We start from the raw sequence: 144,179 nt of genomic DNA, 5'->3' as shown, positions 1-144,179 counted from the left end.
ATTGTGCATACATTGCATTTCCGTTACATGAAACAGAAACTGTGGGTACATTTGGAAAATAAACTATAGATACGGCTGTACGACATTTAGCATAGAATTTAGAGATTTTTATCATTGGTAGAGGTATAGAATAAGGGTGATGGATTTAGCAATATACTTCATCAGCAATAGTTGCAGTGATAATGTACTGCTATATATAATTTCATTGCAATATCATAGTTAAAGTGTTTGCTGTTAAAGTCGCTTAGAATAAGTCAAGCATTATAAATATTTTCCATATGGTTGGTTCCTTAAAGTTCAATCAAGAATGACAGAAGTGATAACGCATTGATCACCAGTTTATTGTTGGAGTGTGAAAACAACTGATGTTATTATTCAACAGCACCACCTTCTGGCAGATTGGAGGTACTGCTGGTGGAATACTTCAAATGCCAAGAAAATGAAGAAAAGATGATAGATAGAATGCTTGACTGATGTTTTTTATGGAATTAAATAGCAAAGGTTGAAAGAGAAACTGCTGAATAAAATATCTTTATCGAAAATCTTTTAAAATCACAAGAAGAATGCCATGTCACCATAACTGATGGCTCCCTACTAGAGATGAGCGAACGTGTTCGGCTCCGCCCCTTTTCGCCCGGACACCGAACTTCGCGAGGAATTCCGTGTTCGGGCGAAAAAAGTTCGGGGGTCGCCGTGGCAGCGCGGGGGGTTGCGGCGGGGAGTGGGGGGGAGAGGGAGAGAGAGAGGGCTCCCCCCTGTTCCCCGCTGCTGCCGCCCGCGCCGCCGCGCCTCTCCCCGCCCCCCGGCGCCCCCCGAATACTTACGCGCGAACACGGAAGTCCTCGGAAAAGCCGGTGTTCGGGTGCGTAAGTGTTCGTTAAGAACACGTTCGCTCATCTCTACTCCCTACACATTTTGGAAACTAATCCTTAGGCATGGCATACTCTGCTATGAACGAATTCCACCATTTTGGAGGTTCGCAGAATTGAGAATGTGCTCTAGTTTTTGGTTTAACCTTCCTGTGATGTCATTTTTGTATAACCCATACACTGACTATGCCCTCTTGTTTTCCAGAAACCTTGTTTCCTCTGTGATACACCAACATGGAAAGGGGTTCTTTACTGTAAGAGCAGTGAGACTATGGAACTCTCTGCCTGAGAACGTGGGAATGAAAAATTCAATAAAGAGTACAATAGGGGCCTGGAAGACTTTCTTTTTTTATACAAGTCTGAGAAGCATATCTATACTTGGGGGAAATTGGCTTCTACCTCATTGGGTTTATTTTTTTGCTTTCCTCTGGATCAACATTGGGGGTAATAGGCTGAACTGGATGGACATATGTATTTTTTTAGCCTAACACTACTTTAAATGTTACTATGACTTCTACTGCAATCATTGAGATTTTAAGCTTGCTATGTACTAATAGGCTACATTTTTATTATAAAAGTAACTGTCTTTGAGTCTTGCTTTTGCTTCTCTTGATGAAGAGAATCTGCATGTCTTAAAAAACTGTGAGGCTCTTAAGAAATTAGTTAATTACTTTTTTGGTGATCGGGCCCTTTCTGCTCTTGGGGTATTGGTACTAAGCCTCTCCTCGTCTCCCCCAATTGTAAGCTCTGCAATTTATCTACCATCTTTCATACATATATTTGTGGTATTCCTACAAGTTCAAGCCCCCGTGCCAACTCAACTATTTTTGGTTTAACCTGATAAGGACCAAGCACCATAGATATTCGTCAATTGCTTCTGGGCCTTAATCCCATACCATAGTAAAAATTTGGTGCAAGATTATAGCTCCTGGTTCTGCAATCCAGCAGGTCGGGTGCTTGGTTGTCAGAGATAGCTGCATACCTGGAAGAAAAGACAGAAGCTATTTATAATCACTTCTACCTTCTCTTTTGAAGTCTACATAGCACTCAATGAGTCCTATGCAGAGAATGCAAGAAGTAGCAATGGCGTTTCCTGCATAGGACCCAGCATTCACATGATTGCTAGGAAACCCTGACATGACAGAGCTGCAGTGTCTGAGCAGGCTCAAGCCCAGCTCTCTGGCTAATATCACTGTAGGGGAATGTAACTGGGGCTCCTATGGATGCTGTCCCTATGGCTGCTCCAGTTACAGTGGAAACCTGTGAAATAAAAAAAGACTGTCTGAATCTTCCCCAGAGGTCTTATATGACATCATGGGGGACATAGATGTTAAAAATAGCAAAAATAAGTTTTAAAGAATTACAAAATAAAATAGACATTAAAAAATGAAAATGACCCACTGTCCATGCCAATATAAACCATCTCCATATCTGCCATGTAATCCAAGACTATACAAGTTATATACTAAAATGTCCAAAACAAGATGGTGAACCCATTCCTGTACTTTATTTTACTGTAAATTGAATTTAAAAATTAATAACTATAAAATAAAAAATATGCTTTTTTTTTTACTTTCTGAACAAAGAAGACGAAAAAAATTCTGTGAAAAAAGACTATTAAAAAATATCCCTATATGTCATTAAAAAACACAGCACAAATAATTTTGGCAGTCTAAGGAAAAGAAATAGGGCCAAAAAAAACACCCAATGAGTAAAATCACTAAAAAGTGTCTGGTCCTTTACGACTGAAACACACTAGTCTTTAAAGGGGTTGTCCCGCGAAAGCAAGTTGGGGTATACACTTCTGTATGGCCATATTAATGCACTTTGTAATGTACATCGTGCATTAATTATGAGCCATACAGAAGTAATTCACTTACCTGTTCCGTTGCTAGCGTCCTCGTCTCCATGGTGCCATCTAATTTCAGCGTCTAATCTCCCGATTAGACGCGCTTGCGCAGTCCGGTCTTCTCCCTTCTGAATGGGGCCGCTCGTGCTGGAGAGCTGCTCCTCGTAGCTCCGCCCCGTCATGTGTGCCGATTCCAGCCAATCAGGAGGCTGGAATCGGCAATGGAACGCACAGAGCCCACGGTTCACCATGGGAGAAGACCTGCGGTCCACCGTGGGTGAAGATCCCGGCGGCCATCTTCGCAAGGTAAGTAAGAAGTCACCGGAGCGCGGGGATTCGGGTAAGTACTATCCGGTTTTTTTTTTTAACCCCTGCATCGGGTTTGTCTCGCGCCGAACGGGGGGCTATTGAAAAAAAAAAAAACCCGTTTTGGCGCGGGACAACCCCTTTAAGCAGTTAAATTATCCTGCTATGGACTGTTATCCTTTCAATATCAAAGGTAAAACAAACGTCATAAATTAAAATCAACCATATACCCTAAACAGAATGACACTGAATAGTTCCCTGTCACCTGAAAAGCTATGTAGAAAATAAAAAGAAGACAGATTAATAATGCAGAGTGATGTCGTGTCTAATGTGTATTCCTGAAGGGGCTCTACTCCCTAATAAGTAGATTCATAGAGCTTCTCTATTCATAAGTTTTTTTCCTGTGGTTTCCACTAATGTACCTTTTCTATGCCTTGGAATCTAAAAGCACTTGCATTACTCGCATGCACTTCAAAGTGTTAGGTTGTGTGTCTGGGACTTGTGGTTCTACAGGTTTCCATGAGCACAGCTTCTCAGGTGAGGGGGAATTGAGCTTGCTGGGTATAGAGTTCCTCCTGCCAGCCATTCCCTATGGGTCTGCTGTATATATCTGTATATATATAAATATGCTTAAGGAAGCTGGTATTCCTTCACTCTAGGATTTGGTTTTCCTGCATGCCTGTGATATGTGGTTAGTGTATATGTGTGTGAACAGTGTCATGTTTAGTGTCTGTGCAGGTGGCCGAACATCAGGTGTGAACAGGCATGTTCAATGTTAATGGTGTTCTGTGTTGCATACTAGCCCTAGTGTGTTGGTGTGAACTGTGTCCTGTCCTGCTGGATTGTAAATCATCTCTGAGCTAGTGTGGCCCTTAGGTTCCAGTGCAGGACCACCCTTATCGGCAGGGTTCTGGTGGATGTTGTCTTGTTAAAGTAGGAACCCATGAGACAATGAAGACCCTCAAAGTTTGGGCTCGCAAGCTTAAGTGACTTGGCCAATCCACGAACTAATACTTTGTACTTTTATAGCAATTCCATCCCTTATGTGTGCAGGTATGCAAGGTGAGTGTTTTGGTGGTTTGTCAGTCCTTGTGTTATATCTGTCCATGATTCTAGTTCCTAGTATGCAGTTCACTGTCCCTTTGGTGTTCCAGTCAGCCCGTCCTATTTGAACGCGATACCACTCCTGCATCTGTGCTGTGGCAAGGTGTGCTAGGTGGACGTAACTCAAAGAAGTGCCATTAAACAAGGGAAGTATTCATTGCACCTTTATGGCTAATGTTCAATTGATGCCACTTAATCCTAGTTTTTAATGGACAATAGGTACATCCTACATATTTTAGGTTGCAGGCTTTTGCAGTTTTTAAGATACATTATATTAGATGTGGTGCAATCGATGAAATCATGAATTTTATATTCTTGCTGTGTAGCATGAACATATGGAGTCTCTATGGATAGAGATACATGGAGGAAAAAACAATAATAAAATCATCATAGGAGTTTTCTGTAGGCCACCAAATATAACAGAAGCGTTTGAAAATCTATTACTGAGGCAAATAGATAAAGCGGCAAATCAGAGTGAGGTAATTATTATGGGAGACTTTAACTATCCAGATATAAACTGGGAAGCTGAAACCTACAGATCTCAAAAAAGTAACAAGTTTTTATTGATAACTAAAGATAATTACCTCACCCATCTTGTACAGGACCCAAATAGAGGGACACCCATTTTAACCAACAGACCTGAGAGAATAATAGGGATACAATTTGGGAGACACCTGGGAAATAGTGACCATAGTATAATAAATTTCCACTTGTCTTTCAATAGGGAGTTATATCAGGAAGCTACCAAAATACTAAACTTTATGAAGGCAAAGTTTGATGTGCTTAGAGATGCCCTTAACCTTATTGACAGGGACAATGCACTGAAAAATAAGAGGACAGCTAGTAAATACTTACTGTGAGCAGGTCATACCTTACAGGAATAAATAGGTTAGGAATGGGTAAAAACCCATGTGGCTCAATAAAGATGTTAAAGGGGCAATAAACAACTAAAAGAAAGTGTTTAAACTACTAAAAGAAGGCAGTGAAGAAGCATTTAAAAACTACAAGGAAAAATACATTATTTAAGAAGCAGATAAAAGCAACAAAGATGGAAACAAAGAGACTCATTGACAAAGAAAGTAAAACTAATAGAGATGAGCGAGCGTACTCGGCCACGCCCCTTTTTCACCTGAGCGCCGCGATTTTCGAGTACTTCCGTTCTCGGGCGAAAAGATTCGAGGGGCGCCGTGGGTGAGTGGGGGGTTGCAGCGGGGAGTGGGGGGGAGAGAGAGAGGGCTCCCCCCTGTTCCCCGCTGCTACCCCCCACTCCGCCACGCCTCCCCCGGCGCCCCCCGAATCTTTTCACCCGAGTACGGAAGTACTCGAAAATCGCAGTGCTCGATCGAGTAATTACTCAAAACGAGTAGGTTCGCTCATCTCTAAAAACTAACCCTAAACTATTCTTCAACTATATAAATAGTTGGCTCTTTAATAAATAATGTAGCAGAGATTGTAGAGTGTGATGAGGAGAAAACAAATCTATTAGATAGTTTTTTTCTCCCGTGTATTCACAAAGGAAAATTAAATGTCAGATGAGATGCAGAATGGTAATGTAAACTCTCCCCTAACTGTCACTAGTCTAAGGGCTTAGTCACACGGGCGCATCAGTCATGCTGCTTATCAGAACTGTTAATTCTTTAAATGCAATCGTAAATTCTGATAGCAGCATTTAAACACCCTGGTTAATGTTTAGGGGTCCTGCACGGCCCCCTGCGATGAGATCGTAGGGAGCCGTGCAGTTGCCATGGTAGCTGAGGTTCTTCTGAAAGGCCCCACGGTTGCTAGTGCAGATTGCCTATCAAGCCATGCATTAACCAATCACAGCCATTCAATGATATCATTGAATGACTGTGATTGGTTAACACAGCGTCGGCTTTCATTGGCTGACGCCGCACTGAGTTAGCCAATCAGTGCATTAGCTTTCTGAAGGTGGGGCATTTAAGCCCTTCATCCAGAAAGCAATGCTCTGTCGGCATGCAGGAGGAAGCGACAACCTGCAGCAGTGCCGTGGGAGGTGAGTATTGATTTTTTTTCTACAGCGTATTCCCGGCGTATAAGGCGACCCCGACTTTGGAGAATATTTTCCTGGGTTTAAAAAGTCGTCTTATACGACAGAAAATACAGTAATAAAAAGCTATCAAAAAGTTGTATGTACTCCAAAATGTTACCAATACAAACTACAAGAAATGAGTCCTTGCACAGCTATGTCAATGGAAAAAGAAAAATGTTATGGATGCCCTTTTGTCACCGTCACAGTTCTGGGTATAAACAGTCTGACATGATCTCGTGAACCCATGCTGGTGAGGAGTTGTACCAATGTTTTCCTTAAAGTATTCCAGGATGGCATTTCTCAGAAACTCCTAGAATATTTTTCCATTTATTGAAGTGAGACTTACCGGCCTGTAGTTACCACTGGATTGGCAATACACCAATCCAGTGATACAACCCATGTCTTGATAGTGTCCCTAAATATACAAAATAGCGGTCTGTCTATTACGTCACTTAGTTCCCTTATAACCCATCAGTGTATTCCATCTGATCTGAGCCTGTCGATTTGTCGATTTTAATCTTTTTTAACTGGCTCTGTATTTCCTCCTGAGTTAGGCAACTGATATTTTGCAGAGGAGGTTTGTTTTATCCCATCTTGTGTGACATTTCTTTTTCCTTTATGAATACACTTTCTCCTGATTTCTCCTGCATTATTTATTAAAGGACCAGTGCTCTCAGTGCAAATCCTTTTACCGTTTATATAATTGAAAAATAGTTTAGCGTTATCATTGCTTTCTTTGGCCATCAGTCTGTCTGCCTCCTCCTTTGCCTTATCTTTTCCATACATAATTTGTTTTTTTCCCTGTATGTTTTTCTTTTGGCTTCTAGACAAGCTTTTGCTTTCTTCTTTTAGCTTATAGCCCCCCTTACAGTCTTATCGAGCCACATTGGTTTCCTTTTACTTGTAGTTCTTTTATTTTTAAAGGATATAAACTGCTCACATGAGGTAATTAGGATGTTATTAAACTTCTCCCATGTGTTGCCTGCACTATTGTTTTTGTGGACGCTGTGCCAATTAATGTTGCCAATAGTAGTTCCGAGCTAATCAAATTTTGCTTTACTAAAGTTTAGTTTTTTTGTTGCTCCCTGATAAGGCTTTCTATTGAATGACTGCTGTAAATTAATTATATTATGGTCACTATTTCCCAAGTGTCCCTCTACCTGTAGCCCCATGATTCTGTCCAGTTTGTTTGTTAATAATAAGTCCAGGATGGCCCTCCCTCTAGTTAGCTCTCATACAAGTTGGGTAAGGTAGTTATCGTTAATTGTTCACAGAACTTATCACCCTTGCGAGATTCACAGGTTTTGTCCTACCATATAATATCAGAATAATTAAAGTCCTCCATAATAATTACTTTATTGCGATTTGACACCTCTTCTATTTGCCTTATTAATATGTTTTCAGTTTCTTCTTTTATTTTTAGTAGCCTATAGAAAACGCCTATAAGGGGGCGTGGCTTGGTGAGGCATCGGAGCGGACGTTTGAGCTTGGGCTCCGCTTGTCATTAGACTCTTAGCAACAAAAAAGCGACTGAAGAGGGGAGAGAACAGCTCCACAGCATTGATAAACCTCCCGGGCGTCTGATGATGACAACCAGAAGGAGGACAGCTAAAGGCAAACCATCCAGATTAGAGGATTTCTTCCCGGCGCGCGCTGCCTCACCTGTCATGGCGCCGGAGGAGACGGACGCCGGCGGCTCGCTTATGGAGAAGCAGCAGACGACCCGACACACTGCACTGTCAGGTGAGCGCTCTAATGCCACATTAACACAGGCAGTCACGGAGGGGAGCGCGGAGCCGAGAGTGGAGAGACAGGCAGAGGGAACACATGGAAAGGGAGAGAAAGATAAAGGGGACAAGAGACACAAAATGGCGCCGAACACGAGGCAGCCATCCCCCTCCTCACTTACTAGTAGTCCGGAAAAACAACGGCAGAAGCTGTCAGACGACCCCAGCACAGATAACTCTGGTGCTAGCCCCATATCCACTAATGTTGAAGAGGAAAATAGTCTAGCTGGTCTTCCTGCATCAAACAAACCAGTTTCAGAGTTGTACATTAAGGAGTTAGTCATGGCTTTGCGCAACACCATTCATCTTGACATAAAGAATTTAACATCCTATGTAGACCTCTCAGTTAAGGAAGTTAATACCCGCATAGAAAAAACGGAGACAAAGATGGGAGAGTTGGTTAAATCTCACAACTCTCTGATAGACTCTCACTATGATTTGGAGGAAAGCGTGCACAAATTACAACAAAAATTAACTGACCTCGAGGACAGAAACAGACGTAACAACGTCAAAATAAGAGGTGTCTCAGAGAAAGTTGCCAACTCTGAAATCATTGGCTTTGTGTTGCGATTCCTCCGCAAGATTCTCCCTGACATTCCAGAGCAGGAGCTAAAAATCGATAGAGCTCATAGGCTCCCTCTCCCAAGATTCTTAAAGGAGAACACACCGAGAGACATTATTATTCGTATACATTACTACAGCACTAAAGAGGCTCTGATGAATGCGGTTAGAAATCTAAGGGTACTACCAAGCCCATACGCAGAGCTTCGAGTTTTCATAGATCTGTCACAGGCTACAATGGAAGCAAGAAGAAGCTTTGCGGGAGTGACAGCGGCTCTCAGAGAAGCTAGTATTCCCTACAGGTGGGGTTTTCCCACCAAGCTAATTATCTCCAGAGCGAACGCTACACACGTTCTTCTGAACCCTACTTCGGCCTCTGAAACCCTAAACTCTTGGGGTATCAAAATTTTGGATCGCCCTCCAAGCAACTCCAGCAGTGGAGGCCCGAGGAAACTCGACTCTAAAGGCAAAAAGAACACCACTTAATCCCGGGAGAACGTGTTAACCAAATTCCAGTGGGGTTTCTCTTTCTCACCCCCCCTCCACTCCATTTTGTCAAAAGAGGAGTCTTCTCACCACATAGACTTAACCCCCCCCAAAATGAAAACGCAGGAACAAGCGAGGGCTAACCCTGTGTCACACCCTTTTCCCTGCCGCTTAAGGTCTTTTGCGCATGACAACACCTTTCGCAATAACCCGCAGTATGACCACAGCGGTAACCTGTTACTAACCATGCTACTTGTTTTACTATTTGTCATGGATAATGTTGTTGTATGTTTTTGTAGTTTTTGTTTCTGGCAGCACTACGCAATTTGCTTTCTTCCCCGCTCCTCCTCTACAGAAGCAAAACCAGGATGAGATGTCCATCAAAATAATGTCACAGAATGCCAACGGCCTGAACACCCCCTTTAAAAGAAGCTCGATGTGGAGGGAGGCCACTCGTCTCGGCGTGGACATAGTATGTATGCAGGAAACACATCTGTTGGCCACTGACAGTCACAGAATGACACACAGAAGATTCCCGCAAATCATACACGCTTGCGCACACAAGAAACATGCAGGTGTTTCGATAGCGTTTAAAGACACGGCCCCATTTAAAATAGACACCCAGCTGTGCGACCCAAAAGGTAGATACATAATCTTGGTGGGCGCTTTAAAAAATACTCAACTCACAATAATCAATGTGTATGTCCCTAATTCTAAACAAATACATTTCCTAAATAAACTTCTAAAGAAAATTAACAAAGTGGCCAGGGGTGCGTTAATTATCAACGGAGACTTTAACTTAGTCCCTGATAAAACCATAGACACCTCTACCCACGCAACGAGAGGAGTCCGGTCCTTAAATGAGTGGATAAGAGGAGCGGCATTGTACGACACATTTAGGTGTCTTAATGCATCAGCGAGGGAGTACTCCTTTTTCTCGCCCCGCCACAAATCTTTCTCCCGCATTGACCTAAGCCTGGTGGACAAATCTCTCATAACCACAGTGGTGAGGGCAGACGTGGGAACGATAACTTGGTCCGACCATGCCCCGATAGTGACCTCCCTGGCTTTTGAGAGCAACAGATTAGCCAATAAAATATGGAGAAATAACACCTTCCTAATGAAGGTACCCAAATTTCAAAAAGAAATCCAGGAAGAAATTGAAAAATACTTCTCCCTAAACGACACACCGGATGTGAGTCCCGAAACCCTCTGGCTGGCCCATAAGGCCTACATAAGAGGCATTTTTATAAAAATTGGGGCAAGATATAAAAAAGAAAAATTAAGCAAAACGGACTCACTGACAAAAAGAATCCAAATTTTAGAGAAACAAATCCAACTCAATCCCTCCCAAGCATCTCTTTCAGACCTATTTAAAACCAGGTTAGAATTACGTAGAGTGTTACAGGGAGATTTCGACAAAGAAGTATCCTCCCACCGCGCCAATATCTACGTCTCCACCAATAAACCCACAAAGTGGATGGCCAATTTAACAAAGAAAAAAATTACCAAAGCCAACATTCCCTACATCTGGTCCTCCCAAAACAAAGAGAGTAAGATTACCCACCCAAAGCAAATACTCGAAAAATTCCGTCTCTTTTACAAGACATTATATAATTTGAAAGAAGACCCGCAACTATTCCACCCCACGGGGGCGAATATAACTTCCTTCTTGAATAAAGTAGAACTCCCCCAAATTAACAAATCTCAAAAGGATTCCCTCGGAGACCCAATAACACCGCAGGAGCTTCTAAATACAATCTCCTCTATGAAGAACCAGAAGGCCCCTGGGCCGGATGGCTTTTCGCCTGAATATTATAAGATGTTCTCGGAAACCCTCTCCCCTTATCTGGGGAAAACCTTAAACTCCATAATGACTAAGGGAGTGTTTCCGGAGGAGATGCTACAAGCTACTGTGGTGGTGCTGCCTAAACCAGGCAAGGAGCCAAATGACCCGGCAAACTTTCGGCCGATATCCTTGCTCAACTCAGATACTAAAGTATACGCAAAGATACTGGCTAATAGAATGCTAGACATGCTCCCTAATATCGTGCATTCTGATCAGGCGGGATTTGTAAAGGGGCGACAGGCTTCGGACGGCGCGAGAAGAATACTCAACTTAATCCACTCAGTGAAAACCTCTGGCTCCCCAACTACAATATTAACCCTAGACGCAGAAAAAGCGTTTGATAGGGTCCATTGGGGATACGCCTTCCAGACCTTAGCTAAATTTGGTTTCGGGGAGGGTGCGATTCGCGCCGTCCGGGCCCTGTACTCCTGCCCTACCGCCAGGGTGCTGATCGATGGGGCTTTGTCCGACAGATTTGCAATATCCAACGGAACACGTCAGGGATGCCCGCTTTCCCCCATACTTTATGTTTTGATGGTGGAACCGTTGGCGGAGATGGTGAGAATGTCCCCAGACACAAAGGGGGTCATCCAAAATTTCCGACAGCATAAAATTGGCCTATTTGCCGATGATGTTGTCCTCACATTGTCCTCACCCTTGGAATCCTTGAGAGGAGCATGCCACATTTTACAACAATTTGAAAAAGTCTCATACTACAAGCTCAATGTAGACAAATCATTAATACTAGGAATTAACATCTCTAGAGACCTCAAAACCAATATCCAATCAGAATTCCCCTTTAAATGGAAGTCAGAGGGCATCCCATACTTGGGCACATTACTAGCAGCAAATCTAAATAAATTAGAAGAATTAAACTATGCTCCGCTTATGACTTCAATTCAGGGGGAGCTGGACAGACTGTCAAAAATCGGCCTTTCCTGGCTGGGGAAAATTATGACATACAAAATGAAAATTCTACCAAAAATTTTGTACCTTTTCAGGGTCTTGCCGGTCCCGATTTCCACTAGGACGCTTAGGGGTTTACAAAGACAGTTGACTGGCTTTGTCTGGCCTGGGGGTAAACCGCGGGTGGCCCTCTCGATTCTAGCCCTACACCGCAGAAAAGGAGGTGCAGATGTACCTGACATAAGTAGATACTTCACGGCCACTATTTTAAACCAGTCTAGGAATTGGCTGAAGACTGATGGAGCGATGGCGTGGGTTGGAATGGAGGCATCTTACTCCTACCCCCTAAGGGGTGACTCATTGTTATTGGCAACCTCACTCATAGCGACAGGAAACCACCCCGATTTAAAGATTAACCTAAACAACCCACCTCCTATGATAGAGGCCTCAATCGAGGCCTGGAAGGAATTTTCAAAAAAAGCGGCCTTTTGTAGCTCAAATAAGAAACCGATTCTCCCACTGAGAACATTGAATCTCTTCATGCCTGATCTGAATGTCGAATCCTGGGCCCAAAGAGGTTTGAACACATTAGATGACCTCACCACAGAAAAGGGGATGAAGCCTTTCAATACAATAAAGCTAAAATTTAACCTAACAAACAACGACCTATTCAAGTATACCAGAATATCAGCTTTTATAAAAAAAAAAACCCATACATACTACAAAAATCCCTTCTGCGGTGCTTGGAAAAATTACCACTATCCCTCACATGGACAAATCAGACACTAGATATTTTTATGACATGCTCACCGACAACCTTAACTTATCCAAGAAATCCCATGTCCTCAACTGGGAGAGGGAGTTGGGCGAAAACATTCCAATTGAGAGCTGGGAAACAGCATACAAAAACGCATGCAGTTCTACGAAAGGTATGGGCATTCTGGAAATACAGCTAAAAATATACTTAAGATGGTACTATACACCCAGCTTGTTGGCTGCCAGGTTCCACCACGACAATGATAAATGCTGGAGACAATGCAACCAAAGAGGTACACTCCTTCACGTGTTCTGGTCATGCACCAAATTGAACGATTTTTGGAAGTCGGTTCTAGGCCACATGGAGGGGATCCTGCACACCCATATAGAAAGGAAGGGGAAAACTGTTTTATTACTAATGGGATTGGAAAAACACCCCCCTCATATCAAATACTTAATATCCCACGCGCTGATGACAGCCAAGGCTCTTATAGCCAAACGCTGGAACAACCCGTCTCCTCCCACACTCAGGGAATTTATTGACTGTATGGCTGAACAACAAACCTTTGAAAAATGGCTAGCGCTGAGAGAATGTACATTAATTAAACATAAGGAGGTCTGGGGATTGTGGAAGACAACTTAATACTAATGGTCTGCCAATTGTTTTGTTATGTTATATAAAAAAAAAACGTTGTGTAACAAAGTTTTAACTCAGACTGTAGATGCATTTTCTGACAATGAAAACAACTTTAGACTAAATACATATATACAAACAAGCTTACCTTACTCTACCGTCCCTATTTCCCCCCCCCCCCCCCCTTTTCTCACTTCCCTCCCATACCCTCTCCCAATTTCTCTCCATAGAAACAAGAGATCCACGACATGGTTGTAATAATGTTTAATGTGAAATGTTCCTCATCACTAACCCTGCGTACATGCCATGCTCTGTACAGTTTTGTATGTATACAAGAAAATGCCAATAAAAAATTCTAATGTTTAAAAGAAAACGCCTATAAGAATTTTGTTATTCTTCCCTCTCTGTATTTCTACCTGCAGAGATTCCAGGTGTTTATCTCCTACACCTATATCTTTTTGTAGCCTCGGCATTAAGTTGGATTTAACATACAGACATACCCTTCCCACTTTCTGGTCCCCACGGTTTCTTTTGAAGACATTGTAGCCCTGTATATTCACCGCCCAATTGCACTTATCATCAAGCTATATTTCTGTTATTCTTACTATGTCATAATTTTCTCCAGACATTCTCACTTCAAGCTCACTCACTGATCAGACTTCTTCCATTCATTGCCATACAATTCATCTGGTTGTTGTTATTTTTTAATATTCATTAAGCTACTTATGGTCCTTTTAACTGCTCTATCAGTTCTATCTGCACCAACCCCTCTCCCCCATGCGTGTGAACCCCATTCCTAATACTTGGTCCCGGGTCACTGTCTACACTGTCTTCCCCCCTATTACTCTTTTTGCCCTACCCCCAGTCCCTAGTTTAAACACTCCTCTATCCTTCTAGCCATCTTCTCCTCCAGCATAGCTACACCCTACCCATTGAGATGCAGCCCGTCCCTACTGTAGAGCCTGAAGCCGATGAATACATCAAGATTAGAGATGAGCGAGCGTACTCGCTTAGGCAAACTACTCGAGCGAGTAGTGCCTTATGCGAGTACCTGCCCGCTCGCCTCTAAAGATTCGGGTGCCGGCGGGGAGCTGCGGGGGAGAGCGGGGAGAGCGGGGAGGAGCGGGGGGGGGGAGATCTCTCTCTTCCCCCCGATCCTCCCTGCTCACTCCCGCAACTCACCGCTCTCCCCCGCCGGCACCCGAATCTTTAGAGACGAGCAAGCAGATACTCACATAAGGCACCACTGGCTCGAGTAGTTTGCCTTAGCGAGTACGCTCGCTCATCTCTAATCAAGATACTTGCGTAACAGGGAAATTAGATAATGAATTGTATAGCGAACTGTCCCTGAGGTCATATGTTCTTTACCTTACATCATGGCAAGTATAAACTTAACTCGTGTCCAAACAAAACTGAGTAAACATTAATGAATGCGGAGACTTATAATCTAATGGACCTCTAGTCCCCTGGAGAGCTGCCAGCAGGCCAGGTAAATGGGAGCTAGATAGAAAGATAAAATCAAGAGGTGTATGCCTGATAGCGATCTCCAGGAAGCATAGAAACCACCCACTTTGAACTGATTTTGTTTTTTTTTTGTCTTCCTATGGATCAATATTTGGGAGGGGGTAATAGGCTGAATTAGATTGACTTATGTGTTTTGGGGGCTAACATACTATATTAGCACTATATTTTAATATTCTGGGTTGATCTGCATATTATGTTGCCAGATACCTAGGTTCTTAACACTTATTATTGAGAAAAAGGCTAGGTTACAATAAATTACCAATTGCGGGGGCCTCCTGGATACAAAATCTGATATTTTTTTCCAAAATGCTATGCTATTTGCTTATTAAAATATATAAATAAAGCATAAAGTCACAATATACATGCATATCTACAGGTGACACAGAGATCACAGTTATAGCTGGGCCTTCTTCCTAAGGCCTTGGTCAGACGGGCGTTTTTTTGTGCGATTTGCGGATCGCATGACAGATGTGCATCCGCAAATTGCGTGACCAGGGCCGACGATTCGCTGAAAAATCTGCAGCTACCAGCAGTTTCGGCGAAACAGGCCCGATCAAAGGAGCGCTGTCTGCTGTTCGCCCATTCCCGAAAATTCATCCCGCGCTCGCCGGCAGCCCATTGCTTTCAATGGAGCCAGCTGTATTGTTGGCTCCAGTGAATTTAATAGGCGAACATCGCTCTTCTCTGCCACAGCTGTTACAGCTGTGGCAGAGAAGAATGATTTGTCTTCTATATGTTCTCAATGGGGTCGGCGCTGCTGCCGCCAGCCCCATTGAGCGCATATATAGAACACAAGGAATCGCAGAACGCAGATAGGCGCGTTCTGCGAATCGTTGTGTTCTATAATTTATGGCATATCAGCATAAAAAGCGGACATGTGACCGATCCCATTGCGAAGCAATGGTTCTATATATGCGCAGATTGCATGCGCATGCGTAAATCGCGCGAAAGAACGCCCGTCTGACCGAGGCCTAAGGCTGTATTTACACAGCTGAGGAAATAATATAATGCACAGAACTAGTGCAATGTATTAACCCATTGGTGTTTTTCTTCTTGCACTGAGACAGAAAAACTGAAGCAGGTCTTGTTTTCATGTGATTCATGCGCGAGAATAGGACTTGTAATGAGTGGTGTCTCACACAGCACACGGATGGGGTGTCCGCATGCTGTGTGATGTGAGTTGGGGCTGATAATGTCGGGCACAACTCGCTATCAGCCGTATAGATAAGGCCTTAGAGAACGTTACTACGGTATATAAAAATGTACATAAAAATATGTCTAGTCCCAGGTTAGAAATACAATCTGAGGCCTTATTCCCAACCGTATGCATGCAGCTATTTAACTGCGTCCAAAAATTAAGCAAAAATCGTGACCATCTGAAACTTTGGATTCCAATGTATTCATTCAGATAAGCGATTTTTAGCTATGTTAAAAAACCGTGCCTGCAAAAATAGCACATGGGTAGCCATTTTTGGTTGCCGATTTTATACGATACATCAAAAGATAGGTCTTGCCGTATCTTTGGCCTAGATACGCCAGAGATAGACTCCTATGGGAGCTAAAAAAAAGTGAAGAAGTTTACCTGCATCCAACACTGGGAAATGAAGGCAGCTGACTCTTTTTAAGCATTAGCAGTCTTTCCGAGAATTTCTGCTGATCGTGGGATTTCCACGCTGCAGGGTATAGTTTTGCCGATACGCAGCAGCCACCTCTGTGAACGGCAGAAAATACATGGCTAAAGCTGGAGACTTGATTGCGGCTATTCTTTATTCATGTGATTTTTCAGCGCCAACGGTCAAACGTAAAAACGCATACGGTCGTGTGAAAGAGGCCTAAATCTCAGCATTATTTCAATTCACCAGAGACTGGAATGTTCCACCAATGAACTCAGTATACATTAACTAAATCTAGTGCATTTTTTATAACAGATATATTAATCAATATTTCATAGTCACACCGCCTTCTGTTATTGAAATTGCAAGTGTGAGTATAATGTGGTGTGGGAGCTATTTAATCCATCAGCACAGCAACTGCACAAAATTGGTCCAAAGGGTGAATTGATGTATTATTTAAATAATGTTAAAAGTATGTTCCAAGGAAACCTCAGAAACATTTTTCTAGCATTGTTTCTCCAGGATTTCAGATGCATAATTAGACCCAGTGGACCCTAAACCACTAATTCCTTAATGTAATTTGCAACGCAAGGTAAAGTTTAAAAAAAAAAGTCTGCCAATCATTCAATTTCCATCTCACTGTACCGGCCAATGGTTATGTAAGACAAAGCTTTTATTTCTATCCATTACGTCTTACAGTTTAAACCTCTCAGAAGTTTCAGGCAATTTATATAATTGGATAACCATGTTTTATTCACTACAGTGAGTACAATTAAAACAATGTCAGTTCAATATATTGCCCAAATAAACAAGCCAACATGGAGAAGGAAATCCTGACAGTTTTCTCAATTAGTTATGAATAATTAAATGACATAAACAAAATGTAGATTCTACTTTTTATCTTATGTAAATATTATTTCATTGGAGTGTTACAGACATATGCACAGAAGTAAAGCAGAGCAGCGATAATTATTCCCAATATGAAGGAAGGAACATTTCTTCCTTGTGTCCCCTGCGCTGTCCCACGTCGCAGACTCAGTGTGAACGCTCTTCGCCATCTATAATTTAAGGTCTAGAAAGCCAGGAGAGATTGTGTACACATTCTCTTGCTACAATGTTTCTGTTTGATTCTCACAGTATAATGAATGACTGTGCATTGTTAATAGCGGTAGAGCGACATATGTTATTATTGTGATAGGTTTTATCAGGGCTGTATAATGATGCTGTAATATCACAGTATATACAACTTGATTGACAACCTGCTGTCAGCTTTATGTCAGAGACCTACCTTTCATTATATAGAACAGATAATGTAGATATTTTCATAAGACACCAATATTCTAATACACTGTAATGGTGGGTGGAAAATAAAGTCACATTTCTGATTATTTGAGCAACTGAAGCAAGCAATTTTGCTGCAGAAAGTGCTTTGAGTGATTCATCTGATTTTATAGAACACATCATTTCCAACTGTGTGATAATCATTGGTTAGAGTGAGGACACATGGTCTGGTGCACATGTGTTTGAAACCCCATCCACATACAGTGGCCAATGATCACATGGTTTTACAGTAAAATCATGCAGCCGTTGGCCATAGCGGTTGGACATGATTTGGCCATATGCAACTAGTTGTTCTATAGTAAGGTACTTATGCAAAGTATTATAAAAGGATATATGTAAAATGTACTTAAATGAGTTTTCTGGAAATTCACATTGATGGCCCTATATATGGATGCGATCATGTGTCTTGAAGAACACTGAAAAGGCTGTGCAGAGGGGCATGGCTATTGGGTGTGCAGAGGTAGCAGTCACACCCAACTGGCATATGGAAGGTGAAGATCCTTTTTACAGATTTAGATTAGGGCCTGAGATCTTTAAGTTAGTTCTTCATTCTGCTGATAATGGGGTTCTTGAGTGGTGGACTCAATATGCATATCTGGAAAACTCCTTTAGGGTTGTTCACACATAGAATTTTTGTAGCAGGAATAGGAAAGATAAATGAAGGATTTATACTTTTCCTCCCTGCTTGATCAAAAACCATCACAAAAACATTCCTCACACTTGAAATAACGATTCTAGAGCCTCTTTTGTAGAACTCTGTGTTGTGCTGTTCCTCTGCTATTATTGCTGGAAATTTATGAATAAATTTAGGTTGAATATTGACTAATTTGCCCCCTCTGCCCAAAATTTAGCAGTGGATTGCCTCAAAAAAGGTGTACATGAAAAGGTACATAATGTATGAGATATAAAAATATCCTTCTCCAGTTTGCAAAAGTCTTTTCATGACACAGGATTCAGAAAAGTGGTAGGTCGCATGCAGAGTAGGGCTGAAGTGCCTTGGGCCAACCAGAGGAAATAACTCTAAGGCTTATAGTTAATTATGCTTTTATCATTGTACCCAAGGCTCAATAAATCTGTATGCCCTGCAGAGTTTCTAGAAAAGGTAAATTAAGAAAAAAAATCAAGGCGTTATTGAATTGCTACATACAATCCAAAACACACAGGGAACCTCTTTTGGTCTGTGTGTTGGACCTTAGGTAGTAATTCAATAAAACCTTGGCTTTTATCTTAATCTTGGATACTAGACTTTTATAGTCTGCAAGATATTTGTTGTAACTAGTGTAGAGCAAACCAAAACAGTTGAAACTTGTTTCAGGTCAAACATTTCAAAAAGTGCAGTTTGGTGCAAAGTCAAACCTCAAGCAGTGTGTCTCTGCCAAATGCACTAAAATAATTTTTCCTTCTTCATCATTATATATAATTAGGGGGAATTATTATTATTATGAAGAAGAAAGCCACAGAAACACAGGGAGAGCATGTAATCTCTGTGCAGATGTTATCATTGGTCAGATTTAAATCCAGGACCCCAGCACTGCAAGGATACAGTGCTAACCACTGGGACAACGTGCTTCTTCTGCCTTCTTTCTCCTTCTTTTTTCCTTTGGAGCAGCAGGTGGAGAAAAACTAGAAGGAGAAGAAACATAAGTACAGGGAAAACATACAAACTCCATGCAGATAATGTCCTAAGGGTGGCTTCACACGAGCGTGTGCGTACATAGGTGCGCACTCCTGTATGCGCAAAAACACGCGTGTGTGAAGGTCCATACATTGCCTTCAATGGAGCCCCAGCTGCTGCTGGTGGCTCCATTGAAAGCAATGGTCTGCTGGCACCCCACGCCAGGATGAAGAATTCCCCTGCACATCTGTGACAGGTGCAGCAGGGAATTTTTTATTCCCCACAGGGATGAAGAACACATCTGCCGCACATGGCAGATGTGTTCTTCATCCCCGTGGGAGACACAGCAGTAGCGGACAGATAAGTATATATATATATATATATATATATATATATATATATATATATACTTTTTTTTTACACTAAAAGGGATGATTTTTCAGGGAAGAGCTTATACTTAAAGTTCTTTCCTAAAAATCACTTCAGGGGTGCCAGCAGACCATTGCCTTCAATGGAGCCGCCAGCAGTAGCCGCGGCTCCATTGAAGACAATGCATGCATTCCCTATGGTGCACGCATGTCCTATCTTTGCAGGCGCACGCCTGTAAAACACGGACATATGAACACACCATAGGGAATGCAGTGGTTGTAATACACGCTTGTTTTTGTGCACGCATATACACGCACATAAACACCCTCATGTGAAGGCACCCTTAGTCAGCTTTGAACCTGAGACTCCTGCACTGCAAGGCAACAGTGCTAACCACTGAGCCCCATTTATGAAGAAGAAAAAAAAAGGAAGAGAAGGAGGAGGAAGACCAAGAGTGTATTCTTCTTCTCCTCCTCCCTTTCACCTTCTTATATGCCACCTCCTCCAGAGAAAGAAGCAGGAAGAGGGAGAAGGACGAGGTAGCTTGGTGGCTCTATGGTTAGCACTGTTGCCTTGTAGTGCCTTGTGGTTCTTCTCATACTCTGGAGGAGGAAGAAAGAGGAGGAGGAGGAACAAATTTAGACTGGACCAAACTTTTTCAACATTCACTCAGCACTAATTGAAACCCACCATTTCCATTCGGCCAGTTGTGTTGCTTATAAACTGCACAGTTGAGCATCTGTATAGCTTCTTCAATAACCATGCCCAGCTGCTGCGACAAGCGCTCATTCTTCACCTAACCCTAACACACACACAGACCCCCACCTCCATTATACTCTGCCAGCAATGCAATGTATTGAGATCCTCTCACTAAGCTTCTGGTGTGTCTCACATTATGCCTTGGGGCTTGCACTGTGTGCACATTTCGTTCTTCTTCCCTGTCACTTGTTCTCTGGTTCCTCCTGCTCTGAAGCACTAAAGACAGGGGGAGGGCAGATGATAGACACAGTGCCAGCTGGGCAGCGCGATGTGAGACAGATCAGGAACTGCATTAGGGAGCATTATTAAACTAATAATTCACAAAGCAGGTAGAGAAAAATATGGGAGTACAAAGTGAGCACTATAACTGTGAAAACCACAAAAGGAACACTGTTAGGGTGCGTGCACACGAGCGCATAAACGGCGCGTTTTTGCGACCAAACGTATATACATGACCATCTGAGGCAATGGTTTCGAATGTATTCGTTCACATGGGCGATTTTACAGTGCGTAAAAACGGCAACCCGAAAAAAACGGAACATATGCGATCGAAATACGCGCCAACGCATATTCGATGGCCGAAAAGATAGTTTGCAAAGTAGGAACAAACGAAAATACGCTTTCTAGCTCTGGTCGTGATCGGTGAAAAACGTTCTCTCGGGCGATTATACGTTGCGCTCGTGCGAACGTAAATACGTCTACGCTCTTCTGCCCGCACCCTGAATTGTCGGAGTCACAAAGAAAACACTATGACGGTGGGGGCCACAACAGGAAGCACTATTATTGTGGGGTCCCCAAAGGGAGGATTATTACTGTAGGGGACACAAGGGAACACCTTTACTTTGAGGGCCACAAGGGGGGCACTAAAACTGTAAGATCTGCAAAGCTAGCACTAATACTGTGGGAGCTGCAAGCAGAGCATTGTTACTGTGGAAGATACAGCGGAAGCACTATTACTATGGTGGCCGCAAAAGGGGCTTATTACTGTAGAGGCCACAAAAGGGGCATTATTATTGTGGGGTCTCAAAGGGCAGGTATTATGATTATACTGCCTTAATTAAGTGGAGTCCAATGGAAAAAAATATTTCAGCATTGTTTTCTTTTTTTTCAGGTGCTCACAATATGTATTATCTATAATCTGTGGGTCAATACAATTATGGTAATACAGAATTTATATAATTTTTTGTTTTACTATTTTTCAAAGATAAATGTTTTTAAAATCGCTTTGTATCATCACATTCTGACACCCATAACTTTAGATTGGCTTTTCCCTCGGATGTACTGATATTCTTATATTAGGTTCTCAGATCGTTCACCTTTTCGGAAACATTGGCCAGCTCCTTAAAGACTTCGCTCAGCAGCTACCTTGGCTTAGAAAGAACATTGACAGCCAGAGGCAGTTATTGGTGAGTTGGACTATATTTCCAAAAAATTCATACAGGTTGTATGTGAATAAAGACAGCAGTAATTGTTCCTCATGGCAAGTGTTGGACTTTTGGGAAGCATTATTGTGTCAGAACCTTGGATCCTATGGTATTCTAGTGGGCCAGTGAGCCCCTGATTATATGGGGTTGGGTAAGAATCTAATCTAGATGATTAGATGATAATTCATACAAACTGTACACAAAGAAAACTGAGGTTGCCTGTAGGAAGGGATACATTCTTCTGGATAGAATTACTTACGTCATTTCCATGTATGTCTTTTAGCGCATGATCTTTTTATGAACACATATTATTTAGTATGTGTGGTGATAAAATGTAAGTATATAGATTAGATGCAAAGACATAATATAAAGGCAGCTCCAATATGTACTGTAATATAACAGCTACTCCACATGCAGCTTCATGTTTCTTTAAGTTTAGACTTTTAGAATTGGCCTTACCATGTACAGTAAGTAGAACTGTGTTTGACCTATGTACCAATGTCTAACTCATATTGATTACAGCAAGTAAAGTAAACTCGGAAACAAAGATCTATGATAGAAAATATTGACCTGGCATTGAAATGACAAATATCCTATATTCAGTATCAATCCATATTTTAGTTTACAGTTTTATGCTCATTATTATATAAAATTTTATGCAACAATAACCAAACAGAATTAGCCGACAGCATATTATAGCAACAGGGATTTCAAAATGTGACTGATCACTGAATACAGTGAGTTCTCCCCTAATATAATTAGCTAATAATTGGAATAATTTTACAGCATTACTTAAAAAAAATAGAAACAGAAGAAATTGTCAAAGAAAGACCATGCAATTCCAATTATCAAAATTATAAAAAGTCATTTGGGGTTTGGATTATAAGAGTTCAAAAATGTTATTTGGCTTATAAAGATTTTTCAAACAAAACTTTATTTAGACACGTTCTCCCTGGATACTTTTCATAGGAGATATACATCAGGTTGACGGCATGTTTGTTATCCAGTTTTCTCTTTTTTTTTTCTAAAATCAGGATTGGATTCTATAGAGGAAGACTTGAAGCTCTCTATTATACTTTCCCTATGTTCCCAGTTTTAGAGATGCTGCATGTAACATTTGAGCTGCAAACTCATGTCTGAACCTGACTGATGTTACCTTTTTTAGATCACCTGGCTATGGCTACACAACAACTTTGCCCACAACAGGGGTCACGTGACAAAACATCACTGTATACCCCTGCACTCTTACACAGTCACTTAAGTCGATAAGATCGCAGTGTGAGTCCCAGGTTACTGCAACCATGAATCGCAGGTCGCAAAAAAAAAACATTGCGGTTGCTGCGAGTCACACTTTGACCCCATTGATTTCAATGGCAGTGCAAGGTTGTAGGGCCACAAAGTAATCTTTGGTCACATGACCTCTGTCACATTCAAGGTTACCATGTAGCAATAGTGATACTGTTATACTTTTGACAAACTTAAGAGACCATAATGATAATTATCAGCTGTCTTCCACAACCATACTTTTGTAGCAGAGTTTGGCTGTTTCTCACCCAGATTTAAGCCTTCTACACAGCTGTCGCTATTTCAGTTAATGACAGTGTTTCAAACTGCAAATGAAAATGATGATCATTATCACCTGTTTGATATAATTAGTTAATCATACACCTGACTATAATCCTACAAAATACACTATTTTGTGCTGCTTTGAAGGCAAAGGATGGTCACATCAAATATTGATTTGAGTTTGATCTCTCTTTTGTTCTCACCAGGGGACTTGAACTTACAATTGCTTGTACAGTATACTTTATTATTTTCATATTTTTAGCAGGGAGGGATTAATAGGCTAAAATTCATGGCAGGTTTCATAATTCACTAGGCTGCCATGGCAACTGAATGGCACCGTGTGATATTGTCATGGGTGGGGTTGGTAGACAAAGCCTCTGTCCAGCCATTTAAATGCTGTGGTTACCTTCACCATAGCATCTAAATAGTTAAGTGGCCAGGACCAGAGTTATATCTGATCCTGACTGCAGTTGCAGTAGTCAAGCCAGGAGTGGATGAGGGCGACCACGAGTGTCTTTAGCCTGTCCGTGGTGAGGAACGCCGTATTTTAGTAATATTTCTGAGGTGCATGCGGCATGTTTGAGCCAGAGATTGGATATGGGGGGTAAAGGAGAGGATAGTCTTTAGAGAGCATAAAAAAGTGTATATAGCTATATTCACACAAGTTTCTTCACGCAACAGAGGGAGGGAGTTTAGCAGCCACGCTAAAGGAGCCCATTCAGCGGCCGACGTACTCCGGCCCAAAACATAGTTCCAGGACTATGTTTTGGGTGTGATGTAAAAATGCCCAGTGCTATATTGGCTGGCCAGGCGTTTTACGTCTCACAAATACGCCCATGTGATCTGATGCATTGAAATCCACGGCCGGCCGATATGCGCTTGTGGGAAAGAAGCCTAAAAATGAAGTTTGAACAGAAAAAAGATAATACATTTATCATGCAAACTAAGTATTTTTGAACTCTATTCCAGATATATTCACTGGGTGTATCCCCTGAAATATAACTTTAAATGATAAATATATTTAAAATCGTGTTTAAGCCTCACAAAAATTAGACAAACAATAACAGGGCATTTCCCTGGATGGAATCGAACCCATCTCTCATTGAGACTTTATTACAATTAAAAGATCGGCATCTTTCGACCCCCATCAAGTCGCTTATTGTTGTGTTCCTAGTCTACTAGATAGGACTTTGTCTGGGTCGAAGTGCTCTTTCATTAGACGCTAGCTGCAAATCACCGACTTTGGTGGAGTCATCAGCCCCCAACCATCTTGTTCAAGAGGATTTAGTCGGACACTGGCCTCTAATCACATCTAAATAAAGTCATATCCGTCTATATTATTAGTTTACCTCGGATAGGCATTAGTGTCTCGTTTTCCAGCACTCCCTTGGACTACAATAGAGGGGCCAGCTTCACCTCCTTTCTTCCGGTTCTCTTCCAGTATAGAACCTCTTGTTCTGTTATTGTCTGTCTTGTTTGTCTAATTTTTGTGAGGCTTAAACACGATTTTAAATATATTTATCATTAAAAGTTATATTTTAGGGGATACACCCAGTGAATATTTGCTAAAAAGTTTTTTTCTTGTATCCCTCTGCCTCTGTGAATTATACTATTCCAGATATAGAAATAGTTGATTGCACTAATTCAGTTTTTTCATCCCCCTCTGACATTTCTTAGTGTCAAAGAAGTCACCAGATCAGTTAACATTAATAATTAGGAGTTGCAAGCGACCACACCCTTAAAAAGGGCTACAGATCTGAATTGCAGTTAATGGTGGCAGATTTGTGCAATGTATTTTTAACATTAGAAAGTTCCATTAACAATCGCGTAAAAACAAAAGACGCAGCAATATCGCAGCGTTAAAAAAATGCAAGTTGGTAAGAGCCCTAAAGGGCTCCCACACACTTGTGTTTTTTTAATGCTGCGTTAACACTGTGTTTTTTTAACGTGAGTGTCAATGGGACTTTCTAATGTTCAAAACGCATCGCACAAAAATCACAAAGCACAAACTTGTGATGTGTTTTTAACATTAGAAAGTCCCATTGACAATCGCGTTAAAGAAACGCAAGTGTGTGGGAGTCCTTAATAATACTCTCTTTCTTGATAGAATGCAGCATACAGAATATTTACTAGTAATTGCTGATGTATCTAGTATCCTATAAGTGTGATACAACTAGGAGAGTACGTTTTACATATTGCTTGCCTTTATTTCAATACACAGTTTTGAACTTTTCCCTCCAGGAAAAAGTTTTGATCAAAGTCTGCGATTTGAAAATGTAATAGTATTGATAAATCATAGTTTAAGAAACTGTGACCTTGATGCATTAATAATGCTGTACTTCTCAACAAAATCGCTGGTTTGTTGATTCCCTTGAGTATTGGAAGATGTATATTTATTCTATAATTAGGTGTAAATGAATATTTATAAGTGTGCTGCCTGTTGGTTCTAATTGCCGGCTGGATATTGTTGACTTATTTTACTGTATCTTTGTAGTCGGTAATTCATTCTGTGTAATATGTTTTCCTATTTTTCTCATGCTATAATTAATTACTGACACCACTTTTTGAATGTCTAATTAAGATAAGCGGTACAGGTGTAGCCTTTTGCCCTTTAAACTTCATCTTTCTTGCAAGAATATTAATTGATAATTTCATTCCACAAAAGAAATGTTTAATTCATCAAATTAGATTTTCATGCAGAAAATTAACTTTTCAGGTAAGCATGAACACACAGAAATTAAATCACCTTCCTATATTCAGCACTTCAGCAACTCATCTGCTTTTGAATGACCATGGAATATGACTTCACCTTGACTTTACTATGTCACTTACAAGACATGGCTTTAAAATGCTGTGGAAATACAACATCTAATTATTCTTGTATGATTCCTGCTTTATTTGATGATGTCCAAGCAGCTACAAAGTAGATATTAAAGAGTTTCATATCTATGAATAAAAAGCCTCAAGTAAACAAGCCTCAATTAGGTATGCCTGCATATATATCTGGAATTCAGCTGTGGCAGAAAATACTCTTTAACCCTTTCCAATCCAACTTGTATCCTGGTTTTCCTAGGGGGCTTACTCTTTTTCTGCTAATATACAACAGCGCTATCTCCTGGCTAAAGCCAGTACTGCATGAGGTGACGCATTGGAGAGGCTCCGTCAGCAGAGAGGCTGGCAATATACAGTAAGAGAACACTGACGGATGTCTTTCAACATCGGAGCTGTACAGCCTTAAATCATAATGTCTTCAGAGGTCAGACAGTGGATTGGAAAGGGTTAAAGGGAACCTGTCATCAATTTTTTTCTAGAGTAAACTAAGCCCAGTGCTAGAACTATTACCTACACCCGTTTACAAAACTTAATCTATCTCCTATGATACTACGTAATCCACGCTGACCAACATGGCGATTCTGCCCACAAAAGGAAACACTCATCTGCGTATTTGCCGAGAAGAGAACTGAAAAAATCTGCATGATTTACATATGACTCTGAAAGTTTTTCATCCCTTATGGCAGCCTTTATTTTTTTTTTATTTTTTATTTTTTACTCCTACTTTTAAAAAAAATCTAACTCTTTTATTTATCCAGCAACTTAGCTGTCCAAGGATTTGTTTTTTGCTGGACAAGTTGTATTATATGTAATATACCATATAACGTACTGAAAAACTATTTAAAAATTCTAAGTGGAGTGAAATGGAGACCCCCCCCCCCCACCACCACCAAACACACACACAGAGGCGTAAATTGAAGCTTCGGGGGCCCTAATGCAAAACCTGTAACGTGGCCCCCAACTATAATGCTTTATTCATAGTACTGTGCTCCCTATATGGAGAAGAGAGGCCTTATGGGCCCCCTAAGGCTCCTGGGCCCGGCTGCAGCCGCATCCCCTATAGTTACGCCAGAGCGCACACACACACACACACACACACAAACACAATTCTGCCATCTTTTGGGGGGGAAGGTCTTGTTTCTATATAGACTGCAAAAATAATATTATAACTTTATTCTATGGGTCAGTTTGATCACTATGATAACAAATTTATATAGTTTTTTTGTTCTACTTTTGAAGAATAAAAGGTCTTTGGAAAAAAATACAATTATTTTCTGCATCCATCTTCTGCCAGCCATTTGTGGGATGCACTGTAGTTTCTATTGATATTATTTTGGAGTATATATGACTTTTTGATTGCTTTTTTATACTTTTTTTCTTGAAGATGGGGTGACCAAAAAAAGAGCGATTCGGACTTTGTGCTTTTTTTTCTGACAACTTCCACCTTGTGGTGTAAATAATGTTTTACTTTGATAGATCTGGCTTTTATGGATAGAGTGTTACCAAATATGTTTAGGGTTTTTTTATTTAGAATTTATTAAATATGGCAAAAGGTTTTTTCTTGTTTTATTACTTTTTTAAATAATTAATAAAACATTTTAAGGAGGGGAGGCGAGACAGGGGTGGAGCTAATTCCTGAAACTTAGCCCTCGCCCCCATCCCACCTCCTCTCATTGCAAATAGTGCTGAGTGGCGGAGAGGGGGTGGAGAGGAGGCAGAGATGGGCAGGAGCTCAGAGCACTGCTCCTGGCTCTTCCAGCCTCCTCCCACTGCAAAGAGAGATGCCGTATATCGGCCGGCGTGAATATCCGGCCGATATACGGTCGTCTGAATAAGCACTAAAACAGTTTTTTTTAGTCCTCATAGAGAACATGAACTTGCACTGGTTCCATCGCTCCTGCAATATTTTGTAATGCCATGACAAGCAATCTGTCAGGCAACGTCATAGGCATGGCTTGCATTCTGCAATGGCAGCACTGGGGGCATTTAAATATTGCTGTCAGAATTGAAGGCAGCATTTAAAGGGTTAACAGCTGCAATCAGCGGGGGTGCTGAGTTAGAAGATGAAGTGACATGCATGTGTTTGAGTTGAAAGTTCAAGGTTCTTATAGTGACGCCTGTCCTTATAGTAAGTGAGCTAAAGTGAGATGCGCCTAAATTAATAAAAGGCACATATCTGCTGATAAATTTGCAACATCTTTACAGCAGTTCAGAAGCCAAAGAATCAAATCTACAACAGACAAATATGTGCCTAAATGCTATTTAATCAGTCAGGCTGTGGGAGGCCACGCCCTTCAATTTTATCCTGACAATTAAAAAAAAAAAAACACTGAACAGCAAAAAAACTAAAAAAGTCACATATTTTTAAGTTAAAAATTGATTTCCGGGGCGTGGCCTAGCGGGCAAGGAGAGAGCACGCACGCTACCTTGCTCCTCCACAGAAGCTCCTTTTTTCGGCCTTTTTCTGCACCAAAAGCGAAGATTCAGACAGGGACTGACTGGGAAACAGCACCCAGGAACCCACCGGATCCAACGCCCGGCACGGGGAGAGTTTTCCTGGAGACGTTCGCCGCTGTAAAGGAGTCGGAGAGCCGCGGCCTGGCACGGCGGTGCGCACCCCCACCCAATGCCAGAGACACCCAGCAGAGAATGCACACGGAGCCCTAAGCAGGAGAGAACGGCGCAGGGTAAGGAGGAGGCTCCCTCTCTGCCAGAGCCCGCACTCCCTCCGCAGCTCCCCCCGAACATACCACCGCCGCGGCTCCTGCGGTGTACACTGCCGCTGTTAGTCCGCAGTCCTGCGGTGCATACACTCACCGGAGGTACCCCCCCTCCCCTCGGTCCGGACCCTCCGCTGATATTCTCCCCCTTCCTGCGCCCTGGAAACGGCAAGAAGCAGAGCACCACAGGCGGGCACGCCTGAAGACCGGCACCCAGCTCCCGACCTGACCCCCTGTGAGGCAGCGGCCATCTTGCCCCCCCCCCCTGAGACTACAAGGCTGCTCCAAGAATCAACTAGGCTGCATAATACTGCCTGAGCTAAGCAACAAAGCGAGGCAGGGAAGAACTCACAATCCCAGCCCATCCACACTAAAAAGGGAGAACTCTAAGTGAAACACTCACCATAATTGGAGCCTAACAGAGGACGGAGTTCTCTTCCTCGGGACCACAGCAAACTTCAGCAACACATATCGTAGCACACAGATTATTGCACCACAGCGCCACCTAGGGGTCAGGACTGGTAACAGCAGGACCTAAACTACTCATTCCTTCCTCCACAAAGTACTTTGAAATACTAAATAAAATTAGGCAAAGAATCTGTGGACTCACAAATAACAGAATTATTTTACTCACCCTTTCCCCCTGGCAATAAAGATCGCTAGGCTGGGAAAGCGGCCCACCCCACAAAGCATCCGCCAAACAACTCTCCACTGGCCCCAATAGTGAGAAGAAGAAGGAGGGAAGGGGGAAAAAAAAAAAGAAAAAAAAGACATACTTTGCTCTACTCTAAGTTAACCTCCCACAAAGCCGAAGACAACCCCATAGCTCCATTTGATACCCAAGCTGCTCAGTTTTGTTGTCATCACCACTAATAGGCTTTGGCCTCATTCAGCAGTAAAAGATACCTCATCTACCTATAATAACTCCGCATATGCAAAGAACGTGAATCGCTGTCATTGCAATACGTGATATGTGATTAACCTTCTCACCCCATTTCTCCCAGCGCAATTGCACTAAGACAGGCAAAATGGGTAAACCCACAAAATCCATAGGCAGTAACAGCGCCAAAGACCTCAAAACACCTAGAAGACCTCAAGCTCTGGTGAAAACATTTGGGACTGCCTCCCAAGATACCTCACTCTCGTTCCAATCCAAGCAGATGTCATTAGAAGAAGATAACCAGAAACACACCGCCTCCCTAGAAGGCTCAGAAAGCGAGTCAGAAGACGACTCGCTTATAACTTCCAACTCAGACATAAAAAAATATATCAAGGCGCTGCCAACCAAAGAATGCATAAGGGATTTATTCAAAGAATTCACACAAACAGTGAAGGAAGAGATCTCTGATTTAAGGAAAGACGTCAAGGAAGTACATACCAAAGTCAATACTCTTGAAGATTCTTGCTCAAAGATGATCAACCATGCAGAAAGAGTCAAAGATATCCTGATCGATAAACATAAAGAGCTGTATCTCCAACGACTACACATAGACGACCTCGAGAACCGCTCAAGGCGCAACAATATTCGCGTACGCGGCATTCCAGAAAGTATCCCTGACAAAGAGGTCTCCATCACTCTCGGTCGGATCTTCAACGGCCTCCTGGAGAGGGACGAGCACGCTGACCTCGGCCTGGAAAGGGCACATAGAGTCTTTAGGCCCAGATCGGTGAAATCGGACAAGCCCCGGGACATCATCTGCTGCCTCCAGAGCTTTAAACTCAAAGAAGAAATTCTCAACAAAGCCAGAGCCGCAAAAAAAATTTGAATACGACAATAGTGAAATCCAAATCTATCAGGACCTCTCCAAACTTACATTGGACTTGAGGAGGCAATTACAACCACTCACAAGAGAACTGAGAGACAAAAGTATTCCTTATAAATGGCTTTTTCCATTTGGACTAGCAATCTCAAGCCCAAACAGAACCTGGGTTATAAAAACCCCAGAAGATCTCCCCTTGGTTCTAAGCAAGCTAAATCTTTCACACATTCAGATCCTGGATTGGACATCAGCAGAGGACTCACTGGCTCTTCCTGCTCTTCCCAAATTAGACTCCTGGACTCAGGTCACTCCAAACAAGCCTAGAAAATCGAGAAGAATGGAGCAGGACTTCACCAGGTCCCCTAGAAGAGGCCCCCCACCAGACGCCACCTGACAAGATGGGACTCTATATTACGCTTCAACCCCTACTCTCCTCTGAGTAGCTAAGTATAGCTCTCTAGCTTTTTTCTCTATACGCATTTGCCTGTTTACCTTTATATTTTTCCAAATTATTTCCGGTTGCGCTGGGAGACCTGACGAGAGCAAATCCAATTTGATCTGGTCGGTCCCTCCCACCGGTCCTGTTTGAGTAGGGACCCTGCGTGGTCCCTTTTTGTTTGCGGGCCCCCCCCCCCCCACAAACTTTGATTGTTTGCTTTTGAACCTGAGTGTGAGCAGACACTGTCTAAATACTCGCACTCGGCTGCAAAACATTGCTAATTGTTTATTTCTTAATCTGATTTCCTTAAAAATGATGATACACTGTTCTGTTTACCCCTATGTTTTCCCACCCACTCTGAGTAGCTACGCTGATCCTACCACATACCAAACAACACCTTCTATAACAACTAATGGCTAAGTTACAAATCACCACCTTTAATGTCAAAGGTATTAATATCCCCCATAAGAGATCCCAAATCCTCCATCACTTAGAAGAAAAAAAAAACGATATAGTTTTCTTTCAGGAAACGCTTTTCAAAAAAGGCTATACACCTCTGTCCAAAAATAAAAGATTCACTAAATGGTATAACGCCTCTTCTCCTCTCAAGAGTCACAGAGGAGTATCAATCGCTTTAAACAAAGATCTACCATTCCATTTCATCAACGTCTTTCCTGACCCAGAGGGAAGATACATTTTCCTCAAAGGCACGTTATATGACAAAATTTACACTCTGGCCAATATTTATGCGCCAAACAACAACCAGGTAAACTTCTTCCTCTCAGTCTTTGACCGTTTGGAAAAATTCAAAGAGGGACAATTAATCATAGGCGGTGATTTTAATGTCCCGCTTCAACCCTCCATGGACACATCAAATGGAACATCTTCAATCCCTTATCTCAAATTAAAAAAGATTAAAAAACTACTGTCCGACCTCAACCTAGTGGACCCATGGAGAATTCATAATCCCGCAACAAAAGATTTTTCTTTCTATTCACCAGTGCACAAAAAATACTCTAGAATAGACTACCTATACATCCCACACCATTTACTGGGCTCAGTGACCAAATCGGCCTATGACGCAATCCTCTTCTCGGATCATGCTCCCTTCTCTCTTGAACTTTCCTTAACAACAAAAAAAAGAAGCCCAACAAACTGGGTCTTGAACGATAGCATCCTACTTAATAAAGAGGATGTCGCCGCTATCAAGCAGAGTATCCAACTATATTTTACTGAGAATGCTCAACATGCTACAAAACCCGAGATTTTACGGGAAGCCCACAAAGCGGTAATTCGAGGGCTTCTCATACAAATAGGCTCTAGAAGGAAGAGGGAAAGAGAGAGGGAAAAAAACGATCTGATAGAACAAATCAAAATACTAGAATCACAACATAAAAAAACAATCTCGCGCCTCTTGGAGAAGGACCTGTTTGAATTACGTAATAAGCTAAGACAGCTATTAAACCTAAACAATGATAAATACTTATATTATGCTAAATTTAAACATTATGCTCTAGCAGACAAATGTGGGAAAAAATTAGCCTCCCTTATTAAAAAACAAAACGCCAGATCCTTCATTACGAAAATTAAAGATAAAAATGACCAACTCCATCATACAACAGACGCTATCGCCAAAATTTTCCAATCTTATTCAGATTTATACAACATAGATGGTCAAGAGAACTCGGACACACGGAGATCCGAGTTAATTCAAAGAATCCTAGATTCTATCTGTCTCTCACAGGTCTCAGATTCTCAGAAATCAGCACTCAACAGCCCAATCTCCTTAAAAGAAATAGAGGATGTCATCAAGGCTCTCCCCAAAGGCAAAAGCCGCGGCCCAGATGGGTTTAGCGCCACATACTATAAAACATTCAAAGATATCCTAACCCCGGCCCTGCACAAGTATTTTAATCATATCAACGCCACAAACGATTTCCCAAAAGAAGCACTCACCGCTCACATCTCTTTAATTCCAAAAGAAGGGAAAGACAGCTCCCTTTGCAGTAGCTATAGGCCAATTTCATTAATCAACAATGACCTCAAACTTTATGCTAAAATTCTCGCTAATAGAATTAAGCCCCTCCTCCCAAACCTCATCAATTCGGAACAGGTGGGCTTCACGCCCTCTAGAGAAGCAAAGGATAATACCACCAGACTGATCAACACGATACATCAGGCCAAACTAACCAAAACTCCCCTAGCGATCCTCACAACCGATGCAGAGAAGGCCTTTGACAGGGTCAACTGGCTATTTCTTAAAATGACTCTTCAAAAATTCAACCTTCCTGACACTTTTATAGACAAAATCATGGCATTGTATAAAAAGCCTTCAGCCAAAATCAAAATTAATGGAAGCTTCTCATCCGCATTTAACATCAGAAATGGCACAAGACAGGGTTGCCCACTCTCCCCTCTTCTATTTGTTTTGTCAATGGAGGTGTTTCTAGAAAGAATAAGGCAAAACGCACAAATTACAGGCCTCAACTGCGGACAAGTAGAAAACAAAACAGCCTCCTTCGCTGATGACGTCTTAATAATGATTTCCCACCTACAACAGTCCCTCAAACCACTCTTGAGGGAATTTGACCTCTTTGGACAAATTTCAAATTTTAAGCTTAATTTTTCAAAATCTGAACTTCTCAATATAAACATAGAGGAAAGAATCTGGTTCAGACTATCTAAAACATCCCCGTTTAAAAACACATGCTCTCATATAACATATCTGGGCACTAAAATCTCACATAATTTAGCTGACCTATATAAATTAAACTTCATACCGCTATTAGACAAAATAGAAAAAGATCTAGCCTCCTGGATGTCGCTGCAGACATCATCGATGGGAAGGAAAAATCTAGTCAAAATGATTGTCCTGCCCAAAGTCCTTTATTTACTGCAAGTGCTCCCAATAGAAATCCCGCAGCCTTTCTTTATTAAATTAAAGCGCTTAGTTTCTAGATTTATCTGGCAAAATAAAGGTCACAGAGTAAAATACTCAACTTTAATCAGACATAAAAGATCGGGTGGTGTCGGCCTCCCAGACTTTGAACACTACTACAATGCAATACACCTTACCCGCATCTTTGATCTTATACATCCCTCCAACAATAAACTTTGGGCCCAAATAGAACACCACTCACTAGAGATCCAACTCTATTCTCTACCGTGGGTTACACCACATAATAAGCCTTCACTAAAAAGAATCAACAACCCTCTCACCGCATTCTCCTTTAAGATCTGGCACAAACTTAATAAGAAAGTACGTTTTCTACCTCAGATCAGCGGATATACACCCTTTTTAAACCTATTACCAAACAAACTTAAATGCCTTAAGAAATATCTCTCACAAAACCCAAACCTACATAATGTGCCGCCCCTGAAATTCTTTCAGAACGATTCGTTTATCACATACCAAGAGCTCCAAGATACACTTCACTTTCCGCAACTCCAGCTTAAGGACTACAAGGCAATCAGGGACGCACTATCCCTCTTTCAATCAGACATACTTAGTACCAATCATAATTTACTTTCCCATAAACTTCTTAGGACATTCCGCCCCTTCAAAGGGATCACCTCAAAAATTTACAACACCCTCATTCACAATAAGGAAAACCCTTCTTACATCTCCAGTTGGGAAAAAGAACTTGAAACTACATTCTCCCAAGAGGAAACCTTGAGCATACTAAGCAATTCACATTCAAGCTCTGTTTCAACAAAATATCAAGAATTAAACTATAAAATAATCTCCAGGTGGTACAAGACCCCAGAGTTACTTCATAGAATAGATCCGAAATACCCTTCGACCTGCTGGAGATGCGCAAAAGCAGAGGGTTCTCTTTCACATGTTATGTTTTCGTGCCCACTGCTGACCCCCTTGTGGCAGGAGATACAGAAGGCACTAAAAGCAATTCTAGGCTATGAAGTGATTCTCACATCCAAACTTCTTCTCCTAAATATAATCCCCCAGAGGTCATCAGAAAAAAGAGACCCCCTACTTCCTCTCCTCTTAGATGCAGCAAAAATGCTAATCCCGAGACACTGGAAAGATGTAGATCCCCCTAACTTCTATGAATGGTTGAATGAGGTCAATCTCATAAATAGCTTTGAAAGAACTAGATACATGCAAGAGGGCGAACCAGAGAAGTACTTTAAAATCTGGAATAAATGGATATCTCACGGGAATAAATAAAATTCCATTTAGGAATATGTCAGCCAGCTAATTCTTCCTTTTAACATAAAGATCTTACCTTATTTTTCAACACGACCACTAACCTGGATCATAAAGCAAGCTACCAGAAACTTTACCTTGTTCATCCCTCACCTTCCTATTCTCATCCTCTCTAGGTATGTTTAGCACAACCACTATGTTCACTTGTATACGATAACAAATTTTACTGTGCTGCTTTTTTGTACACCCCCTCCCTCCCTTTTTTCCCTTCTGTACCGAAGTTCAAACTATAAATAAAGAATTTATATTTAAAAAAAAATTGATTTCCAAGATTTACAACCGTTTTAGTCCAGGAAATTCCCTCCCATTAAGTTTCATAGCAATCATCCAGATTTCTTTTTTTTATTTATTTTACCTATTCCAAAATAAATAGATATTGAATTCTTATTCATTACTATTAGGGGTCTTTTACACGGGCGTATATTGGACAGGTTTTCACAGCCAGTCGATAAACACTACCCATCTGATGCATTGGCCTCCAATGCTTCAATTCAGATGGGTGTATTCCCGATGTGTAAAAACATACATCTGGCAAAGATAGCGCACACGGTGTGCATTCTGGCTGGACATTTTTATGCCGTTTGGGAAAGATCGTTCTGGAACTATCTTTTCCTGCCAGAATACGGCTGCTGCCAGAGACTCCTATGGGAGCTTATGACAGCTGCCAGAAAAGAGAGGTGGGAGGGAATTTAGCAGAGTGACTGCTAAACTCCCTTCCCCTTTCCTCCCCCTCTCCACCCCTTGCCAACTGTCTGCAATGGGAGGAGGCAGGATGAAGCTGGAGCTAGTGTGCTAAAGTCCCACCCCCTCCCCCTTGCCAGCAGCTCTCATTGGCTTGAGCAGAGAGGGGGATAGACTAGCTCTGCTAAGCTCCTGCCACCTCCCTTTGTTGTAAGCTGGCAAGGAGTGGAGAGGGGGTGGGAGTTTAGCAGTAGTCTGAGGCTGCGGTGTATATGCTTCGTCATGGCTGCCTCTCATTCACATGATTTGCAGCCGCGCTGTGGCCGTGTCACGGTCAGCCAAAAATCATCACACCCTGAAGCCTTAGGCTAACTGATATGAGGCAGTGAATCATATTGCGCTTGGCATCCATATTAACCCCTTCACGACCAATGACATACCGGTACGTCATGGAGCGTCGGGGTATGTATAAAGAGAGAGGTTGCGTGGCAACCTCTCTTCATACAGTGCAGGCGTCAGCTGTTTATAACAGCTGACCCCCGCGGGCAATAGCCGCGATCGGCCGTGCTGACAGCGGCATTTAAATCCCCCGAACGATGTTCGGGGGTCCCGCACGCATATTACCCTTTTCAGCCGCAGTTCTCCGGCGAGGCGCATTCAGCCAATCAGCTGGCTAGAATCGGCACCACGTGACTACACAGCGTGCACGCGAATTGCCTTCAGCAGCCGTGTGCACTACACAATACAGTTAAGCAGACGTGCACTACAGACTACACTTAAGCAGCATGGGGTTAGGGTTTAGGGTTAGGTTTAGGGTTAGGTATAGGGTTAGGTATAGGGTTAGTGTTTAGGGTTAGTGTTTAGGGTTAGGGTTGGGGTTGGGGTTAGGGTTAGTGTTTAGGGTTAGGTTTAGGGTTGGGGTTAGGGTTAGGTTTAGGTAACCCTAACCCTCAACCTAACCCTAAACCTAACCTCGTGCTGCTTAAGTGTAGTGTGTAGTGCACGTCTGCTTAAAGGGGTTGTCTTGCGCTGAAACGGGGTTTTTTTTTTTTTCAAACCCCCCCCCCCCCCCCCGTTCGGCGCGAGACAACCCCGATGCAGGGGTTAAAAAAGAACACCGGACAGCGCTTACCTGAATCCCCGCGCTCCGGTGACTTCTTACTTACCTGCTGAAGATGGCCGCCGGCATCTTCTCCCTCGGTGGACCGCAGGGCTTCTGTGCGGTCCATTGCCGATTCCAGCCTCCTGATTGGCTGGAATCGGCACGTGACGGGGTGGAGCTACACGGAACCCCATTGAGAAAAAGAGAAGACCCGGACTGCGCAAGCGCGTCTAATTTGGCCATTAGACGTCGAAAATTAGACGGCAACCATGGAGACGAGGACGCCAGCAACGGAACAGGTAAGTGAATAACTTTTGATAACTTCTGTATGGCTCATAATTAATGCACAATGTATATTACAAAGTGCATTAATATGGCCATACAGAAGTGTATAACCCCACTTGCTGCCGCGGGACAACCCCTTTAACTGTAGTGCGTAGTGCACACGGCTGCTGAAGGCAATCCGCGTGCGCGCTGTGTAGTCACGTGGTGCCGATTCCAGCCAGCTGATTGGCTGAATGCGCCGCGCCGGAGAACTGCGGCTGAAAAGGGAAATATGCGTCCCGCACGCCCCTCCCCCGTGGTGAGATCGGGGGGGGGGGGGCCGTGCAGGTGTTATGGCAGCCACGGGCCTAATGAAAGGCCCCAGGGCTGCCTTAATAGACTTCCTATCAAGCCATCCCCGTGAGGTGGCTTAATAGACTGCCTGTCAAAAAGCAGTATGACATAATGCTATAGCATTATGTCATACTGCAGGAGCGATCAAAGCATCGCATGTTAAAGTCCCCCAGGGGGACTTGAAAGTAGTGTAAAAAAAAATCTATAAAGTTTTTTTTAATTGAAAATAAAAAAAGTTGTAAAAGTTTAAATCACCCCCTTTTGCCATATCTATTATTAAAAAATCTAAATAATAAATTAAAAATATATATTTGGTATTGGCGCATCCGTAAAAGTCTGAACTATCAAAGTAGCACATTATTTTTCTCGCACGGTGAACGTTGTCTGAAAAAAAAAAAGAAGAACGCCAGAAATGCACTTTTTTAGTTACCCTGTCTCCCAGAAAAAACGTAATAAAAAGCGATCAAAAAGTCGTATGTATACCAAATTGATACTATCAGAAACTAGAGAACATCCCGCAAAAAATGAGTCCTTGCTCAACTACATTGACGGAAAATTAAAAAAGTTATTGTGCGTACAAAATGACGGCAGAAAATAATTTTAAAAAAAATTAAATGTCTTTGAAAAAAAAAGAGGAGTATAGTAAAAAAAAAAAATATACAAGTTTGATATCATAGTAATCGTACTGACCCATAGAATAAGGATATCATGTCGTTTTTGTTGCCGTTTGTGCGCCGTAGAAACGAGACGCACTAAAAGATGGTGAAATTTAGTTTTTTTTTTTATTTTACTCCACTTAGAATTTTTTTAAAGTTTTTCAGTACATTATATGGTACTTTAAATATCACCATTGAAAAAAAACAACTCGTCCGGCAAAAAACAAGCCCTCATACAGCGACGTCGATGGATAAATAAAGGAGTTACGATTTTTTTTAAAGGAAGAAGGAAAAAACGAAAATGGAAAAAGAAAAAGGGCCGCGTCATTAAGGGGTTAAAGCCTCAAGGATGCGAGGCATTTTCATGTGAAAAAAGCCTTGCATGACTTCGGGGATGAAGGGAATTGCGGATTTTCTCCTGTTATGTTTAATGGGAGATCTCGCATCGTGCACATAGCACAATGCTGCTGCAGACCCCATTGAAAGCATTGTGCACATAGCACAATGCTGCTGCAGACCCCATTGAAAGCAATGGGCGCTACGATGCAAGAGCACGCAGAATGATAGAACATGCCACGATTTGTTTCCCACATAGCATCGAGATGGCATGCAGGGAAACAGCACTGGAAAGAATGGGGTTCATATTTGTGCTTCTCACAATGCACAAATCTCGCACAATTTTAATTGCCAGTGTGAAAGCAGCCTTAGTCGAATGTCTTTGCCATTACCAGGCACAACAAGCAGTATAGCCATAATAACATAGCCACAAAACTGTCTGCCAAGGAGACTGATAGCTATGAACAGAAATTAGATAGATAGATAGATAGATAGATAGATAGATAGATAGATAGATAGATAGGGCTCTCTCTCTCTCTCTCTCTCTCTCTCACACACACACACGCATTATATATATATATATATATATATATATATATATATATATATATATATATATATATATAGATATATATATATATTTCTTTTTTTTTTTTTTTAACATAGTATTAGGATCCTAAAGACATTTTTAGCAAATCATGGAGATATAGACTTGTTTAATATTGTATTAGATTGTAATATGAGTTGCAGGACCCCATTTATTACTAAATACAGAATTAATCAATGCAAAAACACCATAAAAAGTGTAAATGCATTGGACAGAATGGAGGTCAGGCTGAGCGCTACATTTATCAAGGGCCCCATTATTTTTTCTGACACTTGTACATTTTTCAAAAGTGTCAGGAACAGGGTCCGGCTTGCAAAACATTTGTGCCTCTTTTCTACACACAGAAAAGTTGCAGTGAGCAATGTCTGCAATAATCCCAGTAGCTGCAATGTAGAGCTGTGATGAAGAATATAGCATTAGACCACAACAGATTAACTTCTAGTCATTACACTAACATAAATATACCTAACAAAAAATTAGGGAAGAGAATGGAAGTAACCAGGAAAAAAAGTTACTTTTTAAGAGCCAAGAGCCTGAATTTAGGGCAGTCTTCTAACAAGACCATCATTCACTGTCAAGTGTTAATTTATTACCAATTATGTATTTTTCCAGTTCATTGACTATCTCTGTAACATCTGCATATGACTGACAGTAGAACATATGAAGACTCATAATTATAATCTTGCCATTACCCTGTAGATAATATAATCATGCAGTCTCCTAGTAAATCATCGGTTAAGAATTCTTTCGGATGATATGTAACCTGTCTACATTCCCTTTGGACTGCCAATGCAGCTCTTACAGTACATCTCATAATGCTCTGCAGTACTGAATTAATTCTAAGTTGACAAGATTGACATCACTTTTATGCTTGTCCTGACAGTGGTATGTAGTCTACAACTTCCATGGTGTACTGCTGTCAATGTCACCCAATAGAGTGATGACATCTAATGTCCCCAACACATCCCTGTCATGTCATAACATAAGCTTGAATATCAATAAATAAGGGAGAGCTAAGGGGCTGTCAAAAAACAGAAGGGAGGGGGAAATCAATATTAGGATGTATGTGGAGAAGGAAGAGGTACCTGTGAGTTGTATTATAACATATTGTACAAAACTGAACTTCTCTAAGCAGCCTATCATATCCAGTTAAAAGTAAGCTAACTGCCTGAAGGTGCAGAAAGAAGAAAATGCATAAAAATGAGCATATTTCATTATTAAGGCTGCAGTCATACATGTCGGTTTTGGTTGTGGCTTTGAACCGCAATTAAAAGCTGCATCAAAAACCTGCATGCGTTTATTTTTGTTTTTTTTAATGCATGTATTGTTAAAAACAGAATGCATTTAATTAGAAACCGTATGTAATTGTTAACAGTGTGTTGTTTTTTTAAAAAAACGCAGGCAGTTTTTGAAAGCCTCATCTTGTTCTTTTGATGTGTTTTTTAATTGCTGTTCAAAAGTGAATCAAAAAATGCCATGCGTGAATGCAGCCTAAATGGTGTTTCCCTTTAATAGGGGGGGAGGGACTTGTTATTTGTATAGCGCCAACATATTCCACAGCGTTTTCAGATATTTTATGTATTCCCCAGGGCTTTGTCTGTGTTTTTACTGCTCAGAATATGCAGTAAAAACGCTGACAACAAAGGTCTGAGAACTCGTATGAGCGACCATGAGGGCGCCCACCCACTGGCGTTTGCGTTTTCCGCGGGGAAAAAACGCAGCGTTTTCGCCGCGTTTCCCGCGATTTTTCCGCGTGTTTTTCGCGGCGTTTTCGCGGCTTTTCCATTAATTTCCATTGACTTTCATGGGTGCATTAGGAGAAAAATAAGGACACATATGCAACTGACAGTTCCTATGTTAAAAACGCAAACGCAACGCAAAAAAAACGCCAGTGGACAGGAACACATGTTATCTCTATGCCTGTGCAGGAAAAACGCAAAACGCAGGTAAAAAAACGCCAGTGGGTGGGCGCCCTAAGGGTTGGAAGTGCTGGGCTCTCGCACATAGATCGAGTAGCCCCGCTGTCGTCAAAATAAGACATCCCCTGAAAATAAGCCCCAGTGCATCTTTTTGAGCAAACATTAGTATAAGACTGTGTCTTATTTTAGGGGAAATAGGGATGCAAAAGATTCAGATGTTTCTAACTATATTTAAAGAAGCAGTCTCCTGAATTTTGTTTCATTTCTTAAGTAACCACTCCCAAGCATATAAAAGGTAGCCTTACCTTGTTTAATTATCCCTTACATTTCCTTCAGTTGGGTCATGTGATCTCATGTTGACCACCAACCCCTGAGAATTTCTAACCTTTATATTCTCTGTAGCGGGTTCTCAGAAGGGGGTCAATATTGTAACTTCCCGTGGAAGGCCTCTACCACACATGTTGTTCTCAGGGAAACAGATACTCCTATCACATTACTACTGATGATTAGAGGCTCCTGTCACACAGTTATAATGATGATAGTAGTTCATCCTCCTGACTATATACTTATGGTCTGTAGCTTATTTAGGTGGATGTAGATGGTAATGATATTTACACTGTCTCCCAGCAGGCAGAAATGGTACCAGCACACCATTAGTCAGTGGTTATGCATCATTGGATTGATGTGAAAGTAATATCAAGATGGCATCAGACAGGAGGCTATACTGCATGGAAGATAGTATAATATACAGAGGGGATGTCCAAAATAGGTCAGGCAATCAGGTGAGGGGGTCAGGGATATAAAAAATGTTTACAGGGGAGTGCTTCTTTAAAGTGACACTTTATAAATTAGCGAGGAGAATGTATTGGTGAAATTTGCAGATGGGGATATGCAGTAACAAATAAGGCAAACTAATTAGAGCTTTGGCTGCTGTGCAGTTGCCCTTTGTGATGCTACATCTCTACTTGTTTTTTATAAATTTTGGCAAGCGATGCATCTTACTTCTGTTGAAAGTGTCATCTTTAAGCTGCATGATCATGGCAGAGGCTATACAGTGTGCACTGCTAGATATTATCCAGTAAGAGGTATTCCATTTGCAGGTGTATGATGTGCTATATGGTGCCCTATGGGATACCAAATGTGGGAGATATTATCTCTTTGAAGAAAAGCTATGCAGCATACCATATTTATTTGTTGGATTTATATAGAATCCAGCAAAAAAATGCCTCAGCATCAAATCAGAGGCATATGGAGGTATAATTAGGCCCTATGATAGCTCTGTACATCACAGTATGTGCATCATGCTTATACCAACTCGAACCAAGGATGCACAACAAGCCTATAATTATGATGTGATCGTTGGAGTTCAGAGCCTTTCTGATACATTATAATAACTAATAATGTAGTGAGTTTATCCTTTATATATAACCTGGGGCTAATATGCATATATCAACCACCTAAATTAACAGCATTTTACATATTCTATACGGTAATGCTTTTGATCCTTTTCATTGCAATTTGTGCTTTGTTAGTTTGCCAGCTGTCAAATGACAGAGATATTCTTGCATTTCAAAATATTGAACAAGAAATTTTCATGTTCTCTCAAAAACTAATTATTTATACGGATGAATGAATATGTTTAGAAAGCGATTAAATCAAAGAAACATTAGTACATTTGTGCTGATGATAATTCCCCAAATGACTACATAAGCAAATGGTGCTTTAATTTGGAGAGGCTAAAAATCACACAAACAGTCTTCCCACCTGGAACACAAGGCGTCAAAGTTTCTTGAAACACAAAATCCAGTATCGTATGAAGTGTAAAATTTTAATGGAAAAAAACTAAAGGAAACCTATGAGTATACACAGAAGTAACTTGGTAAATCCAATGTTGGCATAGAAGATGCAGAAGATTCATTTTTGCCTCCACAGGTCCCCAACAGCCATAACTTTTTTATCTTTTTGCTGATGTAGATCTTGTTAATTGAAAGGAAAGTTGTATTTTTTCAATGGCACCATCTGGAAGTACATATAATGTAGTGCTAAGGGGTTAAATAGAATTTCTAAAAGCGATGCTGGAAACATTCATGAATTGCTATAAAAATGGTCCTACAGGCAACGATAGATTTAATTGCACGGATCACTCATGATCTGTAAGACCTAGTAAATGTGATTTTAAAGGGGTTTTCTGGGAAATAGAAAAAAATAATAAAGGTTAAACTAAAGAGAAATCGAATACCCACCCATCCTGGTGGCTCTTCATCCAGCAACGGTGGTGCCTGCCGCACGGAAACTGGTAGAAACACCGGGTGGTCATGGCTGCTGAACCCTATGAATGGCTGAACAGACACATGTGCAATGAATGGCATGTGACCGCTCAGTGCATCTTCCAAGATCCCTGCAGCAGGCACAAGGGCTGCAACACTGGATAGGGAGCTGTTGTGATAGGAAAGTATTCAATTCCTTTTTATTTTAACTCTTTATAATTTTTTTCAATTTCCCCCCCAAAAAAACTTTATTTATATAATATCTTTCATCACTTCTCTGTACAGTGCTGCAAAATATGTTAGAGCTAGAAATATACTATTACATAGAAAACATTAATGTAAAATATTGATGTCAAATAAAATTGCTTTATTTTTTTTTTTTAGATTTCGAAGTAAAGGCAAAATTGGTCATTGAAAAATACACAGATTAAAAACTACATAATTTGACAGACAACAAGAATTCAAGATATATGAAGCCTTTAGGAAAAAAGGGCTTATCAAGTGTTATCTAAATGACATTTAACTATTCTATAATGGAAACTTCTGCAAATGGTTAAAATAATTTATTTTTCAATTTCTCAACATGTTTTAAATATCTACATAAAGATGGAGAGCAGAAACATTTACTGCTAACATTTAGAGACTTCAAACATTGCATTTATCATACAATGGTGACATAGCAGTAGTTCTTAAAGGCTATGTGCACATCTTTTGGGGGGCATTTCTTTTTCCAAAACTTGAACGAGGGATTTTAGTCCAACATTTGCTACAAAATAGCACATGCTGTGTTCATCCAATTAAATGACGCTAAGTAGGCGCACAAAAAAATTGTGACCCTTAGAACCAATGGATTCCTATGGATCTCTTCAGACAAACAATTTTTTGAATGTGCCAAAAAAATCAAACCAAATCAAACCAAAACTTCTTGCTGGGCTAAAAGATAGGTCTTGTTCTATTTTTGGAAAGCCCAATACAGGAGGCTAGATAGACTCCTACAAGGGAGGGAGTTTAGCAGAGGCTAGCATGCTAAACACTGTCAGGTGCTTCTAGTGAGGCATTTAAAATGATTACATTGTAGTTCTGCCGACCAAGGGATTCTGGGACTGCAGCGGGTTTTTTTTCACTGCAGCCAGCCATGTGAATGGTCGGAAAAATTGCGAGTAGGTTATGTGAAGATCACTTCACAGAGGCAGAAAGGTCACACACACTTAACCTTGCTTACTTCGAGGACCCAAAATATAGAAAAGATTCTAAAAATTAACCTTTATTAGAGTATCATTAAAACTTATGTACAAACAAACAGACAAAATCCGGTAGGGAGTAAATAGATGCGCTGTCCAATCACAGTTTAAGACCAGTACTTATCTTAATGCTTTATGCATTCTATGTCTGGCTGTGATCAGCATAGGATCTTATTTGCTTTTATAATCAAAAAGAGAGACCGCAATCTGAAATTTCTCAGTAGCTGAGGGTGGTATGTCCCAACAACTTATATTTAATCGGAGTTAGATGTACTCCTCATAGTCCAATAAAGAAAGATGCAATCTGCTAAAATAAAATAGCTCTCCTAATTGGCCTACGCGTTTCGCCCACAAGGTGGGCTCCTCAGGGGCTTCGGTTCCTCCAGATGTATTTACTGGAGTGTGACTAATAGTCAAGGATAGACACAGATAGTGTTCATTAAAGAAGACTATAATCCATTAGTCAGTGCGGATAATTTTGTACTTAGTGGTGGACGGTCAGCCGCCGTTTTGTGTTTTCGTGTATTTTGCTGCATATCTGACCTATCCTTGATTTAGACAGGAAGGGAATTTTATATCTTAATACTAGAGATGAGTGAACGTGCTCGGCCCCGCCCCTTTTTCGCCCGAATACCGCGATTTTCGAGTACTTCCGTACTCGGGCGAAAAAATTCGGGGGGCGCCGTGGCGGCGTGGGGGGTTGCAGCGGGGAGTGGGGGGGAGAGGGAGAGAGAGGGCTCCCCCCTGTTCCCCGCTGCTCCCCCCCGCACCGCCGCGCCTCTCCCCGCCCCCCGGCGCCCCCGAATCTTTACGCGCGAGTACTGAAGTACTCGAAAATGGCGGTACTCGGGTGCGTAAGTACTCATTACGAGTACGTTCGCTCATCTCTACTTAATACTATGTAGAATCCTTTCTGTGGCTTTGAGACAGCATACAAAAAGACCAGGAGCTTAGACAATTAGTATTATAATCAACCTATTTCTGATCGGTATAGAATAGCTCACTCTGGGACAATCCTAATTTATGGCGTTTAGCAGATCTGGGAATACCCCCAGGGTGCAGATTATCTATGGTACCTATTTAGGCAGTATCCCACGGGAGACCATTGCACCTGGGTTTTCATCACTATTCCCAGATATTATAACACCGCTTGATATACAGCCCAGTCTATAATAGTGATTAATTACAGCCTTCTAACCAACTATACTTAGCAGTGGGTACATAATCGATACAGTACCCGGTACAAAATTATCTAAGCAATCTACTGAACTAAACTCACCTACTGTTTCATGATGTTGAGGCCCTTGTGTTTCTATAAATCTGCTATCCTCAAAGCATAAAAACATTAGTGTTTGCAGATAAACGAGTTATCAGTCTTGCCTCTGTAAAAATAAATACTCCCTCTACTGGTTATGACAAGATCCAGCAGGTAATCTTAGACTATTCATTCAACATTAGATGTATCTGTTTAAAATATATGTAAGTTTGCTTTTAATTCCCAATCATTGTAATAAGGCTTGTATAAAAAGTCTGACTTTGACTTGAAGGAATGCTGCCTTTCAATAGGTGGCACTGTGGAGGATTTATTCCATCTCCCTTATTTGCATATTACCCAGAGGAGCGTGCTTGGCCATTTAAGTCTCCTCATGTAGTTTATAGTATATAGTTGCTCTCCCTAAGGAGAAAAGAGCGTTTCTAAGCTGAACCTAACACACTTTACAGTTCAGACACACACATCACAACTGCAAATATATTTACAAAAATAGCTTTCCACAGGACCAAAGACATGATGATGTCACCCAAATAAATCTGTGCTTTACCAAATTCATTATTGCATTAAGTCTGTATGATGTAAGGTCTCGTTCACATCAACGTCATAGAGTTCCATTTTCTACTCCGTCCAGGGAGCAGGAAAACGTCACTCCCTGGCTGAACGGAACCATCTTATAACAAAACTGAATAGCATCAAATAGACCCCCATTGATTATAATGGGGTCCTTTCTAGCTCTGGCCTGCAGTCCAGAGATTACAGGATGAAATATGACAGTTTGCTGTTCTATTTTCCCTTTTATTCTAGCGGAAATCATCTATGGAGGTTCTGAACAAGCCCTTACTGGTTGTCTGGTATTATACATTTTCGACACCCTGTACTTCTGTATGTGTAAGTTGTGGAATAGAGAAAAACTGATCCAGATAAGTTGCATTGTACTAAGTAATAAAACACATATCATTATCTGTGATACAGAGCCCTGGTGCTCCATGATCTTCATTTGTGATTAGGGAATCCAGCAGTGGCAGAAAGAGACAAAGATAAGTTTTGTTAATTAGAGAGTGTGAAGTTCAAAATAAATTCACCACTAAATGCTTATTCAGGCTTAAATGTGTTACTTTAAAATGGAAGAAGAAATTATTTTCTTCAAAGAATGAGGGCATGGACTACAAGTGTAAAGGTTTAGGCTTAAAAAAATTAGCACTCTAAATAATGCAATACAAAAGTAACATGTAGAATAAAACAATTTGACTTCACACTAGCATTTTTTCAGTAGACCTTATTTAAGAAAAATGGAAATGGACGGAAAGCATTCTTTCTGGGATTTTTTAGCAGATCCATCAAATGGATCCTTAAAAAAACCTAAAAGTATGCTTTCCATTCATTGCTGTTTCACTTTCATTTTTCAGCATTCTAAACAGATTTCATCTTGGTCTTCATCGTTGCCCACTGTACATACTTAACCCTTTCCAATCCAATTTGTATCCTGGTTTTCCTAGGGGGCTTAGTCTTTTTCTGCCGTTATACAACGGCGCTATCTGCTGGCTAAATCTAATACGGCATGAGGTGACACGTTGGATAGGCTCCGACAGCAGAGAGGCTGGCAATATACAGTAAGAGAACCCCGATGGATGTCTTCCAACATCGGAGCTGTACAGCCTTAAATCATAATGTCTTCAGACGTCAGACAGCGGATTGGAAAGAGTTAAATATAAAACCTGATACAAAAACAGAAAGAAAAACTGAATGAAAACAGATTGCTTTCTATTACTTTCCATGTGCCATTGTCAACAATGTAAAGTAAAAAAACAGATCCATTTGATTCACTTTTTGAACTGGAAACAAAAGCAGCACCTGCATATAGCTTACACGTACCACTGGGCAGAAATATATCAATATGTCCTTATTGTAACTGAAGGATGTCCCACATTACTGCTGCAGCCAATCACTGGTTATAGAAGGTTGGTCCTGTGGCTAGTGATTGGTTGTGGCAGTCACATGTCCTTGTCAGCTGTAACCAGGAAGAACAAAGTGGTTTTGAAGCAATTATAAGTCGTGGGAAAACTCCTTTAAGTCAAAGTGGTTGGCCCTTAAGACCAGAGAGTATGTGAGCTAACAGACAGGTAGATGATTATGCCATTCCTTCAAGAAATAGGCATTAAAGAAATGTTCTGGGCACAAGACAGTTTAGTATGGACAGATACGTGTTTGTTCATACAGTAAGGGTATTCATGGCTGCTATTGGTGAATTTAGCCAAATGATGCTGTACCGAAAACTCAGGTAGCCAACACATATACTGGTCAAAGACTTAAAGGGTTCCCGTGAGGATACAGCTCATCTGCGCATGCGCAGAAGAGCTGTAGCGGCGAGCACACTGAAAGCGGCTCATGCTCAGAGCAGAAGAGCGGACTGCGCAAGCGCGTCTAAAAAAGCAAGCCGCCAGCGAATTTAGACGGAACCATGGAGACGAGGACGCTAGCAACGGAGCAGGTAAGTGAATAACTTCTGTATGGCTCATATTTAATGCACGATGTACATTACAAAGTGCATTAATATGGCCATACGGAAGTGTATAACCCCACTTTGTTTCGCGAGACCACCCCTTTAAGGCAACACTTAAAGAGATTCTGTCACCTACTTTTAGCCCAATGAGACAAGCTTATGGGATAAGAGTAAGTAACTCGCAGAATCTGAGGATGTGTTATACCTACCTCCCCCATCATTTCACTGGTGTGGGCGCTTGAATTCACCGCTAAATCTCATTAAGCGGCGCTCCTAAGTAGTCCACCCATTCTAATTTTAAAATGGGTGGACTACTTAGCAGCACCACTGAGAGCGCTCACACCAGCGGAATGGGAACAACGGGGAGGTAAGTATAGCACTTACATCCTGGATTCAGCAGGTCACCTCCTTTCAGCCCATAAGTTTATCCTAAATGTAGGTGACAAAGTCTCTTTAAGCATCACAGTATGACCCCAAGTCACCTACATTTCTACTACGCAGAAAATATGTTCTAAAGTAGGTTCAGAATAGGATCTGTTGTTTAAATGCATTTAAAATGCCAAGCACACAATATACCCCTCTTACTGTATTGAGCATTTAACCCATTAGCTATGCTTATACATTGAAATACAGAGAATTCCTGCTAAGGGGATGCTGTTTAGCTAATAGATAGCAACTCTTTAAATGTCTCACAATGCCATATTCCCGATAGGCAGCAGTTGCTATATGATAGCATTCTTTGAAATTATTTCATGACATGAATCACAGCCCACAGAGAACAGTAATAATAAAAGACCATACACTTTTTGTATTTATATTATTATGAATAGCTTGAAAAATATCAAAGTGATTGATTCTTTTTCCCTGAGATATGGTAAAAATTGATTATTTGAGCTTGCCAGTCATAATAAATTCCAACCAGCGAGAAATACTTGAACATGGCAGAACAAAGCGATGAGCTGAAAGGTTGTCATAATAAAGCAAAATTGTAATTCTACAATAGTGTAACATATGCTGGAACCATAAATGGATGGCACTTTACCCTTAAACAACTGACAGATATCTCTGTTCCTAAAAAATCCTAATTAGTCAAGCATTTGGTGGGTTTTAACAAATAATGTATACTATATATATATAAGCATCAGATTATTTTGAATCTTCAGACTGGTGGAGGGCTCACAATATTCATACAGCCCTGGGCCCATGGTTGACTTAATCCATACATATATAAATATATATTTCTCCATATACTAATATATGGATTAAGTCAACCATGGCCCCTGAGCTATATATGGTAACAGAACCAAGATTACTGCACTGATGAAATTCCAAAACCAAAATAACAAAATAGACATTGTACCAGAAGCTAGCGTATTACATAGATACAGTAACAGAATCAAGCCTACTACATAGACACAGTACCAGAAGCAAGCTTATTACATACTTATGGTGACAAAAAGCAAGCTTCCTATGTAAATTCAATAACAGAACAAATCCTTATTACATAGATATGGTAGCAAAACCAAGCTTACTGCATAGATACAGTAACAAAACCAAACTTACTTCATAGATGCTGTCAGAGCATTGGATATGAATCCTTAGTCAGGTATACCATAACGTGGTTCTCAAGGCTGCGGACAGAGACATGTTGATGGAAGAGAGCTGAGTTAAGGGCAGTAAGCACACAGAATAAACATGCTCAATAAGCAAACTAAGGTCAGGAGTCAAGAAAAGCTGGGTGGAACAGGCACAGATCAAAACCAGGAGAACAAATAGAATAGTAAACACCTTTGCACACTATAAAGACTGATTGCTCAGTTTTTGGAGCCTATCTAAATTGGTTGGGGACTGGAAAGCTGGGAGTGCATGTTTGCCATTTAACCCCTTGAGTGGCAGGTTTCCTACCACCCTGTCGTGCCCACCAGGGCAGGTTTTTTAAAATGGTCTAATCATTGAATTTCAACTAGTTTTGCAGTTGCGTCTCAAGAGCCATAACTTTTTCATTTTTCCATTGAAACAGCCATATAAGGGCTTGTTTTTTGCGGGACAAGTTGTGATTTTTTAAACAGGGGGGAGGAAAAAAAGAAATGGGGAAAAAAGAAAAAAAGGGGCCATGTCATTAAGGGGTTAAATAATGTATTAACTTCCTTCTCTGGGTCATTATGACGCACGGATACCACATGTGTGATTGTATTTTTGATTTTTTACAAAGTAAAGGGAGACAAGTGTTTTTTTTATTTTTTTAATAATTTTTTTACTTTTTTTTTTTTTAATTTTTTTTAATTTTTTTTTTTTTTGTCCCTTTAGGGGACTTCCACAGGGACCCATCAGGACCCCTGATCACATTCCAGGGGTCCGATGGTGACAGCCCTTTACATGCTGCAGTGACAGCCCTTTACATGCTGCAGTCACATAGACTGCAGCATGTAAAGGGTTAACACAGCAGAGATCGGAGGTTTTCTCTGATCTCTGCTGTAAGAGCTAGTACCTAGGTGTCCTCTGACAGCTAACAACCAGCTCTCCCTGCCACAGAGACCATCGGCTTGCTTCTGACAAGCCGATGGTCTCTATGGCAACCTGTAAACAAAGCAGGACATTGCCGACATGTCGGCAATATCTTCTGCTGGTTTTTCAAAGCCCTTGCACTGCTCTGTGTGGGTCTGTGCAGGCAGAGCACACTGTCACAGCTTGTGGCATTGTGCTCTGCAGCTCCCATAGTGATACATAGCCCGGAAATCTTCCGGGGTATATCACTATGGGCAGTGGAGCTCGTCACGGAACTTTTCCGGGCGTGCCACTCAAGGGGTTAAGAGGTAGCCTAAGCACGCATGAGCACTCTTTGGATGGCAGAGAAAGTGGGCAAGTAACAGAGGCTGGGGTGTCTGTTCCTGGGAAAAGAGGCAGAAAGATGCATCCACCAGTGGGAAGAGATGAGGAAAGTTGGCAACCATAGCCCCGATACATAACGGATACAGAAACAGCATAGATGGGTGCCGTCCAGGCTCCCCCTACATGTATACACTCTCACCCAGATATTACCTGGTTATGTACGATGTTTATTATATAGGTTGCATTTTCGGGTTCTTTCTCTTTAAGAGAGAGGGCATTCTGGGATTTGTGCAGGAAACCGGAAACCAGCACCATATTGGCCAGCGGGAAAGTTGCTGTGAAAGTGACAAGTCATGCTGCTCCACTACTCCTAAGAGGTAGTGGTGGGATCCAGACTACACCGCACTGTCAAAGATACTGCGGTGGTAAACCAACTAACACAAAGCCAGGTTAGTGAACCGACTGAGGCAGAAGCATTAGACCCAAAGGATGGAGCGAGAGATTTTTAATAAACACTTACAAGTCAATAGCAAGGATGTGGCCCTTGCAGTCATGGTGTAATGACGAGTGACAGGCGAGAGCCAAGGATGCCACCCTGCAATGCCAAATGCAAGTCTGGATACCAGTAGTTCCTTGACAGCTTATTATCACCTATTTACCCTTGTCTCCAATGAGCCCATCCAGGCCTGCTGTGTGGGCATTTTGACCAGAATCAAACTTACTATATCTGTTTATGTTTTTACACACGTATACTTTTACCTGAATACATATACAGTGATCTACACAGATAGTGTCACATCTTACAAACACCGATGCACACATTTTACATACATTTCACATGTGCACAAACACAGACGCAAGCACAGACAGATTTACACAAATAGTTACCGTGTATTGAAAAGGATGGATCAGCCCTCAGGAACTCATTCAAATAAAGTGCAAAATCTTTATTCCTCCAGCAAGTAAAAGCTTTCGACCTATTATAGGTCTTTGACAATTAGGGAGGGGTTTTATTTCCACCTTGCCTTCATTCTGTACTGTTCAATTTTTGCAATCTCCTTCTGCTGGTGAAGGTGAACATTGCTGAATTAGGGTTCGGTGCTCCATCCAGCAACTGGGTTCTGTGATTCTCCCAGCAACTCATTAGATATGTACTGTGATTTGTTTTGTGAAGTTTATTTATTTGCACAATGGTATTCATTTGTTATAGGTTGCAGGGTTAGGCCTTAGTCAGACGGGCGTTTTTTTTGCGCATGCGCATGCGTCCGGCGATTTTTTAAAACCATTGCTTTGCAATGGTATCGGACACATGAGCGCTTTTTATGTGCTCGTCCGATAAATTATAGAACAGAAATCGCAGATCGCACCTATCTGCGATCTGCGATTCCTGTTCTCTTCTCTATATGCGCTCAATGGGGCCGGCGGCAGCAGCGCCGACCCCATTGAGAACATATAGAAGACAAATCATTCTTCTCTGCCACAGCTGTAACAGCTGTGGCAGAGAAGAACGATGTTTGCCCATTGAATTCAATGGAGCCGGCAATACAGCCGACTCCATTGAAAGCAATGGGCTGCCGGCGTGCGCGGGATGAATTGTCGGGAAGGGCTTAAATATATAAGCCCTTCCCTGCAATTCATCCAGAAAAGTGTTAAAATAAAAAATATATACATACTCACCTGCTTCCGGGAGCCGGAGTTCCGCGCGGCCGGCCTGCAGTGGGTGTGAAGGGGGTGTGAGTCAGACCTGCCCCTGATTGGCTCTTAACACTTTTCTGGATGAATTGCAGGGAAGGGCTTATATATTTAAGCCCTTCCCGACAATTCATCCCTCACTCGCCCGCAGCGCATTGCTTTCAATGGAGTCGGCTGTATTGCCGGCTCCATTGAATGCAATGCGCTGGACAGCTCCAGTCCGTTTCTAATGAATCGCGGCTAGGAGCAGATTTTCGGGCGATTTTCGGGCATCGGTCACGCGATTTGCGGATGCGCATCCGTCATGCGATCCGCAAATCGCGCGAAAAACCGCCCGTCTGACTAAGGCCTTAGTGAGTGGCCAAGGAATGAGGGTGGATTTGTCCTTATCAGGGCAGTTCATTAACTATTAGGTAGGGACTGTCATCATCTAGAGCCGAGAAGGGAACACTCTCCTCCTCTTTTGTTTTCTTTAGCACATATAACTTGTTTTCCTGGTAGTGTGGTGTGAACAGTATCAGAGTGATTATTTTGGCTTACAGTTATAGCACATTTGACACCCACATTGACAGTGCAGCATACAGCAACCCACCATCAACTAAGGGAACAGGTTGGCAGACTACAGCAGGTGGTAGCCAGAAGTATGAGTTCAGATCCTACAGCCTCTAACACTGCTCTGTTTGGTCCACCAACCATCAAGACATAGACATGATTGCCAGAGTCCTCATGGTTCAGAATAACACAACAGACACAAACAGCTGTGTCCTTTTGTCAATGGAAAAATAAAAAACGTATGGCTTTAGAAAAGTGGAGATGAAAATCCGTCAAAAATCGTTGCGTTCTCAAAGCCAAAATAGACCATGTCTATAAGGGGTTAAATCACTTTCTTGCAACCTTCAACACACACTTGCTGAGAGATTTTAATTCACTTCATTTTTTTTTTTATCATGATCTGCTATCCAACGTTTCACTTTCCACCTAATGTATTCCACTTAATATGCTTTCAAACTGCAAATCCTCACTGCACAGTTATTCATTCTTGTACAGACTGAAACTCATGGTTTTGAAAGTAGAAACTGAGTCTGTCCTCAGAAGTCAACACATGGCCGATTCCCAATTGACTGAAAAACGTGGTTTTGTAAGTAGAAACTGAGTCTGTCCTTAGAAGCCAACACATAACCAATTTCCACTTGTGCAACTGTTCAGGCAACCTACGGGATTCATATCAGCTTTTTTTAACATTGCTTGACATCTTTTAACAGCCTCCCTGTCTTCACAGCTCTTCAACAATCTGTCTGGCAGTTTTCAGAACAACACCCTGCCCTGTGAGCTTCCCATATTTACAATTGTGAAACATTCCGTGACCTGGTCTTATGGCATGGTGCTGCCCTCAGAGATATTTATTTCTTTAACAGTCCATTTGGCCTACCATAAGTGGGCAAACAGCTCTTATGCCAGCACTCTATCATAACAAATGTGTATGCAGGGAGGGAGCTGCAGGGGAGAGCGGGACGAAACGGAGGGGAGATCTCTATCTCCCTCTCCCCCCCCGCTCCCTCCTGCTGACTGCCGCTACTCACCGTTCCCCTGCGCCGGCACCCGAACCTTCTGTCTCGAGCGGGCAGGTACTCGCTAAAGGCAATGCTCGCTCGAGCAATTGCCTTTAGCGAGTATACTCGCTCATCTCTAGTCCTTATGTAGACACACAGTCCTTATGAGATATTCACGGTGGGGAAATCTTTCCTTTTATCAGATATAACTTTCCACATCAGCCATATGACAAAGACAATGACAAGCAATCCCAGAATAATTAACAAAATAATATAGTGTTTTACTCTTAAGGCCCATTTACACGAGCAGATAATCGCTCAAAGATCGCTTTGAGCGATTACTTTGCAAAAAAAAATTGGTATTCAAGTAGCTTCTCAGCTACTTAAATACCAATTATGTATGTAAATGAAGCCTTCACTGAAAGCAGGCTAATAGCCCTAGGCTATTATCTGTGCTCAGATCCTTTGATCTCCATTGGGAAACAATGCTATCAGCACTCCCCCGTGGACAATGACTGATAAAAATGATCATTAAAATCAAGTAAGCTTGATTTTAATGATCAGCAAAAAGTGCCCGAAATGCGGGTGCCCCACGCCTATTTACACGCACCGATTATCGCTAAAACGATCGCCGATTAGCGAATTTTTAGCGATAATCGTCCAATGTAAATGGGCCTTTATTTGCCAAATTCAATAACCTTCAACTATGAGGTAAATCTTAACAATCATCTGTAAATTTACAATGTAGTCACTACTGTATTGTCTAGTCAACTATTTTCCTGTCTTAGCAGGTACTGAGTCACCAATTTTCTTTAAATAAAAATAACCATATCACCCCCAAGTGATCACCATACAACAAGGACACATACATAAAATAGTGTAAGACATTCACTTGGCCCCACCTTAGGAGCTACATTATCTCTTTTTTTTTTTTTTTTTTCAACAAGACACAGAATACAAAGCATTTCCCTCACCACCTGGGAGCTGAGGCTTCACTCCCTTTTTTGAAGGAACAAAAAACAACTTTACTTAACTGTTTGTAAACCAGTTATATACTATAGATTTAGTACTTATTAAACCATAATGAATGATTTTGATCACACACCAAACCTTTTTCTACCTTTTTATCTCAGATTAAAGACAATAACACTCAAAAAATTTCCTTTTGTGACAGGTTCACACTACACACACACTCCGGACACCAGTTCACCATTTACATACAGATTTCTTACCCAAAAACATACTGTCTTTCGGATTCTTTAAAAATGGAGGTCGTGTCATGACAGAAGTGACCTTTCTTTGCAGCAATCATGGAGGGATTGATTAAATTTCGTAAGAAGATAAGTTTTCTTACCACTTTTGTGGAGCTCCATAATCCGTTTATTTCAGAATGCAGAAACACTTCCATCTGGGATAGCTGCCTTTGGAAGAAATGACACTCCAGACCCACATTGGGAAGCTAAATTTGTTAGCAAAAGTATTTGCTTATTGGTATGTTTTCAGGTATCCAAGTTCAATTATTAATGCTCGAGCAACGAGGAAGCTTACATATCACACACACATTGGATGTGATTGGAAGTCATCTGTTTATTCAATTAATAAAGCAGAAGTATATAGTCAAATACATTTGAAACTAGGCTGTAACATGTCTCACTTATAATAATTAGAATTCACTTATTATCATTGGTTATTAAAACTTAACAGAACAATGATGTCTTAGTTAGAGGCAAGACTTCTCTTAGGCCGATTGGAACTATTTCTCATAAGACTTCTGTAAAATGACCTTGAAGACAGCCTTACATTCTAATAACAGAAGAATACTATTAGCTAAAGAAAGACAGTGAATATGTTACATCCGTATGGTGCACTAAAGCACCGCGCCTCAGCCTGAATGCAAGATGGTCTCCTAATAAAACCACAAACACACTCACATAGTTTTTGCAAGGGCCAATTACATCACTCCAAGCAAAGATGGAAGGAAACCTGTCCCTTACTAATCAGCGGGGTAGGTGCCCTAATAAGGACAGCCCCACTGTATTTATCTGGGACCTGGCTATTCCTGATTAGGTACCTGGAGAGAAGCACAAAACACAGGGCACATCACTGTTCACACACACAGAACATGACTGTTCATATACCTCATGTCTGGCCAACTACACAAACACACAGAACACATCGCTGTTCACACCTATACACACCAGGTAATTCATACCGCACAGCACAGGACAGTTCATACATCACGTGTCTGGCCACCTGCACAGACCCAGACCTAATGAATACTTCGCTGTTCACACATACACATCAGATAATGCAAACCACACAGAACAGAAACCCCACTCATAACTCACATGCAAAAAGAATCAGCCACTGTGCTGACATAAAGGGAACAGTTACCATATAACAGATAGTAAGGATCAGCACTCAGGAACTTGCCATGGAAACGTTAAAATCCTTTATTCCTCCAATAACTAAAAGCTGTGACGTTTCAACCTGTTAGAGGCCTTTGTCTGTCATGAAAAGGCTTGACAAAGGCCTCTAGCAGGCCGAAACATTCCTGAGTGCTGATCCTTATTATCTGTTATATGGTAACTATTCTAAAGGGTCTTTGAGTCCAGACCGAATTTATGGGATCGTGCACCGTGTTATAATATCTCCCCACTTGGTGATTATATTGGCTTTGTTGCTGTCCATCTTTCTATTTCTATAAAGGGAACAGTGTAAGGAATCACCCATCTGACCACACGTGACATCAGATGTCTGGAGGCCACACCTGTCAAAGGAGAAGGAAGAGGGGGTCCTCATAAAATGCAGATGGGGACAACAGGTGTCCGGACCATCCTTAGGGAATGTGAGAGCAACACTACAGACCAACATGCATAACACCCAGCTCTGAGTGGGAATAACACAGAATGAGTAAAATGAGTAAAATGACCAGCATCCTCTAATCAGAAAAGCTGGTATTTATATACAGCAGACCAGAGGGGATTGGCTGACTGGAGAACACCACACCCAGCAAGCTCAATTATCCCTCACCTGTCATGGTGTGCTCCTGAAAATCCATAGAACTACAGGTCCTGGGTGTCGTATCACTGTCATACATACTGCAGGAAACTATTTTCATTACCAACTAAGAAACAAGACTTGTGATCTACATTAATTGCACCAAAAAGTTACCACAAATGAAGAAGGACTTTATTATATGAGAAGAAACACGACTTTACTTTTACAGATTGGATACTCTTGGTTTGATTTAGTGAAATAATCACATTTTATTAACTTATGTGCAAAAGGAAGCACAGTGGCTCAAAGGGGACACTGACTGCTGTTTGCAATGCTGGGTCCACTGTTTGGCATTTGTATGTGGGGTTTCCTGTGGTTACTCCAGTTTCCTTCCTCATTCCAAAAACATACTGATAAGCCCATGTTTTTGAGAAAGAGAATTTAGATTGTGAGCCCCATTGGGGACAGGTATCAATGTGAGTAATGATAATATCTGTACAGCACTGCAAAATGTGTTGGCGCTATATAAGTAATAGAAATGAATAATATCTATGTATCTCAACAATACAGTGCTGGTTGTAATTCGTAGTGCTCAGTCAGGATGCTGATCTTGCCTCCAATATACAATGTAATGACATTCATTCAAATCCATTGTGCTCCTTCTCTGAAAGTAAAGCCGTACCGTTTCACTCAGTGCAGTCACCAAATCAAATAGTTGTGTTTGTTCACTCCAAATTGATCTTCCAGAAACACAAAGCAAGCAGTTACATTTTAAGTACATAGCCAATATTCTACTTTTTAATGTGCATGTGGTTGCTCTGTGTATACCAGAAAAGGAAAAACATCATTGTTGAACTGAGCAGTCATGCAGAGGCATTGAATGTGTAGATTAAGTTTTGGATTGAATTATGGCTCAATAATTTTAATACTTGGTCAGCAAACGGCTCTCCAGGGTGAAGTTGCTTTTCAGTAGTAATTTAATTTTCGACTGCTAACCTTAAAAGCCTCATGCTTTTTTGAGCAGAGCAACACACAGAAGCTAAAAATACATGAAATAAATGGTTGACTGAATTGTAAATTCTAAAAAGTAGCAAGGTCAAAGTGTATGTGCACCCGCGCTCATACATGTGTTTGATCTGACTGGGTAAATGAATCAATTAATCTGTCCAACATTTTTTATTCTCTAGGACTTCATTTAGGATGGCTTTAAACAAGCATTTGTGCAAATACGCTTGCCTCAGTGCAACGTATTTACATAGTGAACAAAGTTGATTTGCGTGCGTGTCTGTGAATAGTACTGGACATTTTTGCGTTTGCAAGGGTCTGTTCATACGTGCGCCCATGACACCCCCCACCCTGATTTAAAAGGCTGTTTAGCCAAATAAGGTCCAGATGTATTCTATTTATCATGGAACTGCGCAGTGTATTGCACATTTGCGCACCTCCTATAGACTATCGGGGCCTTTGCTGTACAAATATGCAGGAAGATAGAGCAAGTTCTGTTTTTTGTGCATGCACAAAATGCATGCAAAAACGTTAATGAGAACGAACCCATTGACATCAATGGGTTCTATCTTCTGCGTATTGCACATGCTAATTCCACATGCGCAATGCATGGCACAAATATGTCCGTCTGAAGAAGCCCTTACAGCTCACGCTGCCCTAGGACCAGAGACTGCATATGGAGTATATCCAATTAAGGATCCATTTACAATAACCACTAATTACAATTTTCTACTTTTGAGCAATCATAATGATTTTTGCCTGCTGTTAATGCAAATGATCAACTACAAATAGAAAAAACTATTGTTTAGAGTTTATTTTCATCACTCATGCTGTGGTAAAACCATTTAATACTGGAGGCATGATTGGTAAATGTGACCACCATACATTGCTATACAGTAAATAATACCATTATATAGTGACTAAATAATGGTATCAAACTGTGACTGAATAACACCACCATATCATGACTTAATAATACCACCCAACCTCCTATTGCCCTTCCTGAAAATGAAAAATTTGGGACCGAAGCTATGTGTTCTTGATAAAAATTGTAATTTTTCATTGTCATGGCCCAATATTAACAAATTTCTCAAAACATCTGTGGAATCAAAATGCTTCCTACAACAACAGATGAATTCCATGATAGAGTCACTTTTGAGATCTTTCCACTGTACTGGTACCTCATGGGCTTTGCAGATGTAAACTGTACCCAAAATTATTCCTGAAAAATCTGTTCTCCAAAAGCCAAATGGCACTCCTTACCTTCTACAGAATCCGGAGCGGGCGTCCACCTGTGGATTCCACAGCGATAACCTTCCATAGCATGCTATGGAAAAACAATTCTTCATGCACATGAGCAGAAACCAATTGTGGTTACCGCTCATGGATGAGAAAATTGCAGCATGCTCCATTTTACAGTGGTTCCCGCACGGACGGCTTCTATTGAAGTCAATGGAAGTCCTTCGACCCCCGGTCCATCCCCGGGCTGCGGATTCTACCGAAAAGCAGGAGATTTAAAAAAGAAATCTGTACTGTGCATGTGCACCGGCCGGCACATCCACGTACATCCACACTACAGAAGAAATAAGACACGGACAGGGTCGCTGCCTGCGGGTACGGGCGGATTCGATGCAGGATTCCCCACGCGGAATCCGTGCATGCCCATGTGCATTCGACCTTCAGCTGTACTTAGACAGTCATGTGCGAGTTGTGCCCAAGATTCTATGGTTCAACTCGCATTGGACAGCGCACGGCTACCTGTTGGTGTGCTGTCCGACGTGTGTCACAGTGGACATTGCATGTGATATGGACCAGAATAGGATATGCTGCAATTTCTCTTTACATAAACCATTGGTCCATGTCAAAACTTGCACATGTGATTAGTCTCATAGGCTATAATGTGCTTGTGTGTTGTCTGTTAAATACACGTATGTCACGTGGGCACAGTAACAATTAACAATTGTCACAGTAATGAGTAACAATTGGCTATGATTAGAGATGAGCGAGCATACTCGTCCGAGCTTGATGCTTGTTCGAGTATTAGGTTGCTCGAGATGCTCGTTACTCGAGAAGAGCACCACGCGGTACTCGTCTCGATTAAACGAGCACTGACCCTTGAATTCAATGGAGCCGGCAATACAGCCGGCTCCATTGAAAGCAATGGCCTGCCGGCGAGCGTGGGATGAATTGTCGAGAAGGGGTTAAATATATAAGCCCTTCCCTGCAATTCATCCAGAAATGTGTAAAAAAAATATATATATATACTCACCTTGTCCCGGCAGAACGATGTTAGCCCATTGAAGTCAATGGAGCCGGCAATGCCTCTGATTGGCTCAGCGGGACCAATCAGATGAGAGGCAGCAGTCACTCACCCATTCATAAATTAATGAATGGGTGTGTGAGTGGAATCTGCCTCTGATTGGTCAGGCTGTGACCAATTAGAGGCAGCTCATTCAGCAGGCGGGGATTTTAAATCCCCGGCTGCTGAATACTACTCACAGCTGTTCAGAGCAGTTCAGGAGGACTGCCGCTGGCCGCGTTGAACTCCGTCTGCCGGGACCAGGTGAGTATATATATTTTTTTTATTTTTACACATTTCTGGATGAATTGCAGGGAAGGGCTTATATATTTAATCCCTTCCCGACAATTCATCCCGCGATCGCCGGCAGCCCATTGCTTTCAATGGAGCCGGCTGTATTGCCGGCTCCATTGAATTCAATGGGCTAACATCGTTCGTCTCTGCCACAGCTGTTACAGCTGTGGCAGAGGAGAACGATCTTTATGCTGACAGTGCGGGGGGGGTCTCACTCTTGCCACTATTGTGGCTTAATAGTGGGACCTGGGAACTTGAGATGCAGCCCAACATGTAGCCCCTCGCCTGCCCTATCCGTTTCTGTGTCGTTTCCATCACTTTCTTGAATTTCCCAGGTTTTCACAAATGAAAACCTTAGCGAGCATCGGCGATATACAAAAATGCTCGAGTCACCCATTGACTTCAATGGGGTTCGTTACTCGAAACGAACTCTCGAGCATCACTGAAAGTTCGACTCGAGTAACGAGCACCCGAGCATTTTGGTGCTCGCTTATCTCTAGTTATGATACACATTTTATGTGACACACTTTCTTCAAGAATATTTATTTCAACTAGTTTCTCTTGAAATATTACAGTTTTACTGCTATTGTAGAAAAGGTTGAACTAAAATGTACACAATTCTAGATCTTACAGCACTGAATCTATTTTTTCTGTTTCATACCTTTGCTAATGCTTTTGCTCAAAACCTTACAATTTATGTACAAATCACAATTTTCCAAGGTTTCGGAATAATAATTATGGCAGGCATTAACATTTTCTGAGATTGACAATAGCAATGTGCGGTCTCTTGTTTTGACAACTTTTGACAAATAACATCTTTTCATTCCACACATTGAATGTACTTACATACCTCTGATATGCTTGGAACAAGCATGTTGGAATTTGCATATTTCTCATAAATAAATAGACTAGTTAGATTAGATTACTTAAAAGAAAGACATATTATGTATTGTTTCTCTGCTACAAACTGGATTTACTCGTTTTCCTGCTGCCTTGTGGAGGAAATCCTAATAAAGTTCAATATATTAAACCTTTCAGGACTAAGGCCTTCAGATGCCTGAATGTCCTCTTTTGTAATGACACATTATAATGTGAATATTGTTTAATTACATACTTTAGTCAAATATTTTTTTCCTTTTTTATGGCATGTGTGGGAGCAAAGCCATACCATAATCTTTTTTTTTTTTTTCAATTCTATGTAAAGAACAAATTGCAAAAATAGGGCAAAAATATTTTTTTGTTTTCTTTTATAATTTAATATAATTACTGCAAATTGTTACTGTATTGAGATTGAGATGCAACACCTGCACATGCACATCACTGGATTTAGAGAGGCGGTCTGCAAGAAATAAAAGTCCAAAATTGGCTTTCTACGACTGGGCTGTTGTTGCTCATTGGGGACATACATTTAAAGATTTGTTAATATACGTCTCCTATGAGCGACAACAGCCCAGTTATGGAAAGCCAGTTTTGTACTTTGATACACTTTGCATATTACCCAGAGAAGCATGGATTGCCTTATAAGTCTGCTTACTCACCTTCTCGGTGCTCTCCCTAAGGAGAGATGTTACCCCTCCTGACCCACGTCATAGGTGTATCACCAGGCAAGCCAGGATCCTACTGCACACTGATGAGGGGCAAAAACCCTGAAACAGCTGTCTGTGTATTGATTCTGGCTTGGTTTTTAATTCCCAATCATTGCTCTACAGACCTGTATAGAGGGTCTGACATTGATTTGAAGGAATGCTGCCATCCAATAGCTGGTGCTGCAGAGGTATTATTCCATCTTCCTTATTTGCACTGTGCAATTAAAGCTGAGTTCACACCAGTGTTACATTTTTCTGCTGCTCAGCTTGGGAAGGCCCTAGACAGACCCCGTTGACTATAATGAAGTTCATCTAGTTTCTAGTTATTACCTAGAATCTTTCCTGACAAAATAATGCAACATGCTGTGCTTTTTTATCTGAGATTGTATTCCGGCTTTGCGGAGCCTCAATTGGAAATAAGAACATAGCTTCTTCCTTTACTGATGAGCACTAAGATTTGGCCAGTTTCAGGAATAACTCTGTTGCTAGTGTTAGGGCTCCTTCACACTGGCAAGAAAATTGGGCGATTTTCTTGTGATGTGAGAGGGAGTGAAAACGCATGATTATGAAATCAATGAATTTCAATGATTTCATTCTCATTTGCGATTTTTTTTACGCCTGCGATGCTGTGTGAAGAAAAAATTATAGCATCTCCTTTCTTTCTGCGATATCGCCCATTGATTTCAATGGGGTGGGCGGCAGCAGCGCGACCCCATTGAAAGCAATGGGACAAAATGCATTCACATGCATTGCAAGGGTGATATTGGGCAATATTCTCCACTCTGCGCCAAAACCACAAGGCTGTCTCAAATCCCCAAATGTGTCTCTAGTGCTGCATCCAGACTCCTATGGTGACTATTTTCTGGCTGACCTGTTTAACTACATTCCTCTCACCCATGCTTTACTACACTGTACCACAGACACTGCCCTGCACTTCCGGTCTGGGCTGAATCACCATCCTCAAAATCCATTACTTCAACCAAGGTACTGTAGGTTACATTATAAGGACTACAGTAGTTGCCATTGTAGTCCCAATCTGTTAACCAGCTCTTCAGCAAGCAAATGAACAGAATGCAGTATGAATGTCTCAAGCATCTATGACATATCGAAAGATTACTTTGACAATATTTTCCCATTAAACTGATTCTTACAGACTCCTCAAGTAATGTAAGGTAATTAGCAATCCAAGTGATAATTGAAAGGCAACATCATCACTGGTTTGATCATTTGATTTTGTATCCTGATACTTCTCCGTGTGTTTTCCAGCTATGGTCTCCTCTTGACTTTTTCAAAACACTTAGAAATAAATACTACATGCTCTTGAGGTGGAGAGATTTACGCTGTTCTACTGAAGTGTCATAGATGAAGTGCTATAGAAATAAATATGAGCTACAATATATTACTTCTTCAGTAATTCTAAATGGCTAATTGAAAATACTAAGGAATCTTGTACTGTTTAGCTCCAACCTTTATTGAAAGAATGAATTGTATTAGAATATCCACTTCTGCTAATAAGAAGCTATCTTCTAAAGAGCTCTACACATCCACAGCTAAGTGATAGATTGTGCAAGAATTATTCATCCCATGTAAACAGTTTTTGGTACAAGGCAATGTTTTTAACCCCCTAATGATCAGGGTGTTGTGGTCCTAAAGGGCCAGCCGCTTTTTAGGGGTTTTACCCATGTGGTTATTTTACTGCCCTATTATCTTTTTCTTCAGCTACCAAAATTATTTTTGCTGCATTCTTTTTCCTGTGACAAAAAGGTCTATTTTTAATACCTTTTTTTCACTGACTAACTTTTCAGTTTTTTTGTTTTATTGGAGGTAAAAAGCTAAATTTATATATATATTTAAATTTATAGTTGTTTATTTTTAAAATTAGTATATTTATGCTAAAATAAAGTATGAGAACGGGTTCCTCATTATGTTTTGGACATTTTGATGTATAATTTGTACAGTTTCGGATTACAGGGCACATATGGCAACAGTTTTGGTTGACCTCGGCGGTGGGTCATTTTCTTTTTTATGTATATATTTTTATCTTATTTTGTAATTCTTTTCCCTTATTTTTGTAACAATTTTTAGGGGTTTTTTTACATCTACGTCCCCCATTTCATCACATAAGACCTCTGGGGATCATTCACATTGTCTTTCTTTTTTCAAATTCACACTTTTCCACTGTAGGGCCTCATTCATACAAGCGTGTTTATGTGCGTACATAGGTGCGCACAAAACCGTGCATCCACGTACGTGCAAAAACACGCATGAATGCAGGTCCGTGCCCATTGCCTTCAATGGGGCCGCTGCTGCTGCCATCAGTCCTATTGAAAGCAGTGGGCTGCCGGCAACCACAGCAGTGATTTTTGGGGAAAGGCTTTAAATATAAGCCCTTCCCTGAAAATCATCCCTGGCATGTGTAAAAAATAAAAAATATATACTTACCTCTCAATCGCTGTCGGGGCTCAGGCGCGTCTAGCTGCTTGGGTCTCCGGCACTGTGGTGAAGTTCTTTCAGCAGCCAGGGATTTAAAATCGACGCCTGATGAAAGGTCTGTGTCTGATTGGCTGAGTGCTCAGCCACTCATTGAATGACAGCTGAATGTTGCCTGTGATTGGCTGAGCGCTGTGATCAATTACAGGCAGCGCTCAGCTGTCATTCAATGAATGGCAGAGCACTGCCTGTAATTGGTTGAGAGCTCAGCCAATCAGATACAGCTCTTTTAGCAGGTGAGATTTTAAATCCCTGCTGCTGAAAGAACTTCACTACAGTGCCAGGGATCAAGCGGCTAGACGATGCGGGCATAAGGAACCAATGGTTCTAAATAGATGCATGGTTATGTGTGTACCATTGTATGCACATAAACACACTCGTCTGAATGAGACCTAAGGGTGAAGTCAGACAAGCATTTTTTTTTGCATGCACCTAGTCACTGTGTTCAGTGCTGAGGGGACTGCAGCTGTGGCAGAGGATCGTGATGTTCTCCCATTGCTTTCAATGGGGCCGACGCTACTGCTGCCCCATTGAAAGCAATGGGATGCAGGCAACCCCTGCAGTGATTTTCATGGAAGGGCTTGAAATATAAGCCCTTCCCTGAAAATCATCCATAGCTGCTGGAAAAAATATGAAAACATATACATCACCTCTCCGACGCGTCTTCTCCCTGGCTCTCTGACACTGTTTTGAAGCACTTTGTCCTGGCAGGGGATTTTAAAATCCCTGCCTTCTGAAAGCGCTAGGTCTGATTCACTGAATGACAGCTGAACACTGCCTGTGATTGGCCACAGCGCTCAGCCAATCAGAGGCACCCCCCCCCCCCCTCCTCTTCATTAAATTTAATGTAGCCTGGGCACTATGTAGCCTGGTAAGGAGAAGGCAAAAGCAGTTAAAAACTACTTCTCTCTTCACCTCCAGGTCCTCAGCTGTGTCTGACAGCTGAGGACCTGACCTGCTCCTACCTGATTCCAGGAGCAGAAGCTTTAATCCTGCACCATAATCCTGCTATCAGCTTGGATTAAAGCCTAGAACCAAGCACTGTAAATTTATCGTGCTTGGTCCTTAAAGGATTAATTATTCCAGAAATGTCTAAGACCGTTCTATCATTTTACATATGTAGGAGTACTTCCTTCTATTACTTTTATAGCATATCCATGGAACCCAGACCTTTCTTGGGTTCACACTCCCATTACCCCAATCCCAACTGAATGCAATGGGCTGGAAGTGGTTGGGATTTTTGGAAACAGCCAACTAGGCTACATTGTTTCTGTAACTACAATAGGAGTCAATAGAAGCAAGCAAGCTACACTGTTTCTTTAATTCTAGAATTACAGAAACAGTGTAGCTCATTGTGCTATCCTGTCTATATATAATTCCTATTGACTTTATGAGTGTTACAGAAATAGTGTAGTTCAGCCCATTTGGGGGTTTCTGTAAAGCTCAACCTATCCTGGCCACTACATTCAGCCAGGTCAAGGTCATAGGGGTCCAAAGTTCAGATGGGTGCATGTCCCAAATGTGGGACCTGCAACTATCTGACTTTTATGGCATATCCGGTGGATAATACCTCTTTAAATTGTCATCACAGCAAATATTTCACTAATGCAATAAATGTATATTATTGTATGCACCATAGTAAAAAGTCTTGTCTGTTTACAGAATCTACTGGCATGTGATTTAGAGAATATGTGAAATTACATAAATTTAGCCTCTATCTCTGCACTTAATTAAGTAATTCTAGCACATCTGTAAAACTCATAAAAACCTAGGTTGTAGCTAAAGGGTCTGGAAAGGTAGCAGTTACAAAGGTCCATCCACCCTATAGGAATACACCAGTATGACTAATGACACTTGATAGGTAGGGAATTTTTTTATTTTTTTAACGGATTTTGCACTGGCGCCCAGGAGCTTCAGGTTAAGCCTCTGATAAAACCCCATAGCTTGACAGAAGTTAGTAAGGGTTTGGAGTGATTTATTGAAGTATACAAAGGCAAGAATCACCACAGCAGACGGGCTTTAGAGTATCGATGCTTGGATATTTTACATTCTGAGTTTCTGTAATGATATGCATTTATACACCAAATGATTACTGCCTTAGAAACATTTACTCAAAAACAAGTTGATCCTCCTATCTGATTGACCATGGCTTTTAGACATTGGGGAACACATTCCTGAAGATGGTGAGTGTCCTCCATACTCAACTCAACCCATGCCTACTGCAGCAACTCTGTCAGTTGGTGAACACTTTACAGATGAGTGAGAGTAGATCTCACAACCCTTTCCAACAGATGCCAATGTTGTTCAGTGGGTTACAGTCTGGTGAGCTTGAGGCCAAGGTAGTGTGAGAATTCATTGTTATGTTCCTCCAACCGCTCTCTAGTGATCTGAGTTTGATGACATGGAGTGTTGTCCTGTTGAATAATGGCACTATGGTTGGGGAAGACTTTCAGGTGATATGGGTGCAGATGGTCAGCTAACAGGTCCCTCTAGTGTTCATCATTCAAGGATTTTGGTATGATGACTAATAGTCCTAAGCCATATCAGGAAAACACTCCCCAGACCATGACACCATCATCATCAACCTACTGAAACCTAATGGTGCACCCATGGGATACGGCTTCATGGTGCTTATGCCCCATGCAGACCCGGCCATCCATATACTTCAGCAAGAAATAAGACTTGGCAATCCAGATGACCATCTTCCATTTGTCCATTTGTCCATTGATATCTTTCCTAGGCCCATGAGAGGTGTTTGTTAGCAATGACGTGGAGTCACCAGGAGCACCTGTCGGTTTTTGGCTATTGGACCCAAGTTGATGCAAGGTACACCACATGGTCATTGTGGAAATTTGTCTAACTTTCCTGCTGTTGTACTGCTGAGTCAATTGGTCTACTATAGCACGTTGCTCCTGAGATAACAGACATGCCATCCAACGCTCGCCTCCAAGATCAACCATATGTGGCCTGCCGCTGAGTGATCTTTTGTCAGATGTCTGTCTATAGTTCCACCAGTCATGGTACACTCTTGATACTGCAGTTCGGGATCAGGCAACAAATGTTAACTGTTACAGAAATAAGAGCATCATACCTCTTGGCACCCAAGTCAATTAAAGTCACCACGTTTACCCTTTACAACCAAATATTGGCTTATGTCACACAATGGAGAGGTCAGCACATTGTCTGAAAAAGATTGTGATGCGCCCATCACATGGTACTGTCTTATTGATCACAAGATGTCGCACGTCAACTGTTCCTAATGCAGTGATTGCTCAGTGTATATATTTAAGAATGTTCTGCATAAATCACTACTGCAATTTTAATATGTGAAATTTTGTAATTGTTATACTTCAATAAGGGGAGTAATTTCACCTTCCCGTTGTCTGAAGCACAATTTCCATGCTCTGTGGATGTGTAAGCAGTAGGAATACAAGAAAAAGAAAAGGAGGGAGGTGCAGCTGCAGCTTCTGACACTGTATGCCAACGAAACAGCATGAAAGGTAGATGGGGAGTAGGATCAGCGGCATAACTATAGTGAGTGCAGGGGATGTGGTCGCACACGGGCCCAGGAGCTTTAGGGGGCCCATAAGGCCTCTCTTCTCCATATAGGGAGCCCAATACTATTAATAAAGCATTATAATTAGGGGCCCTGCTACACGCTTTGCATTGGGGCCCAGGAGCTTTAAGTTACGCCTCTGAGTAGGAGCATCTATTAGGCTCAGAGCACAGCTCTGGCATAATCATGGATAGATACTATCAACTGCAAGCATCACAATTGATAAGTGATAAGACACATGATGTAGCAGGAAGGAAAAACATAAAATAAGCAAGTTGCACACAACATTCTGTCTGCACTACATCTATTATACATCTGCAGCTGCCTAAGAGGTGATTGGCATTTTTGTATTGATTTGTGCACTTTAGTTGGAGTCCTACGGAAACTCAGAAAACTGTATCTCAACATAACAGGCGTGCTGCAGAAAGTGCTTGTTCGGCTTGTTTTAAAAGTCCTCAGACTGACAGCATTAGAAGGACAGTCCTGAGATTCCCCTGAACACCAGTGTGTCAACCTCTAAATCTTTTCCCAGAACTCACCTCAAAGGCAGTGTTGCCTGCATACACAAAGGAAGGATACAGCATTAATTTGAACATTTCTGAGGCGCTTGTCTGCCTTTTGATAAATCATACAGTAGGCAATCTGCTCAAGATGCCAGTTTTACAATCTGACATTTTTTAATTAACTTTTAATCAGTGGTGTAAGCTGCATAATATCCTCCTAAGTTTTCTTCTTGTAACAATATTTAATGTCGAGATTAGCTCGTTGAAATTTATCAGCATCCAGCACATATGACCTAGGTGACGCACTGTTGCCAGTCATAAAATGAAGAGATTTGATACACTACTAATGCACTTGCATCTTCAATGAGATTTTTATGCTCTCTAGCGCTGGACGGTCCTAGAAATATTTATTAAAAGTGACTGCAATGTGTATGGAATTTGTCAACTGTTTTCTCTTTAATGCTATGTATAAACTACATTTCTAACAATGTGCTAACTGGGGTTCTAAAAAGTATACAGCCTTAAAGGGGTATTCCAATTTTTTTTTTAATCTTAAAAGTAAAATGGTGGTCGACTGCTGAGGTCTGAGATTGGTGCGGGGATCTAGAATAAGTGAGCATAGGCTGTTTTAGGCCTTGTTCACACGAGGGAATTTGCGTAGCTAACTTACACAGGCAAAAAAAAAATTGCAACTAAAATAATAAGACATCAGTGACTGAAATTCCCTGCTGCGCAAAAATATAGGTCTTGACCTATCGTTGGTGCGCAAAATTCAGGGGTGCCCATAGACTCCTATGGGAGCTGGAAAAAAAGAGAAGGGGAGGGAGCTTAGCTGTGTCCAACGCTCGGAAATGAAGACAGCTGCCTGTATTTTACACACTAGAAGTCATTAGGAGGATTTCTACAAACCGAAGGAATTCCAAAAGGCAGCGTTTTTTTTCCCTGCAACACGCTGCTCCAAATTGTGTGAATAGGCGATATAAATGCTAATGAAGCTTGGGACTCGATTGAGGAAAATTGCCCATTAATGTGATTTTTAGAAGTGTTAGGCCCAATGCACAGGAGAGTATTTGCATTGTAGAATCCGGAGCGGGCATGCACCTCCGGATTCCACAGCAAATACTGCCCATAGACATGCTAAAGAAAATCGCTTATCCCTGTTCATGAACGGAAATCAATTGCGATTTGCCACTTATGGGGGGGGGATTAAAGCATGTCCTATTTTGAGAATGGATTCCATGCAGACAGCTTTTATTGAAGTCAATGGGAGCCATCTGATCTGCGTCATAGCCTAGCGATGGCGTAGCGTCATCTATACTATGCATGTGCGCCGGCTGGCACATCCGCATTACAGGTAAAGAACACTGTGGACAGGTACACTGGGGTCCACGGGGGTCATCGGATGGGCACCGGGTCGGATTCCGCTGCAAGATCCAGCATGCGGAATCTGACCCAGCCATGTGCATTTGGCCTTAGCCGCAATTTTTTTTGTGCGATTAGGTCTCTTGTGTGAACAGGCCTTTACTCTTTGGGCATGGGCAGCTTGATTTTTTATTAACTCAGAAAACCCCTTTGATGCTATACAAATAAATATTTAAATGAGAAAATGACCTACAATAATATGGTTGTATTATAATTCTCCATGTCATTACCTAGATTTTAAATAATACTGAAGTCTTGCTGTTTTCACACTGGCTAATGAGCCTCATGATAGAGTGACACTTCCTATTCAGTAGAAATTTACTCTCAGCAGACATCTCATTATTGTCACCAGCAGCATTACAACTCAACATGTACCATATGGATAACATAGGATCCACCATTCACTATAGGTGATGGTCACAGCTCACCTCCTTCCTTCCCTGCATAATGATCCTTGCACAGATCACAGAGCATGCCTAGAAACTGTCATTTGTATTTCACGCACTTACTTTTCATATGCTTGCATGTTATATGTTCTTCTGAATATATAATTTATTCATGTTTGAGAGATTACAAACCACAACACTAAAAGCCAGAATTTAGTAGACTCATTTATTCCATAGTTGTCTGCTCTGCCGTTGTGGATAATGATAATTGCAAAATTTTGCTTTTCGATTTGCATTTTAATTGTAACTTATGTAAACAGATTAACTTTATAATCACTAGAATAATTGAAAGTCAACTTAAAATACACAACAAATGAAAACAGAAATCGCTTTGTTTAATATATACAATTATTACATTGAAAATGCACATATACAGTATGCACAAAGTATATTATGATGCACAGCATTCTCTGTGTTGTTGTTATTATTATTATTATACAACACTTGCTACAAAGTGTAGGCACTTTTAACAATATACTTAACTCCTTCTTGCCACTGACATAATAGTATGTCACAGAAACCATTCAGTTCACAAGAACTGCCATTATATTACAGCGCAGTGATTTCATGGACTCAGGAGCTATTACTGGACTATCACTTGCAGGTGCCAGCTATATCTCCCCATGATGTAAGGGTATGTTATGAGAGCGGGGTACTTTCTGCAAAATGACGTACCTTTACGTCATAGGGATAGCACGAGATCATGACAGATCTCGCGCTATCCCACAGCGGGAGCCAGCTGTCAGTGATAGCCGGACCCCCGCTGCAACAGCAGGGGTGTATCGGACATGCGCCCCCGGCTGTTAACCCCTTCCCTGCCATGATCTATGTAGATCGCAGCATGGGAAGGGTTCACAGAGGGAATGCGCTCCCTCTGTGAAGTTGCCGGGCTCTCGCAATATTATCGTCCCTCTCCCCCCCACTCCCCGCTGCAACCCACCGCTCCGCCACGCCTCCGCCCGGCGCCACCCGAATCTTTTCACCCGAGTACGGAAGTACTCGAAAATCGCAGTGCTCGATCGAGTAATTACTCCATAAGAGTATATTCGCTCATCTCTAAATAGTCCCGGTCCGCAGAAAAAATGTATTTCATCATTTATGCTGCATGATTAATGCTGTAAAAAAATACCCAAAAAATCTATTGCAGAATTGATGCGTTTTCTCTCCCTGTTATCATACAAAAATAATAACAATTTTACAATATAGTCTATGTACCCAAAAATGGCACCATCAAAAACTACAGTTCGCCACTCAAAAAATAAGCCCTTATACGTCTGCGTCGACAGAAAAGTAAATAGGCCATGTCTTTAAGGGATTAATTACCTAGTAACAGAGGGAACACATACTTTCCTTCACTGATAGCTTGCTGCCTGGCCCTTGCATCAGGCTGTTTCTGTGCTGGAGGCGCTCTCAGTAGTCTGCTGTCTGGCTCTTGCCTAATACGAGAGACCCTTTTAGCTTTGTGGGTTAGTAATGTAGTGACCCGGTGGGTCCTACAGGGTAGTCAAAAGAGTTAATAAGTCCATGGAACCTTGCTATGAGCCCTTGGGGGGACGTAGGACTCTGCGTTTCCCGGAATGTCAGGCTAAAGCTGATCTGCCCAGCAACAGCCCTCTTCTGATTGGCTGCTTGCCACTAATTTTCCTAATTGGTGGAGTGGGAGGATGCAGTGGCCCAGCGGGTACTACAGAACACTAGCAGCACACTTGTACTGTCTCACCTGTCTGTATGCCATCCCTGGGTACAGAAGATGCCATCTGTGGGAGAAACCCTGTCTCTCCCCTTCTGCTCTAAGCTACAGCTCATCACTGATGTCAGCTGGCCTCTTATTGGCTGACAGTCAGGTTTTATCTCACTGGTGCAGAGCCCTAAGGGTGGAAAACAAACATACAAGTTCTTATGCAAGTGGGTGGGTACAGAGAGAGGTGATAAAAGGAAGTGACGCAGAGCAGTTAGGAGGACTCAGCCCCAAGAGTGTAAGGAGAAGGTTGGAGTTTCCATAGTCAGTGAGGAGGAGTATTCAGCGACTTATTATAAGCCAGGGTAGAGTGTGGTGATAACCCACTCCCTTGCTATTCTACAGCAGAGTTCCAGAAGACCCTTTCCGAGGTGCATCTTAATCAAACAGTGAGTTACAGCTACCCGGTGAAATCCAAGCCAGGATCATCATATAGTCACTAGTCTCTCTGCTTAACAAGTACACCTTCAGTTAAATCAAACTCAAACCTGTTCATCTAAACTTCACTAGTAGGGAGCATTGTCTAATCAATCAGTCTTCAGTTAAATATTAGAGAGAGCATTGAAAATCAGAGAATCATCAAATCAATCTTACTGTATCGTGCCTGTCTTATATTGCATCCTTGTTCAGCTGAGACAAAGCCCTTTACAGAAAGTTGTAAAGTTAACCTGTTGCTTACCAATATTAAAGTTAGTAAAACTGCTAACTCTGTTTACTAAACTATACTGGACTGGTCTCCGTTGTTTCTGCGTCATCATCATTCAGAGTGCCCGAATAGAGTGTGGCGTCACCATGACAATAAAAGGCCTCTGGCCATACCAACAATAAGTGTATTGGGTTGTTACAAGGACACGGATCAAGCCCAGGAAAGTAAGCTAGGTGAAAAAGGAATTTAGTTAGTGGAGGGGGAGAAGAGCGGGAAAACAGCAGGAAGTGAGGAGTTGAAGGAGAAAGAGGGAGGAAGCAAGGAGAGGAGCTGGAAAGGTTTGGTGAAGTGCAGGAGTGGAGCACGGGTGTCCAACAATGCCCAGAGCAGGAAAGGGAGTCTTTTTGATCCCTTCTGGAAAGAACCAGAGCCATGGCAGTGCTGATTCATCATGGGATTAATAGCATAAAACAGTGAAAGAGAAAGCAGGGACAAATCTCAACATCAAGATGGTGCCTGCTAAGAATCAGACAGGAGGCTGCACTGCATAGAAGGGATTGTAATACATATAAGAGACTTCCAGAATGTAACAGACAATCAAGTGAGTGGAACAGGGATAGAAAAATGTGTTTTCGCCAGAGTGACCTTTTAACTTAAGGACACGCCCCTTTTTTCCCCATTTTTGATTTTTCCTTTCCCCTTTTAAAAAATTATATCTCTTTATTTATCCATCAACACAGCTGTGTGAGGCCTTGTTTTTTTTTGTAGGACAAGTTGTATTTTTCAATTGTACTATGTAATGTACCATGTAACAAACTAAAAAACTTTTTAAAAATTTTAAGTAGCGTGAAATGGGAAAAAAATGAAATTCTGCCATCTTTGGGTGGGTCTTGTTTCTACAGCGTACACACTGCAACAAAAATTAGATGATAACTATATTCTATGGGTCAGTATGATTACTAGGGTACCAAACGTATATAATTGTTTTTGATGTACTTTTATTTTTTTTCTAAAGATACTTAATTTTTATGTTATTTTCTGCCGCCACCTTCTGACAAACATAAATTTTTATTTTTCCGTTGACAGTTGTGAGAGGGCTCATTTTTTGCAGGATGTCCTGTAGTTTCTCTTGGTAGCATTTTTAAGTACATACAACTTGCAGACGGGGTGACAGGCGCATTTCTGGCGTTATTTTTTTTCTGATGATGTTCACCGTGGAGGGTAAATGATGCGTTACCTTTTATGGACGCAGCAATGCCAGATACGCTTTGGGGTTTTATTATTGAGATTCTTTTATATTAAATACATTTTTTTTTAAATTACTTTCTGTCCCTATATGACGTTTCATTTTTCCGCCGATGTAGCTGTGTGAATCCTTGTTTTTTGTGGTACAACTTGTAGTTTCTATTCGTACCATTTTAGGACACAAACGACTTTTTGATCGCTTTCTATTACATTTTTCTTGAAGATTGGGCTATCAAATTAGCTCAGTTCTGGTACTGTGTATTTCCAATAGATTAGACTTTATGGGCAATACCAAATATGTTTTTTTATTTTTTTCAAACATAAATATGGTAAAACGGCTGTTTCTAAGGCCCCCCTGTCCATGGGCGAGGCAGAATATCGCCAGCGCTATTCTGCCGCGAGGGACAAGGGCGAGAGCTGACAGGTCTCAGCGGTGAGCCCATCTGACAGATAGGCTCACCGTGGAGAATTGCGGCATGACGCAATTTGAGTCTGGTTTATATGTCCAATGCAGGCCTTAGCACATCCTTTGAAGGCCAAAAGAGTGTCCTGTTGGCTTCTGTTAGATTGATATAGCTTTTTATACTGGTTCCACAAGTTACTGTAGTAATTTATTTTGGAGCAACCGTTGTAAGTTGAAAACATTGTAGCTTGAGTCCATACTGTAACACTAGGAAAAACTACTAAATTGTTCCCGATGGCCCGAAGTGTCATTCCACAATAAGAAAAAAATGAATATTAAAAGAAAATTGGCTGATAACAAATGTAGTTACAAACTGTTCCTTCCTAGACAGTGGGCTGCCACAAAAAAGGTATACCTTAATATTGCGCAATACAGTATACACAATTTTTTGTATTTACAATTGGACTGAATGGGCAGCAGATGCCACTTTATGCCTAGACAGTAGCATATGTTAGAGCCTTCTGTCAGAGGAATACATCGGGAAATCTACCCAAGGTATAACTCCAAAGCAAGAACAAATAAAGTGTACACAGAGCTTTACTCATGTCAAAACTTCTGAGACTTGTTTTACATTTTTGAAAATCGCAAGCAATTATTTACTTACATTGCCATCTCCAGTCAAAAAAAATGCATATTTACAGAGTTTTTAAGAAAATTAACTTTATTAAACATTTTAGAATGCATTTTGATAGTTTACTTTAGGTTAAAGCACCATCTTGTGGTGTACAATAATTACTACAATAAAGGTAACCCTGTAAAGTCCTTCTTGTATTTTGAGCACTCTCCCATTATATTTGACTTGAATTTAGCTAATCTTCTTTGTCATAGCGAAAAAATATCTTTACACATGACCTAAATGTAATACAATTACTCCATTGCAAGCATTAGAATTTTTTTCTAGAAATACTTTCGCTTTGACATGGCATGTGTTTATTCGGGGTGTAGTTTGTTATGGGATGCAATTCATTGAGTTTGCCAGAATATACATTTTTTGCTGAATGTTCTCAGCTACTATAGAGGGAGGGGACTGTCCACATGCCCAGACTAAACCCCATAAATCAGATATCAGTATGAAGCCTATGATATAAAATACTTGTCCTGTGCAGTAAGAGGAGTTAATACTTAACCTGCCTGTTGTGCATTGATTATTACAACAGCACTTAAAGGGGTTGTCCCGCGGCAGAAATGTAAATTTCTTCTCTTCCCAGTCCCCCTTCTAAAGCAAACATACTACACTACCCGTGGAAAGCGTTTTTAAAGAGCGTTTCTACTCACCATTAGCTCTTTTCGTGAACTTATAAAAATTCTTCTTTCAAGATGGCCGCCGGTCCTTTCCCAAGGTGCACCGCGGTTTTCTCCCATGGTGCACCGTGGATGTTCTTCTCCAGTCTTGCGTTCCACTGCCGATTACAGCCACCTCTTTGGCTGATCGGCACCACGTGACGGAGGCAGAGCTATGATGACGCGGAGAAGAGGGAGGAGCCAGGACGCAGCTCGTGAGCCCGGAGGGAGACAGAAGAGGAATCCTTCAGTGCGCAAGCGCGACTGTTCGTGCGACCAGAGAAGAGGCTTGATCGTCGCCATGGAGACGGGGACGCCAGCACCGGAGGGGGTAAGTGTATAACTTCTGTATGGCCAATATTTAATGCACGATGTATATTACAAAGTGCATTAATATGGCCATACAGAAGTGCTTAACCCCACTTGCTGTCGCGGGACAACCCCTTTAACCCCACTTGCTATCGCGGGACAACCCCTTTAATTGTTTTTAGTACTGTGTTTGAAGAAGCCGACTTGTATCTCTTATTTAAATAGTCTCTGACTTTTCAAACTTATGTGCTTAATGTGATAGCCAATGTGATAACCAGCAAAAGTCAAATCACTTAGTTTACCTAAAATGATATTCTTGGGCGACGCCTGCCCACGGCTCATGAGTAAGGACGCAATTCATTTGTGAGTTCCTCGCTGGCCACTAATATTAGGGCATCATTAGCTCTGCAGTGCTGCTCCTTAGTAGTGAAAGGACTTTATTTACTTGGGGCAGCATGACCAGAGGTCCCCGAAAAGGAGCACAACGCAGTTCACGCCCAGTACATAGACTATCCCGCATATTTTTCAAGCTACGCCGGTATCCAACAAGACTTCATCCAACCCAGCTCCATCCGGTGCCTACTGAAGTGGAACTACCGAGAAATGTACTGTAATATTCTACACCTAATCAAAGAGGAATTTACCCAGGCTGTAGCTGAATTCATACAGCAGGTGCAAGATCTAGGCCATGGAATATCAGGTGTGGAGACTAAAGCAGGTGAATTAGCTAATGCTGTGGAGACCAATAGGCAAGACATCATATAGCACAATAAAGATCTCGAGCTATTGGAAATTAAAATTTAGGATCTGAAGAATCACTTGTTCAGGTAAGAGGCCTCCTTAAACATTTTACAGACCCTACTCCATTCCCTGTTCCCACAGACACCTCTGGAGCACCTGTGGTTTGACTGCCTCCATCGTGCACTCACTAAGCCCAAGAATCCTGATGTTTTGACAGACATTGTATTGCGCCTTCATTACCCGTAGGTCAGGGACTCGCTCCTGTCAACCACCAGAAATTTAAGGACACTAAAGCATACTGAGCATGTCTCCATCGGTGGGCTTATTTGTGTATTCGGCTGCCTCGACTCTTGAACGTCAAAGAGTTCTACATCGTTTTTAGTGGTAAACTGGACAGGTCACATGCTCAACCTCTCAGCATTCTACTGTATCCGCTTTTTGCTCTACGTCCTGGTCAGATGTTTGGAGGGTGCATAATGGGACTTTTAGAGGTTAGTCCTATTTTTCTCACACCCATCATCATCATCTTACCAGAATATACTGGATCCTATCTAATACAGCCACCCTTAATAATCTGCTTTATGCACGTCATATACATTTTGCACAGTCTCACTTTGATATGATGTTTGCTGAATTTGACTTTAGTGGGTATTGCTCTAGCCTGTTTATGTGGAGACTAAATTGATCTCTTCTTACCAACTCAATGGTGCAACAGCAAATCACTGAACAGCTCTCTAATTATTTCAAAGACAAGCTCTGTGGATACTGATCTGGGTCTGATCTGGTCTGCTCATAAAGCTTTCATAAGATGTTAATGAATTAGCATTACCTCTAATACGAAGAGTGAATATTGAAAACTACAATGCATGATGAAAACTAAATTGCCTAAGCTTACTATTGCTCACCAAGCAATTCTTCTCTATATCTTTACAAAGTTGTCAAGGGTACTAGATTTCATTTAGACATTATTTTATTTTACAAGGTTCTGACGACATCCAAAAGGTACTTGACATTATCCAATGGGCCAATACAACCTCCACACCTACTTCCCTACTAGCACTTGATATTGAAATGGCCTTCAATAGCATGTCTTGGGCATATATGTTTACCCTACTAAACTAAAATGGGTTTTCAGGGCCTTTTTTTTAACTCTCTTAGGATTCTTTATTCTTCCCCAGTAGTATATTTTAAACTTTCCTCCACCAACCCAAAACCTATTTTTATAGAAAGGGATACTAGACAAGGATATCCGCTTTCACCTGCAATTTTTGCTGTCCTGATGGAACCTCTCACAATCCTTATCAGACAATGCTCGGAGATCATAGGTGTAACTGTAGGAGAGAGCATGTACAAAGTTAGTTTGTTTACAGATGACCTCTTACTTCTCTTCCCAACCCATTTAATGTTCTAGACAAATTTTCCATGTCATGTCATAGATTGGGAGAATGCAGTGAAAAAAAGATACTACCTCAACTACTCTCTATCACACATTGCTTATCTATATTCTACTAAATGACCTTAATGCCCTACAAAAGCAGAATTTTTAGCTTTATCTGGATTCACCACCGTCTAATTTTCTACATTGTGTATAACTTGAGTCTGACCTGGTTGCCCCTTATTCATCTTAAGGCTGATGTGGACTATGAATCCAGTGACAACTCTTTTACCTTCTTCTGCTCTACTCATTCTTTATTCACTGAAGCTATGGAGAGCTGCAAGGTTTAATTACAGTCTATAATGTCCCCAGCTATCTTGCTATTAGCTAACCCAATGTTTCCGCCAGGTCCAGGGTTATGTGACTTTGCATCGTGGCGTAGGGAGGGCCTTAAAAGACTACACTACTTCCTAATTTGGAAACCACTCTTTTCAACAGCCTTTATACGTTTTTGCCACCCCACTTTTGAGGGCTTTCGAATCCAACAGGTATTTATTTTTATTTCTTAATTCTCTAATGCACCATAGGGAACAATTTCTTACACCATATTAGTATCCATTGCCATTTACACATCGTAAGAAGTAGGCTTGTAATTGATACTTAAGGGTGTTATTAACATTTCATCTTCTGATGATAAATTACCATTCATTTAACAATGGGAAAAGGATAATCACTGTATTCTTTCTTTGCAGAGGGGGCGGGCACATTGTGAAATACTTTCTAAAAGGTAGTTGGCAGGTATCCTTGACAAAGATGGTGTTAAAGATCCTGCACAGAGACCATTTTGAACCGGTTAGATTACATATAGAGATGAGCGAACGTACTCGGTAAGGGCAATTTCGCAATCGAGCACCGCGATTTTCGAGTACTTCACTACTCGGATGAAAAGTACTCGGGTGCGCCGGGGGGTTGCAGAGGGGAGTGGGGGGGGGGGGGAGAGGGAGAGAGAGAGAGAGAGAGGGCTCCCCCCTGTTCCCCACTGCTACCCCCGCGCCTCCCCCTGCCCCCGGCGCACCCGAGTACTTTTCACCCGAGTAGTGAAGTACTTGAAAATCGCAGTGCTCGATTGCGAAATCCCCCTTACCGAGTACGTTCGCTCATCTCTAAATTACATAATATTGCATCCATTGGTATCTTTCAGGGCTGTTTAGACCATGGCAGCATCGATCATATATGGTGGTAATGCCCAACAGTAGACAGTCTTTGGTCTCTGGTGGTAGCTTTAATTGAGGAGGTTACTGGTTGCATTTGTCCCAATTATAGAAGGGGAATATACAAGCAGATAAAAGAAGTCACAGAAGGTGGCTATATGCTTACTAATAAACTGATGCAAGAGGGCAGGCATATAAACCATGTAACCCCAAACATGCAGACAGCCAGAATGCAAAATAGAGGAGCAGCTTACACATGTGCTGGACACTGATGAGTCAGCCACTCACAAGCCCTAAACACAAGTTAGAGATACAAAAAAATGAATTAAAAAAAAAACATAGGCAAAACAAAAGACACACAAAAATACTTTAATTACTATTGTGTGACATAAGGGTGTGCAGGAAATGCACCTTTTACCTCAGTAGCGAGTTCCTATACTAGCTCATCTTTGTGTAGGGACTTACAAGTGGACGAGGAGCCTTGACGGGGCTCTTGAGCTTGTGTATTTTGGCCAAAATATTAACTAATACTTAACATCTATCGAGAATTATTGATACATAATTTTTTTACATGCAGTGCGGCTTTGAATGCTGGGGGAGCTTAGGATGTCAGTGCCAGTGTAGTTCCCTCTTGGGATGCAGTGCAGCCTGCTGGTTTGAAATATGGCATCACTAATAGGCTGTGTACTCTGCATTGTGCACTACACGTACTGTGTGGCCCGATACCCTGTCTATATATTTCTTTTTACACACTTTTACTTATGTGCAAATATGTTGCTCGCCAGTCACCACTTCTGTATGGGGAGGATGTGCAAGTGGTTGTTTATCAGTAACTTGCACCTGTGCTCTTCCTATAGCGGTTTGGCTGTCTACATGCCGAGGGATACAGTGCATTTCTTATACCATAGTAAGTACTTGGCCTTTTTTTGCATTTTTTACTTTAATTCAGGTCATTATTCATTGCATTTCATTCACTAAAATCACATAGGTGAGGGGGAAGGAAAAAAAAAAAAAAAGATAAACCGCAGGGTAAGCTCAATTACCATTAAACCTTAGTAGAATGCAGGAGGCCAAATTGCAACATGAGCAAGCTAAATGTTCAGTACAGACTAGTATACAGCCACCCAGCTCAACTCAGCCCAGGTAGGGGGAGGGTGACTGCTAACAAACATAGTCTGCACATCTGAACTGATACCAAAGATGTCAGCCATAGATAAATGCGACACACCATACAGGATTACAACCCCTACTGTCAAAGCAGTGGATTGCCCTATATGACCACATACTCATGTTGCAATTTGGCCTTCTACTTTCTACGAAGGTTTTATGGTGATTGAGCCTGCCCAGCAGTTTATCGGATGGTGCATTTTGGGCTTCTTTTCTGCGAGCTATGCCTTTTCTGCATTTCTTTCACTGATCTAGTGGTTGCTATGGCTAGAAATTGGAATTTCTCCTTCATTAGTTTTGATGTTGATAAATATAAAAAGTTACAAAGCTTTTACTCTTACATCTCACTTATTAAAACCCAACACACCTTTTCCACAGGCTTTAGGTGTCCATACACCAACAACTGTCAAGCAATCATCCTTTCGATAGCCATTTCCACTGGCTCCCTCACATTACAGGAATGTTTAGCTTGGCCAAACGTACATGTGCTTAGGTAGGTAAGCTGCATCCAGATAGCAGTTATTGGCAGGTTCAGATGACTAAACTCTTAGGCCAGACTCAGCCAGCCGTAATTTGATGTGTGATGCTAATCATCATGCACCATCTTGGAGTGTTTGCACACATAAATGTCCATTTACACTCAACGATTATCGCGCTCAAAATTGGTTCAAATGGCTGAAAGCAAGCGATAATCATGTGTAAACGTGGCAGTCGTGGACTATTCGTTCACTTATCTTTTAGTTTCAGACAGCAGTTCATTATTTGTTCCATTTGAATGGCATTGGTTTAGTCTTTGAGTGGCTGAAAGACCTAAGGGGAGTGGTACTTATTGTGCTTGGAAAGGTAATGAATTTTCTTCACACTTAATTAAAATCCTCCTGGACAGAGTTTTCCTCACATAAACACACGCCCACCTAAACTAACTAAACAATACTGGAGTTTAGTTTAACTGATGAGGGAGATAGAGATGATTTCAAGCATTTATCTTTACATTTACACATATAGATTTTATGCAAAAAAAAAAAAAAAAGTCCTTAATTCGTTAAGTTGTTTCGGCAGTTCAAGCGATAATTGTTGCGTGAAAAAGGGCCTTAATACGCACCAAGATAGAATCATAGAATGGTAGAGTTGGAAGCTGCCTCCAGGTTCATCTGGTCCAACCCCCTTCTCAATGCAGGATTCACTAAAATATCCCAGACAGATGTTTGTCCAGCCTCTGTTTGAAAATTTCCATGGAAGGGGAACTCACCACCTAGAAGGTAGTTCTTTACTGTGAGAGCAGTGAGACTGTGGAACTCTGCCTGACGACGTGGTGATGGCAAAATCCAGAGAGGAATTTAAAAGGGGACTATAGGTCTTTCTAAAACGCTATGATCTTACAGGATATAGGCATTAAGTAACCAGTGGGGTTAATAATCTCAAATGTTGATCCAGCGATTACTCTGGTTGCCATTATGGAGTCAGGAAGGAATTGCCTTCTTCTGGACCAACAAGGAAGGGGTTGAAACCGGCTCAACTAGATGGATTTTGTTTTCATTCAGCCTAACATACAAGGTTACCTCCCGTGGCAACCTGTTCCACTCATCATCGTCAAATATGCTGAGATTTTTCTTGCATGCATTTTTCATGAAATTCGTATGAGTGGCAACATGACTGCCTATGGTAGATTAGTACAGCGTATTCTGCGCACAAAACCCACACACAGAATATGCTATACCGACAGTCATGTGATCCCAACTTTATGTGTATGGGGCCTTTATAACTAGAGGACAGATTTGTTCCTGAAGAGCCTAATGGAATAGAATTTAAAATGAAAGAAAAACCAAAACACAATTCTATCATTTAGTTTTTATTTCAAAATACTGCCCAACTGCATGACATGAAAAACATTTTCTAAGCATTTTAGGAATTTCATTTTTTAAACACAATTGCATATTAAAAAAATATTGTTCTCTTCAAAAAATTTGATTCCATGAAACAGTTACCAGGAGCAGCATTTAGTAATGGTATAATTTCTAATGACAAAAAAATAATTCTTAAAAGATATTTCCCCCCAAAAAACACAAACATTTACTAGTACATCTGAAGGCCATCGTTCCCATAATTTGGTAATATACTTTTCCATTCTTAGTTTTGTTATGGCAGCCATATTTTGTAAAACTAACAGGAGTGCAGCCATATTGGTTGCCATTTTGAAATATCTTTTCAGAAACTGTTGTTAAAACCATAACATTGTGGAATACCAAGGGAATTTGCTATTGGGAAAGCACATGAAAATTTTCTGATACACTTTCGATAGTTCAAAGTCCATAATTCTAAGTGACAACCATTCTAGCTGTACTTTGTCATCATTTTTGCAAAAATGGCCACTGCAACTCAGTAGAAAATCTCAGATTAAAATAAATATGATTAAACACACAGAAATGGTTGATTTTTAGTTTTGGGTGGAAATCCTCTTTTAGATTATTAATATACGATAAAACACTTAAAAGGAAGCCTATGAGCACCATAAACTAAGTTATAGTGCTTATAGGGGAGGTCCTGAGAAATCTGGGGGCGTACTTCTTATACTTACCTGGCTCCCTGCTCCTACATGGTCACCCGTGGAGGTCGGCACATGAACAGTGCAATGGACTCGTGTGTTTAGGCTGTGCAAGCACACTACTACAAAAGGTTACTGGGAGTGTACACACACCGCCTGCAAAGAGGAGTTCACTGCACTGTTCACTCACAGACTTCCATAAATGACAGCATACGAGAGGTGAGACGGGCAAGTACATCCTTGGACTCCTCGGGAGCTGTCCTATTAGGACCATAACCACTTATGGTATTCATAGGTGGTTCCTATTAAGAAATAGCAGGACTGTTTAGGCTAGTACAGACAAAGATCAGGTGGCAGACAGAGTCAATACTTGACATTTGCCATGCTAGCTCATTAGGCAGGCTTCATAGCATACTTTGTTACAATATAACTAACTGATAGGCCTCATGCACACGGGCGGATTTGCATTGTGGAGGCGGGCGCCTGCTCCGGATTACGCAGCAAATACTGCCCATAGCATGCTATGGAAAAGTGATCCTTCAAGGACACGAGCAGAAACCAATTGCGGTTTCCGCTCGTAGATGAAAAATCGCAGCATCCTCCATTTTTGTGCGAATTCCGCGTGGATGGCTTCCATTGCCGTCAATGGAAGCCGTTTGATCAGCGACCCCTCCGCAATGGACATTGTGGAAAGGTTGCGGATTCTGCATCATCACAGGGCAATGATGCAGGAAAAATAGGAGTTTAAAAAAAATATATCATGTCCAACGATTTACAGTACAGAGAAGAGGAAAAGCAAGCAGGTACGTGCAGATGCCGCTGCTGCCAGGGCCAGATACTACATGCGGAATCCAAGCCGCTCGTGTGCAGGCATCCTTAGAAGAGCATGTAAAGAAAGTTGATGCCTTTCTATCCAGGACTATCTGAAACTGCTGTAGCTTGTCCCACTGGTTGATGTTGAAAAGCAGAGGTAACAGAACTACATCTGAAGGTCTATGGTGTAACCTAGTCCTAAAACAACTCTGTACATGGTCTTAAAAAAAAAAATTTAAAAAAAAGAGAGAGTTTATATGTAAATGTGTGCTTCAATTCCTCACCATTTTCAAGAACTGTGGTTGGATGTAAGTTACGATTTTCATTCACCTACAGCAGAGACTGAAAACCTGTACAAACCTAATCCTGCTCATAGCTAAAATGGGTCTTGGCATCTGAAAAGGTAAAACCTGCCTTTTGTTCATGAGGCAGGGTTTATAGGATTGCAATGTGCAGAATAGACATTGATTCTTTTAGCCGTTGATGTATTTAGCTTGGATGGATGCCGTTATGTCCACTACTAGGTTGTGAGAAGTAGTTGGTCTGTTTATGAGCTTCTGAATTAACAGCCAGCAGACATCTTAAAACGATTGAGGTTATGAAACTCAAGCATAATAGAAGGTTGAGTAAAATTTTCCTTATACAGCAATAACTTATTTACATTAAATGCGGGAACTCCCTTTATCTGCAGTCCTACCTGTCACATTGATTACAGCGATATGTCTGCTGTGTAGATGCATGCAGTAGTTTGAAAAAAAAAATTACATTTTATTAGTAGCACCCAGACACAGTAGTCCTGCATATTCATGAGCTGCAGGCTGGCCACACCCACTACACCCTCCAGTGAATGATTGGCTGTAATAGGCTGACAGCTATCAATCAGTAGTTGAAGAGCCGGGTGGGTGTAGCCATTCTGCATCTCATTGATATCCAGTACTACTTTAAGTAGTCCCCTATGCTACTGATAATAGCCAAATTTCTCAAGAACTACTGCACAGCAGACCCTCACTGCAATCAGTGTGACTATCACTCGAACACGGCGTGATGCTCGTTCGAATAACAAGCACCATCGAGTATGCTAATACTCGAACGAACATCAAGCTCGGCAAAGTACGTTCGCTCAACTCTAGTGGCAGAGCCTCTTTAAGTACTAAACGGTCTGGAGCCAATCCATATACATTATGCAGTATTTTCTTACATGGCAATCTATGTATAGAAATTATTAAAAAGCATATTTTTCAAAAAATATTTTAACACTGTATATTTTGTATTGTAAGTGATGATTTAAATTCGGTTTGCATCTACAAAAGTAAACTTTGCAAGCAACGAGAAAAAAAAAAAAAAAAAAAAAAACTGTAAAAGGCGGCACTGTACACTTTCCTACTTCAGCAAGTGCAATGCATGAAGCGTACAATCTAGCTTAGACATAAAACTTTCACAAATCTTAACTCCACAAAAGTTGTATACTGAACATACACAACACAAATTAAACTATTTAAATAATACCAGTGCAATTTACATTGGAGGAAATAAAAATACAATAGATGAATGACATGTTCAGACAGAACAGAATGTTTGAATTTGAACTAAGTCACAGTAATCTATAGTGTCACATAACTTCACGTGAGCACCACATATAATAGACTACTGAAACTAAATATGTAGCTGTCAGGTGCCGAATCGCAGTCAATACCAGGGCCATGAGGTAGCCCAACAGGTCGTCTGCCCCATAAGAGAAGACTAGCACTGTCAATACTGTCTGCCAGTTGGGAGGTTCTGTTAAAGGGGTATTCCTGAGACAAGGAACCATTTTCAAAGTTTTCCTACCATTTCCACTTATTGCCATTATTCCAAATATTCATCTAAATCGTCATACTGTACTTTAGTACCTTCTTTAGTACCACCACTGCATTCCAGCCAGCTTCAAATTTCCTGATTTTTAAAATGGCTGCCGAGCAGTTCAAAAACTACACCTCCCACAATGCCCCAGTGCCCGTTACTGACAAATGACTGTGCAAACTGAATTTAAAGCCACTAAGCATGCATGACCAGTAAACCAGCAGAGCGTACAGGTCATAATCACTGGATGCGAATGAAACACTAAGTAGGAGGGAGGAGACCACCGATAAAGTAATATCTCTGCCACTTCGTAATAAACGTTATAACATTATATTGCAAACTTAACTTTCACTTTGAATCACTGGAATACCCCTTTACAGATTTTATACTTGAGCCCATGAGCTGCATGTAAAAGAGAACCTGTCACATCATATAAGTTATGGTGCAGTCATCCCTGAAAGATGAAGCCTAGGAGTGCGAGTCTGTTCTTCAGTCAGTACACTAACACTCCCGTAGAGAAAAGTAGATGTCCGTGTTCAATGACTGAAGAAGAGTCACGCTAACAGACTGACCGACCGACCGCAAGTAACAGGGAAGCAGGGCAAGTAAAAAAAAAAAAAAAAAAAAAAAAGAGGGTACATCCCCGGACTTTAGGTTTCCTATCCTACAAGCACCATAACTGAGAGGCTTGAAAGGAACATGTAAGCACAATGAACCGAGAAACCCTGTTACCCAGTTTACGGTTAATGGCTATCGATGGGCGTTTGCCTGTTTTCTTTAACATACACAATAATAGCACGCAAGCGCTCAAGTACATGTCTGCTACATAGAAATATAAATATAACAAAATAGTTTGTGCTTAATTGTACCACAGCTCAAGTTGGTTAGTTCAAATATTTAGGAGCAGTTTATCATCATTTCAGGTTTAGTTAACCTAAAATTTCACCGATTTGTTGAATAATCTGATATAGTGCAGTATCTTCATAAGAAAAGTACCCAAATTGATATTAGGTGATGCAAGTCAGAAAACCCTACTCTTCCTCTAAATGCATAAGCAGTAATTGTAAGCTGGAAGCTACACAAAAAAAAATAGTGAGTTGAATTGAATTTTGTATTTGACTAATCAAATAATGTTTGACAGACATTAAAAATAATTTGCTTAAAAAATACAAAATGCAATATACACTTTTTACATCACCCATCTTGAGAACTAGTCTACCCTTAAAAAAAAAAAATATATGAAACTTAAAAAATATACAAAGTTTTGCATTCAGAATGTATTTCCCCGTTTTGAATTTTGAGGACAATGGTTAAGCCAATATAAAGTGTCATATTGCAGCAAGATTTCAAAGGAAAATGTTAAAAAAACACTAGTTGGAAGAGATTTCCCTGAAGACTGAATTAGACAAGTTGTTGGGAACACAAATGGTTATATATTCATTATAGGTGACTTCAATTTTAAGACGTTCTGAGAATTAAAACCTGGGTAAAAATGTTAAGAATTCCTGCTTCTGGACAAGATGTGCATTTATTTTTTTGCACAGACTTCTGCTAATGTTCTGAATTTAGGCTCTAAATGATTTAAAAAGTCCAGTCTGTCTTCTTCTCCTCGAAGTTCACTGCAGCAGCCCACAGATCCAGCCATAGATCCTTTCCCCTCATAGGTGTATGGCACTACATAATCCTCACCACGTTGGTGCTCTTCATCTTGTCCGCACATGTATAATTTCTGCCAATGGAGATTAAACAAATTGTAATATATTTTAAAGACAGCTAAATTAATGAAATTACAAGGTTTTCCATGTTGATTGGATTAAAAACACTTTTTTTTAAAACTGATAAATGCGAATCATCCTGAATGTTCAGCCTATGGTTTGTCAATGTAAGAGACCTCACTGTCAGCAGGTCTGTTAAAAGACAAAGCATAGAGCAGTACACAGAGGCATGTTGCTTCGGCGTGCCACATAAATGGCTATATTGTCTCCTAGAATCACTGTAGATGTGGCATCCAACCAACAGACCACACCATTTTTTTTCTTGTTAGATTCACATGGAATAAAAAAAAAAAAAAGAAAAAAAATAGGACCTGTATGGCAGTGTATGAAATTGGGGACATACCATATAGTGTCAGTGTTGCCCAAGAAGTTAGGTCAGACACAATAAACAAAACTGTCAGTGTAATGTGGCCGGAGGTTGTCACAAGAAATGACAAAGAAGTGTCCTAGCTGGTTTTACTACCACTGAAATCTGTGGGAGAGCAAGCGGTTTTTACACTTCCATGTTCAATCCTGGTGATTAACTACTGATGGTCTATCCTGAGGATAGGTCATCAATAGTTTTTGCCCAGAAAACCACTTAATTTCAATGGGGTTTTTAGGGCTCTTGGTTTGCCTCAGTTTGTGTTCGCTCAAGCAGGTTTCCTCACCCCCTTCCCCTTTTTGTAGATGGGTTCCTTAAAAAGACACCTCCAAAAGAAGATGTGAATAGAGCCTTTAAATCTTAATTCCATCCTCCATAGTACCACAAATACTTCAACACACAATAGATACACACATAGGGGCCCATCCATTAAGACCTGCGTTTCGTACACTAGTCCTAATAGGATGCCCATCGTTGGAAGACACGTTTAATATATTAAGAAGTCCATGACATCCTAATCTCTTAGGCCATAAGTGTGCCAAAGGAAAAAAAAATCTATACCAACAATAAACTGGCTTATAATGTATGCCAGTTTTCTGGTGTAAATTATAAGTGTAAAAGGGCGAAACGGTTATGCCCTTTGTCGCTATGCTCCACCCACTTAAATGTAATGTAGGCTGCTTGCACCAAAATTGCTATTTTTTGACACAAGGGAATAAATTCTTCCCGTACAGAATAACCTACACATACAAGATACTCACATCTCCAAGACGAGTGTTCACAAATGTGTGCCATTCTCCATAGGTGTGTCTGCTTGCTTCAGTCAGGTGATGTACTTCTCTAGTAGACGGGAATGGTCGTCCACCACCAGTTAATTCTGAATGCCTACCTGTCATGGTGGTCTTTGTCAAAGTCTGCTGAGTAATCCCATTACTTTGTCCACTTTCATGTGAACCAGGTGGTTGACGGCCAACAGGAGAGGCAGGCGTTATAATCGTAGGGATATTACCTTCCTATAAGAAAAAGAAATCATTTAGTAATCAAGCATCCTCTGGTGAGTAGTTTAACAATTTAGACGCCACTCAAAATCTTTTCTAGGGCTATACCTTTGGCTTTCCAATTAATATCTGTATTGCTAGGCTGAGGTGTGCAAATATTTATCATATTCTAGTTAAGAGAAAAAAGCAAAAACAAAAACCACACAATGGATTTTATTTTGGATTCTTAAAGACCTAACGGCTGAATATAGCCCATTCAATGCTTAATACTGTCATTTATAGGAGACCGTATTACACAGGAAGATGGTTGCAGAGAAGTGAGCCTTTTATTTCCGCATAAGATTTCATCAGCTGTCGAAAGAGTATTTGCTTGCTCATCGGCTGATTGCTGGCATATTCAATGATCAGGTAAACAAAAGTTCATAGTAAGATTTGTGCCCAGTCTTTGACCCTTGTAAAATAACCTTTATTCATAAAATTGCATTTAATTTTTAAGGCATGAAGATAAGCACCACCATTCCATAGACTGCAGTGGTCCTTGAAAGTTTGTGAACCCTCCAGAATTTCCCATATTTCTGCTTATATTTGATGTAAAGCTACATCAGATTTTCACACAAGTCCTAAAAGTAGATAAAGCAAACCAAATAAAACCAATGGGTCAAAAATACTAGACTTGGTAATTTCTTTAATGAGGAAAATGATCCGATATGTCTGCGAGTTGAAAAAACGAACCTTCAGGATTAGCAGATAATTTGAAGGTGAAATTAGAGTCAGGTGTTTTCAGTCAGTGGGATGATAATCAGGTGTGAGTGGGCAACCTGTTCTATGTGAAGAACAGGGATCTAGCAAAGTCTTATCTTTATAGCACATTTGTGGAAGTGTATCATGATACAAAATAAAGGTGATTTCTGAGGACCTCAGAAGAAGAGTTCCTGAAGTTCATCAGGCTGGAAAAGGTTAGAACACCATCTCTAAAGAGTTTACACTCCTGCAATCCACAGTCAGACAGACTATGTACAAATGGGGGAAATGACAGACCATTACAACCCTCCCCAGGAGTAGTCTACCAACAAAGATAATGTCAAAAGCAAGGTGTAGAATAGTCTGCAAGATCACAAAGGAACTCGAGGTAACATCTGAAGCAACTAACGGCCTCTCACATTAGCTAATGTTCATGAGTCCACAGTCATGAAGACACTGACCAACAATGGTGATTATAGCAATATTGCAAGAAAAAAGCAAAAACATTGCTGCCCATCTGTAGTTTGCTAAAGATCACCTGGACAAACCAGGAACAATGGTTTATGGATGCATGATACCAAAATAGAGCTTTTTAGCTTAAATGATGAGCATTATGTTTGCAAAGGCAAAACACTGCATTACAGCATAAAAACATCATACCATCTGTGAAACACCATAGTGGTAGTATTGTTTGGGCTTGTTTTGCTGCATCTGGGCAAGACTGGCTTGACATCACTGATGGAACAATGAATTCTGAATACCCCCAGCAAATTGTAACGAAAAATGCCAGGACATGGTCCGTGAGCCAAATATCAAGAGAACATGGGTCATGCAGCAAGACAACGACCCAAAGCACACAAGTCATTGTACAAAAAAAGTGTTAAAAGAAGAATGAAATTAAAGTATTGGAACGGCCAACTCAAAATTGTCACCTTAATCCTATAGAAATGCTGTGGAAGGACATGAAGCCAGCAGATCATGGGAGGAAACCCACCAACCTAACAGAGTTGAAGCGGTTTTGTATGGAGGAAAGGGCTAAAATTCCAAACTAATGTGCAGGACTAATCAACTACTGGAAACGTTTAAATGGAGTTATTGTTGCACAGAGGGGAAAGGGGCATATCAGATAATGAAAGCATAGGTTCACATACTTTTGCAACTCTCAGACAGGTGATACTGGATCATTTTTCTCAATAAATAAATGACCAAGACTAACATTTTTGATTCGTTTGTTTGATTTGGTTCTCCATCTATTTTTAGGACTTGTGTGAAAATCTGATGTAGTTTTTAGTCAAATATATGCAGAAATCTGGAAAATTCTGAAGGCTTAACAAATTTCAAGCACCGCTGTATATGAACTCAACTTGTACCAAAAAGGTTCATGCGCTCACCATAACATCTACTCCAGGTGCTTCAGTGTTGTTTACAAGCAAGTTTCCTAGAGCTCCATCATCAGGGAATCCAGCTTTAGATTTAGCTGCTCCAGATCCACACAGGCAGGCAATTAATAAACCTATTGGACAAAGCAAACATCAGTTTATCATCCACAGAGAGCATAGCAATAACATTGATATTAAAAGTAGACAGTGGTCTGTAAAAGGCAGGCGCAAGATATCTGCAGATTGCTTCCGCTGCTCAGACCATTACCTGGCAACAGCAATATTTGGTTCTGAAACATAACTGACAAATCGTTTAGCACAATTTAACCCCTTCCCGCTCCAGGCCGTACATTTACGTCCTGGAGCGTTGGGGTATGTATGAAGAGAGGTCACGGGGCGACCTCTCTTCATACAACGCGGGTGTCAGCTGTTCATTACAGCTGACACCTGCGGGCAATAACCCTTTAAAATGCCGCTATCAATTCTGACAGCGGCATTTTAAATCTCACGGAAAATGTTCGGGGGTGCCGTACAGCCCCCCAGCGGAGAGATTGGGGGAGCCGTGCAGGTGTCATGGCAGCCGGGGGCCTTCTGAAAGGCCCCAGGGCTGCCTTGGGACCCCGTGGGGTGGCTTGATATACTGCATTCTGATAGGCAGCCTGACGTAATGCCATAGCATTACGTCATACTGCAGGATCAATCAAAGCATTGCATATTGTAGTCCCCCAGGGGGACTTAAAAGTAAAAAAAAAAAAAAAAAAAATCAATAAAGCTTTTTCGTTTAAAAAAAAAAAAAAAAAAGTAATAAAAAAAAGTTTTAAATCACCCCCTTTTGCCATATCTGTAATTAAAAAATCTAAATCATAAAATAAAAATACACATTTGGTATCGCCGCCTCTATAAAAGTCTGATCTATCAAAGCACCCCATTATTTACCGCACACTGTGAATGTCACCCGAAGCAAAAAAAGAACACCAGAAATGCACTTTCGGTCACCTTGTTTCCCAGGAAAAAAAAAAAAAATCACAATAAAAAGCGATCAAAAAGCCGTATGTATTCCGAATTAGTAGTAACGGAAACTACAGGACATCCCACAAAAAATGACCCCTCGCTCAACTAAGCCGACGGAAAAATAAAAAAAGTTATCGCGCGCACAAGATGACCGCAGAAAATAATTGAAAAAAAAAGTAAATGTCTTTGAATTTAAAAAAAAAAAATTAAAAATACAAGTCTGGTATCGTAGCAATCGTACTGCCCATAGAATAAAGTTTTCATGTCGTTTTTGTTGCAGTTTGTGCGCTGTAAAAACAAAACGCACTGAACGGTGGAGTGTCATTTTTTTTTTCATTTTACTCCACTTTGTAAAAGTTTTTCAGTACATTATATGGTACAGTAAATGGCACCATTTAAAAATACAACTCGTCCCACAAAAAACAAGCCTTCACACAGCGACGTGGATGGATAAAGGATTTATGATTTTTTTTAAAAGAGGGGGGGGGGGGTGAAACAGAAAGGGAAAAAAGGGCCGCGTCATTAAGGGGTTAATGTTATACTGGGTTGCACTGGATTTGGACCACTGGTAAGGCCAAGTTGTCGTCATGCACTGTAGTCAATGGAAGCCAGCCATCACCTTTCTCTGTGTGCACAGCGAAAGTATCACGTGATTACACATTACTGCCCACCGGATTATCCCGCACTGCCAGCACATCATGCGCTGTACTGCGCTGCCTCAACAGGCGGGACACGCACGGCAGATCCAGAGAGTTGAGCATGGTGTCTTTGGGGGAGGGGGGAAGGGGGGGTGCGCCATGACTGACTCCGCTGCGATATTCCGCTGGCAGAGTCAGTCACAGCTGTGGACATGAGGCCTTATGGTTGTACATGAATAACACTGACAGAGTACAGCGATACCACTATAATTATATATTTTAATTTTTATATGAAAAAACAAACACACAGCTTGAAAAAAGTCAAATATGCAATACTGCAGGGCAGGCTCAATCACCATATCCCCTAGTAGCATGCAGAAAGTCAGATTGCAATATGAGTGAGCTAAAGGGTCAAGTGTCGGCTAACGTGTGTGTGTGCGTGTGTGTGTGTGTGTGCGTGTGCGTGTGCGTGCGCGTGCGTGTGTGCGTGCGTGTGTGCGTGCGTGTGTGCGTGCGTGCGTGCGTGTGTGCGTGCGTGCGCGTGCGCGCGTGCGTGTGCGCGTGCGCGTGATTACTCTATATATGTATTTTATTATATATAACCGAAATAGGCAAAGTGTTTACACACACTCTACACCTCTTCATACCTTACACATCTCCAGCCCCTTTACCTTCTGCATCGCCCCATTACTTGTAGTATGTAAGCTCGTTGGAGCCGGACCCTCACTTCTGTTTCCTTCAATTGATTACTACATGTAACTGTGGTTTTGGTTTTGTCCCCCCGTTTTGTAAGCGCTGCAGAATAAGTTGGCGCTATATAAAGATTATTAAGTAACCTCCATACATAGATAGGACAGGATCCACCATTTACAATAAGTGATGGACACAAGTCACCTCTTCCCCTCCCTGCATAATGAACTCTGTACATGTCACAGAACATGCCAAGAACACTCTCCCATAGAAGTTAATGAGTCATATCCTGACAATTGTTGTTGTTCCTCTACAAGTATCTCTTTGAATGCATTCAACACTAGCTCAGAAAAGATGCTCGTTCACCAATTTATATATAGACAATAGAATATACAAGTTAAAAATATGAAAAAAATAAGAATTATGATGATTAAAAAATATGTATATATTCTCATCATCTGCATTTCCATCCATATCTATACACACACAGTAATATATCTCTGCCTGTATATATCTAAATAAAAATGTATAGGTGTTTTCCTGGGATATATCATTACGAAAGGTCATCAATAGTTGATCGGCTGGGGTCCCAAATGCTGGATCCCAGTTGATCAGCTAATTGGGCGCCTGCTCTCAGCGCTACAACAGACAAGGAACGGAGCAGAAGCTATGCCTGCAGTTACAAGCAACAGCCACTAGATGGGTCAAACCAGCAGCTTCCACTCCATTCCCCTGTGGGCTGTGACGCAGTCAGCGAGTGACCCATCAGCTGATCTGCCATTATCCTGAGCGGCTTACTCCAGGCGATCAAGTATTGATCATTTTTACCTGGAAAACTGCTTTAGCTATTCTTGTGCTTCTATTTTTATTGAGTTCAATCTTGTCTCCATACAAAGGGCAGAGCCCCTTTTATTCCATATTCAACTTCATCGATTAGACAACAATATGGACTTACAAAGAAGAAAAGCAAACAGAATCGCTGACAGGATCATCACGAGAATAGCCAGACCTCCAAGAGACACGTTTGTACTTGAACGCGTGTCGCTGCAAGTGCGGCCATCTGCACAATTACACTTTCTCACAGTAATGTCCTTTGGAAAGATCCGACCCAGCTGATCAATTAGCTTCAGTAGAATCGTATAAATTCCAACTGGAAGGCTATTGCCGTTTTCTTCTATCTGTGCACTCTTGCCTACAGAAAGATAAATGTATGAATAAAAGGTCAATTCTTAACTCTACCAGTATGGTAAGTTTTGGGCTAAGGAACGAAATTCTCTCAAACCAAGTAGAACATTTTATGGTGACAAATATTTTAAGTCATTTGCCATACCTGGCGTTCAGAACTCAGAGACAGCAAAAAATATCCCACTGGGAATATGGTCATCGATACATGTTGGCATAACAGTCTATAAGTTGGGTTAGTCAAAAGCATTCAGTCACAGGCTATTCAGCAAGAAATGTAAAACATTTTATCAACGGTATGAAGAGGTAGCGCTAGAGGAACTAAGCCGTAATGTGTTTTTATTCGTAAACGCATAAATTGTATAAAACATAACCACCGTACATACCGTTCTGAGAAACAATGTTCCACCTTGATGCGGCAGTTGGATCTCTACCGAGATCCAAGGCAAAAATGTAATTGCTGTTACCGGGTATGGCATCATCATCTTGTATTGTAATTATTACAGATCTTTTGTCAGTTTGGCAATAATAGAAATTTAGTTCACTTCTTGGTATATTTGGGGTGTTGTCACTCACATCCTCAATAATAATTACCAGTGTGCAAGTACCAGACTTTCCACCTAGTTATAAGGGAAATTAAAAATTAAGATTATCCACGTATTGAGAACTGGATACACATTATAGCCACACTTGCTCAACGTCTTCTGTGTATGAAAAAGTCTTTATCAATTTTGAACAATTTTAAAGCTCTCTGCTTGCTGTTAGTCAGTGCGAATCTGTTTTGTTTTTTTAATGAAAATCTATCCGGATCATGTAATGGACATACAGGCGCATTGTCACTCCACCTTATCTGCCATAGGAGAACACTGGAGGTTGAACGTCACAGTATTAGCATAATGTTATCAAGATTAGTGAGCAACAGTGGAAATCAAGCAAAAACTTACATTTCTAAATTAAAATTCTTGCAAAGAAAAAAAAAAAAAGTGATTTTGGTCATGTGATGCATCCAATGCATGACCTAGATCCCAGAGGCAACTGCAGCAGTCACATGCTATTAGTCAAATCATAATCCTAAGCAGGCACCTGTACATGGATGGATGTAACTGCTAAGGCCTGTGATTTGTGAGTGATCACAGGAGTGGCACATGACTGCGGCAATCAATTCTGGGATCAGATCAGCAGCACTGCATAGGGAGTATGACTTTTTTATTTTCCACCTTTATGTGCTCCCTGCGCTTTTTTGGTTTCACATCTCAGAAAACCTTTTTTTTTTTTTTTTTTTTAAACTAAACATTTTTATTGAAGTTATATCTTTGAATACAATTACCCCTTCATTTCTACACATTTCTACAAGCATAAGCATAATATACATAGGACTATGAAATATATTGTGATGAAATCCAAACTGGAAAATGTGGAAGTATATAACTGTTGTGGTATCAAAACCATCTTCATAAGGCCGCCTGCACACGGGCGGAAATCCCGCCGCGGGATTTCCGCCACTGAAAGTTTGCATAGGAGTGCATTACAATACGCACTCCTATGCAGACGGCCGCGCGAAATCTCGCGCGGTAAACAAACCGCGGCATGTCCTATTTTTGTGCGGGGCACGCACTCACCCGGCCGCCGACTCCGGTGTGCGCATGCGCCGGCTGCGCGGCAGCCGGCACATGAAAGAGCCAGGGCCGCCAGGCGCGGGTGAGTACGCGCTCGTCCCTGCAGGCTCTCGGGTCGGGTCCCGCGGCGAGAATTCTCGCTGCCGGATCCGACCCGCTCGTGTGCAGGCGGCCTAAGATTTCCCCTGCCTATTATCAACAATGGGGTACGATTCCAGACCTAGACCTTATCCTTTAACTTTCGAACCATTGGAAGCAAATTCGCAGAAATAAAGTCTTGATGCTTTAAAGATGTCACAACTGGTATAATTGAAAGTAAGCACCTAAACAGAGGCGGCTAATAAAAAGAATAAAAGGCTTACTTTGGTCTGTTGCCAAATAGGTTACATTGTATGTATGGTTTGGAATTTCTTTTGACTCATAATCCAAAACTTTGGCTGTGGTTATCCGGCCTGTATCTGCATTAATGTTAACCAAGGAGAGCTGATCGGTCAAAATCCTGTACCTATGGTAAAAAAAGTGGACATTATGACATTCAAAGCAGGAAAAAAAAAAAAAAAAGTCTACGAGAAGGAACATTGTTAAATGGGTTGACCAGGATTAGAAAGACATGGCTGCCTTTTAAATCAGTGCTACACCTGTCTACAGCTTGTGTGTGGTATTGTGGCTCAACCCCTTCACTTCATTGTAGCCAAGCTGCAATACCGGACAGAACTCATCTACAGGTATAATGACATTTTTGAAAGACGTAGCCTTGATTTTCTAATCCTGTACCACCCCTTTAATTTTTATATTCCAGACAAAAGAAATCTAAAACTATAAAGACTAGACTTTAAGGGGCAGAATTACTTAGACTGCCCTTTTTATATGCAGTGCTGGCATGAAGTGCGCCAAATGTATTAAAAGAGGAACAAGCTTCCAGCCGCCTGTTTGCCAGATATGAAATTGAAGAGCTGGTGTAGATTTGAGTTCTAGTTTATGCCAGTTTCTGGCAAAAGTATAATAAATATGATGGGCTGTGAGCAGCCATGCCCCCTAGCGCTAAGGCCAACCCAATATGTTTTTTCTTTTTAAAGTGTAGAGACAAGAGATGAGCGAGAATGCTCGTCCGAGCTTGATGCTCGTTCCAGTATTAGCATACCCGAAAGTACTCGTTACTCGAGCGAGCACCATGTGGTGGTTGAGAAAATTTCACACTCGCCTCCCCACATGTTTATTTTTTGCTATTTTTAGCATTACAAAAAGCTCGGCTCAAGTAACGAGCACATGAGCATTTTGATGCTCACTCATTTCTAGTAGGGACTAATGCAAAATACCAGAAAGTCGAACTTTTTTTGTGCACAAGATGGCGTGCTCCAGGATGTGCAACATTTCTAGGCCAGTTTTCTGGCATTTAATGCTCAATTAATCTGCCTTCATGTCTTACAAATATATCAAAAGAACAAAAAGGTGATGTTGTACCGGATTCCAGAACTGCTTTTAGTTTCAGGGTCGGTAGCTGGGAAGTCTCCAAGACTAGTTCCGATTGTCTGATTTTCTTTTGTGCGTATTTCTTTAATTGCGGGATGACACTCTGGTCCTTCGTCCACATCTTTTACGATGACAGTAACTGGAATAGTGCTTACACCACTGCTTTTTGTCCCAGACACGGTTGTAAGCTTCACTTCATTAGCAACTGACACTTGCAACAAAAACTGTTTGATTTCTTCATAGTTTATTCCCTAAACAGAGGAAAATTTGTCATTGCAGCTGCCCACATTTCATGTCACTATCCCGCAATAACCTAGTACATGATGTACCCCCTCCTGTTGCTCTGCATGTTCATAACATAACGTACACCAGATAAATAATCCTGTTACTTTAAAACATGTATGTATGAGCATTACTGCAACTTATACAAAAAAAAAAAAAGACCTGTCACATAAGCTGCATGTCTGATTCCAGCCTATAGAGAAGCCTACAGGAAGAACAGCAGAAAAAGATTCACCATACCCAAAGCATGTTGAAAAAAATGCCATATACCAAAATGCATTGTATGTGGTGCGTTTCATATTCCAATACGGACTCTCTGCTGCTCCCCAGGTTGGAGGAAAACTACATGCTCCCCCTTCCCAGCTGCATACATTTCTTTATATGTGACATCTCTCCTTCCCTGCTATAAATCGCACTCAGCTGCAGTACTCAAATCAGTCAGACTGATTTTGCAAGAAATTCAGTTCTCCTGCTTAGTGTACTGCTATATACTATAAGCGTAGGAGAAAAGCGTAAACATTTTAAATTAATTCCATTTGCAGATATTTCTGTGCAAAAATCCATCCAAGAAAAAAAAAAAAAAAAAAAAGCATATAAAAAGGTGTCCATTGCCTTTAAAGAAACATCTGGGGAGAACCAAAAAAAAGCTGCGTGTAAGACCAGCTTTAAGGAAATGCATGACCTATTTTTATTTTTTTTACTAGTTAAAACCAGATAGTGAGGCATTCTTTTTTCTAACCCATTTTTAAGTTTTGTGTGATATTTTATTTTTCATTCTATTTTGTGTACAGCAGCCACATGGACCATAGGAACCAATTGACAGAAGAGATCGCTTGACATCTATCGAAGAGTGTTGTGGACATGCACTGTGTCACTGTGGAAGAAGACAGAGGAGCGAGCTGTGGTCATCACCTACTGTGAATGCGGAATCCTTTGTTATCTATTAATAGGCATTAATGCCCCATTTACACTGATAGTTTGAGCCATCATCTTTGCATACTTTATAGTAAAAAATTAGCTACTATAGAATACGCAAGTGGAGCGGTACACTGTTGCAGCCGCTAATAGAATACAGCTGCTTTGTATATTCAAACAGCTGTAATGTTCTCCACTCTGACTGCCAGTGTCCCTGCTGTGAATTCCCAGCAGGACACAGGCAGAGAGAATCTTATCAGTGCAGCAGGCTGATAACAGCCTGCTCCACTGATAATAGCTGATCACTCAGTTCTAGCATGCTAGAATTCAGCAATCAGCGACTTGTGCACAAAAACTGCACCAAACTGCACCTGGATTTAGACAGAACAAGGATTGCTCAAGACGGCTTTGAGCGATTCTCGTTGTGTCTAAAAGGGACTTTACCTGTCATTATAATCCTGCTTGTGATAATGGGAGGATAATAGAAAAGTGAGCTTTACAGAAGTGTTAGTTTATTAAGAGGTTCAGTGATCGCTGTGAATACTGCAGGATTTCAGAATTTTTTCTTTTAACAAAAATAATTTCAAAGAAATGCAAACATTTTCAAAAAATGTTTAACATAATAACAGGTCATTTTTTGGTGACACATTCTATTCAAGAGATGTCCCACCAATTTACAGCAATTTGTAAGAAGCAAATCTGTAAATGAAAAAGCAATGATATGAACAAAAATGGATTACCTACCTTTAGAACATGAAGAAGGCCCTCATTTGTCTTTGAATCAGTAGTCATGTTGAAATAACCCAACTCATTTCCTTTGACGATACTGTAGACAGCTCTCCAGTTTGCCGTCTCACGCATGTCATTGTCCACTATAGGAATTCTCAGTATGACCATTCCACTTTCATTTTCATTTACATCTACGCGATACTGATAGACGGAAGCAAAAAAAAAAAAAAAAAACAAACAAAACGTAAATGCAGAATACAGAACATGGGATGATCCAGTCACCAGCTGCAGTGCTTAGGCAGAACCGAACAAGATGTGTATCTTTTTGAAGCATTCTAGAGCGTCAAATGAATTCTCATACTCCAGAGTAATATGGCTGCAAAACATTGGTGGCTAGATGCAGGCAGGGTCAAACGTAATGCAGCAGTGTCCTACTTCACTCACAACAGAGCACCAACTATACAGGATCAGCTGTTTGAACCAGGGAGCTAGCTATTTTTATTTTGAGTAAAGATCTTTTAAAAGAAGATAAAAAAACTTGCTTTATAAGTTATGCATAAATAACAATTCCTCAACAAGCATAACGCAGAGTCATGCCTAACGCTCCCTTTACAGTCATGGTAACATTCAAATTTTCTGTCTTCCTCTTATTTAATCACCATCGACCAAGGGGAATTTAACGGATCGGTATAGCTATGAAGATTAGCAGAACACTTGTCAATTCTAATTACATAGCGGGAATTGTTAGAATGGCAATTTTTTATATAACTCCATTCCCAAAAAAGTTGGAATGCTGTATAAAATGTAAGTAAAAGTGAAAAAACAAAAAAAAACAAAAAAAGAGTGCAATGACCTGGAAGTCTCATAACCTGATATTTGTTCCACCGTGAACAAAAAAATGAAGGTAAAAATTTTCCATTTCATTTTTTAAAAAAATGTACTTGTTCAGAAGTTGACGGCAGCAACACACAGAAGTTGGGACAGGTATAACGGAAGGCTAGAAAAGTGGTGTGAATGTAAACAGTTGGAGGGGCAATTTTATACAGTCAAGTGACTTTAAAGAGCATGTTAGAGAGGCAGAGTCTCTCAGAAGCAAAGATGGTCAGATGTTCACCAATCTGAAAAACTTTTCTAAAATTATTTCAGTTTTTTTGATAATGTTCCTCAGTGTAAAATTGCAAACACTTTTGATATTATGTACTGTAAATGGTGGGATATTCAAAGATTCCGGAAAAATTTACATACACAAGACCGACGGTCAATACTGGATGCTTGAGATCTACGAGCCCTCAGGTGGCACTGCATTAAAAGCAGGAAAGGTTCTGAAATGCAAATTGCTGCATGGGCTCAGGAATACTTCCAGGAATCAGGATCTGTGAACACACCGTTCGCTGTGCAATCTACAAATGCAAGCTAAAGCTGTTTCATGCAAAGAAGCAGCATTTTCTGGGCCAAAGCTTATTTAAAATGGACTGGGGTAAACTGGAAAACTGTTCTGTGGTCAGTGGAATCAAGATTTTAAATTCTTTTTAGAAACCATGGGCACCTTGTCCTGCAGACTAGAGGAAAGGGGCCATCCAGCTGGTTAGCGCCGAGTTCAGAAGCTTGCATCTCTGATGGTATGGGGTTGCATTTGTGCCTATGCCATGGACAGCTTACACATCTTGAAATACACTATCAATACTGAGCAGTATATAGAGGTTTTACAACAACATATGCTCCCATCCAGAGAGAAGCTTTCAGGAACGCTCTTGCATATTATGGTAAGGATGCTAAACCACATACTGTATCCATCACAATAGCATGACTTCAAAGAAGAGTCCGGGGGCTGAACTGTCTTCCTGCAGTCCAGACCTTTCACCAATAGAAAACATTTGGCGTGTTATGAAACAAAAAAAAAATTCAGCATAGACGACCCAGGACTGCTGAGCAGCAAGAATCGGATAACATTCCTCTCCAAAAATTCCAGCAATTTGTCACTTCTGACTCTAGTAAAAATGACAGGGGATGCTACACAATGGTAGACACACTCCTGTTCCAACTTTTGTGAGATGTGTTACTGCTAACAATTTTTTTAAAAATGCATTAATTAAAGGAATTTTAAAAAAATGGCTCGCTTTCACCTTCTGATAAGTGTTCTGTTGTAAATAAAATATGGTTATACAAGGATTTCCAAATGATTGCATTTTTTTTCTCTTTACACTTATCTACGTTTTACACAGCGTACCAACTTTTTTGGAATTGAGGTTGTAGTTTCTAACACAAACAAGAAAAAAAAAGGTGGTGGGGGGGGGGGGGGGGGGGGGGTTTCCAGGCAATTTTTAGTAACAACCTATCCTCAGGATTGATTTTCATGGAGCTCCACCTGTAATAACCGTCGCCAGCCACTAAACAAGTGTTGGGAGCAATCTGCTTCTGCTCCGCGAACGGTGTTGTAGCACTGACAGCGGGCACCCAAACATCCAAGCGGCAAACTGGGGTCTGCCGCTTGGAAACCCGATTGCCCAGGGTTCCAAGCGACAGACCCCAGCTGATCAACTACTGAGGACTTATCCTGAGGATTGGTCATAAATAGAAATTGGCCAGGAAGCACCTTTAATTAGTATGTTTAATCTGGACTTTATTCTGGATCCCATTTATGTACCAAAATAAACTCAATACCCCCAAAGTTGTATCATTCTGTACCATTACTCCACAGGCCCAGTATTCAACTATTATAATATAAACTTAGAATGGCTAATAAAATGAAACACTTACAGAGTCTTGAACAAAAGATGGAGCAAAATCATTGATGTCAACGACCGTTATAGCCATTGTTCCAGTGGAAGATAAATAGCCAATCTTTCCACCCATATCACGGACTTCAACTATAAGGGTGTAGTGATCTAGAGTCTGAAACATAAGGAAAGAAAGTGCAAATAGGTCAATGTATGAAATCAAATATGGTCGCAATGGCAACACCGCTCTGTATGATGTGGCCATTGAGGACAGAAACAGCTGTGTGCAGCTGAGTTATGTCACTTCCACAAGTCCAACAGAAGTCAATGGGAATTACACAAACAGCATAGCACAGCAAACTCCCATTAACTACTACAAGAGTTACTAAAACCACACAGAAAAGCCAGCTCAGTTGTTTCCATAACATCAGCCATCTCAGTCAGGCTGAGGGCAATGGGGGTTACAACTAGAGAGGTCTGTTCTATTTTGTGCGTTTAGCACACCTCATCAATGCCACCTTCACAGAAAATAAAAATAAAAGTAAAAAACAACACACAAATACATGGCATCAGCACAAGGTTACTAGCATACTACACATTGTATTAAACTAGTGTTGTATATTCCATGCAGTACAGTTAGAAATGCATATATGTCATAAGAAAATATAGTACCTCTCTATCAAGCCTGTTTGAAGTTGTAGAGACTATGCCATATTCTGAATCTATGCTAAACATAATAGGCGATGGAGGAATTTGGCGAATAAGATAATATCTCAGCAGGGTGTGTGCTGTGCCTGGTTGGTCCCTGTCTGTAGCATTTAGTCTTCCCACTGGCGCCCCTACATGAGGAAGAAAAAGGCAAGCAAAACATTAATAGAACTTCACGAGCAAAACACACGTTTGATAATTAATTCAATAGTAGGTCATGTAAAATTACTTTAAAAAAAAGGTTTACTAAAATTACAGTGCACCTTAAGTGACCATTGTGGATCTCAGAGTTTAGTTGTGAAGTTAATTTTACTTTGAGAGAGTAAATCGACTAATTCCTAATAAATATATCTTCTGAAATTCTATCAAAATCGCAAAATAGAAGATGTCAAGCGTTAGGTCTCTGCCAAATCTTAAATCAAAAATGATTGTGGTAATCTATCAAGTGACCTGCTTTCTGCAAGATTTTCAGACTCCTTAAGGCCCAATGTCCACGGGCGGATTTGAATTGTAGAATCTTTGCAGGGCACCTGTGCGGAAGATCCACAATTCAAGCTGCCCATAGAGAAGCATTGGCATCTGCAACTGAATTCGAGCATGTAGATTTGTTTTGCAGATCTTTTGATGCGGGAAAAAAAAAAATTCCAGCATGCTGCATTTCACTGCAGTTCCCACACAGACGGCTTCCATTGAAGTCAATGGAAGCAGTCGGATCCACGGGACGGCTTCTGCGGAAGAGCAGGAGATAGATATATATATATATTCTGTACTGCGCATGTCTGACAGTGAGCCGTGCGGACCATCCACAGTACAGATGTCCCAGACGAATACAGATGCACACGTATGCCACCTGCAGATACATACACACATATATATTATATATTTTACACACACACTAATATATATATCATTGTTTTCTGCAGCAGATCTCTATATGAATTATAAGCGTAGATATAGGATTTGGATGGTTTGGTTTATAACATGCAAATGCATTAATGTAAATCGAGAAAAGAAAATTAAACTGCTCTGAGTTACCTGCTCTGCTGTGCTCTAGAACTTCTGCACAAAACTCCTGTTCTGTAAAAATAGGTGCATTATCATTGTCATCTTCTACATTGATTGGCAGGTCGAGTGGTGATTCAGGTGCGTACCCGTCTACAGTTTTTGCATAAGCCATAAGCTGAAAATAAAATACACAGAAGATTTAAAAAAAAAACAAAAAAAAAAAAACACAAGTGTAAAAGGCAGATTCAAGTGAATTCCATGTGTGTCCCCTCCAATGTATTATAGCTGCATAGTATAAAATATTGCATTTATTACAGGTTCCTAGACTTAAGCACTGAAGCCAGAGATTGACCTCATTTGACAACAGCAGCCATAGCTTCATGTGACAGCAAGGACCAGAGAGGACAGAAACAGCAGCTCTAGAGCGGAGAAATGGTTACAAGACACAGGAATGGTTTTATTTTATTATTTTCTACCATTATCTTCCTGGGGCATTTTTTTCCTCAAAAAACCCATTCAATGGAAGTCCCATAAGCTCTCTTATATTCTTTAAATTTATATTAAAGAAGAAAAACTAAAACCATTAAGCCCCATTAAAAACCAGTGCCAAAGTAGATTGCAGTGATAGGGGAGGGGACCGTCATCCCTTATTCCCATTGAAGCACGTTTTTATGGTATTTCTATTGGTAAGCATGATAATTTAACTGTTGAAGTTGATTTTGATGCACATTAATAAAAGTTTTACTTCAGTTAATTGATCGCATCACTTATTTTTCTCCTCCCCTCCTGCCCCCCATTCTTCAATTTAAAGTGGTTGTCTGGGCTCGTTTCCACTGATATACCCATCTCTGGATAGTGTGGTTGCTGGCTTCAATCCCACTGAAATCAATGTGAGAGCTGCGTCCAGGATAGGAGGACCATAAAAGGAGCAGGAAGTGGAGTAGCAGCATGGCTTATCCATTAATTTTAATCAGAACAAAGCAAGCGCCAACATTTCCTCCTCAGTCCATCCAAGAAGTGAACTCCAACCCATCAATTAGTGTTGACCTATCCAGCGACAAAAATTGCAGACAACCCTTTTAACTGCCTATCAGGAACAACTCACAAGACTTGCCATTTTGCAGATGCTCTGTCCTAGTCGCTTAGCAATCAAAATTCTATTTTTTTTTTTATAAGTCGCTCAGGCCCATTATTCCTGTTTCCAACACATTAATTTCAAGACATGACTGCTCATATGCTACCTCTGTCATCACATCCCTTGGCAGGTGCTATGGTAACGAGATCAAGGTTATTCACTTAATCGGTCAATGGTTTAAATGACATGACCAAGCGGGATGTGTGCACTTCCCTCCAGTGTAACGTATCACAACATTGTAGATTTTGTAATATTGGCAATAGACGTGAGATCTTGGAAAGACGCCAAAGTGAACCGGTATATTAGTTGAGCATTTGTATTGACCAGCCAACGTTTCCAAACTTACTTCCAAGCGGTTAGAAGAGATTAGGGTAGTAAACTTGTAGAGGATTTTTTTTCCCCACTTTATGCAAGTAAGGTTTAATCACCGTATAATGAAAAGTGATGCAAACGTTTGTATAAAATTTGTGTTTTAATGCCTCGGCTTTTAATATCTCTGCTTGCAGTAGGTCAATTTAAACATTCTTTGCTTACATCCACAGTTGAAAACCCATCAATTTGCTGTTCAACTGACCAAAAACCTTAGCCAAATCCACACCATTTATTCCCCCAGTGATTACACTGTGTGTGAATCTGACCTCACAACAAACTACAAACTACCGACTGAGTACTGCTATATCAGACGTCACACATGGAAAGGCAGACAAGTGGTTGTTAGCACTTTGAATTAAAAAAATAAGACTGGAAATGAAAAAAAAATCATACCTGGAAAGAGGGATATTCTTCACGATCAATTCGTGCATTAATATATATATCACCAGTTATTTCATTTATTGAAAACAATCCAATGGGCGGCAGATCCACTCCCTCTCCTGTGATAGAGTAACGGATGTCGGGGTACTGTTGTTGAGTGTCAGATTGGATCTGTAGGAGAAAAATATATCCTTTCATTATAAACTGTCACCTATCTAATTTTCTTACATAATACATTTAGATTTTGTGGTGTAGATTACAGTAAATCTGTTGGACTGTTGTTGGCCCTATACAATTCACTAAGCCCCATCCAGTGTCGAGAGTGGGGGGCGGGTGCAAAAAGTGGCAAGTATTTGTACACATGGCTTGCACTAAAATGTGTTACTATTTTACGCTAGAACACTGCTGAAAAAAAAGCTTACGTTTCCTGCTGCATGACAATTGAGTGAGTTGATGAAAACTAAGATGGCCACATTATGTGGCCAACAAAGATGGCCACATTTTCTTCTCTGACTACCTGATGCACACTGTTAATTAGTAGGAATCATTAGAATAAGACACTTTGATTAACCAGTGCCAACCAGAGTACAATACTGTGTCTTAGACCACAATATATACCAATACATAGTGTGTATCACAGGTAGTCAGAGGAGCAGTGCAGCCATCTTTGTTTTTTCAGGGCCAGAGGGTCACTTCACCATGGGGTTCTGTTTATATGCAAAACCCATCTCTCTCCTGCTTTAGCATCCCATCTTTCTTACAAGGACCTCAGGAAATGCTGAGATTTGGAAGACCTGTTTTGACAAGGATTGTATTGCGCTTCGTACAGTAATAACCCAACATGACTAGATGCTGCTGGCTTTCTTCAGCTCATTAACCCTGAAATACTATCATACACACACACAATGAGATGTATCACCTTTACACTGATGACACTCAAATATACCTCTCTGCTTTCCAGAATCCCAGTGTCTATTAGCTAGATATGCCTTTTCTTCCGGCTTCCTGGACTTAAAGGTCCACAACATGTCCCCTCCATACATCTCTGCCCTACCTCCCTACAACTTCCAGCCCTTAGAAGACCACCTCATCTACCCTCACCTTTTTTGTTCTCCTAACATAATTGTCTCCAGGATTTCTCCCACACATCACCTATACTTTGGAACTCACTACCTGAACCCATCAGACTCTCCAGCACTTGGGAAAACTCCAAAAGGAACGTGAAAACCCACATCTTTAGCCGAGCCTACAACCTACAGTAATCCTGCAACCACAAGAGGAGCACGTTCTACCACCACCTACTATTTTCTTCCCCCATATACTGTAAGCTTGCGCTCCCTCTATATCAATTTATTAGTCATTTAGTGGATATTAAACATGTGTGGTTAGTATGTAGTAATATCTGCAGTTTATATGCTGTACAATGGAGTTTAGCCCCTATTTACCATTTGCACAGCGCCTTGGCATTAAATAGCGCTTTAAAAAAATAAAATGTCTAGGCTTATAACAGCTAGAAAACTGAAAAGCTTTTCAAAAAGATGGGCTCATATTTCTGCACTCATTAAAAGTTAGGCTATGTTCACGGCTGTATTCAGATCCTCCAGCACGAAGTAGCTTAGTGTGCTGCGCTATTTTGTCCAGGGAAATAAAGGACAGGAGGGAAGTTGAACAGACTCCATTATAATCAAGAGGGGTCCATCAGAAGCTTTTGCTTCCATCATATAATGGTTCTGGCATTCTGTTTTCCTGCTCACATGATGAAATAGGAAAATGCAAAACCTATTAGTAGTGTGAACAGAGCCTTAGCAGTCAGAGACAAATATACTTTCATCACAGATACAAACATCTAATGGCTTGCTCACATCAGCGTCAGAGCTGCAGTTCTGAAACTCAGTCACTGAATTCCAATTCCTGTAAAATGCCAGAAGCCCAGATGGACACTGAATGGACCTCATTGTAGTCAATGTGGTCTGTTTGGCACCATTTCTGCCATATGCTGGCCCAGTACAGGTACTGGGTGCCGTTGTCCTGCTCATAACAGGAGCAGAAAAACATCTCAAAGCCACTGATATAAACAAGCCCTAACATCTATACGGTCAGAATTGAGATGGTGCTAAACTGTACCCGTTCAACAAAATGTGGATATGTTCCTCTGTAGTTTTCATGGACTGAAAAGGGCATAGGGCGCCATCTTCTTTTTGTACGCCTTAATAGTTCTCTGACATTTCTTGTTTTTCCAGCCTGAAAATGCAAAATAAATATTTAAAAAAAAACAAAAAAAAAAAAAAAAAAAAACACAAAGCAGATATAATTCTGCAATTAAAAACAAAAATAAATATATATATATAGCACTTTTACACTTTAGTTACACATAACTTTAAAGGAAAGTCCAGTTGAGAGGTACAATCTAAGAAAGTTATGGAATAGAATAAGTAGCAACTTATTAGTGGAATACTGGTATCACACCCAATCTTAGCCAATTCATATAAGTGGGCAAAGAATTGCTTGAAGACAAAATTCAGAGCATAACAAATTTGCATGCCACTTAATGAAAAGATACTGTAATATGTTATATAACAATATATATTGAACGAAGTATTGAACACCATGTATGCAATACTTGAATGAGAATTAGAGCCAGCATGGGATTATAATAAACAAGTCATGCCGGACTAACCAAAAATTTCCTTCTACAACAGAATCACTGGCTGGATTGATCAGGGAAATGCAGTAGATATAGTATATATCGACTAAGACAAAGCTTTTGACATAGTATCTAATACTCATCTTCATTGAAAACAAACAAAAAAAAGAAAGACCAAATATGGGGTTTTTTAGGCAACTGTTAGGTGGATTCACAACTGGCTGAGTGATCGTTCTCAAAGAGTGGTCATAAATGGCTGCACATCCAGCTGGAGGAATGTATCAAGTGGGGTACCACAAGGCTCTGTCCTGGGCCCAGTGTTGTTCAACATTTTTATAAAATGATCTAGAGGAGGGAATTGAGGGGAACCTGATCAAAGTAGCTGATGACACAAAGCTAGGAGGGGTGGCTAACACTAAAGAAGAGATTGGATTCAAAAGGATCTAGACATGCTTGAACATGTCTAGGCCACAACTAATAAAATGGTATTTAACAGGAAGAAATGCAAAGTCCTACATCTGGGCAAGGAAAATTAAGAACCAACAACATCATACAGAATGGGAGGAATTGGGAAAAAGATCATGCAAAAAAAGACATGGGTATATTAAAAGATCACAGACTGAACAGGAGTTAGTTGTCTGATGCAGTAACAAAAAAAGGCAAAAATACAATTCTGGTACGTATTAGAGAAACAGAGGCTGTTATCACCCTTTGCTCTTTCTTGGTCACATCACATCTGGAGTACTGTGTCCAGCTCTGGGCACCCCAATTTAAAAAAAAATGACAGATTGGAGCAAGTTCATTGAAGAGCTACCAGGATGGAGTGCGGTCCGCAAACTATATACTATCAGGAACGGTTAAAGGATATAGGAATGCTTAGCTTGCAAAGACCACCAAATAGCAGTCCTCAAATATTTGAAGGGCTGTCACAGTACAGAGGGATCAGCCCTATTGTCACTTGCACAAGGAAAGACTAAAACTGAAAGGGAGGAGACACAGATATTAGAAAACATTTTGACAGTAAGGGTGATCAATGAGTGGTACAGGTTTCCCACAGGAGGTGGGGAGTTCTTTAGCAATGGAAGTTATCAAACAAAGGCTGGACAGTCATCTGTCAGGGATGATTGCGTGAATCCTGCATTGAGCAGGGGGTTGGACCCGATGACCCTGCAGGTCCCTTCCAACTCTATGATACCATATCTGTGCACCTATGGATTGTTGGTACAATTATTGTAACAGCTCATCAGAACACCAGTTGGTAGACTATAGAACAAGAGGGCATTTCTAGAAGTTTAAATAAATAAATAATCTGTACCCAATTTGCACTACTTTCCACACAAGTCTGAAACATTAAAGTAGTTAAAGGGGCAGAAAATAGAGGAATTACCTTTCCTTCAGTTACAAGTTTAACAGGAATAATCTTCTCTTTGTTGCAATTTTTATCCAGAAGAATAATTCCAAGTCGTAGAGGATGATTAGGCATTGTAATATGCTTTTTAGAATATATGGCATAATGAGAATCCACATGCTCAATAATAAAATCAGCATTCTGTGTTCCAAGGATAACATCATTGGGATGCATACATGATTTCAGGTTTACTAGTGAAGAACAAAAAACATTAGAAAAGAGCCGCCATATACAAAACATTCAACTATCTGCAAAATAAGGAACACAAACAAGGTGGTCATTACTGACTTTAAAGGGGTTGTCCCGCGGAAGCAAGTGAAGTTAAACACTTCTGTATGGCCATATAAATGCACTTTGTAATGTACATCGTGCATTAAATATTGGCCATACAGAAGTTATACACTTACCCCCTCCGGTGTTGGCGTCCCCGTCTCCATGGCGCCGATTGAAGCCTTCTTCTGCCTGGATTAGACGCGCTTGCGCAGTCTGCCCTCTTCTGTCCGGCTCCGGCGTGCTCGCGCCGCAGAGGTCTTCTGCGCATGCGCAGAAGACCTGTGCGGCGCGAGCACACCGGAGCGGCCCCTTCAGCGCAAGCGCGTCTAATCCAGGCAGAAGGCGGCTTCTTTTTTGGGTGTTAGCAGTAGTTCAGGATGTCATAAAGACATATGGACACCACTCATAGCAGGAAAGCCAATTAAAAGACAAGCACAAAGCCATCCAAATACTGGACTATCGGTGCACTGACTGGGATTGATGAACTTTAAAGGTGACCACGTACCTTCACCAACTGTCAAGCGAATGACTGTACGTCCAACACCTGTTTCCACCGGCTTCCCCATACACATGAATGTTTAGCTCAGCTGAGCATTCATATTTTGGGAGTTAGACCGTAGCCAGACACCTCTGATGGATGATTAAATTTAATGTCCCTGATCTTTCTCTTCGCCCCCCCCCCCCCACCCCCACCCCCTTCCCCAACACCACCTACCAGGTAAAGTGTTCCTGCTTCCATATACATTAGAGAGTCGTCCAACTCTGTCGTTATCAGGATGTTTGGATGACTAAACTAAAGTAGAGTATGTACCAGAATCCAAATGCTGAGATACAATCGTAAGGTATTCCATATGAATCAGTGGATTCTAACAGGACTATCAGAATGTGAATCGTATCGATGCTTATGTCAATATGTAGGAGGCCTGGGTAAAATAATTTATATGTGCAGTGAAAAATCTTTCCTTAGATTGTGTTTACTTTGTGCTACCTATTCCACCATCTAAAGACATCACATGCTCCTGGTTTTATTGATGACAGCTGAATAAAGATGAATTTTAGGAAGCATCGCCGTTTCATTTCTGCATGCATTAGAGTGGTTATTAGACGCAAAAAAAAATTATATTTATATTCTGTGGTGTCAAAAATCTGACAGAAAGCAACTTTAGAATATACTGTCACTTTGAAAACTTCATGGATTCCACCCACTGTCACATGGCCCTGGATGTTCAAGGCTACAGTCACATCTATCAGAATTTCTACAGTGAAAATTCTGCTATCACTTTTGATACAGATCTACGTCTAAACCTCCATGCGTGGACAGGTGGATTTAATAAGAATTTTACAGCCGAATTCAAGATGGATTTCATCCAGTCATTTGAAGAGGTGAAATCTGTGCTGAAAATGCCAAGCATAAACTGACAGGTTATTTATTGTAAATCTGCAACACAACTCAATTGATGCTGTGAATTTTCTCAGTAGTACACGGATAACCCTTCTTGAAATCTAGCTAATATTGCCCATACTGTAAAATGATGCCGATTTTCTGTAGCCAATTCTGCTGCAAAAAAAAAATCCAAAGTGCAAACACACTTTAAAGCTTCTCCTGTAAGGCGTGACGCCCGACACAGCTTCAGGTGGCAGACAGCTTCCTCCTCCTCCAGTACAAAGAGGCTGGCTGCATGGCTCTATTTGCTACCTAAGCATTCCCCCTTCCGATCATATGACTGTAGATGAAATCTAGCAATCCACGAAGTTTTTAAGATGAAGTATATTAGTAAATAGCTTTTTTTGAGAACATGTTTTGGTGTCAAAGAACACCTTTAACTAAAAGCACATGTAACTTATATAAAGGATGTGGCCAAATCTTTTCACATAGAGCATTTTCCAATAAATAACCAAGCAATTCGTTTAGGCATCGCATTTCTGTAGCAGTGAAGGAACACGACTAAGTGAAGTTTTCTTATGAATATATATTTATCAATATTTGAAATCTAACTTACCTTTGCCAACCAAGGATCCTGTGTGGATAACAGACGGCACTGAGAGTTTCACTTTGTGACATGACTTTCCCAAGACACTGAATGGCTAAAATAAAAAGAATAATAAGTATTACGCATTGGTCTCGCTAGCACTTGCTTTTTCACAGAAACTAAAAGTATGACAGTAACAGGAATTCATTCAGGCTCAGTTTTGCTCAAGAATAACTTTTTTGCAATTTTTCAAAGTTTGACCAAAACACTATTTCCATTTCGCATCCAGCTTTCTCTTTGCAATTGTATTTTTCTGACTACATAGAGGACGCCTAATGCGTCGCTGAATATTCACAGCACATAAAAATCAAGAGATCATATAAAGACATTCAGTAGTGTGGAGAGATACGTCATGTTTTATTCCGTCCCTGTAAAAACGTACACAACACTTTATTTAAAATGTTTGGTATATATTGTTTGTTTACAGTCAGGCAAGGGTGTTCTTACCATTGAGGCAGACCATGGGGTGGCTATGGGACCCTACGATATTTGGTTCCACCTCCTTTTCTATTGGGTGGGTGGAACCAGTGCAGAACTTCCCTATAGAGGGACTGAATTTCTCAAAGACATGGAGGATAGGAAACATCTTGAGGGTCATGGAAAAGGGAGGAAAGCAGAAAACAAACTGGACCTTTCTGTCCTAGGTGCCAAAATCTAGTACATTAATAAAGGGGCCCATTTTTATCTTTGCTATGCCCCCCCACCCCCTCTTTTCTATGTATGCCACTGTGGTCAAGACATATTCAACTAGCTCCTTTTTAACCCTCTTACTTTCCAGAACATAATCGCCAACATCCTTGTAGAGTGGTACTTCATTAGCTAAGCATGTATGACATAAAATGCCTCTAACTCATTCTGTATTTCTCAGCTTTAAAACAAAAGAAAAACCAGAGCTCTATCTCAATACAGCCTCAGAAATAGCTGTTTGAAGTGGGAGGTGCATATCCCAGCAGCCCTCACTCCCAACTGTATCTGTATAATCTGTACTTCAAGTTGTTTTGCAGATAGAGCTGTAGTTATGGTCTGGCTTTAAAAGAAAATAACCTTAGTTTTAGCTGTAGACCAAAACCAGTGCTCTATATGCAATACAGCCTAAGATACAACAGGTTGATGTGGGTTTTAGATGAAATGGTATGCTTTAATGCATTTTTATAAAACTACCTGAAGATGTAGCTGTTGACAGCCCATTAAAACAACAATTAGCACATTGTCTTTTCAGGAAATATATAGGATTTGAGGATGTACTTCGTTTTCAAGGTGTGTAATTCCTGTACTTAGTGCTTTCCAGCTTAAAAAAAAAAACAGATTTTTGTCCTTTCCATTTCCAGGGGTGTTGTGAAGATATGTCTATGTAGACAGAGGCCTAAATGCTATAGATGAACTCTGCACATGCTGAATTCTCTAATTTTAAGAGATATAAAGTTTCTGCACTTTTTTCCCCCCCAAAAAAATTACACTTTCACGCAAAATTGATTATATAAAGTGCTGAGTGGTATTTTTACAATGTGGAAAACGTCTACTTCCAGAAAACATATGGGTATGGGCATTTCCATTGATTTTTTATTTTAGGATTTACAGAGAAGCATTTAATATACAATGTGAACATTATCCTGGCTGCTGGATTTGCGAAGTGTCCAAAACCCCCTGGCAACAAAAGGGGTAAATCTTGCAGAATCTTCTATAAATTTCAATCTCTTCTAAAAGAAAAGGAGGAAAGTTAGAAAACTCTATTTCAGGCTATTTTAACTGCTTGCCATTCTGCTTCCCCAAGTGCCCACCCCTCCACATTCCTGGGACTGGAGCTTATCTTTCTGCAGTAACCTATGTTAGGGGTCATGAGACCAAACATCACTGGAAGAAATAAATCAGCATTTCTCCCTTCTTGGAGAAACAGATCACTTTACTAATTCTTGGGAACAAAGGAGCAGCAGTCCACGCAATTCAATAGCTTATTCAGCTTTACTAGCTCTATTCCTTAAAAAGGCAGTTTCATACATACATGAGAAAAAAGGGGCCAATTGTCTTCCCCCTATTCGGATTAAAGGCTCACTATATCCACAATCATATGCAAATAAACACGGCCACATGCCCCCTTCCTTCAGTGACCAACATTCAAGAATTAAAGAATGTTTAATCTAAAAAGGTACGCTCACTCGGGATAAATGCCGGGCGCTTAAGCACCAGCCAGCCGTCTCAGCGAGTATCGCTCATGTATTTTCATGTAAGAGCGATGGATCGCTCACTGAATGGAGGCGGAGTGCGCCAGAGATCTCTTCCCGCTATTTGCATCCATTCAAAGTAAACCAGCAGGCAATGTTCATAGATGAACGACTGCCATTTTCACAGCCGACAGTAGTTTAGCGTTTCAGTGAGCTGAATTCTCGCTCACCTGCCCAATAAGGTCCCATGTTTTCAGGTATTTTTATTAAGGTCTGAAAAATGGCACCAGTCACTCTAGCTGCAGAAAGCCTGCCTCCAAACTCGGACCATTTATGCGGGTTTTATCCCGAATTCTTGTGCGGAATTCCCACCCTCATTGAGAGCAGGTGAATTCAGCAGCGGAGACGGCGATAAAAGTGACATGCTGCGTAATTCAATTCCGTACTGCAAGTCAATTTCTGCGCAGGTTTTGTGCGGGTTATTTCCGCAGCTTGTGGGCAAGATTTCCAAAGTCTCATCCATTTTGCTGCTACTGTATCTGCCATGGAGTTTCCGTGCAGAGGGTCCACACAGATATCCTGCGTTAATTCCGCCCCATGTGGACCCCACCTATATGTCATATTGACTCCTGCAGAGTTCTAATTGTCCATAGCGAGTTGCCTGTGCCGAAACCCAATTCACCCTGTTTGAAACTACTAACAAGGACCTACAGAAGAGCAGGACAACAGTAAAAAAACCTGATTTCCCCATCACCACCCTGTTCTGCCATTCCCAGTCTTAGGGCCAATGCCCATGGACAGATCATCGCTGCGGGATTCACGGTCAGACACCCGCCGCGAATCCCGCAGCAATAGCCTTCCATACACATGCTATGTTAACAGCTTCTTCCCTGCACATGAGCGGAAATCAACTGCAATATTGCGCTTGCTGAGGAGAATCGCAGCATGTTCTATTCATCGCGAAAAATCGCACGGACGGCTTCCATTGCAGTCAATAGAAGCTGACTCTCGCGATACTCCGCACTGTGAGCACAGCGGGAAGTAAGGCAGAAATCCCATCACAGCCCACCGCTGGCGCATCATGCCGCGCATGTGCACTAGCTGAGACTCTCGCTGCGTATTCAGAGAGGCGAGTAGGAGGTCCCTTGGGGGCGCCGACTCCGATTCCACTGCGATATTTCGCAGGTGGAATCCAACTCGGCTGTGGGCAGGAGGCCTTAGAGCTCACACACTTGCATTTTTTTTTTTAACACTGTGTTAACGCTGTGTTTTGTTTTTTTTAAGGCAAATGTCAATGGGACTTTCTAATGTTAAATACGCATTGGATATAAAAATAAAAATTGCAAAGCACAAACTTACACTGCGTTTTTAACATTAGAATGTCCCATTGACATTCGTGATAAACACATGTGTGTGGGAGCCCTTAGGGGTTGTTCATGACTTTTCTTATTAAGGACCTCTGTCCTTGAATAGGAGCTGCACCTGCAATACCAACTTCGGCCACTTCACTTACTACAGTGTTTGCTTCCTGCTCTGTCCACAATGACAGCTGGCCTGATACTAGCTGATCAACTCAATACTTAATCATTTGGTGTCTGCCGCTTGGGATCTCCGATGTGGCCTCTTCTCAGGCATGTGACATCATATCCATTAGTCACATGGCCTGAGAGCAGGTCAGTCGCATTAAAGTGAATGGGACTAAACTTCAATACCAGGCACAGCTGCTATACAAATGTACAGAACGGTGCCTGATACGGACTGACCACCACTGTAACTTCATTCAGCTAATCAGAGGGGATTCCAAGCAGCAGACCCCCACAGATTAACTATTCATGACCTATCCTGCTTTTGTCTCCTCCTTGAGGTCTTCGGCTGTACCAGCCGAGAACTCAACCTTCTCCTCCTAGATTGCAGGAGCTTTAATCAAGCGTCGTATATTTACAATGGCGCAGGATTAACCCTTTGCATTCCAATTTTGGATTCAGGGTTTCCTAAGGGGTTCTCTCTTTCTGCCATTATACAACGGCACCATCTGCTGGCTAGAGCCAGTACTGCAGTATGGGACATACTGGAGAGGCCCCCCCGACAACAGAGCGGCCAGTAATGTATAGTAAGACATCGGAGCTGTACAGCCTTCAATCAGAATGTCTTTATATGTCAGACAGTGGATTGGAAAGGGTTAAAGCCCAGGGCCAAGCCTTGTATATTTATGGTCCTTAATGGGTTAGAACAAAGTGTTGTGAAGCAAGTACTATTTGTACCATATTACACCCCTCTTATTGTTTGGACCTAAAATAAATGATATATAAACCATGATAGCCTGAGAACTGAGTACAGTTGTGGTTGTTACAGCGGCCATACATGATCAATGACACTAGGTGAAAGATGGACGGCCTGTCGCTATGGAAATGTTCTTTCATGGAAGGCTAGTTTGTATCGGCCAATTGCATAATACCGTATTGAAGGCCTGGCAAATATCCGACAAACAATTTTAAATAGCCGTCTTATTTGCAGACAAAGACGTTACGTCATCAGTTAGCCAAAACTATTGTTTGTTGGTACCCTTCACCAAACAAATGATCACTCTGGTTAGAATCTGTCAACTTTGAAGCACAGCAATAGGTTTGTGCACCTTTATATTACTGTAGTATAACCTTATCTGTACTACTGATAAGTGTAGCAATAGCCAAAATACATTACATAGAATACAAAAAGCAAAATATAACATATTGTGGCATGTATAGCGCTCATACATGAGATATTTATATACAATCTGCTGAGAATCTGATGTCTGTGGATGCTACTAATGTTGGCTATATGTGCCGATGATCTACAGATAAATATATCATGGTCATGGCCAGCTGTAACTTCAATACTAAATCCTGCACAAATCCTTAGTGCAAGTACAGATGTAGCCGCAGTGGGGTTCTCATTTGGCACAACTCATGATAAAGTTTCTGGGGTTTTACATAGAACTGTAGATAGTGAGATATGGCCCTTACACTGCAAAATAAACTGGAACAAGCACGCCACTAGCGGTGAAGAAACGATCGTATATCAATCACTTGGCATGATTTATGATAAATAATTGCGTAGTTTCAGTCGCTCATTGAAGTATAACCAAGCCTTTCGTGAACCCTTCTGCCACGGCCTTCTACTCCTCAAATCGTAGGACATCGCTTTATACCAAATAATGCAGCATGAACGATAATTTTCCGGTTTGCATTAAAAAAAAAAACTGATCAGAAATTAAACAAGTTTATCGGCACTTGTTCATTCACTGCGAGGATTTACACTTAATCATCGCGCAACCTACTTGAGCTAACAATTATCTGCTACGTGTCAAAGGGCCGGTAGTCTAATACACAGGCTATGCAAATTTGTAACATCACAAATGCAGCTCTGTTGCCAATAAGATGTTCCAATATTTGGATTTTTTTCTCTTTTTGGCCCAATTGTCTGTGAAACAGAGGATGCCATGTACATTGGGCATCAGAAAAGCAAGAGTTGTCTACTGCTGGGTAATGACTAAAAGAGGGCAATGCAGGCCCAAATCATCAAGGACCGTGGGGAATGTTCTGCCATTAGGATTCCATGTGAAAACAATATAAACTGAAGTCAATACAAATAATATCGCTAATATAAACAGTAAACCATGTAGTAATTGTATCATCTCTGATATGTTAGTGATACATGGGTGATTTTCCAACATGAGTTCTGTCCGATTTTCTCTGGAGCAGAGGAAAAAAAAACATACAATAAAAATGCATATGAAAAATAGCATAAATTTAAAAAAAAATGTAAAAAAATAAAATAAAAAAAAAAAACACTACAAGACTTTTTTTTTATTGACCATAACTGCACTCGCCGTGTGAATACAGCCTTATTTATCATCATCTGCATTATAACCAGACAGAAAACAAATCAAGCATCCGGCTACAAGATGTATCATATAATATGTTACATGTAAAACCTGCAACAGAGTTATTTGGCTACAATATTACACATTTCGTATCACATACAAGGATGTTCAGGGGGCTGAATTATAGCAGAGCGGAATCAGATTTTCGGCTAATAAACCTATTTTACCAGCCACACAAATGGTTAATAATAACATAAAGCTGCATTCTTTCAGAGCACAGCCCTCCTATAAACCCCAGCCAGCCGCAGCCAGGAGCACACAGGCGATGTTTGCACAGGTCAGCCACTAGGTAGCACATGCGGACTTCCAGAAGTTTTCAGTACGAGGAGTGGCCCGATATGAGATATCAGCCATGTATTGACACTAACAGGCAAGCTCATAGCGATATCACCCAGGCAGCAGATATGGGCTCCACATAGAATACACGGCCTTCTGCATTATTAATGAGGGTGATATGTGGAGGGGAAGCACTCACCAGGAGCAGCGCCAGCAAGCAGCCTGTCAGCAGTAGTCCTGTCCATGATGCCGTGGCCCCCATGGTGAGCAGGTGAGGTGTGTGTGGCCCCTGGAGGAGGTGGTCAGTCAGCTCCCGGTGTCTGCGGCTCTCCCAGCGCACTCCGGCTGATGTCTGCTTTCCTCCCTGGCTACACTGCGCCCCTGTGCACCTGTCCCCTCCCTTGTGGAAGCCATGGAGGTGTGACTTCCCTGCGGGCGGGGCCTTGCCGCTCTCACAAATACACTTTATTGACTCCCTGCTGTGACTGGGAAGCGAGTCATATTCTGTACCTGAGAGGGCAGAGTCCCTGCCTTGTAGCGCCGGCTGCTCTGAGTCATGGCGACGTCAGGCACTGCCGGCATACAGGGAGGAGGGTGTCCTCTCCACAGAATGTCTCCCGCAGCAGCTCACAGGTGGCTCTTCTGCCCTCCACACAATGGTGGGGTGCTTAGGAGCTCCATATTAGACACCAGTTAGGGCCCAGCTAATGGCTGCTGGGTCTGGTGCAGAGGTTCAGCCTCCCCCCTCCTGGGAAAAGTATATACAGTGGAGACCACATAATATATCAGACATATCTAACACGGCAGTCGCCATATAACGCGTTTACACTGAACGGTTATCCTTCAGCAAATTCTTCCAACGAGCGGAACGCTAATTGTTAAGAGTAAACGCGGGCCAATGGCGAACAAGAATCGTGCGCCTGTCCTTCGAGAATCACGAAGTCTAATCCCGATGCGAGCCGGGGTGATTGTGAGAATCGGGAGATTCCCGTCCGTGTAAAAGGGCCATACCTGTCAGACTGCAGTCCTACACAAATAGGTCGGCTGCACACGACTGCATTGGAATTGCGGGTTCGGCGTTCGGCGTCTGCGCTGACTTTCCGTGGTAAAGGGCAGGCATTGAACGGCATGCCTTTTCATATATTCCCTTGCACTCGCGGATACGAATTGCATATTCCATGAGGGCTTTCTGCGCTAAAATGCAGGAATTGATCGGCATGCATTTTCAAATTTTCCCTCACACTCGTGGACAGGAATTGTGTTTTCCGTGAGGAGAAGAAGAATCGCGGCATGCTCTATTTTACTGCAGGATCCTTGTGGACGGCCTGCATTGATGTCAATGGAGGGATCCGACCCGCAGCGCATACTCAATTAACATTGCGTACGGGCTGCGGGTAACCACGGTATTGCTAAGCCACGATGCTGGAAATACAAACAAGCAAAAAGAGAAAACCTATTGCGCATGACCGCCTGCGAGACTCGGCAGTCATCCACAATACAGTGAAGTGAGGTGCGCAGGGTCACCAGCCGGGCTCACAGCCGGACTCTGCTGCAGACCTCCCGCATGCGGAATCCGACCCGCTCGTGTGAGCCCGGCCGTAGGCTGCCTTCACACGGGCGAGTGCCATCTCTAATCGATATCGCCCATGTAAACTTGCAATACTTGATGCGAGCATCGCCTCACAACTGCGCACTAGTGATTTTCGCAGACGTAAAAAGATCGCAAGCGCCTCCAATAGATTTCAGTGGTAAAAGGCGCATCAGACTCGCATGCAAATCATATGAAACGCCAGTGCGATTTTATTTATCCCATAGGAAATAATGGGAGGTTCAATAAGATGTCACCCAATAGTAGGACATGCAGGGATTTTACAATCCCACAGCGTCACTCATCGGAATAGACACATTGAATTTAATGTGTTATTAGCACGCGCAATTTTATCCATATCGCTATCGAATGGAACTCGCGCATGAAACTCACCCATATGGCTGCGCCATGATATTGATTATAGTGCAGTTACCTCCAGTGATCACAATTTATGTCTTCTCTGATTACAGTCATCCATTTCCCTTTTCTTCTCTGCCGGGCCCAGACTGCCATGAAGACCTCTTCCAATTATGACTCATCTTTCTGCACTTTCCCCATCCTGTTGTTACCCACACTGCCCCTTCCTGTTCCTTCTTGTGCTCCACAAAGAAATAGTGTCCTCCCTAAAGGTGACTGAGCACCAAATACAGTCCCTTCTCCCTCCTCAAAGTAACAGTGCCCCCTAAAGCAAAGAGCACCACCAAACAGTGCCTCCTCTGTGCCTTCAAAGTAATAGTTCCCCCATAAAGGGGTTAACCAGACTTCAAAAATTGACGGCCCATTCTCTAGATAGACCATCTGTATCTGATCGGTGGGGGTATACTCGTGCCAGCAGTGCGGCCTCTTCAATATTTACATCTGAGCACAGTTGTGTTCATACTCAGAACACCGTATTAATTATAGCAGCGATTCTGGGTACCACGGGCTTGTCCCATTTACTTCACAATAGGTATCATTGCATTCGTAACGACCCAGACAATAAAAAATAAAATATTTTGTTATTTATTGCGCTTGGTGAACGCCGTACAAATAATTTTTAAAAGTAATGGCAGAATTGCTATTTTTCTTTCGTTTGCCTTCCAAAAAACAATCCAAAAGTCACACGTACCCCAAAATGGCTCCAATAAAATCTACAACTCTTTTTGCAAAAAAGAAGATCTCACAGAGCTCTGTTACCAGTAAAAAAAAAACTGCTATGGATCTTGGAAGGCAGCGATTCAGATTCTATTGTTTTTCTTTAAAAACATGTTTTTATTGTGCAAAAGTAGTAACAAAAATCTGTATAATCGTGCTGATCCAAATAAGAAAGTTATCATGTTATTTTTACCAGAACAGTGAGTGCTGTAAAAACAAAACCCGAAAACGATGGTGGAATTTCTGTGGGGACTTCCATCTCCCCCTGCCCCCACCCCCACCAAAAAAAACCATAATAGTTATACCATACATTATATGTACCGCAGAGTGGAGCATAAGTGCTCACATCTTGAACGCCATGATACCAGGAGTTCGCTGTGGCCTCTGATTAGCCGCAGCGGTCACCTGCCTTCTAGGTGGCGGAGGATGGAAACAAAGCAGTGGAGACCGAGGGCGGGTGAGTATATACTATTTTTTAATTTTAATGTATGCCCAGACCATAAATTTCTTTAGATTAAAACCACACAACCCCTGTAGGGGCAAAAAATAGGTTCTTCACTAAGGGGTTAATATTGCCTCTCTTGCTCCCCTTCTCTCCCCATATATCCATTCAAGGTAAGTCATTGAAATATGCTGTCCCACCAGCCCCCTCTCCATCACCCCCCAGCGCCCCTGGACCTCCATCCCCCAGAATTCAGTGTCAGTTTATCCCCAGTTCTATCCTGCAGCCAGCTGACTGTCTGGCTATGCGACTTCCTGTATGGCAGAGCCTGGCTGCTCTCCCTGCCCTCCGATGCCAGTGAGCTGTAGAAGGAAATCACATAGCCAGACCGGCAGCTGACTTCACAATACAATTACGGAAGAACTGACACTGAATTCTGCAAGACTGAGGTTAAGGTGGGGGTGGGGGCAAGGAGGGGGTCTGGAGTCACAGTATATTTAGGTGCCTTCTGAAGCGCTGGCAGCACTCAGCTCGGGGTGCTGCAGAGATGTGTTGCGGGGGGGGGGGGGGAGGGGGGCCCCTGAGTCCACCTGGCTTATGGTCTGAGTCACAATCGCGACCCCTATAGCTATGCCGCTGACCCCAATGTGTCTGCTATTTCACAATTTGATGTAATTTGGTCCTCCTAAAATTCTAGATTTCCTACAATGCGATGTTCCTGGACATTCATACTGGATGTTTCACCAGTAGTCCGCCACTATATGTATATTCTGTCGCCCACAGTACTGTTCTTCCATGGTCCTTATTTCCTGGTGAAATCGCTCACCCAGTTCATCACTTACATCACCAAGACAATCTGAAAATGGCCGATCCGGCAATCTGATGCTCATGTAACAACCAAATGTTCAGTAACAGAAGTGAGCGCACTTTCCAGAAGTTCACCGGAGCTTACCACCTTATAGTTCCCAAGGAAATGATTTACAACCACACAAAACAAAGACCGCACATGAGCCTCAAAGTTGTCCACTGGATCTTAGGAACGCTGGTCTTTCGTGAGTTCGGGATTTGCGGTCCATCAAATTTACCTGCTTTTAGCTTCTCCATCCTCATTGCAGAAAATTTTCTACAATTGTAGTCAAAACACATTTCATTTCATTTGTCTTCAGTGTCTTTACAAATTGTTTCATCAAACCAAGTTTGTTTTACAAGTACTAATAGTAACACATGCTGGTGGTAAAATAAATATAGCAAATAGATAATGACATCAGGAATATCTTGAAAACTAGAGCTCCTAGGACAAAAGGGATGATATTTTCGGAATCAGTGGCACAAAAATACCTAGAAGGTCTAACATTCCAGGCACCATGAATTTTTCTTTCTTTTTTCAGTGTAATCTTTATATAGCGCCAATATATTCTGTAGAACGAATCAGGGGGAACATAGTCAAAATAACACATTACATACAGTATTAAACCAATAGACACTTTGAACAATAGAAGTGAGTGTCCTGCCCACAATAGCTTATATACAGGAGTGGCACAAGAAGTACAAGAACTTGTTCTGTACAATTGTCCAGCCATGTTTTATATAAATAGGGTGCTATACATAAAGCTGTATGACTAGATCCCCAGTCGGTATCTATGTATATATAGATATGAAGTTCATAAGGATGCATTACCCACAATGCTGCTTGGCCATTTCAAACTGCTTTTAGCTGCACCTCATTTTAAAATCGTGCTGATTTTTTATGTTAGCACAGTGTCAGCTAAATGGTGGCTGTACCATGTGAACACAGACTAACTGTTTAACCTATTAGTGACCAAGCCTGTTTGCGCCTTAATGACCAGGCCAGATTTTGGAAATCTGACATCTGCCACTTTAACATAAAATAACTCCGTTAAGGTTTTGCATATCCAAGTGATTATGGCATTGTTTTTTCACCACATATTGTACGTCATTTAGGTGGCAAATATAGACCAATTTGTGTATATTTATTAAAAGTGCCAAAATTGGGAAAATTTTGAAACAATTTTCATTTTTCCCACATTTTCAATTGCAATATCTCAAATATGTGCAACACACTGTACAAATTTTTGATAAGATCTATATTTCTATCTGTTTATTCTGGACTCACATTTGAAAAACTTTAGAAGTAGCAAATAGACAATGTTCAGCGCCTCATCCAAAGACACACAACTTCCAAATGAATAGGTATATTAGCACTCACCTGGTGCTCAGCGGATCACCCCGGTTGGGAGATCCACCGGCACCTAGTGTCCGGAGTGGCCCATCATCCTCCTTTCATTTTAGTCCCCAACCAGCTGGAGAGGTGGCCTGGGGAGGAAAGCCCACTGCATAACCAGGGCTTGGTACAAGTGGATCACAAAGAGGAAAAAAAGAAAAATCTTCCCCACGCTCCAAGGCTTAAAGGGTTAGCATAGACCACAAGGTCCGTAGGTTTATATTAAACCAATGTTTATTATTGCTATGCGTTTTGGCGTTTAAAATCACGCCTTTCTCAAGGAAAAATACGCCGAAACGCGTAGCAATAATAAACATTGGTTTAATATAAACCTATGGACCTTGTGGTCTATGCTAATCCCTTAAACCTTGGAGCGCGGGGAAGATTTTTATTTTTTCCTCTTTGTGATCCATTTGAAAAACGTTAGTTTTTTTTTAAGGATTTAGGAGACGTCGAATTTAACATTAACATTTTGAGAAACATTTTGTTTTCCTACACCAAGCCAAGATTGCAAAGGCTCATAGGTGTCAAAATAATAGATACCCCCACAAGTGACCCTATTTTAAAAACTACAACTACACCCCTTAACGTATTCACTGCGGGGTTTCATTAGTCTTTTGACTGCACAGTTTCTTTTCAGGAGTAAATGCAATTTAGAGGAGAAAAAATAAAATTTCATATTTTTGAAAATATGTCATTTTAAAGACATATTTTTTTTCTAAAGTGCACATGAAAATGAGGATTTGCACCCCAAAATGGATACCCCTATTTGTCCTGTGTTCAGAAACATACCCATTGTGGCTCTAATACTTGGTCCGTATGCACAACTGGGCCCAAACGGAAAGGAGCAGCCGGTGACTTTCAAAACAGACATTTTGGTTGAAGATAATTTAGGCCCCATAGCACACTTGTAGAGGGTATAAGTGTATCTTGACGCCACCAGGAACTCCTGGTGGAGCCACGATTGGCAGGGGATTCACGCCCCCTGTCCCTTATTGGATGGACAGCTGGCAGGGCTGTAGGTCCTGAAAGGGCACTGTAGCTGGAAAAGGCATTCTGTAGCCGTGCAAAGGGTCATACTGGCTATGGATGCTGAAGGCGCAAGCTCTGTGATTATGCACCATGTTCTCTTCTGCCGCAGCCCCTACGGGACCACAAGAGCCCACCCACCCACGACCCCGCTGTCTCCCAGCCGATGTCACATTGTTACCACTGCAGGGAGGCCCCAGGGACTGTCTCCGCACAATGGAAGACCACATGCTGCGACAAGTGGCCCTGCAGCACACTGCCACCCTTTAGCTCTGCGGCGCTGCACGGAGGGTTTTCATGCCTGCCTGGAAACACTCTGAGAGGCGTCGGGCGCTCACTCTGGCAACACACGCCGTCGGCAGACCAGAAGTGGCTACACATGCACTCTCCCACACCCCCACCCAGTGTAATGTTGAAATCGGCGGCGCAGCTGGCAGGGCAGAGGACCACCGGCACAGACCCTCACTTCCGCCTGCCGCAGTGTCCCGGACCACAGCACCGCTGACTTGCAGTGCACAACGGATGATACCTTGGTGGGGGGCTACAAGATGCACCGCCCCTCACTGATGGACGGAAGGCAACAGCACAGGGACAATGACACAGAACCAGTAACCAGGTAAAACAGTGAGTGAGCTTGGCTCACTTACATGCGACGCCGCTTCTGCCCCTCAGGCATTCTTGGTGTTTGCAGCACATTTACCTATTGTGCCAATCGTAAGCTGGGGGTGTGACAGGGGCGTTTTCCCTGTCAAACCCCTAGCTTCCGGTGGCGTCAAGGTACACTAATACCCTTGTGGAGCCCTTGAGCCGCCAAAACGATAGAGAACCCCCAGAAATTACCCCATTTTGAAAACTAGAAGCCTTAACGAATTCATCTATTCTGAACCCACAGTTCTTGAATGAATGTAAACAAAGCAGAAGGAAAAAATTAAAATTTTTGTTTTTTTGGCAATTGTGTCATTTTAAAAACATTTTTTTTGTACAGCACATATCTGAATGAAGACTTTCACCCCAAAACGAATACCCCTGGTTGTCCCATGTTTAGAAACATACCCATTGTGGCCCTAATATTATGTTTGTATGCACAACGGGGTCCAAACCGAATGGAGCATCAAACTTCAACTGTCTTTTAAATTTTAGGCGATCACCATTATTCGTTGGATAGCAGTGATCACATGACCGGGAACCTTCACCATGGCCCTCGGTCACTGCTCCAGGCTTTCATCTACCTTTAGTAGCCAGGAGCTAGGAGATGTTAAATTTCCCGGGCCCTCCTCAGCTTCTGTGCTTGTGTCTGCCATTTTGGCGACGGGTGCATGCGCCGAAGATGGAGAAAGGTTCGTGGATAAAGACCTTGTCGGGAGACATCTCCAGAGGCCTTAGGTAATTAATTATACCTCCCCTCACGGATCAATCTGTGACGGGAGGTGAAACTTTAATTTTTTTTACTATTACCATTGGATAGCGGCGATCTCATGACCAGGGACCACGTACCGTGGCCCCCAGTGAAATCTCCAGGCTCTCAGCTACATTTGGTAGCCAAGAGTGGGGAGATTTTATATTATCCAGGCAATTTGCAGCTTTTGTGCTTACATCCGCCATTTTGGCGACTGCTCCTTTTGGTTTGGGTCCCTTTCTATATACGGACATAATATTATCCATGAGGGGTGATGAAACAAACTTTTTTCTTTTTTTCATTACATTTTTTTTTAACTTTTACATAATTTGCTGTTATCCATTGGATACCAGTGATCATGTGACTGGGAACTGCATACAGCTACTCATACTAGCCGGGAGCAGAGTGCTTTTAAATCTCCCGGGGAGCTGAAACTTAAACTTTTTTTAATTTTACATTCACTTTAATGTGATTGCCGGTATCTGTTGCATACAGTCGATCAGGGGTGGGGAGGGGGGCTCCCGTTGCTCCCTATGACAGCTCCAGGATGTTGGCTATCTCCAGAAGCTGACAGCCTGGAGCTGTCACATCCAGAGCCCTCAGGGCTTTAATCCCCAGAGGAAGCATGTTTTTACGTCCTCTGGAATTAAAGCCCACTTAGGCCGGACGTAAAAACACTATGGGCTGGTCACTCTCCTTGCTGAATGTCTATACAGAGAAAACATAATAGATTCATGTCCAGCACGCAGCAGAGTTGCTTTATGAATGCTTTATTCATAGACAAAGTAATAAAATAGATACATCATAAAACAGTATACAAAACAGTACAGCATGCTTACTCGTTTCAGACACAAATAGCATCCTTAATCATAGCATGTCTCTGCTAATCACTAGTTAGCATGTAGGTCCTGCCGATGATGAAACACCAGACTTCTATGTCCAAGATCTGGAGAATGAGCATAAAAAGCTAATGGTATCCTCCCGTTTACTTATTCAGTTGTCATGTGTAGTATTTAGAAATGAGGAGTGTATTCCATTTTAGGAAGTTCCTTCAGCGCTTCCGCAGAGGTTGTATCGAAATTTGCTTGCTAAGGATCAGAGATTGATTACAAAGTGGAAAAGAGCTGTCACAATTTACCAGGCCCACCGAACATTTGATTCCACCAAATCACCAAAATCAATGTATGAACAGGAATGAGTGATATATAATCATATTAAACCTTAGCTTTTAATTTGCAATCTTACAATGAGGGTATCTGATTTTTATATAAATTATATGCATGTACTGCAATGTAGAGCTATACACAGACATTACTTATAAGCCCACGAAAATATTCTTATTTCCATGTCTGTATCCAATGACAACATGATAGAGAAAACAACGCAGAACAGTTGGGAGTGATCTTTACAGTCAATGAAGCCATGCTGATGTCCTTAACATTGTGTCAATGCATCTAACTAGTTGTTCCCACGCTGTACGACGAGAGTAGGGACTAATGAAAATTTACTAACCCTAAAAGTCTCTATCTCTACATTGCCCTATGTGGAGACAACATTGATCATCATGAAGTATGGGATGTATGGGACAGCCTATGGAACCTGTATGGTATTGGACATACGATACGGGAGCTGTTGTGGGGATTGTTATAGGGTCTTGATAATAGGGATACCTGGAGCCTCCCTTTTCAGGGCGATTTCTCCAGTGTTGTCTCCACATAGGACAATGTAGGGATAAGGATTTACAGGATCATGAATTCATTGGTCCCAGCTCTCGTCCCATGTGCCATACCATGTTGGAACAATTAGTTACCAGCATAAACACAATGCTATGAATACCAGCATGGCTTAATTGACTGTAAGGATCACTTTGGACTGTAGTGGGAAAGATTGTTCTGTTTTCTCTATCATGCTGTCATTAGAAATAAGAATATTTTTTGGGCCAGTAGGCAATGTCTGAGGTTACGTATAACTGTACATTACACTACATGCATTTGGACCTGTGTGTTTGCCTCTGGCATGGAACCACATCTAAGGCTTCAGCAGAGGCAAGGACTTGTGTAAATGAATGTATCCTTTGTACAATGTTGCACATAATATCAGTACTATATAAATAAAGGGATGATAATAATATCTTAAATAAACATTGTATCTGTGATCTTCACTTTTGTAATCTTGCAGTACAGAGCCCTCAACCTAAATTGCATTGTGCCAAAAATTGGAAAACTTGTAATGACAGTCCTACAATATGTTCCACAAGCCTGAAGGCTTCAAAGTAGCACAAAGGACAGTATTGTCAGACATAGTGTACATATTACATGTAGCATGGTTATATCCATCCCCAATGCTATAACCAGTCTTTGCTTATGATTGCTAAGTGTAACTTGTCAGTCTTGAAAATTCCCAACAAATTTAGCTTTTTGCATTAAGTCTATACTATTGTTGTTAATACAACAACAGCCCTGGCTGTTTATTCAAGCACATTTTATAACTCTAAAATGTATCTCCGAGCATCCGAGGAGCAAGTAGACAACCATCATTTTAGCTGTGTGAAGTTCATCTCCTAAATTTTGGGTTGCATAGAGCCAGTGTTAGTGGTTTTACCTACTAATCTAATATACTGCATAGAGCAACCCCCATTTCCTCACAACATTACATATTTTGGGGGCCAGATAACACAATCCCATGCCTCTCTCAGTTAATGATAGTTAATCAGGGCTGTATATATTATGTGTGCTGTGTGCACATGCGTCCACACCACGTTGAGTTTGGGTGATATGTGCACCCTCATTATTGGCTCTGAGCCTGTGCGGGATGTGTACCATCTGAGCATACCTGTAAGTGATTGAGTGTCATGCTTATGTCATGTACAACCTGTATTGTCTTTCCGGGTGCATGCACCCAAATAATAATGGCATCATTTGGAGATTATGTATTATGCTGTTTATACTGAATGTTCATCGTTCAGGATTTTATGCAGCTTAAAATACTGAACGATGAACGTTCAATGTAAATAGCAGCTATTCAGTACTAAATGGCCACTGTGTTAAGTGAATGGGGAGGGGCAGAGGAGAGCGAGGAGAGAAATCTACTGCAGCCACCCAGCTATGAAGTAACGATACTTACTCCTGTGCAAAAGCATGTGAGCTAGTACATGTGGGGATGAGTGTCGGGCATTGTTTGCCCAACAGTCGTCCCATCTAAATAGGGCTTCAGCCATCCCTCCTAGCTTTGTGTCATCAGCAAATTTGATTAGTTTCTCCTCAATTCCCTCTTCCAGATCATTTATAAAAATGTTGAACAACACTGGGCCTAGGACAGAGCCTTGTGGTACCCCACTTGATACATTCCAATTGGATATGTAGCCATTGGATGAGTACAATCACACAGCCAGTTGTGAATCCACCTAACAGTTGCCTTGTCAATCCCACATTTGGTCATTTTTTCAATAAGTATGGTATGAGATACTTTGTCAAATGCTTTACTAAAGTCAAGATATACTATATCTTCTGCATTTTCCTGATTAACCCAGTCGATGATTCTGTCATAGAAATGAATAAGATTCGTCTGGCATGACTTCTTTGTTACAAACCCATGTTGTCCCTAGTTAATTACTCAATTCTTTTCCAAGTACATGCGAGCTTACTATTTAATAATTTGTTCAAAGATCTTTCCCGATATAGAAGTCAGGCTCACGGGCCTGTAGTTTCCTGGATCCACCTTCTTCACTTTTTTGAAGATAGGGACAACACTTGCCCTATTCCAATCTTCTGGGTCTGCTCAAGGAATTTTTAAAGACTATGGCGAGTGGTTCAGCAACTACCTCTGCTTCTTCCTTTAGTATCCTAGAATGTAATTCATCTGGACCTGGAGACTTGAATTCAGTTAAGTTAGCTAAGTGTTCTCACACCATCTCTCTGTTGGTAGAGAGCTTGCATAGAATCATAGAATGGTAGAGTTGGAAGGGACCTCCAGGGTCATCTGGTCCAACCCCCTGCTCAGTGCAGGATCACTAAATTATCCCAGACAGATATTTTAGTCGAGCCTTTGTTTGAAGACTTCCATTAAAGAAGAACTCACCACCTCCGGTGGTAATCTGTTCCACTCATTGATCACCATCACTGTCAGAAAGTTTTTTCTAATATCTAATCTGTGTCTCCTCCCTTTCAGTTTCATCCCATTGCTTCTGGTCTTTCCTTGTGCAAATGTGAATAGGGCTGATCCCTCTGCACTATGGCAGCCCTTCAAATATTTGTAGACAGCTATTAAGTCTCCTCTCAGCCTTCCTTTTTGCAAGCTAAACATTCCCAGATCATTTAACCGTTCCTCATAGGACATGTTTTGCAGACCGCTCACCTTCTTTGTAACTCTTCTCTGAATTTGCTCCAGTTTGTTGATGTCTTTTTTAAAGTGGAGTGCCCAGAACTGGACACAGTATTCCAGATGAGGTCTGACTTAGGGCGAGCACCCACTGGCGTTTGCGTTGTAAGTGCGTGAAAAACGCAGCGATTTCGCATCTACGTGTTTGCGTTTTTCGCGCGTTTTTCGCTGCGTTTTTTTAACGCAAAACGCGGAGAATGTCTCATCCTAAAACGTTGCATAGCGTTTCTATACCAACACACCCTACAGCACCTGTGAAGAATGCCCGCCCTTCCACAGTCTTCAGTAATGTTGTCTGCAAAAACGCCACGCGGCGCGTGCGAATTGCGTTGCGTTGCATTTTTTCCGGGAGCATTGAAAACCATGGGAGAAGTTAGATTAAAAAAAGGAGCCAGAGTGTAAGGACAGCTGCGATGCGATTTTGCGGGGCGGGGCGATTTTAAAAACGCCAGTGGACATGAGCACACTTTATCTCTATGCCTGTGCAGGAAAAACGCAAAACGCAAAACGCAGGTAAAAAAACGCCAGTGGGTGCTCGCCCTAAGGAAGAGTAGAGGGGGATAATTACCTCACGTGATCTAGACTCTATGCTTCTCTTAATACATCCCCGAATTGTGTTTGCTTTTTTGGCTGCTGCATGACATTATTGACTCATGTTTAGTCTATGATCTATTAGTATACCCATGTCTTTTTGACATGCGCTGCTGCTTAGCCCAATTCCTCACCTTTTGTATGTGCTTTTTTAATTTTTCTTGCCCAGATGTATGACTCTGCATTTCTGCTTGTTAAATACCATTCTGTTAATCGCCACCCACTGTTAAAGTTTTTCTAAATCTTTTGGAATACTCTCTCTCTCTTCCCTAGTGTTAGCTATCCCTCCTAGCTTTGAGTCATTTGCAAATTTGATCAGTTTTCCATCAATTCCCTCCCCAGATCATTTATAAAAATGTTAAACAACACTGGGCCTATGACAGAGCCCTGTGGTACCCCACTTGATACATTCTTCCAATTGGATGTGTAGCCATTTATGACCACTCTTTGAGTACAATCACGCAGCCAGTTGTGATTCCACCTAACAGTTGCCTTGTCAATCCCATATTTGGTCATTTTTTAAAAATAAGTACGGTATGAGATAATTTATCAAATGCTTTACTAAAGTCAAGATATACTATACCCACTGCATTTCCCTGATCAACCCAGTCGGTGATTCTGTCATAGGAGGAAATTAGATTTGTCTGGCATGACTTGTTTGATACAAACCCAGTTAATTACTCAATTTTTTTCCAAGAACTTGCATACATGTTGTTTAATAATTTGTTCAAAGATCTTTCCCGGTATAGAAGTCAGGCTCACAGGCCTGTAGTTTCCTGGATCCACCTTCTTCCCTTTTGTAAAGATAGGGACAACATTTGCCCTTTTCCAGTCTTCTGGGACTTCTCCTGTTCTCCAGGAATTTTCAAAGATTATGCATTCTTTTATTCCCCCAATAGCATAGGGAAGATCAGTTGATCTTACATCTATTTTCTGAGATAAAACAGATACAAAATAGAAATGTAAAAGTTTGGCCTTCTCAACATCTTTGTTAACTAATTCACCATTTTCATCATGTAAACATCCTATAGACTTTTCTTTTGCTTTTGGCATACCCCCAAAATTCTTTTTTTATTGCTTTTGGCCTGTGTTGCAAGCTTCAATTCATTATTAGCTTTAGCTTTTCTGACACTTGCCCAACTGTTTCTTCAGATCACAGTATATTCTTTAGATATTCCCCTTCTTTCCACTTGATAAACAGATGTTTCTTCCTTTTTAGCATGTATTTAAGCTCTGTGTTCATCCATCCTGGTCTCTTTAAATGCATCCTATTCTTCCTTCTTTTAGGGATTGTTAACGATTGTGCTTAGATAATCTAATTTTGCAATATTTCCCAACCTTCTTGGACATTTCAGTCCTTAAGAACATCCAGCCATGGGATTCTTCCTCCCCTCTTTCTGAGTCCATTACAATTTGCCTTTCTGAAATCCAACCTTGAGGTCTGAGTCTTCTGAGGTCTTCCTCCCCTTTTTATCCAAAATTCTAGGATAGCATGATCACTGTCTCCTAAGGTCCCAGCCACCTTTACTTCCTCAACCATTTCCTCCCTGTTGGTTAAAATTAGGTCCAAGATAGCAGATCCCCTTGTTTTCTCTTCTTCCTTTTGGAAAAAAAAGTTGTCAGCAAGAGTGGATAAGAATTTGTTGGATCCATTACGTTTACCTGAGAGAGATTCCCAACAAATGTCTGGATAGTTAAAATCTCCCATAATCACTATGTTGTGCTTTTTTGAGAGCTTAGCCATGTGATGTAGAAAGAGTTCATCAATATCTTCTGCTTGTCCAGGCTGCCTATAGTAAATGCATACAATGGTGTCCTTTCTGTTGTTCTCTCCTTGTATTCTTACCCAAACAGTTTCTATAGAACTACCATGCTATGAAGCTTGAATCTCTGTGGAGAGATGTGTATGCTTTTCTAACATACAACGCAATACCTCCTCTTTTTTTTAGGTCTTTAAGAACAAGTACACACTCCATGAGGAAGACATACAAAACTCATGTTGGGGTTGCAGGCATTTACACTATGTACCCATAGTTTAATTTGTTGGAAGATGTACATGCTCTTGATAAGGTTTGCAGCACTATTTTTATGTGCAATATTACTTGGGGTGGTCATGTTATTTAAATGTACATTTACATTTTTGTTGAATGCTTTTTATCTAGGTCCTTCTATTTCTTTTTTTTTTGTTTTATTGTGTATGTGATTTGATATATGATTTTATGTGTACAATAAGGTATTTATTAATTGCTAGATAATATATTTTTAATTGGTTTGCACATTGATATATGTAGAGTATGTATCATTTTATTAAATGAGTATTATGGGAGGGCAGTGATTTATGATATAATGTGCCCAGCCTCTCTTGGTAGCACTGCTGTACTTCTTGTTCTTATATCAGGATTTAGGACCCATTTTAGTGGAGGCAGCAGTCAGAATAGGCGGAGAGGTAAGTTAAATTTATTATTTTCTGGGGTCTGTAAAAATTATATAGGCCTGACATGGGGTTTGTGTAAATTACCTGGTCTGTTCTGGGGTCTATATAAAATACCGGGCCTAATCTGGGGGTCTGTTTACATTTCAGGATTGATCAGGGAGGTCTGCATTTAATTATGGGAGCTAATCCAGGGGTAGGCATTTTATAATGGAGGGTGATCTGTGGGTCTGTAATAAAAGGGTTGTATAATCCTGTAAATGTTATTTGAAACTGGTTAGAATCTTATAAAAGACTTATTCATCTTACCTGTCCCCCGATGGTCTCTGTACTTACTGGTCCCTCTCAGCACTGACATATGACCGCTGCATTTAATACCTGGTTGGAATAGGAGTGACAGGGGATCAGTAAGGAGAGTATGGCTTCTTTTATTGGCAATGTAGTATTTTTAGAGGCATTGTAAGTCAAACTACTAACGACCACTTGTCTGTTAGTATGCATGTGTGTGGGTGCTTCTCATTCTGTGCCCCTGATCACATGCTGGTGACGTCATCGCAGGTCCTACAGCATGAAACATACAGAGCATGAGAGCAGCCGTATGCTCACAGGAGCTTTGATGATTCCAAAATAGAAAAAAGACACACAGTAGCACTTACAGAATTCCTCCATAGATTGAGGTGGAAAGAATGCAAGCCATAGGAAAAGGGCCAGAGCCTAAAGGCCCAATATAGTCCAATGATAATAAAGTAGTAGTGGCAGCACACAGGAGTAAGTATAAAAATATATATAACCTTTATTCCTCCATGGTCATCTTTAAAATGGTAGACAAGCTACGTTTCATCAAAAGTAGGCCTTTTTCAAGCTTGTCTACCATTTTAAAGATGCCTATGGAGGAATAAAGGTTATATATTTTTCTATATTTACCCCTGTGTGCTGCCACTACTACTTTATTATCATAGGAGCTTTGATAATGTCACAGTCATGTGATCAGCAACCGGCACTTAGCTCCGCCCCTTATCACATGACACTGGTGTCATCGAACAGTCACATGGTCTCTGAGCTCTGCCCTGTGACATCATTGCAGGTCTTTCTAAAGCATATATAAAACACAGAGCCTGCCAGCAGCCGTGTCCTCACAAGACCTGTGATGATGTCATTGTCATGTGATCAGTCACATGGTGTCTGAGCTCCACCCCATGATATCATCGCTGGTCCTTCTAAAGCATATATAAAACACACAGCCTACCAGACGCCGTGTGCGCACAAAATATATCATGTCATTACAAGAGCTAATGCCGGCAACACCAGTCCAGACTTCATCTAATCGCGAACTGTTGTCCAGTGTTAAAATAAACCATCTCTATCGTGCAAACATGTCACCTCAGAGGGTTCAATGCCACCGTGAAGCTAATGTAGCTTACATGATACAGCGACAAGCCACAATTTCACCTCAACGACCAGCTGAAGTTTGTAAGTCTCGGTAGAACGAACATGTCTCCTCAGTGAGCTGCTGAAGGTCATAAACCACGTGCAGCTCATATGTGAAAGCAATGGAGTAGAGCTGTGTGTGTGTGATGTGCATGTAGCAGAGCTGTGTGACACATTGCACCACCAAAAACACCGGTGCTATAATTTCCTAATAATTACTAGCATGGTAATGAAGGCAAAAGGGGCAGCAGCAGGCAAAGTAAGAAGAGTGATGGGAGCACATGAGGCAGCAGCAAGCATAGTATTGATGATGGTAGCAGGATCTGGGATTTCTATATAGGGTGAGAATGGATTGGAGAAATTGTCATGGCAGTTTAGGCCGAATGAAGAAGAAAAGGAAAGTGAACAAAAGCAGACTCCATCAGAGATAACGTCACCTAGGAGGTGCTCAATTAAGTATTTATCTATTCTGTCTTTGCCTTTTAAAATGTGTCTAAATCTGTATTTCAGCAAGTTGGGAAATTTTGAATTGATACAGAATGGCACGCAACTTACACGATTTCCCTAGGGCACCAAATCATCATGTCCCAGCCCTGAGCACAGGAAAAGAATCCCTCAACCCCAGATGTATTTAAAAGTAGTCAACTGCACTTTTCAATGCAACTGTATATAAAACAATTGTATATAGTGTGGTATGCTTTTTTTTAAATGGCAATCTTTGGCAGATGTATGCAGCCATATACACACGTAGTATAAACAAAAGTTAACCAGCTCAACTGCAGTGCAAAGCTGCCCAGATTTGACTGGGATCACAAGAGGAAACAGAAAACTCCAGCATCCAGTAAAAACATGGATGCTCCTTGTATAATGCTTTAAAAGGTCGTTCAAGATATACTGAATCGGGACCCAGAAGCTGGGCTTCAATCTGAATAAAAGAGACAAGCTCATATGGAACAAGTGACTAAAATACAGTATTTGCTGAACCAGCTTTTGGGATGCAAGACACTATGGAATTGAACATTCTTATGGCACAGCTAGTAATCTGCTTGTTAAAGAGACACATATGTATTGAGGTTTGTCTACAGTAAATAACTATCTTAGTAAAAATATGATTCCATGTGGTTTTTAGATCCATAAATATTCCACTGTTTTGTATTCTTCTGATTTTGCTGATCAATGGAATAACATTCTCTTTGAATGCTCTTTTACGTTAATACATTTGAATGTAAAATATGAAAAAGGAACATTGGATGAAATGCTTTTGGAAATTAAGCAAACACAGGGTTCCATTTGTAAATTTTCTGTTACAGTACCATATTTTTCGCTTTATAAGATGCACCTGATGATAAGACGCACCTAGGTTTTAGAGAGAGGAAAGTAGGAAAAAAATATTTTGAACCAAAAAGTGGGCTTAAATATTTAATAAAATAGCAGAATAATATGTAAACATGAATAGCAGTCGGTCAGCAGTCGCATTAAGAACTATTATTACTGTAATTAACAGATGAGCAGAGATTTTTATTTTAGAACAATACACCTCTAGTCATCAGGAAACCCCAAAAACTCCTCACTGCTGTCCGAACTTATCAAGCTCAGTGACTCACTATCACTGATGTCAGCATCTTCATAAAGGATTCCATCCTCAGAACCATCCAAGGCATTACTGATGCCACATTTTTTGAAGGATCCTACAACAATTTCCTCCTTCACAGCCAGCCACGATGTTTTCACCCACTCACAAACCTGAGTGATAGTGGGCCTTTTCATGCGTCCAGTGGGTGTCAGGTCATGATTTCCAGCAGCCATCCACTTGTTCCACTCCTCCCGCATGAAAACGTTAAATGGCTTGTTAATAGAAACATCCAGAGGCTGCAACTGGCTGGTAAGCCCCCCAGGAATTACAGCTAGATGGGTCTTTGCTTCTTTAAATTTTTTTTTTGTGTTTTCACTGATATGTGCCCTAAACTGGTCAAGTACTAGCAGGGCAGGTTTCTTCAGAAGCCCTCCAGGGCGTCTGGACCACACTTTTTCGATCCATATTTTCATTCCACCTTCATCCATCCATCCTTTCTCATGAACATAGACAATAACTCCTCGTGGGATTGCCTCTTTTGGCATGCTTTTTCTTTTGAAGATTAGCATTGGTGGAAGTTGGGTGCCATCTGCACAGCAGGACAACACAACCGTGTAATGCATTTTCTCGTGTCCTGAGGTTTTCACAGTTATGGATTTTGCACCTTTCAAATCAACAGTCCTATTTGATGGAACATCAAAAGTTAACGGGACTTCATCCATATTCCCAATCTGGCCTATTTCAAAGCCATTTTTCTTTCTTGCATCAATTACAAATTTATGAAAAGACACAATCTTGGCTTCATATTCTTTAGGCATTTTTTGCGCAATCCTAGTTTTAGTGCGCATAGCAAGGCCACATCTTCTCATTAACCTGTAGCACCACGATGCGGATCCAGTGAAGTCCTCAATGCCTTTCTCTGCTGCAAGACGCTTGGCTTCAAAGATGATCATTTTTGTAGACTGAAAATCCGTTGTTCCTGTGACGTATTATCCACTCTTTCATTTCTACATCTATCTGTGGCCATTTTGCAGTACGCCCACGAAAAGTGTGCTTACTTTTATCTGCTTTTTGCAGCTCCTCCTCCTGTTTCCTCCATTCACGTATCATTTTTTCTTTTGGAGGCAGCTCAAAATTTCTCTCAGCTGCTCTGTTCCCATGTTCTTTGGCGTATTTCACTACCTCCAGTTTAAAAGGGATTTTATATGCTCGTCGTTTCTGCTTTGACATCTTTCTAAAATTGGATGGATGCAGCAGGAGACTAAGGTAGCTGTGTTATGCAATAATGAAAGAACTGTAAGCACTTCCTCATAGGAGGAAGGGGTCAAGCTGATTGGTGGAGGAAGGGGAGCAACAGTTGTTCCCGCCGTCGCTCACCACCAATCAGCAGGCAGCAGTGCAAAGGAGAGAGAACTGATTCTGAGTTTCTTTGGCCGAATGTTCGCGTGATTGCGCGAAAAAGCGGCACGTTCGCTCTATAAGACACAATGACTTTTCTCCCCCACTTTGGGGGCAAGAAAAGTGCGTCTTATAAATCGAAAAATACGGTAATTTTGTGATTTGGATCTTAAACTTAAGGATAACATCTTGAAGTTGGAAGCTCAGATTTCTAAAATTAACCCTTTCCAATCCATTTTCTATCCTGGTTTTCCTAGGGGGCTTACTCTTTTTTTTCTGCCGTTTTACATCGGCGCTATATACTGGCTAAAGCCATATATATATATATATATATATATATATATATATATATATATATATATATATATATATATGAGGTAACACATTGGATAGTCTCCGACAGCAGAGGGGCTGGCAATATACAGTAAGAGAACCCCGACGGACGTCTTCCAACATCGGAGCTGTACAGCCTTAAATCATAATGTCTTCAGAGGTCAGACAGTGGATTGGAAAGGATTAAATCTATTCTTTTGCAGACCCTCATTTCAAAAATTCCTGGCTACAGCCAAGATTCTAAGTATATACTTTGGGAATTGAAAATGTTATGCTTGCAACCAGATTACGTTTGTGTAACAATAGACGTTATTTCATTATATACCATCATACCACATGATCTTGTTGAGCTGGATCTTCAGTGGTTTGGGGAGATTTACAGTAATTACAGTTGTGATCTCAGGGATTTTCTGATTAGATTGATTTCTTTTCTTCTTTCCCATAATTTTTGTAGTTTTACTTGCAAATTATAGGTATGTCATTATTTTCTTTATGAAGAAAATCCATTTTTTTTTATCCATGGTCTGATACAATTGCTACATAGATGACCTACTAATTGTGTGGGCTGGTAGTGTTGTGATCATACCAGACCTTATGTTTTATTTTAACAATACCTCTTTTGGTCTCAAGTTTGCCTCTTCTTCTCATTAGGGCTCGTTCAGACAAGCGCTGCTTTCGCGAACTATAGCCGCGAGAAAAGATTGCGGCTATAGTGCTGTAAAGATCACATAAATGAGCTACTTCAAGCTACTTGAAGTAGCTCGTTCACACGATCCGAGGTGCGTGCTGGGTGCTATCCAGCTCCCATTGGAGCCTATGGAAAAGCATGCAGCAAAGGTAGGTAATGTGCTATCTTTGCCCGCACCTCGGAGACGACATGCGAGATTGCAATCGCATGTCCTATCTTTTATTAGATGCACTGATTTAGCGCGCCTAACATTCTCTTGTGTGAACGCTTCTATGGGAACCTATTGGTTCTTATTAGAAACGCGTTCTGTGCCCTGCTAACAATGCGAAAACAGCGCTCATCTGAATGAGCCCTTATTGTGAGATTTTGTTTTTAGATTTATGGTTGATAGAAGAACCTGGTCAACAAGTTATTACTAATCATAAAAAATTGCGAGCAATATGGTGCTTAATGCTTCTTTGTGCCACCCCCTACACACTATCAAGAGTGTTCCGGCTGGTGAATGTCTTCGAGTTGATCAGAATTGCTCTCATCCAGAGAATCCTGAGAATGAAATCAGTAAGACTATTAATCAATTGGTTGATCATAATTAACCGCCATGGATATTAAATATGGCTAAGACAGTTGTCACCAATAGAGAACGCTCTAAGTTACCTTCCTAGACTAAGAAACAATAGTCTGCTATTGTTTTTTCCATGGCATATAGCTGTAAATATTCCTGACTATATCAGATAGTAAAAAAACATATTCCCATTTGGCAAATAGATTCTTTATTTTTGTCTAACCTGGAGGTTGGTTATAAGTGTGTGCCAAAGAGGGTCCTGACTCTTGGCCAATTATTATCACCAAATGTATTTTCAGACAAAAGCCTGTTACTACATGGTTCTCTTGTTCTGGATCTTATTGGTGTAGTCAATCAAGATGTGTCTGCTGTTCTGTCTTGACTGTGTCTACATGTTTTAGCTTACGTGTCACAGGGAATAGTTTCAATATCAAGCAATTTGTAAACTGCAGTGCTGAATCTATAGTGGATTTAATTACCTGCATTTTTGAAAAATCCAATTTGTAGGATGCACTACATGTAATTTGAAAGTCCACATTAGACGCCATATCTCAGACATCTCTAATGGGGGTGCAAGAAATGCCTCTGCAGTATCTGCACTTTTTTTTTCCTGTCCACACTGGAAACTATTCATCTCTTCGTGTTTCGGGCATAAAGAAGGTTGGGGACGGTGATCCTCATCGTAAACTGCTCAGCATGGATAGTTACTTGTACTTGTTGTACTCCTTAGGGTCTTAATAAAAGATTTGATTTGATCCTGTACTACCGATTTGTGTCATTGTAGTAATTTACCGTATATAATTGTTGAATGTTCAGTTACAAAAGTAGCTTGGTCACATGTTTTTCCTTGGTCTTCTATTGGTGGAGATGTTGTTTTAAACTAAGCATGCACATACTATTCTATACTATGAGTAAAGGCTACATATTTAGCCCGAAAAGCGTCACAGTTGTATCTACTATATGTTTTCCCGAGGAATTTTAACTTAACCCAAATAAAGCCATGTTTTTAATGGATGCTGGAGATTTCCATTTCATATAGGCACACGGCAGCACATGTTTGTCTATATAATTGGCAAGAATGTTTCAAATGTGATCATCAGCTGCAGTGTAAATTTAGCTTAAGAAATTGTTATATATGCATATGACCTTGCCCCTAACAAAAATGTGGGTATGTTAACTCTTTTTTATTCTGGTATGAAGATATCTTGGTAAATATACAGCGTGGTCCAGAAGTATTTTGACCGTCACACCGTTTTCATAATTTAGACTCTGTACATCACCACAGTGGATTTCAAGCAAAGCCGTCAATATGTGATTGCAGTGTAGACTTTCAGTTTTAAACGGCATTTAACAAAAATATTGCAGTAACCATTTAGGAAATACAGCCCTTTTTTTTACATTGTCCCTCCATTTTCACAGGTTCAAAAGTCTTTGAACAAATTAAAATAATTATAAATATAAGGTTATTTTTAATTCCTCAATGTAAATACTCTGCAGTTAATGACTGCCTAAAGACTAGATTTGATTCACAACCACTCTGGTGGTGTAGAATCACTAAATTATGAAAATTGTGCCACTTTTCAAATTTTCTACTTCCGGACCCAACTATATACAGGAATTTCATATTTCAAGTTGAAGCTTGAAGGGCATAGATATCGAAACCACACGTTTACTAGCAGCACACTTCCAATAGCCAACTTAGGCAAGGCAAGGTTAGATGCACAGCCACAGAAGAATGTGAATCCTGATTCCAAATCTGTTTCCAAAATATCCAACACCAGTGGCAGCACATATGGTGCAATAAAATCCAAACTTTTATTCTTCCATAACAAAGATTAAAAGCAACTTTTTGACCTCAGTAGGTTGAAAAAGACCTATGGGCATAAATAAATACACAGGAAATATGCAGAGAACGTGCGTATTCAGTGCATATTTACGCACAAAATGATTTTGTGCGATTTTTAATAGCATACATACACTATGTATTTATGCACATGAAAAAAACTGCCAATAGCAGAAACATGCCGGGAATCAGCATATTTTGGTTCATGAATATACTGTGTATTCATAAACCAAAATATGCAATATGGTCATGTGAATGAGCCCTTACCCTGCAGTAAATGTAGAATTACATGATGGCTTACAGAGTAGCTTTCACCTCTGGCATATATAACAGAGTCCAGAACAGGGACCCCTCTGTATGACATCCATATGGTCTATGTGTCCTAAGACAGCCCCTTTAACGCTTTCTAGACCAAGTTTCCATATGCCTGAATATTCACACCAAAATGTTAGCATTTGGAATGGCACATTCGAAAGGGGAATATATTTTATTCATTTTCAACTTTGGACAATTATTAGTATCTTTTCAATTTTCTTTTAATTTTTACATAGGGAAAAATAGGGAAAAAAAACAAGTTTTATATTTTTCACTTTATTATTTCATTAATTGCTTTAGCCAAATTTATGAAGAAAAATAATCCCTGTGTCTACTATTTGTTTTTATTATTTATATTTGATTTTATATTTTTTTTATCTTTGTTTCATTTTTAACTTTCTTTTCCTGAGGCTGGAGGAAGATGGGAGGTTATGATTTGTGTTATCCTAGCATTTCACTGTATGCAGATCACAAATAATAGTGATCTAATACCTGTTGGACATCAAATCACTATTAACAGTAATCTGCATACAGAGGAATGCTAGGAGGGCACAGATGATGTCCTCCCGGCATGTTTCTCTCACCCAAATGACGGTTGGAGGACTTTGACATAATTGAAACCTCATGTGCTTCCATCACAATGGCCTGAATACAAAAAGTAAGGTTCTTGAATTCAGATGCCAATACTAAACAGAGCAAAAATGTGCCAAAAGCTAGGGGATAGGGGCAAAAATGTTTGTCCCTTATCCCCGATGAAGCTAGTTCACCAATGAAGCATGTTGGGGGTGAATCTTTGTATGTTTAATTGCTGGTAAGCAGCATAGCAATGTCCCTAGCTTTTCCACTGTGGATAGCATGTCCAAGTCCTAGTTCTTCTTCTCAACTGGTTTCCAACCTATATATAATTATGAAGGGGGCAGAGTGTTCTATCACTCCTGTCCATGATATTTTTACCTTCCTGCTGTCATGTGTTTTTATTACAACTGGTTGGTAACAGGCAATAACTTTTTAATGCATCAATAAAAGTTACGTTTTAGGTGCATTGAGCTTTAGGAGTTCAACAGTTTTTTAAATTTTATCACCACCATGTTCACCAGTATTTTTTTTGCATGGTCAGTGCTATGTACATTTTCCTTTTCATGTGGGTAAGGAAGAAATGAAATATTTAGATTGGGCTTCATTCGCACTTAGTTTTTTAACTACGTTCAGAGTATGTACCAGGAAAGCTCCAGGCGCATACCACAAAAGTGTGTATTGGGCCCCTAAAACTTAGTGTATGCTAAAAGAGTGTTTGGTTTTCTTGGCATACACCAGACCAGTGTGCATTAACAAACATTTTTTACAGTCTACGGGGCTTTGTTATAAAGAGGCATAAAACAACGGACCTATAGCATGCTACT

At 41.1% G+C, this 144,179-nt stretch overlaps 1 protein-coding gene across 2 annotated transcripts; it reads right to left on the bottom strand.

The window, feature by feature from the left end:
- Positions 1-83,228: 83,228 nt before the first annotated feature.
- LOC136579229 (desmocollin-2-like) lies at positions 83,229-119,811 on the bottom strand. 2 transcript variants are annotated; one of them, XM_066579645.1, is made up of 16 exons: positions 119,609-119,808; positions 113,023-113,107; positions 110,729-110,940; positions 108,822-108,938; positions 106,710-106,868; positions 104,840-104,984; positions 103,769-103,935; positions 103,137-103,271; positions 100,395-100,580; positions 98,445-98,704; positions 97,346-97,488; positions 95,754-95,987; positions 95,141-95,377; positions 91,859-91,980; positions 89,490-89,741; positions 83,229-88,318 (listed from the first exon to the last, which is right to left on the bottom strand). In XM_066579645.1, the coding sequence occupies exons 1-16, from the start codon at positions 119,669-119,671 to the stop codon at positions 88,118-88,120; spliced, it is 2,718 nt and encodes a 905-aa protein (XP_066435742.1). In that variant the 5' UTR covers positions 119,672-119,808; the 3' UTR covers positions 83,229-88,117. The 2 variants fall into 2 exon arrangements, with proteins under 2 accessions (XP_066435742.1, XP_066435743.1); XM_066579646.1 differs by having other exon boundaries at positions 88,099-88,318; positions 89,618-89,741; positions 119,609-119,811.
- Positions 119,812-144,179: the final 24,368 nt, after the last annotated feature.

This window comes from Eleutherodactylus coqui, chromosome 9 (genome assembly GCF_035609145.1).
Source record: "Eleutherodactylus coqui strain aEleCoq1 chromosome 9, aEleCoq1.hap1, whole genome shotgun sequence".
Classification (NCBI taxonomy): domain Eukaryota; kingdom Metazoa; phylum Chordata; class Amphibia; order Anura; family Eleutherodactylidae; genus Eleutherodactylus; species Eleutherodactylus coqui.
Note: the sequence above shows the minus strand (reverse complement) of the source record. Positions and strands in the feature narration are given on the sequence as shown.

Coding starts and splice junctions, on each gene's coding strand:
- LOC136579229 (XM_066579645.1), bottom strand. CDS start 119,671: ATGGGGGCCACGGCATCATGGACAGGACTACTGCTGACAGGCTGCTTG. Junction 103,936..104,839: donor TCTAGAGCACAGCAGAGCAG/GTAACTCAGAGC, acceptor TTCCTCATGTAG/GGGCGCCAGTGGGAAGACTA. Junction 95,378..95,753: donor GAACATTGTTTCTCAGAACG/GTATGTACGGTG, acceptor ATCTTTCTGTAG/GCAAGAGTGCACAGATAGAA.